A 144,179-nucleotide genomic window follows, 5' to 3' on the forward strand; every position below is an offset into this window, starting at 1 on the left:
CAAAAACTTATCTGTAGACGTAATTATTTGGAATTTGTTTTACGATAAACTACGACAATTTACTCGAGTCGCCCTAGCAAGCAACTCAATAGTGGATGAATGTTCGAGAATTTATTTGCTGGTACTTTATTTCGATACTCTCAGGACCCGTTTAGCACTTACGATTTGCGTCGTTTTTGTTTTTGCGTTACAACCATCACACACGAGCCAATGCAAAGCGAGACATCACCGAATACTGCCGATTTTTGTTCAGCAATACAGTATTGTTAACGACTGTGACTTTAGGCACGTCTACCGCCCTTGAAAACAAAGTAACCATGTTGTACTGAAGTTCTTTCCTTTCGTTCCTCTTGGTGGTTGTGAACGATACTTTGGGCCACTAAAGGCAATCCAAAAATTTTAGCAGGTCTTAATTCCACAATTCAAATAGCTTCACATCGCTCCAACGCCACTGCATTTCTCAGTCATTTTTTTTCCCGACTTTGTGACGTTTTGCCTGTCTATAATTTTGTGCTTCGCTGCCACACCCTCGTGGCTCATTTTGACAGGCGGGGCCGCTGTCACGTTCACCGAGCCACCTCTGTTTGAACGCCAGAGGGTCGCCCGTCTAGATGTCGTCTTATAGCGCTATGACTTATTAACACGGGAACAACGTTGGACAGCGTTTTCCGTTTTCGCGAAGAGAAATGAGCGGAGCATATAGCGGGCGCCGGTTACCACTGGTTCCATTTCCTCATTGATCCAAGAACGTCGCTGCACTATTCTGTGCAATTTATTGATGCGGTGCTTCCCTGCCCAGGCTTCCTCAGAAAACAGCTGGCGCCACTGGCCGAAAATTTTCGCGTGACTTCAGTCTTTAGAGCTCATGCAGTTATGTGTAGTTTTAAATAGCTTGCCCGGGCCTATTACGGGCCCGACTGAGGCCCGGCCGCGATCCGAGACCGAAGTCCCGAGTCCGGCCCTGCCTTTTGGGCCAGCCTGGGTCCGGTCACCGCTCTAGCTGTACGCCCGAGCGTGTAGCGTTTCCGCGAACGAACGGGAGCCAGCTATGTAATACGGACTTGCTAGTTTAAACTATACTTCTTCAGCTTACTGGGAGCGCGGGAACAAACAACAGACGAAGGAAGAACCACAGAACACGAGCGCTCACTAACAACTGGTTTATTCACACATTAGAAAGACACATTTATACACAAAGGTGCGCATGTCAAAAAGAAAAAGAAAAAGAGTACAGCGCGAGCAGCGTGCGACGCACTTTATCGAGGCAGTAGTCTAAGAACTATCAATGTTAAATTCACAGTCATGTAGTGATAATGAAGGATGGCTTATACACTGGTCTGCATTCCTGGAAATGTGATACGATTCAGAAATTTCAGAAGAAGTATTAATTACCAACTAGCCCACCTTTCGATACTTTTGCATTGTAGTTTAAACTAATCATTCACTAAATTAGTTTTACTGGAACATCGTGTCATGTACGCTTTTCAAGAGACAGCTTCAGAAAGGTCCTTTCTTCTTTCATTCTTTCTTTTTGTCTCTTGTATTCTGAAAGGAAAGACTGTCGTGCGTTTACAAGAGAAACGAAGCCGGCTACAGGAAGACATACATTACCAGTCTAAAGTGCTTCGAACGCCGCCGTCATATGCGACTGTTTCACTATCGCTGGGGTTAAATTGAGGCCTTTAGCTGCGCCGTCGAGAGCGTTTGCCGCGCACTGATTGGGCAGCTCGCGCCCACGGACCGACCAATCGCGCTGTCGGAATCTGAATAATACCGCGAGGAATGAAAAGTACAACTAAACCAGCGTACGGAGAAGCAGGTTGCGAGATGAGGGAGCAATGTTTTTCGAACAGAACGCTGCAATCTCCCTGGACACACACGCGCACACTCACGAGCGCGCAGCCCCACGCGGCGACTCGCGTTTTGTTTATAGGCCGTGCGTTCCAAGCTTTCCCTCCACAAATAAGACGTCCGCGTGGCCGGCACCCAAGGCAACAACTCCGCGCTCGCACGCGCTTGCGCACCACGGCGGTGATCAGCGAGCCAAGGCTATACAGTCAACCTACAGGGGGGAGAAAAAAAAACTCGAGGAAAAGGAAAAAAAAAAGAAGCGGAATGGATGCGGCGCGCGCACAAAACACACGCCAACACCTTTTTGGCAGGCTCTCGACGTGGCCGCGGGAAGGGGGGGTGGAAGAGGGGTGGGAAAGCCTGCGCCCGGGCGTCATCCCTCTAAAAACGGACAGACGAACCCGAGGCCCCAAGTCGAAAAACTACGGCGCGCGCTGAGGCTAGCGCTCTCGAACCCTTTTTCCGAACAGCCGCCGACCGACGAAGCAAGACGCACGCACTCCGACGAGGGACGTTTCGGCACGAAGCAGTGGTCACTTCTCTGACCACGTGATCTCTTTGCTTGCGGAAGCTTCGAACTTCTCAAAAAGAAGGCGCGACTCGCCCCCTCCCTCGCGTCAGAGTTTGCCGCGTCAGCAGCGACGACGAGAAAAGAGCAGGCAGCAGAGGAACGACTGGCAACGCGTTCATCTCTGAGCGAGACCATGGCGTTCCAGAGGCCATTCCTCATCATCCTCAAGCGTGAAGAGCCCGGCCAGCCCTGGGGATTCAGGGTCTCCGGCGGTGCCGACCTGGCTACGCCCCCCAGGGTGGACAAGGTAGGACGGCGGCATATATGCTCGCACGTTAGCCTGCACCCACGTCGCCGTTGAGCGCGCTGCCGGTCTGACGTAGAGACACCTTGGTTGATAGAAAACGCTCGTTGTCCTTGTACTCTGCGTCTTGTGTGTGACAGATGCGTAGTATCAGAGCAGTTGAATTGTATTTTTCATTGTGAGAGCTCTTGTCTTTTGTATACTGTCTTTTTTTCTGTCTGTGTTAGTTTTAAGGTTGCCAGGATAAGATGCGAACTCACGCTTCACGGCATGCTCGTGCTACGGCCTTCTTTAAGGCGGGTGCCACTTTCCTGCCTGTCGAGCAGGGATTTTTTGTAGGGTGTGCTTAGAATACTTGTGACAAGGGGGAATTTGGTACGTGAACACCTAAAATTCTAAACTGGTGATACTTTCCCGTTCTTGGCGCAGCGGGGTAGAGCGCGAGGGGTGTGCAAGGAGGCACTTTTTATGTCAAAGACATAAAAATTGTTCCTAGTACATTGTTTTACTTAGTTTTTTGTTCAGTGTTAAAAGAAAACACACTAAATGTCCGCGTGAAAATAGGTCACTAAAAGGTGATCCGTGAGTGTCATGCGTCCACATTCTGTTCGGTTATCGGCATAAGAACTTGCCTTATATTCCATACGTGGAAGGCGTATCTATACGGCTTTTAACGCGGCGCTACTTAATTAGCCTAACCGCAGTGAGTAGGTACAGTTGTAAAACCATTATTATAGGAGGGTATTATTAAGAACATAACTTATCAAGATCTACCCCGAAACAAGCAAAAAAAAATCAAGCAGCCGGAAGCAGGTTACTTTCACATTTTTTGCCCGGTCCCGCGGTTAATTATACCTGCACTCTGCGACGGGACATATTGCATGAGCAGAGGAATTGTGGATGGGACAAGCGTTGCAACAGCTCACAGGGGCTTGTTCTCTCCGGCTCTATTTTGAGATGGTCGCCTGCGCGCTGACTTCACACCTGTAACGAGGGACAATGCGGCGAAGCCGCAGAGCTGGAAACACCGGTGGGAGGATTTCGGCTTTAGGAAATACTGTCTGCGATTTTAGCAAAATTTCGTTCATTGACGTAAGGGCGTCTGAAATAGCTGCGTGAACTGCGAGGCGCTGTTTATGCATGCGAATTCCTGCGGTGCTATAAATAGCCTTTCTTCTTCTTCTTTTAGTTATGTAGTGAACTGTAATAAAGCCTTACCCCTTTCTTGTTTTCTTTCTCATTTTTTCACCAAGAAAAAGCAACTCTCTGTTCACCAGTGTAGTTAGTTACAGCACACAGCCGTACATTATATTGTGTGCGCGCATTCTGCCAACTGGCGGTTTTGATCGCGAAGTAGCTACACACCGCCACTTATAAAGGGCTTCAGCGTAACTACAGAAATTAAAAGTAAAAAAAAAAATGTTTTATAAACAAGCATCGTTCACGTCACACTTATATGTCAACATCACGGACACATTGGTGCACATGTCTACCGCAATGTTAAGGGAAGCTAGCTTGTAACATATCCGTCCATTGATAAATATTCCAAAATTTCCCCTATTACTCGGTCCTCTCACCTCTCCTAGAAAATTTTTTTTCGCATGCATACATGTTTCATCAGTTTGTTCGCTTGAAAGCGTGACAGCTCCTGCAATTGATGAAAATTGAGGTATGTAAGAACTGAAATGTAAGATTAAAATAAAATAAATTAAAATAAAACAACAAAACTGTAAACAAACAGTCTATCTCCGTGTTCGCTGGTTGACAAGCAGCGGTCAGCGTTGTACAGGGTAAGCATGACGAGGGCTAATATCAGACATAACAAATTTATGACAACGAACTCGATGGGCTGAAGGAGTGCAAGAAGGATGGGAACCAGCCACCAGTCGAGACTTTCGGTTCAAAAGAACGCGTGGAAGGTGTGTGTGTGTGTGTGTGCACAGAAGGGACGGCACTTTCTCGTAGTGTATTGTTTGCAGAACCGAAAGACAGCCTGCGTTAGTTCTGAAACACTGCACTGCGATATCGGTGAGGCGCTGTAGCTTGCGAGCGCGGGTCTGTAGTGTTACAGAACGCCTGGCGAGATCAGTTAAGTTCTGGAGCTCGACGTGCCAAAACGAAGATATGATTATGCGTGGGCACGACTCAGTGTGGACACCGAAATAATTTTGACCACCTGAGGTTCTTTAGCGTGCACCTAAATCCAAGCACGCGGGTGTTTGTACATTTCGACTCCGTCGAAATGCGGTCACCGTGACTGGGAGTCGAACTCATGTCCTGGAGCATAGCAGCTTAACACATGAGCCGCTGTATAAGCTATACCACGGCGGTTACGGCTGATGAAAGAATGGCGAACTTATTTTTGAACCTGCACGCCGGGCTGTGCGTCACACCTGTTGCATCCGTCTTAGGAAAAGTAGTGCTTACTTAATTTGCTTTCCCAAATCAGCATCGAGCTCTCGAATTGAGTCTAAACTGAGTCATCGGGCTAACAGAACGTGCGCTGAGTGGCCGAAGGTAGTCTTGGTCGCGTACGGGTAACTCTGCAACAGGTCTTCAAGGAAACGGGAATTACATTAGAACTGCATGAATAATGAACTCTGCGAGAACTAGCACGCTCGCCCGGTACGCCTACTTTGCCAAAGTTCCGAAACCTTGTGTAAGACTCCTTGCTTAATCCTTCAGGACATTTCAGCGAAGCAGGATGTGTGATCCGCTATTGCGATGCGCAGCCCCGAGATGCCTCGTGCGCGTGCGCTATGCAGGACAGCGCGCGCGTATACATGTAAATGACGCGCGCGTCTTGCAGAGTGGATCGCACTATATATATGTTATGGCTCAAGTTTATTCGTGTGGTTTCCTTACAAATCCAGTTTTTCGTTTGCATAAGAAAAACTGCCGCAGAAACCGAGTGGTGTCAAGTATCTTTAAATTCTGGTGTTTTACGTGCGAAGAACACAATATTTATGAGGCGTGCAGTAATGGGAAACTCCGGATTTTGACTACATGGGGTTATTTAGCGTTCGCCTAAATCTTAGTGCAAGGGTGTATTTGCAGTTTGCCCCCATGGAAGTGCAGCCGGTAATCGAATCCGTGTCCTGGAGCTTATCAGCGGAGCACCTGCTGGGCATCAATTATTATTGGCACTGCGAATAGTATAACGTTGACTTGACAATACTCCACCATGGCTGTGAACAGGAGTCAAGCTTCACAACGCGCTGTCTCGCGCGAAGGAAATTATTGACAAAACCATCGGCGTTGCGGAAAGGCTGATGGCGCATGCGGCTGCACGGATGTGGCTACAGCATCAGGCCTCGATACAATAGAAGCCTAGAGTTCGAATACCACCAGTCGGAACATTTCGAACACTTTTGTTTGTGATTATCCTGTGTGCATTACGCGCTACGCTGAAGTCAATCGCGCGCATATGTGTGTGTGTGGGCGACGTCACCGGTCAAATACATTGCCCATCTAAAAGTCTTCACGCTGGCTAAAGAAATTATATTCTCATTAATTGTCAGTGAAGCTATACGAGAGCGCAGCTCGTTGCAGTCAAAATTAAGTTCACCGAATCCGAGCTCCGTCTAGCTTTGCGAATGCGATACATCCAGCGTGCACTGTGCGGCTGGTTGACGTGATAAACTTCATGAGGGCTCGGAAGCTAGACAAGGCCACGCCCGTCGGAAGCGACTATAGATCATAACAGTTGAAGGAGTTGTGCTCAGAACTGAGATTATTTCCTTTTAAATCTTGCTATTTTTACGTGTTTTTTTTTCTTATTGGTGATCCGCGCACTATGCGAACAAGGGACAAAGGACCTCTAAGTCGTCATGTTCTTTGCTCACCCAGGGCGCGGATCGCCGTCATCACTGAACTGTACCAACTCACGCATACCACTGCCTTAATTTCCTTCGCTCAAATGTTCCCCTCGAGCTAGAACAAAATGCAGATGCGAAAGACGGCAGCTGTGCTTTTGCGCAGCTGTCACATCTTCTAAGACACGAACCACAAACGTTAAAGGGGCCCTCCAACACTCTTCAAAGCCCGATTTTTTACTCGTGGGTTGCGTAGACTGCAGTACGGACAGGCTAGTGCAGCAAGAACGGCAGCGATAGCGGCACGCACTCCGAAGTTATTCGATCTAGAATATTCGAGATACAAGAAAAGGGTCCTTAACTCGATTTTCGCGGGGTCACATGACCGCATTTCACTCGCCCTGTGACGTTTCAGAGAGCCCCAATGAAATGAGCTGAAAGCTCCTACGTAGGGGAAGCTTGCACACCATTGTTGCTTGTCCTTTCCAACGTATCGTTGACGTCGTTGCCATGGTAATAAATGTGGTGCCTGACGCCTGACTTGTCAGAAATTGAGCGGGCGTTACTGCTTCGAACTGAGGCTGGCGAGGCTTTGTCTGCTGTTCCTTACAACGACATTCCATGTCATTCCCTCCTATCATTCTTAGAAGGGAGTTTGTGGAGCGGCAAGGGCGATGAAACACGGTCGCCCCTACGCGGGTTGTTCGGTGAGCCGCCCGACGAATTACAAGGCCATTCAACGAAGAGGATTACTTGCACCGCTTCAAAAACAATCAAGAGCTTACCGCACGCGCGGAAAGAGGCAGCTCGCAAACGTACAGACGCAAAAAGAGGGAAGAAAAAGAAGCGTTTCGTATGGACATCCGACCGGCGCAGGCAAAAAAACCAGAGGCGAAATGGCAGCCAGTGCAGTGCCTCTGTCGTGCTTTGTGGTTGTAGTGATCTTTTTTGTTGCGACGGCGTCTATTTGGAGTTCATTGAAAAAGCACATAAAACAAAAACGAAACCCAATAGTAATCTCGACTTTGATGCCACTCCACGATCACTCCTAACGTTACATTTATCCAATCATAGGCTGGCGCGCATCGTCGTCATTTCCGCCCGCAACAGTTCTGGCGAGCGCCACTACGCGCCGATGCGGTCAGCAGCGATGTAGCGACTTTATTGCGTGATTAAAATACTAAATCATTCGATATCGGTGCTTATACCTATGCTAAAATTACCCCCATGGCCACCAGTCTACGCACCGTGGCTATATGTCTACGATGAAATGTTCTTTCACTTCTGAAATAACAATATGTAAACTTATTGGGTCGGTCAGTAATTGCTAAACGAATTCGTCATGGGCTTTTGAACGAAGAGAAAGAAAAAAAAACAAAGGAACTGCGAGCAACTGTTTTTAGAGAGCTGTGAGATAAGAATGTGAACAGCAACGCCAAGATGTGACGGCCGGACGGCGGACAGCTTCCAACAGTCACGCTAACAAACGAAGACGTGATGAAAGCACGGGCTGCTGTTTTACAAAGAGACGGCGTCACCCTTCATTGCGTTGAAGAGACATTTACACCATGCTTTCCAGCGAAGAGCGAGTACAAAAGAAAAAAAAGAAATAAAAAGAAGCAGTGTTTTTTCTTCTTCTTTCATTTCGACCGACAGCGTGGGCACTCTGATGAGACACCATGTGACAACTCTGTGAGGAAACGTAAAAGAGAGAGAGATAGAGAAGACTTTTGCTCTGTCGCATCACCGCAAGAACGACAGCGACTCCCGGTCTTTCTGTCTCGCTCGTTTGGCCTCACTGTCAGGTGTCCCCGGCCGCAAATGTGCACATCGATATACCGCGGCGCGTTCCGGCACTACTACTCGCTGACTGCGACACACAGACAGATATGCCGGCAGCCAGGCACACGTAAAAGCACCCTTCGCACCGAGCGGCCAATCCGCCCTGTCTGGAGCGACAGCGACAGCAGTTATCACTAAGTTGTATTCTTCCGTGATGTCTCATTGTATACTACACTTGGAAATCCGAGAGTCACGGATTGAAGATTTTACTCCACAACAGGGGAAATTTCCTTTTATGTTAATTAAACCTAATGCACCGTAGGAAAGCACAGTATCACGCGGGATTCCCGCTCTAACTTCTCGCTAAGGCGTACGATTAATGCACAGCAAATATACAGCCCGGCTTAAAACGATGAAACGAGTAAATAAGGCAGACGTTCAATCAATCAATCAATCAATCAATCAATCAATCAATCAATCAATCAATCAATCAATCAATCAATCAATCAATCAATCAATCAATCAATCAATCGATCGATCGATCGATCAATAAAAACAACTTGAAACACACCACCAATCATACTTCGCATGAAGTTCAAATATCTCAGTGAACTTAGAAAACAAAAACGTTTCATATAAACCTTATTTGCAAACAAAAGCCCCGGACTCTGCTGCCTTCAAGTGGGAAAAATAATAATGCCACGAGCAGCAAGCCCCCTCCGCCCCTCTTTCCCTCCATTCCTTCAAAGTACTCCAAAGAAACCATTGAAAACAGACCAGGGGCACCCAGAAAGCGCTTGAATTTTTTGCGTTTTTTTCATATTCCTGCCGCCATTCTTGATTGGTGAAACACTCGGTGACGTCATTATCTGCGCGTGCTACCTGATTTTCCCTAAACGAAGTCAATAAGAAAGGACCAATTAGAAAGGGATCCAATGCGCTTCTTTCGAGAACAGAAGGGAAAAAAAAAAGAAAAAAAAAGTGAACTGGTGGCTCCGTGCTGCTCTATAGTTACTATATTTCATCTAGATTGCGAAAATGCAGCAATGAATTAGGGACAAATTGAAGTCACCGTGGATTTTCGAAGTGTTCATTCAACTTCTATATATGGGAGATGGATGCGCCGTAGGCGTAGAGGATTAACGAAGCACTATTAGAAGTCGTTTTGAGTGAGTTAAATATATTTTTCCAAGTGTCTATATAGCTAATTAGTAGGAGAAACACACAAAACTGAGTTTTCTTTCTATACCGCACTAACAATATTCTAATTGTAAAGCGTACAGGCCGCTAGAAATATTCAGGAAATCTTGCACAACGCCACCTCTTGCGTGGGTCATTAAAAGTCCCGAATAAAGCTTATCAATAGACCCGCCACGGTGGTCTAATGGTTATGGTACTCGACTGCTGACCCGAAGGTCACGGGATCGAATCCAGGCCGCGGCGGCCGCATTTCGATAGAGGCGGAATGCTGGAGGACCATTTAGGTGCACGTTAAAGAACCCCAGGCGGTCGAAATTTCCGGAGCCCTCATCTACGGCGTCCCTCATAATCATGTCGTGGGTTTGGTACGAAAGACCTCAGCAATTATTATCAAAACTTATCAGCATGATAAAGACATCAGCCTTCACCACGCCCAATAGGCTTGGATTGAAGTACTTTCAAGTGTGTTTTTGAGAACCACGATTGCATACTGGCCACGAAAAAGGCGCAGGGAAACATTCAGCCTGTTTTCGTTTCCAGACTATCACTTATTAGTCATGACAGTGGGCGCTTTGCGTCCTCAATGCGAATTTACTAGTCTGAGTTCTCAGGCTGACTCTATGTGTGATATTCCATGCCGGAAGCTGACAATGGAAGCTCGGCGTTTATGTTGTCTGTCTCCCTTCTCTTGCGTCCGTGTCTGTGAGCCTTACTTTTTTCCATGCTGAATTTCATTTTTGTATCCCGCAATTTATGTTTCAAGAGCAGTTGTTGAATCACGTACGCCTATAGTTTCCTCGATTCCGTGCCGCAAGCCTATAGATGCACCTTGAGTGCATTGCGCTAACTTCTATTGGTATTCTGTGAGTTTGCCGTCGCTGTGTCCAGATTGTTCTTGAACAAGAAGAATGGGAATCGATCTGAGGAGTCGTTTTTGCTAGACGCAACCACATATGGAACCAACGGATATTAAAGACAAGGAAGAAATAAGGGCCGTTATATGTAGTTTTTGATCTGTGTGGAGAAATTATAACTTAAAGGAATATAAAAGTGTATGAGAAAATTCTGACAGATCCCACGCATTGTGCATGGAAATTGATTTCATGCGAAACAGTCAGCGAATAGCTTCTATGTCACGTTTTGTTTTCTTTGAGCTAAGTCTTACGTCGTTGATCGACGTGTTTGTTTAAATTCAGTAGTTGCATGCATATCGTGGGCTTCCCAGGCACGTCGACTACACTGCTGCGTGTATAGGGTAGCTTATGTTAAAGGGACCGACAACTGGCCAGAACGTGGGATTAGATCCTGGTATAAATGAAAAGTCAGTAAAATATAGTGACCGATTCCAGCATCCTTTTAGCGTTGTGAGTAGGATTTATATTTTTAAATCGTGTGTAAAAGTAACAAAAACTGGTATGTCGCTCAGCCTAGCGGAAGAGCCTTATGCGGTATCCAGGGTACATACAGGTTTACACAGATGGCTCAAGTACCACAACGTCTTCAACATCGGCATTTATCATACCACAGCTCAATATTCAGGAATCATTTAAATTATGTCGCACGACGTCATCTACTACAGCTGAGCTTTTCGCTATTCTGTATGCTATAAAGTTTATAAACTCGGCAGCAGACGCGAGAAAATGGGTACTTTTCAGCGACTCACAGGCCGCATTAAGATCACTCTCGAGTACAAACACGACAGTAATTAGTGATAGCATGACATACGAAACGCTGAAAGAGCTCACCAAAGCAAGCAAGGCACAACATGAAATCAAATTCCAGTGGATACCTGGCCATTGCAACATTCCTGGAAACACAGCTGCCGATGAAGCGGCACGACAAGCACATCGTAAAGATGTTACTATTCCTTTACCAATTTCTAAAAATGAATTGCGTGGTATTATAAAGGCTACAACTTTCAGAATGAGCAATACTGCTTGGTTTGACCAAAGTACAAAGAGCTGTGATTTATATCACATCGATCCATTCATTGAATTCAAATTTACGCTAGCATTAGATAGAAGTTTGGGAACTCTTATTCACCGATTGAGGCTAGGCACCGCATACACAAAACATTTTTTGCACAGAATTGGTAGAGCTGAAACTCCCGAATGCGAATGTGGATTTATAGATGAAGACGTATGTCACCTTCTCACAGACTGTCCACATCATGACACGCCGCGACGCCGTCTTAAATCGGAACTGTTGGCATTAGGCCACAGACCGTTTAGCATGAGGAAACTTCTGGGCCCGTGGCCAACTGGAGTTTTACAGACGCACGCTTTAAAAGCGTTAACACGTTTCTTACAAGACAGCGGCATTACTGACAAGTACTAAGAAATAACGAACTTATTATGCGCAGTCTCATATGACACCCATCATATGTGTGTGCTGAAGTGAATGACGTATCGACTGTTATGTACACACACGAGCGAATACATCTTCTTAAAGAACAGACGTGTGCTCTACTGTTTTTGTGCTGGTCTGACCAAATATTAACGACGGACATTATCAGAGACTTCATTCGCTGACTTTGGAATATTTCTTTATCATTTTGTTGTGATATGTGCCTATAAGTGTGTTTTTGCATATTTGTGCCCGAGTGTTCTATTTTCCATGAACTGCCTTGTATGTTTTACTTTAAGATATGTGTTCAAGTTTCACTCAAGGGTTAAGGAGTAGCCGGCGCCATAATTGTGCGCCAACATCTCCTTATATATCATATCAATAAAAAAAAGCCTTGAAGCTTCATTATGAAGTCGATCACTTTACTGTACGTAGTCTGATGCTGTCATGCGTGCCATAATTAGTCCTGAAAGTTAGAGTATTTATATTATTATTCAGTCCCACTCAATTCTGTGCTGCTTACAAGGTAAAAGGAGCTGCACGGTGAGAAACGGCGCTGCCTTCGCGGCCGCCAGTAGCCATGTCGAGCCGCGGCGCATGCGCTGTGGAGTGCACGCATGCGCAGTAACTCACCGCGCTCGAACACTAACCGCTCTCGCGCTCACTGTTTGCAGCATATCCGCAGATGGAAAAATTCTGATTACAAATGTTTCGCCGCGTTTTCCACGCTGCCATTCCGTGATTAGACACTCTGACCGGTGAGCTTTCCGTTGCGCGGACACAAGCGAAGAATAAGAACACGGGACAAGCGTGTCCGTGTTTCTTTACGCTACCTGCCTTAACATGAGTTCCCACAAACTAGTTCAGTTATCCGTTCTCGTTGGGTAGCTTGTAGTCCAACCTAATGTCGGCGCTCACGTTACAGCACAGACGTCACTTTTATGGAAACGAATTGTAAGCAGCGTTCGTTGGCGTATTCCCGCAGGGACGAGCAACGCTCCAGAGTGTAGCTTGCTGAGTCATAGAAGAGCAACGCTATAGACTGTAGCTTTCTGAATCATAGGAGTGCATATGTAATGTTTATTACATTGTATAAAGCGGATAGCCAACACTGCCGCCATAACTGACGCTAGACAAGCACCACCCCCACAAATGACGTTAGGCAAGCGTTGATGTAATACATTTATTTACGATCTGTACCGCGTGGTTGCTGGCTAATGATCGTTGCAGCGCGTTTATCAGTGTTTGTCTGCTACATTAAAATCGTCAACTATAACAAACATTCTTTCTCTTGATTAATCAACGCAAAAGGACTTTTAAAGTTTTCAGTGTCTATTTCCACAGTCCTCGGCTAATATAGACTGTGAATCACATGTGGATCATACCCGCATACCACGGGCTGTGGTATGTGGGTATACGCCACACGTGACTGTGGGAAAGGGTGTCATGACGTACGGGACAGTCATATCATATTATTCATATCACGACCTGTCAGTCATGCGTGTCATACATTCATAATTCCCTATGCCAATTTAAGGTATATACCAAGTTAAGCGTGGAGGGCTCCGGAAATTTGGTCGAAATTTCCGGACCCCTCCACTACGGCGTCTCTCATAATCATATCTTGGTTTTGGGACGTTGAACCCCAAATATTATTATTACAAGTTAGGTAGGCGACTATGAAAGCACCCATACTTAGGCAGCGAAATAGATAGATAGACAGATAGTTAGAAACGCTCAAAGTGCCGATTATCGTCGAGTGCCCGCAATATGACGAAGAGCGTATTCGACTGCGTGATTGGTTGAACATCCTGGATAGATGACCCCTCACATTGAGCAGTGTGGTGGAGCAGTGGCCATGCCCAGAGGTGTGAGTGCTTTTTGCGATATTTGAGCGCATTCCCAGTGGACTGTTTCAAGCTGCATTTACTATTTGTCTTCATTATATCCTTCTTACCGGACCAACTTCATGATCATCTTGTCTATAAGTGAACGAAATATATTTCTGCGGTCCCTATCCGCGGTGTTATGAGTGACCGCCCTATATGCTTCGGACTCTGCTCATACAAAGGGATTTTTTCTTCGCTTGCGATTATATGCAAGCTGAGTGCTTTTGACTTGTGTTTTCTTCTTAGCTATTTCTTAGCTTAGTATCGATTTCATCATTTTGTAATAGCCGGCCTTAACGAAGCCTACATTTTCACAATTTTCGCATATAGATATAGAAATACAAGTCATGGCACAGGAACCTCCCGGGGAATGAAACCGAAACTGACCGCAGAATGGCTATTATGTGAAATGATTTACTCAGAGGTTTGCCAGTATTTCTTCTCTACGGTTTCAAGGTCCCGCCGGACATTCATTTAACCCCCCCCCCCCCCCCAAGCAAAGAAAAACGTTATAAAAGTAAAAATAAAGCAGAGTCGGAAATATGATATCAGTACTCATTCTAAAGCCCGGCATGGGACTCTTTTGGACGTACTCTCTGACGGAAGATTCTCGGCAGGCATGAACACAAATTTTAATCTTCGAGCAACTTTTTCACCCAGTCACATTCCTAAGACTGCAACTGTGCTGCTACTGAGGAAAAGGAGCCCACCAGCTGGTCATATGGACTCACTATAGCGCGCAGCATGCCTCATATAACTACCTTACGTAAGGCTTGATCGCGTGCTCGCGGAGAAAAGAAATGAAATAATTAGTATAACTTTTTTTCTTTGTGAAAGTTTTCTTGTCCGTCAGCCAGCGGCTATCCCAATTCTTCGATCGAGCAGAAGCAAAATAATACTGCTCTCAGAGCGCGACGTCTGTCCACGTGCCGCTTCTCTGCGGTGATTTCAATCGCTCGAAAAAGCTATCACGTTACGAGAAGGTATTTAATGCTTCTGCTGGATCTCCACGTGGCTAAATAATGTGACATTTCCGACATAGTAACTCGAGGAGGGGGAGGAGGAGGATTGGGATGTTGTATAAGTTGCAGGCGGATTTAGCCTTGTGAGAAATGCGTGCAATTGCACCGCCCGGTTTCCTTCTTTCAGGTTTTGTTGAAAACAAGATAATTTTTGAAAGCGAAGCGATAGTAGGCGATGGAATTCGAAGCAGTGCTGACTAGGCTGGCTCTGTTGCCGACTGTTGTGTCATATAGCACGCTGCGTGGTCTTTGCTCATGGTGACACGAATGCTTAAAATAAGCGCTGCAGGAAACAGGGCCGGGGGGTTGAAACGCATCACTTTGACGACGTGTGGATGCAACGCAAAAAAAAAAAAAATCCTAAATGTCTACAGTACAGGGATTAACGCAAGAGAATCACGGCTGGCTTTATAGCGCGTTTCTTTTAAGCGGCGCATGACGAAGGCCCAAATGCATTGGCAACAGAAAAAATGACGTCCATCCACGATGTTGAGACGGTCGCAAGATATCGTCCTCTAATTGTGACGTTTATTTATTTAAATGTAAAATTATGGGAAGGCAGGCTGAGTTAGAGCCGGCTATCCCAACATCATGAAATTTATAGCGAAGTAACACAGAAGTGAGAAAAGGAAGAACAAAAATGAAGGAAGAAAATAATCTAGACCACTATGTACACATAGAGACGCCAGCGTACGACGAATGTCTTAGGGCGGTCACCCAGACCATCCGGATTACCGCGGATAGCGTCTAAACAAATATTTTACCTGCATTTACAGGCAAAATAACCACGAGATGTATCCGTTAATATCACAAGACGATGAAAATAAGCATTAATGTCAGTTGCAGGCAGTTCATTAGGTTTGAAGAATCGCGAAGCGCGCTCACTGCACGTCTGTGGTTGTCAGGGCGTGGTCACGGTACGAGATCAGTGTAAGGGGTCATCTATCAAATATGTTTAACCGATCACGCAGTTGAACACGCTGTTCTTTGTACAGCGGGCAATCCTTGATGACATACTCTACTGATGCGTCGGAATTACCACAGTGATTGCACTGTTGGGACAATCTCCGTTTGATGCGGCGAAAGTATAGTGAGGCGTGTATGCTATACGTCTATGCGTAGACGATGTAGGGTTATGTCAGACGCTACAGCAGACATTGATGAATAAACGATCCACATAAGCATCTTCGATACCACAGTGATCGCACTGAATAAGGTATACCTCTTGTGGACGGATAGCAGCAACTTGCTTACGGGGCACCTACACTTGCGTTTGAGAGTAAACGGTTTTATACACCGGATACAAGCAAGCTTGGGACGTGGTTGCGCAGGAGTATCAAATTATTCGAATAGAAAAACAGATGTGGTGGTCACATAGTGAGCGAATAAAGAGGCTCTGCACATCTGGGTTCACGTCTTTCCACGCATGAATAACGCGCAGCAAGCCCCATACATACCTTGCTTTACTTAAGATCATCCGGGTTGCTACGCAGGTGGCCGACGGGGGTCTTGCGGCGCTGCAGGGGATGCACGAAGGCGACCTCATCATACAGGTGGGGAAGCACAACGTCCAGGATCTGACCGAGGCCCGCATCAACTCGCTGCTCGCACAGCCCGCCAAAAGGCTCGAAGTCTTCATCGTCAGGTGAAAGCCCGAAATCCTACATTGTGGCTGTGCGTCTCTACACCTCCGTTGTGTTCTATGCCGTGACGTAATCACGTATTAGCTCGGCGAGTTTTTGTTCTTTACAGTTCGTGAGCAATTGCTATACGTTTCGACAAGGAAGTTATAGCATCTAAACTGCAACATTTCAGTGGTAAAATTGCGACAGGACTACCCGGTACATTGTGTGCATAATTCTAATTAGTTATTTGATTTGTTTGTAATGTTACCGAAATTTGACAATTAGTGAGTGAGAGTGAGAGAGCGTAGTGGTTGTGTTAGATGTTGGGGACGTCCATTTCGCTTGATCTTTCAAATGGAAAAACGGTTGGCTGCTGTGTGTCGGTTCACGGCGGCCGTGGTCGGTTAGAAGGAACGTGCATCTATTACTCCTCATCGCGTAAGACATACTTTGTAAAATTTGCCGATAAAGAGCATTTGCGATTTGCTGTCATTCACTTATATTGGGAGCTTTAAGGGGCGCGTCTTGTACGATTCGTCACCTATATTGTTGTGACCAAGCTTCAGTCGCTCACAATATGCATGCCCCCTTGCAGGGTCCATATATAGTGTGCGATGAAACTCGTATCTTTACCACTCTAACGAGGATTTTAGTTTCTCATTATTTTTGTCCTTTCTAACTGGCTAGAGTGATGCCTTCGTTACTGTTGGTATTGACGAGTCACTGCGAGGGGTGATAAGAAGTGATTAGAATTCTTACACATAGCATGGACCCAAAGCACCCTGTACTTTCTTTGTGCCTTACCGTTCGGCAAGCACGAACTGTGATATGCGGCAATCAACGAGAATAAACAACGTGTGTAAAAGCTGTGGGATCCCACAGATGGCAGTCGCCTTCTTTTTGGGTATATTCCTTGATCACGAATCCTCAGATAAGTCTCAGTTTAATTGTACTCTGAGATTTATTTGACGGTGTAATTAAAAAAGCACAGTTTCTCCGTGTTTTTCATAGCTTCAATCTCTTTGTTGGGTTTACTGATACCATTAATCTGGGCTTATATGCATTGACCACTTTGTAAGCGGCATCTTACGTATGAATAGCCGTTCGGACAAGGGCAGGAGGCTCTTACAAAATAACATTTTATGACTGCGATCCCAGTGACTATAATTTGCGGCTACGTAGTCTTCCGTTTACAACATGTTTGTGGAAACAACGCCAAGTATACTTCTGTTGTTTTGCGATAACCAAAGACATCGGTTATCAATATGCGAGGCCTTAAATCTCCGGACGTATAATGGACGGCTCTGAAGTGCAAGTACTTTGTGGTTCTTAAACGTATTACCAGATGGCTTGGCAGTCTGAATGCGTTAATGAAAAGTACGTATGTGAGAGGTGGTGGTAGTACTTTATGTACACTAATTAACAGAATCGACCAGTTAGGAAAAGGAGAAAAAAACAGCAGCTTAAAGAAACGCAAGAAATCGACAGACGCAAGACAAGGAAATGCATGTGACCTTTCTGCTTCCATCATGCTAACTCTCTACGGTTATTGCGTCAACCATGAGCAAGTTCTGAAAAGCGTTCCATGTCACAATGCATACGTCACAATAGACTAGCACCCATTTCCTAGTAAAATCCCATACGAGCGCATCCCCCTGCCCCTACCCCTTAAACACACACACACACACACACACAAAGCTCTTACATTAGAAATATTCGTAAGCAGGGGCGGAATGGCGTACACACATTCCGTATGCCGTGTTCCTCGCTAACTCTCCGTGATTGGACGAAATATTGATAGCTTGCGCGTGACGTCATGGACGTACTACAACACGGCTCCAATTTAGGTGACGTCAAGGCAGTATAATCACGCTGCTATTAACCTGCTTCAGTGTGATACCGACGTCGCTGGAACGTTATTGGGCCTCTGTGCATGAATAAGGAAGGAACCAGCATACGATGTACTGATAACACTAACGTGACATCACAGTGTTCGCGTACCACCATGTTGGTGCTTCAACGTGGCTGCTTCAGGGACGTCAGTGCAAGCCATACTTATTCTGGGCCCTACTCACAGCGCTTGTGCATCACGCGATGTCACAAGAGCCAAGAAAACGCCCCATTGCATAATATCTGCTTATGCACGATTAGCATAATACTAAGTTGCATATTGTTTGTACTGCGGGTTAATTGTGATTAGAAATTTGGACCCTATGTACTCCATGAGCTAAGGAGTAGCCGGCGCCTTATTTGTGCGCCAACATCTCCTTACATCATGTCAGTAAAAAAAAAACACAATAAATTGTTATGGCATTGCAGCTTCCTCGCCATTAGCTCTTCGTTATTGGTCAGAAATTTTCGATCGGCGCTAAAACCGTCTGCCTGTCAGGTGACGTCAAGAAACCTTGAGAACTCACTACGACAAAATGACGTGTACGCACTAAACAGACCATTTATATGCCAAACCAAATCTACACTTTCACGGAATAGCCGGACAGTGCCCTCTTTCAAACGGAATATAAGATGGCTGCCTGTTGATCATTTTGGCAGCGGTTACTGGTAGCTGCTGGCAAAGGTGAATTTGTTTGCGCATAAGTATGACTTCACTCCGTTTCATACATCAGTGCAACGCTATGGAAGCTAGACTCCTTGCAGTAAATGCGTTCGCACCAAGAAATAGTTCAATGATTTTGCAACCCGTAATGTGATTTTTTTTTTCGTTTTTAGACTGAGTTATAACTGAATATGCTTTGTGCTTTAGAAATAAACAAACTCCGTTATTTGTACGGTTGTCAATAGGTTGTTCTGAATCGCTTAGCGTCTCTTTGTTTTTGTGTCGTGGCCTCCGCTATTAGTTCCGGTAGCGCGCAGCCGAAGCCAATAGCGGAGGCCACGTATACAACGACGACATCCAAGCGCAAGGCGCGCGGACTTGCACGTTTTGCTGACCGAATCGCTTGCATAGCTTACGCGCCGTTGCACCTGATGTATGAAATGGAGTATAAACCGTTTAGACTTCTGCGCGCTTATCGAGTCATATCAGCCGGCTAGATAATAAAATTTTGTCAGAGCAGGCAGTGTTGTACGGTTTTTATTTATTTTTTCTTTTAAGGAAAGAAAAGGGATTCCCTGTAACCACGACGAGGGTCTGATACGAGTCTTCAGAAAAAGTCGTTGGTTCCCACCTATGCTTGCGTTGGCGGTGACGCAAATTTGACATTAGGCAAAACTCAACAAAAACGAGACGGAGTAGTAGTTCGTTATCCTGCCCCAGATGTAAACCAACCGTGACGTTGTTCACGATATTAGTGTATTCGGTCGTCCAATTTCTGTCCTAACTTACGACACGAAGATTTGTGAATGCGACCACGTTAATAGAACCAAACTCAGTTTCACATCCTCCCTGTGCCGCCTAACTCAGCCTGAAGCACGCATGCGATGGTGTCCTGGAAGTAGAAGAACTGCAGTCGTGTCTTGGTTCCAGTCTTTATAGCGCGGCATCTGCGACGTGCGTGGCACGTCAGCAGTTGTACACGCTTCAGCTCGGGGCAATCCGATGTCCCTCTGCAGACACACGTCGAAAAGCTTTCATAGACAACCATTCAACCGATTTGAATTAATTCGTATATTGCACTTTAGAGCGTAGGTCGGCAAAAAATGTGGAGCTCACTCAGTCTCACTCATGAACTATATTTTGCCCTTAGGGCTCACTCGAACTCAGACTCACCAAAGTTTTCCCTTAACCGGACTCACCCGGACTCAGGCGCACTAAAATGTTTCTCAGCTTGACTCACTCGGACTCACACTCACTAAAATACTACTCACTCGCACTCACTCAGGCTTGAACTCACGGTTCGATCTGAGTCTGAGTGAGTCTGAGTGAGTCGACTCATGAGTGAGTTTGCTGACGTATGCTTTAGAGAGACACTACGTTCTAGAAAATATGAAAATTTTGTATAGCATCGTGAACATATGTAAAGATTGGTGACTAAAAAATGAAAGTACGAAATTCACCAGTCTGTAACATTGCACCAAAAATCACGCTTTTGTAAACTGTATTCATCCAAGCATCTCATGTGCGCAAATGTGGTACACGAATACATTGCTTATATGAAACTGATACCGTTTTTTAACCCTCTTTGGGTTTTGAAAGCGAGCAGCGTCATGGCCATGTCTGGACAGGTGAAGCTTTCCTATAATAAATGCGGAGTAAGAAGTTTTCATTTCACCCTTAGTACATTGTTCGTCAAGTTTCATGAAATACTGAGCAAAAGCAAGACAAGGAAAACACCATCCGTTGACAAACTGCCACACATGCTGCGAGCGCAGACCATGTCCTCACTCCTCTTTCTTTAAAGGCACGCCGTACCTTTTCAAGCGAAGCTTGTTGTGAGGTACAGACGTCGGTAGCGGCATTGATTTATGCGAGAATCCCGGCGCCGGCGAGCGTGCGGCCCTCGAAGGTTCGCCGCTCACATGCGCATTTGTCTGCGCCATTTTCCGATAACTGATGCTCTCTTTATCGTGGGGTTATCGACGATCAGCCGTTTCTGATATGGCAGTCTGATCTTTCAATGAGGTCACTTGCCATTTCACGTTGCGACATTTCATTGTTGCCTCGATATCAACGCATGACCGTCGCTCCTGCCCTCTAGCAACTGAAATATTGCGCTGCGAAGCACGTGGATCAAGGTCCCATTCCCCGTATGGAGGAAGGAAAAATCAGGAGGGAGCATTACGCGATGAGATAGATAGATAGATAGATAGATAGATAGATAGATAGATAGATAGATAGATAGATAGATAGATAGATAGATAGATAGATAGATAGATAGATAGAAAGAAAGAAAGAAAGAAAGAAAGAAAGAAAGAAAGAAAGAAAGAAAAAAAGAAAGAAATTCACACCATCTCTCGCTAAAGGGGACCATGAGGCGATGCGAAGCAGTGTTTCGGCATGTCGAGCCCGCGTTTCAGAGGGGGAGGGGAGAGGGGAGGGAAAGTCGGGAGGGGTGGGGAGAGGGGAAGTGGAGAGGGGAAGAAAGAGGAGGAGTGGAGAGGAGAAAGAGGAAAGGGAGTGGGGCGGAGAAGTGGAGAGGGGAAGGGGGAGAGGAGGTGTGGGGGAGGGTTTACGCATGCGCAGTAAGGGTGGTCACGCCGCACACCACCACCACCGGATTGAACTCCGCCATAAGATGCTTCACATCTAAAAGAAAGAAAGAAAGAAAGAAAGAAAGAGAGTAAAAGGCCAGGCACGCACACGCCAAGTATCGTTTGCGCCCTTTTTCCGATAGGGTAATGGCTCTTGAATTTTTTTAGATTTCATGCATGTAATTGTACACTCATGCACTAAGCCTCATGATTTTCTTTTGTGCAATATTAAAAAGAAGGACAGCTATTTACGTGTCCTGTTAGTCGACAACGAGCCATTGTGACATACGAAGTGGTGTCGTGACTCTCCGTGCGCAATTATTGGCGGGAAAGAAGCTTATTGGATTATGTTCATTATTCCGAAAAAGCGCATACAACGGGACGGACGAAACAGACAAGGCATTGAAAAAGTTCGATAGAAGCGTCACTGCCAAGCCATCCACTTCCGACATTCCCAAGAATGCAACAGCGGCACAGCGAGAGTTTTCCCTCTATGCAGTACTGCAGGAAACAAAGATACGAGACTTCGCAACGCAGCTGCCAGTTCCTCTGTACTTCACCCACCTTTCTGCAGGGGCGGAGGGATGGAGGCAGACGCATATATGTCCAGGCTTGCAATCGAAATTCTCCTGTCTCGTACTGCATGGCCGTGACAGCGTAGCCTCACGACCAGCTGAGACCACTGGATACAGGATAAGAGATTCCGCAAAACACTGCTTAAATTTATACACGACACAGGCCTTATATAGCACAATACACAACAAGCACTATGTCAGCGCTGAGGCGGTGGCGGCCTCTCTTGCGCTCAAGCAAATGGACCGCCACGAGAGCAGACGACGATGCACGCCGACACAGCGACACCCTAAGGTGCTTCGCCCCTAAAAGAAAGAGCTTTTGTGAAAATACACAAAGGTGTGGCGACCTTAGGTGTACCGCGGTCGTGCTTTGTATATAATGTATCCCGGAGGACAGTGAGGAAAGAGCTGAGTAGAGTACAGATATAAATAGTGGAATAAAAAAAAGGAAAAAACAGAAAAGTAGAGCATCAAAGGCTTCGGCAACAGCCAGGCATCTCCTACGCCATATAGGTATAGTGTGCAGAATACTCTGAATACATTGCACTTCTGTAGTCAGCACCACATTCAAAAAGTATCCGATAGAACAGCGCGAGAAATAGGTTTGCTATAAAGAGCACTCAATACCATTTCAACGGTTCACGTCGAAGCTTATTGGCACGCAAACGTCGCATTTGGTGACATCTACACGCATACAAGCGTGTACATTACAAGATGCTCATGAAACGCAATTCTCGATTCCTTCGTTTAATATAGCCGAGAATTTGATACCGAGTAACTTTTTGATATTTTGGCAAGGACTCACGTGATGGCCTCAAGTTAGCGTGCAGTTTCCCAATGCGAAACCGTAAATCACGTAGGAAAAATGCAATTTTCTTCTACTAATCACCAGAACTGCTTGCCGAACCTATTCAAATCGATTTCATTTGTTTTTTCTTCTTTTTTTCTTCTACGAGCCACGATTAACCACTGATTGTGCCAGTAGTCATATTATTTCGTTCAGAATAGCTTACAACCATCGGCCGTATACCTGGCCCGGAAGGGTTTCATCATTTTTGTCCTGGTAAGTTTCTGCTCGGAAATCACGGCACACATTTCGGTTCGGATTCATTTCGTTTTCTACAAAAGAACAAAAAAACCAAGGCAAATCAAGTCAAGTAAAAAAATAGGTAGTTTCGATCCCGGTTATGATTAAACTACCGGCTGCCACGCGTTGCTTTGAGCAGAATCGCAGCTGGAAACAAGTGTGGCAGTATATATGCAGTACATTCTACCTGTTTGTTTCGAGACTCCCGTATTTTATAGTCCGTATTGTCGAGTCTCCTGGCGAAGAAAAAAAATAATAAAAAGATCTGCACACGAATGTGACGAGTTATTTTCGCCTACCCTGTATCGGAGCTTTAAACGGTCGAGAAACATGTGCCCATTAATAAGGAGAAATTCAAACGTTGAATCTCCTTTTTTTGTCTTGGGTTTTTCTTCGCGAACAGGTAGTTCCGAAGTGAGGTGTACACTGTATTTATACCAAACGAATTGAATGCATCTGCGCCGCCGTGCACGAAGCATGCATAGACACGACCTTCTGGCTGACTTAGTCGGTTACAACCTATGAATAAATACAAGCCCCACCCACAGCCATCACTGTCCCACCCAGGGAGAATGTGCATAGACGTTCCATCCAATCACATTTGCTAATTTCCGTGACGTCAAGCACATTTGCTAATTTCCGTGCCGACACCTGCTCATGTCGCTGGTTATAAGTCGAAAACTCAAACGTCCTTGCAAATTTTATGAAAGATTCTGCTATCCCTGCTAAGCCAAAGGTCATATTTTAGGTAGGAACGACGAAACCTTGGTTTTTGATGTGCGCGGTCTCTACATAGCACAGAAAAAGTACCTACGGTTTGAAAGGAAACCAGCTTGCGCGACTCCCTTGCATAAATGATTGACAATCGCGCCGCGGTGTGGCAGGCGGCGCTTGTATATATTCTTAAGATGTAACCGACTATACGAAGTAATGTCCCGGGGAAGTAAACAGGCCATCGGTGTCGCCATCGACGCCGGGTTTTATAGCCTTACAATGACGCTGTAAAAATGTAAAAATGGGGGCAAGTGTATTCGTGGTACACAAATTGATCGGCTTACACATTTAGGCGGCATTGCTGCCAGCTTACCATATATGTTTCGGTATATTGCCAATATTGCGGCGCGCTGGCCCCGCACAAGCCATCGCTTTGACCCAGCAGGTACAGCGCGGCAGTGCAATCTCGGGGAAGCAAAGCGCGGGATCCTCCGCGCCATGCTCCCTCCCCGTGCGCTTACGTGTCGCAGAAGCTAGACGACGGCGACTGGTGTCCCGGCGGCGTACTCCAAAGGGGCACAGTGCGAGCCAGAATAACATTGCCGCGCGTCGCATCAATCTCGCGCGTCTGGGTCGCCGACTCGGGCCGGAAAACGACCGCACGGCGAGACGGCTCACTTGGTCCTACGCCGCGGAGGCACGCTTTGCATTTAACCGCACCGGCAGCAGGGCGGGGTGGGAAAGGCTGCTACTGTGCGGGCCAACGGCATGTCTGGCAGGCGTCTTCAGCATACACCCGGAACGCACAGTTGTTGCGTAAATCCAGCCGCCCTGTTCTGTCATCCTTGTAGTACCATGGTGATTGATCGCCGCAGCATGAACGGCGTAATCACTGCTGAGTGATTGACGGCTGCGACGAGCTTCTTTATGCTACATGAAAAAGTTATCACAGATCTATAATAGTAGGGTCTCCCATATATATGAGGCCAGGCATGAGCGCGCGTTCGCAACTACCGCTGAAGTTACCTTGCGGTGTTCCAGAAAACTAATTTGTCATATTCACTGTCCCTGGGCTTCATGTTATCAATTAGCTCGGTCTACGATATACTAAGTTGACCAGGTAGTTAGCTTATACCTAAGCTAACCACCTGGTTAGCTTAGGTGGTACAGCGACCGCCCCGGAAAGGGGTTGGTCGCGTATTTGAACCCTGGGCCAGGACGAATGTTTCATCAACCGGAAGGCTTTCTTTCTGAAAAGTTCGCGTGGTATTTTCATTGAATATCTGTCCTACATTAATAATAGCATAACTTCGGGCATGTTAGTATTCCATTTCAGCATCAAGCCACAACAAGACAAGGGCCGAGTGACAACTGACGACAGTCGGGTGGATGACAGTTCTTTTCTTTCATGAACATATTATTTCAAAACTAGGTAGCCTCATTACGCGGTATACCTACTTGGCACTTAGCTGCGGTTCAACATGGGCTCCCACTTAATTGTCAATGAATTGATCCTCTCGCAAACTGAAACCATTTTCACTTTGTGCTTCTATAACATTTAAACAGCGCCAGAACATAATGATGATATATTCACACGAGCGTAGAAATATTTTGAGCTGGATCGCGAGAAAAAAAAAAGGAAGAAAGCTTTTCGATGCTGTATCCTTTTAAAGATATTTTCACCGGGGTTGTAACATTGGATAAGAAAAAAGGTATAATCCGGAAATAGTTTGTCGGTTGTCAGTGGTTGACAGTGATACAGCGACATAGGGCGTATTTTCCATCTTTTGTGCACTGTTTTGCATACCATGGTGCGTTTAACACACTGCGAAAGATTATTCGAGCCGTTAGACCCAAACAGTGATAGATGCAACGAATTTTCTGGGTATTCTACTGTTGTTCTGCGCATAGGCGTGCGCACGAAGGGGACGGGGGGGGGGGGGGGCAATATCTGCCCTATACGTTTACTCAGTCGGACGTGTCCCGTCATTGTTTATGGTTATGGCCACGCAGTTTTTTGGCGATAATGACAACCGAAGCCCCCCCCCCCCCCTATGTTGCGTTACTTCTCTTCTTCAGGAAGGCACGGGAGCAAAGGCAGGTCATTATGAGGAGCACGTCATCGCTTCATTTTAATTTTCTTTTCATCCATTGTGAAGCATGTTGTCCTTTGGGCTCGACCAACTGGAGGAGGGCTCTGCGATAAAACTTTGCCCCCCACCCCTAATTGGGAACCATGCGCACGCCAATGGTTCTGCACATTGCTGTTTGTATTTTTGGCGGGACTGTGCCTTTATCCAAGTAAACATTTCTAAATATCTTGAGCACGTGAGAGTTGTGATCACTAGAGTCCTGTCGAAACCTAACCTAAGGATGAAAGCCACTTGTGTTCTGCGAAGGTCCACACATTATTCGCTCGACGGCTTCCGCCAAACGGCTGCAGTTATATCTCTGGATATCATGCACGTATACGGCGACTGTGGTGTAGCTATCGTGTCTTCTTTTTAAAGCGACAACGTTAAAGAGCTCGTTTCGCAGAAATTCCGGTGTCGGCGTCATTGGTTCTGAGCGAAAAATCATCATCTTGTCTGTGACCGAAAAACTGAGAAGGATACAAATAAAACAAATAATGAAAAAACTTCGGGTCCGAGTGAGAATTGAACCCAGGCTGTCTGTGTGGCAAACAGGTGTTCTGCCAAGCAGCCGCGCTATCTCTTTTAGCTCTATCAAGAGTGGCTGGCCCCGGTTGACCAATCAATCTAGCACACGAACTGCCATTCGATTTGGTTCATGTGCGCTCCTTTGAATTCACAGTTTTGCTTCATGTACGTTTTCTATTATACTATACGGACGCCAGATCGCCGCGACAAACATTTACGGTCTAATATTTTTCAGTATAAAGCGATGCCTCCACCTTAAAAAAAAAAAAAAAAAAAAAAGCACATCTCAGGTTACGGCTATATTGCTTCCGTTGAGGACCAAGGATTATCCAACCACACTATCTGATCCAAGACCGGCTAACTATACATGGAACAGATTTTAATACTCCGGTATCGATCATTATATCAAGGAAAACCACATATATCGCTGGGGTTATTCTTGATTAGAAGTCCACTGTGGGACTAGCTCTTACTGCGTGGTGACCGGCCATGCGTATATGCGCGTTGAAATATACCCTTCGCCTTGTTATTATTATTATTATTATTATATTATTATTATTATATTATTATTATTATTATTATTATTATTATTATTATTATTATTTTGTCCGTCAGCTCTCCTCGAGGCATTGCAGGAGCATTGCCCCTTTAACTTCCCCCTTTTTTCTTTTTTGGTGTGGGGGGGCTGAATATATCGATGCAGTAGTATTGATGCTTAGGATTGTTTGTTCATAGTTTGCTCGAGAATGTTTTGGCGCGAAATGAAGACCGTGCCACACGACACATGAAATGAACACCGCTAGCGCCAACTGTGCGCCGTTTTCAAGATAACTTTGTGGGTATAGTTGGCGCTCGTGGCGTTCATTTCAAGTGTCTGGTGGCTTCGTATTTTTTCGCGCCGTAGCCTTATGGAGTAGGCGATCTTGAGCCGAAAACTTTTAGCGTGGAGGCATTAAACTTCACTGCAATCTCTGTGACCAGCTTGTACACCAAGTACACCAAGTACACAACGGAAGCGTTTTCGTTAATCGGATCTGCTCGTTGGCCAGAGCTTCAACTATCATCCTTCTTGCTATCACGATATCGGCGGATGACTGTTTTCCGAGCAGCTCTTGGCCACGAAGGCCTGCGTTAGCTCGGGTTATTTCATTTGTAACCAGTATACTTTGCCTGCAAAACAAACAGAAAAGTTACCTGCACACACACACACACACACACACACACACACGCACATATATATATATATATATATATATATATATATGTATATATATATATATATATATATATATATATATATATATATATATATATTACACACACACACACACACACACCGTCAAAATGCAACCTTAGTACGAATACTGGATATTGTAGAACCAAACTAAGGCTGAAGTTTTGAGTAGACGGTATGCACGTCAAGAGAGGACGGTATGGGGTATAATAAGAAAAACACTTAGTTGTGTATGTCCGCTTGTTCCTCAATTCTCGTCTCTGCAAGGTTGCGTTAAAGTACTTACGAGGAAACGTCTATAGTTTCGTACTTCCTGTGCGCAACGCGCTGCGACGCTCAAGCTGCGCGTCCGCCATTGTCTTCAAACTCAGTGTATCTAGATAGTGCAGAGGCTCGCGATAGCAGCACGCCTTCTACAGAGTTCCCAACACGGGCCCTCCCGCGGCGCGCGCGACAGGTCGCTGCAGCGCACAGGGCAGCTGAACTCATTCGTCACCGATGCTCTCAATCAGCACGGCCACGATCGGCTCGACGTGTGGCGCCCTGCCAGAGGTGCCATCAGCGCTCGTGTGGATATCCCCGGTTGCGCTGGCCGTTTCTGGACGCGGCGCAGCGTCCAGTCGCGCTTACACACGTATACACGCGTCTCGACACGTCACGCTTCCGTTCTCATTCTGGCAGCGTTTTTTTTTTTTTTCTTTCTTCTTCTTCTTTCGTCGCCGATGTCCAAAATGACGTGGCGCGACGGTTCCAAGCCGCAAATTTGGGTTCCCAGCGAGAGCGAGGAGGGTGATCTCTAAAAAGTTGGCGGAATGCGCCTCGAGAGACGGCGCGGGGCATCCTGCAGTGGCCTCGCACTGACTCACGCTCCGGAGAGCTTGCAAAGGGGATCGGCGGCTGTGCCGGCAGTGCGCGCACGTGCCAAAATTAGCCGCGCTCGCGCGCACCGCACTGAGGAGGGGGGATCGCTGGCGCGCTCGGAAGGCAGGGGGGGAGGCTGGTCCACAAGCACCCGCCGCTAGGGGCCAGGTGTCGAGAGCGGAACACGCGGACGCTAGAGACCCACTGGGACCCATCACCGCCTTCCCGAGAGAAGCCAGGGAGAGCGCGCATGTGAGTACACTTGTGCATGCCACCCACATCCTCCCCCGCGCCTCCTTCGGGACCGGCCCGAATCGCAGCGGAGAAACCGTTCGGTGTCGCAGCTTCATTTTTCGAGAGGGAAGCTTATTCGGCGCGTCCTCTCGGTGCCTCAACGCAGAGAGCGGACGCGCCGGGACATTTTTCGCTCATGCAAAGCACGCGTCCCTCAGTTCAGTGGCTGAGTCCCTGTCAGCTGTCCCGCACGGCAACCTCGCATGCCGTACACGCGCGCGCGCGAGCGCGAGTTCGTCGCACTTGACTGATACTGGAACCTAACTTGGAGTCGTGCAATTGCTTCGTGGCTGGACTTCTTAGTCAACCGGTGCGCGAATGCGGCAGCGAGAAAAACGGGTGCTAGCGCACTAAATTGTGCCCAGAAAAAAAAAAAAAAAAAAAAAAAAAGCTGAGGAGACTCCTTGATATGAGACGTATGCAAATACGCTCAAACGTGCAGGTGCGCGCACGCGCAATCGCGCTGCGGTCGTCGATTTGCTTCCGTTTTATACCTGTTCTACCAACGCATTTCACAAGGTTATCGTTTTATTCTCTCGCACAGTACGCGGTATTCGTCGCACGCAGATCATCACTCTACCGCTGAGTTGCAAGCTACACAAACGTTTTTGTTGCAATCTCATCATCCTCCGAAAAACCCAAAGGAATTACTTCTGACAAGAAGTTTTTCTTCTTTTTTTTGTCGCAAACACTTGCACCAGATACAGATTTAACGAAAAATATACTTCAAGTGAGACAAATAAGCACACAAAAGTACTGCTGAGGTTGCTACGATAGAAGTGCTGAAATGTTATGATATGTGAGAAACATCAAACTTTCTTTATTCTATGTGTCATTGTATGCTCACGCAGTCAAGGGTATTTTCTGTTTGCAGTTAGTTTTTGGTGTATAGGCATGCTATTTTTCGTGCCGGGTCTTACTGCCGTGCGCCATATCTGTACTAGGCTATGTTCTACCGTTGTTATTACGATGGAATGCTCAAGAACAGCAACAGCTGAGGAAGAGTACCTCAGCTGATTCGCGGTATTCGCAATTTGTTAACAATTGCAGTACTTCTGCAAGAGTCAACGCTTGTGGACGTGCCACGGCGTGATTCCCGTTCATTCTAGAGTTGTTCGTTACATATTGCAGTGTATAACATGATTATCAATGAGAAAACTTCACCGTCTGGCTGCTTTCATCTGTGAAAGAAACTGAGCTGTTGGAAACGAATGAGCATTCCTTACAAACGAGAGACTTCAGAAAGAAAGCAGTCTAGCAGTCTAGTTCGGTGTTCGCTCTTACCTTGGCAGTTATCGCTGTTGAAATTGATTGTGTTGAGAGAGAGAGAGAGAGAAATAGATGAAAAGGAAGAGGCAGGGAGGTTAACCTGGTGCGAGCGACCGGTTTGCTACCCTGCGCAGGGGTGGGGATATAGGGGTCGGAAAGAGGGCAGAGAGAGAGGGAGATAAAATAAAAACAAAACAAAACATGCACACACATGCAGGACGTCCTATCACAGCCGTTCTGATAGCCCGGTTGAACGCAGAAAGCGCATTGTGTTGAAAAGTTGCCTATATATATATATATATATATATATATATATATATATATTATATATATATATATATTATATATATATATATATATATATATGGCTGCTTTCATACCTCCCCCCCCCCCCTTACGGTGAAAGATAATGGGCCAAGATTTAGAAGAGGGGGGGGGGGGCTTGCTCGGTCGCGGACTAAAATTCAAGATGGCGCTGGAAGAGCCGCTAAGAAGTGCTTCTAATGAGACGCCTTATTTATTGCGGATGTATTTACTGCTTTTACTGAATCAGGGGGAATCCTGATGTGAAATTTCACGGCTTATGACAAGGTGGTAAAACGTTCTTCAAATGTTCCGACAATTTGCGACAGCTCAGAATGCAACCGCCAGGCACCACAGTGTAAAAATACTAGGAAATTGTGCACATATCTAAATACTTTCAGAACTTGGATTCCTGGGAACCGCTGCTGCAGGATTCTGTAGCGGAGAACAGGTCGAAAAGAAATGGAGGAGAGGGGGGGAGGGCGCTTGTTCGGTCATTGGCGCATATTTCAAATCTCCCAGAAAGGGAAAGGGGCGCTTGCTCGGGTAGGGGTGCTTGCTAGGGATTTTACGGTATATGTAATATAATACATTACGCACTCGCAAGGCAGTCGGTGTGTTAAGAATTATCGGGCGAATAGATGGAATTAATAGCTTTCTATCTCACAATATTTTCAAGACGTCCTTTTATGGTCGACGATGCTGCTGTTTGTGTCAAGCAAAGCAAGACACACTATGGATTTCTATTTAGATGTGTATCACTGACTGAAATGTTGTGTACAGTAAAAACCAGCCAATACACAACACGTTATCGGCAAAAAAACTAGGAGGATTGACTCCGGTGGCAAGAGAAACAATGTCAGCCTGAGAGGATGTGACATGGACAGTATCGAGGGTGATTTCGACTTCAACAAGCTGAGGGAGGAGGGGTGCACTGTTTTGGAATTAATATCGCTTATAGTGTAGCAGTTATATGCAGAGATGCTCCGCATGCCAATTTGTGAGATACGTAACTTGGTATGAAATTGCTTGTATCGTGTATAATCTGGGAACAGATGAGGTTACTGCCAAATGAGGCATGCCATTTTTGAGATATCTAACTTACCTAACTCGGTAGGGAAAACAGAGAGAGAAAAAGATAAAGAAAAGACAGGGAGCTTAACCATAGGAAGCCTCCGGTTTGCTACCCTGTACTTGGGAAGGGGAAAGGGGGTGTAAAAGAATGGAAGAGAAGAGAAAGAGTCTGGCATGACAGTAGGCGACAAAACAAACAAAACAGTCTTACTATAACTCCGTCCTAGTACTACACACCAACATTGTCTGGCTACAATCACACTTTGTCATTCAGTCCGGCTGCTTGTGTCGTGTATAATCTGGGCGAAAATGTGGTTACTGAATCTGAGTGATATTAGAATGCATTTTTTTTGTACGCGTGTAGCGGCTGTAATGATCAGAAAACAGCGCTTTTTTTTTCTTACAAAGCGGATACGGCTGTCGCCTTTGGTTTTAAATTTTAGCGCGCACCGTTTTACTGCACATTTTTCAGAGCATTCAAAGGTCACACAAAATTTGTGAAACTTACGTCACCAATCAGTACTATAGTAGGCTACAGATTAGTACGTCTCGGTGTCGTCATCACTTGATAGGAGTGGGGCTGATAAAGTGATTATGAAAGACAGGGTCCGTATTCACAAAAACATCTTACGCTAAAATTTTCATAAGAGAATATTTCAGCCAATCACGATGTCGGACATATCATTAGCGAAGCCGGCTGACCAATGGGAAAACGCACTTACGAAAGAGAAGTTTTGTGAATTCGGCCCCACATTTTTTCAGACGTTGGCACAATACCTATCACCGCAACCAGCCACCTTCGTTAATTTGCGAGCAATGCCACTCAACCTCGAAGCATGCCTTCTGTTATTTGTTAATCTTATGTGTTTATGTTCTTTTTAACTCCTTTCTTCCCCAATACTATGTATAGCCAGCCGAAACTTCGAAGCGAGTCGTCCATATTTTTCTTCCTTACGAATACCTATGTCTATCGTATTTAGCACTGATGTTTAAGTCTTAGGAACGGCTTGGGTGAAATGTGTAGCAGTCTCTATGATCTCTACTTATATGTAAACAATTTTAGCGATTGAAATACAAATATGTAATCCTTGTTGAAGGAGAGTGTGTGTCAACGAAACACAATACGACAACGTTTGCTCTAAAGCGCCTGTTCTTGGCGATCACATTACGATGAACTCACCTTGACAACGCAGCGTAGATATCACTTTGCTGTCGCTGGTCGTACCAACTTCTTTTAATTAGATTTGGAGCCAGCCACCTGAGTATAAAACGAATCTTGTGTTCGTCAGAGTTTATATTAGCGCAGTCCTCTCTTTCAAGAAGAGAGATAAAATAAAGTGAGATAGGGCTGTTAGCAGCAGTCGAGAATAAAGGCCGGCCGCGCGGTTTTGATTTCATTAAAGGTCTGCAATCTGCAACAAACGTGCTGTCTGAAATGAGTAATAATAAATAAATAAATAAATAAATAAATAAATAAATAAATAAATAAAGAAATAAAGAAAGAAAGAAAGAAAGAAAGAAAGAAAGAAAGAAAGAAAGAAAGAAAGAAGAAAGAAAAGAAAAGAAAGAAAGAAAGAAGACTGCGCCTTGAGAAACTCAAACCTAAACCGTACGCTTTTAAATGGATACACGTTATTGTTCGCAAGGGGACCAACGATCCCACAGATTACCGCGATACCTGTGACGAAAAAATAAAACAAATGCAAAAGACAGGAAATGTCATTTGTGAATTTCTTTACATGAGTTGTCGCTGCGTCTCGTAAAATCTGAGCAAACTTTTCAGAAAACGAATCCATACGCTATAGTTCATCATGACTGACGCGGTCGGTCATGATGCAGCTAGTGAGATGATTTTGGTGGCTTTGATCGATGAGAAGTGGTTGAAATAAAAGGAAGGGTACCGTCCTTGTGTTATCACACATCTCTTTCGTAACAATGTTTCCTCACAGGCGCGCGCTCGGGTGTTACAGCCACTCACGCTAGCGATCGCCGTGATAGGCGATGGCCAATAGTGGATGGGCTTCACGAAAGAGAAGCATTGTCTGTATTGACCACTGCCCTCAGGTCGTAATACACAAAATGGAAGTTGCGTCGGCCAATGAAAGCAGCTTGTCGTTTACCTATGCCGGCGGTATCGTCTATAGCGTGTAGTTATCTTCCAGTAGCCCCGTCATAGGCACTTCAGTTCGTTGACTCGCGACTAAACTCTTGCACAAGGTGCTACGGCGCGTGTACAAACTGTGTGCAAAAAATTAATCTCTCCGACATCTACATAATGTGGTGTCGGTTGGCTTGAGTATTGGCAGCTCAGAATGATTGACGAAATTCGACGGCCTTGACGCTCAGCTCTATGCCATGTTCGCGCTGAGGTGTTGCTCAAGAACAAGCAAAGTATTGCTGCCGGGATGACGCTGCGTCGTGAACTTCTGTGAGCTCGCCTGAGGCGCTGACATCAACGGTGCCACAGCAAACCCTCAAAATACCGCTGAACGACAGAGGCGATGTGTCATTGGTTACGTACACGCCGAGATAAGCGTGATGTGATGTCATTTTCAGCTTGTAACACACGCTTGTGCGCACTCGTGACTTTCTCGCTCTGTTCTCATTCGCTGACAACAAGCGGCGCTCGTTTTTTCTTAGCAGGAACTAGTCAATGACTAATAAAACACCGATTTATTTTTCGGCGGAATTCGCTGGTTACAAAGCATATTTCGCTCGTTTTGGTGATATGGCAGCGCAAATAAGCAAACCGAAGACCGAAAACAGCTCCTTCGTCTGACGCGCAAGGAATGTCAGCGTGACATTTGCCGCACGTAGTCTCGTACTAAGAATGCTACTGTATATAGGGCAAATCTGGAGCTCCAGTCGTTCATCTGCCATAATAACTATGCATTCTAGTATATTCTTCTACAATTTGACGTGTATTCATTGGCGCATAAGCTTCATTTATTATCATTTGCCGAGTAGCGCTGTGTTAAAGCGTCACAACAATTTTTAAAGCAATTAGGTGTTTCGCGTTCGCAGGTAATTCGCTATTACGTAATTTTCAGGGAATAACAAGATCACGTAAATGTGAATGTGCTGGTCAATGCAAGTATCTCGGTGAAGTTAGTCACACCCATCACGCACACTGATTTTCGGCGTTTTAAGCACTTCTAAGTAATTTATTGCTTCGCGTCACGAGCTCAGTTTGTCGTGACGTCAAGAGTTGACAGACGTATAGCGCCACAAAATTTCGCTATGGCTGCCATTTTTGCAGTTCGCGTCATGCTTGCTCACACTGAATATGCTTATTGATTTGTCGGTTGTAGGCGTCAGTGTGGTCTTTTGGAGTATGATATATATATATATATATATATATATATATATATATATATATATATATATATATATATATATATATATATATATATATATATATATATATATATATATATATTCGGAGATGCTCGTATATATGCGTCCAACATATGAAATGCAATACTATAGTACTAGGCTACATGCATTGTGCGCTGCAGGTACGTACGTCGCTTCAGACATCACTGAAAACGCAGGATAGTATTTTGTTTCTGCAAAGAATAAAGCTGTAGCTGTAACACGAATACAGAGTAAGGCTGTGTAGATTTGTGAAGAATGATGCATTGCGCTGTTCTCGAACGAAGAAAAGCAAAGGAGGGCAGGTTGCCCGCGCAATATAGTTTGCAGTCAATATTGACGCAACGCCGTGCTGGATGTGATATCAAGGCCGCCTGTTTGTTTTTTTCTTTCAAGGTGAAAGAAAAAAGAAAGAAAGCACGGAAGCGTCCTTATTTTTGTGGACGCTTTGGCAGCGAGCTTGAAAACATGCTGGCTGTCTTCTTTGTGCAGTGTTGATGACACAGAAGAAGGAAGGACCTGGCCTGGCGCCGCCTAATGAACCCAAAATAGCAGGTGCCGGGCTGCGCGGTTATTTTAGAAGGAATGTGACCACTGCTTTCTAGAAAGTCGGCGAATGCGATGCCAAATCTTCGAGTCGAGAAACGTGTTGATTACGCACTTATGAAGTGCATTTGTAATAACCGTCATGTAACACGTCAGCAGGCTGAAAAAAAAGTGTTGAACCTAATTGTGTATATAATATACTATATATATATATATCATATATATATATATATATATATATATATATATATATATATATATATATATATATATATATATATATATATATATATATATATACAGCGACCCGAAAGGACGTATACGAGCGCGAAGATGTGTGGAGTTTAGTAACGAAATTTCGTGGGCGCAATATGCAATTACTCCACTGAAACAATATAACCTGGTTCAACGCAATGCGTTGGCGGGCTATACTTGGTATGAATCCGTGGAGCTTTTTTAGCGCAAGACGACGCCACAGGACAGAAGACAGGGCAAAGCGCTTTGTCCTGTCTTCTGTCTTGTGGTGTCGTTTTTCGCTAAAAAAAGTACTATAACCTGGGGCCGCATTAATAACGCTTCTCTTTCGTAAGTGCGTTTTCTCACTGGTGAGCCGGCTTCTGTAATGATATGTCCGGCATTGTGATTGGCTGAAATATTATCTTACGAATTTTTTTTAGCCTAAGACGTTTTTGAGAATACGGTTCATTTTTCAAGGTTATGTCTTTTTGTGTAGAGGTGCAAATGAATGCATGATCTGTAGTCTCGCTGCTCGTGAGCGCGTTTTGCTATGTATTACGTTTTACCCTATTTTCGCGATTTGTTATAAAACGGCAGCAATGGTAAAAAATGCCAGATTAAAAATAAGCAATCAGGATTTCGAAAACACACATATCACACGGGACTGTCATAGCTCTTTGGTTTTTGGTACTCAACTTGCTGGTATTTCAAGCTTTGTACGCCTTCTTAGTTCAGTTTGAAGCTTAACAAATAGAATCTGATCAGGATACGGATATGTAATCATAATAAGCTCAGACGACTACTCTTATGGTGTAATACATCCTATGACTAGATCAGTTGCCTTGCGCTAACGGTTTCTGGCTGCCTCCTCACGTGCAAATGGACAATTTAGCTCGTGTGCGCTTCTGCGCTATTCGAGTGCTATCTCAAATTGCGCCTCAAATAATAAACATCACAACTTCAAAAAGAACAAAGAAAAAGCCTCAAGTACGCTTCCTTTCCTTACGCTTTGCACAAGTACGCTTTTACAGGTAGCACACTTCCTGAACCTGTAAACGGCATTGTGGAATTACTCTCAGCTTTTAGGGTGCATGGCGTTTTACTCGCCGATACTCAGCCTGATTCACGTGCGAGTCTGATCCATCCTCTAGCTGGTGCATTATATTACTTATCTTTTTCTACGCGTCGTGTTATCAAGTGCTCAACGCTGCACGTCACTGACAGTAAGTAATATAAAAAAAAAATCCCGGCAGCATTGAAACGCGTTAAATCACAACACACGGCATGCCTTGCAGAAACGCGCGCTCAGGGCCACTGCACAACGAATGAAAAGACGCGCAGCAAAGTCCGGCGGCGAAAGCGTAGCGCAACTTCCGTCTACATCGTCATCTGGAAGGCCCACGCCCTCAGTTTAATGACAGATGTCTTTCGTAGCGCGTTACCGCCACTTTTGCGTGTAAAGTGTCTTTCTATAGCCTTTTCCGTGTGCTGATTCCGAACGTAGTGCAGTCTAAAAGTGTTAGCTGATGTGTGCTAGCAGGCATATAGACAGCAGAAAACAGCGCTAAAAAACGGGACGAAGAAAGGACACAAGCCACGGCGTTGACTAACAACCAAATGTGTTTTATTCTTCCAGTCCGCATATATATATACTCCACCACAATCTCAAGGAAACATAAAAACAAAAAAGTGATCATTACCTGTGCAGTGGCGAAGAAATGCTCAATCGCGCGAAAAAGTTAACTCCTTCGGAAGGAGGGAGATCGAGGGGAGGCCGACACATGCCTCTCCGCCGTTATAGATATGATACGCTTCAGTAATGACACGCGCGCGTTCATCATGGTACTTTGACAGGAAAATCGAATCTTTAAAAGATGGCTGGCAACCACATTCATTACAGTGAAGATACAGTTGACTATCTCTGGCTTGCTTACTGACGTTGTCCGCATATAGAGTTGCAAACGAAAAATTAGTGCAGGGAACTGTGACTCTATAGCGTCCGCAGGAGCTGCAGTGTAACAATGGCGGTTCACCCACAGCACGAGAACGATGGAATAGTGTGTAGATTTTCCTGACATTCATCATTCTCTCTTCATACCGCTTTCCGACTTTGCAAATTAGTCTTTTTTAACAAAGTGTTGTTTTGCAAACGCGAAATCTCTCAGTGTCCGTGCATGTTACTCAGTGTCTTTTTTTTTTTCCTGCTGCCTTTTGGAAGAATAGCACCGCATCGAAATTTGAGCCAGCGAAGACAACAACACAAATGGGAACAAAGCCATAGGAATATCTTCAGCCAAAATAGCGAAGATCAGACAAGCTTGCGTACTGTATGCTTTTATTCGCATGATGCCTGAAAGTCTGAATAAGCACAGTGCTGGAGTTCCTTCTACTTTGTACGATGAAACTCCGTTCTATAGATTCTGAGAATTTGTTCCTATGCTGTGGGATATAAATGTACGTGGTTCCGCTTTTCTGCCTTTCGCAAGAAAAAGTTCTATGGCTTACCTAACGTGCCGATCTTCTGCAAGCGCTGGAAATTTGTAAGGATGTTTTATCCCGCCTTTATCCCGTGGCCCAGTGAAATACGAAAAGGTGGTATAGAGCGAAATAAAACGAACAAGTCATCGCTTTAAGATGTACTATCGGCGTCAAGTTAAACCCGAACAGCGGCAAGCATTAGAAATAGTACAGTGCATGCCCAGTCATTACCTTTGACAGGCTCGCAGCACTCCGGTTTAGCAGCACTGCGCATGTCCGCGGTGATGCCTGGACGACGCACACTATACCATTGCTAATGCTTTCATTTGACGCCCATAGTACGATTGTTGCTGAAAGATGACATTACTCGTGATAACGCGGGAACTCGTTAAGCGGAAACGGCCGTTACTAAATGTGAAGCAACACGCCGACCTTTCCAACGAGTAGAACCAAGAGTGGCTGGCGGTGCAGTCACGTTCTTTGCAAGCGTCTCAATGGGTTAACGTGTGTTTGAGACAACTGTGTTACACACCAATATATTCAAGCGAAACTTGTTATAAGTTACAGACTTCGGTGGCGGCGTTGTCATACGCGAAAAGCCCGGCGCCGGCCGGGTACAGAAATGCGGCCCTCGAAGTTGCGCCCGTCGCATGCTATTTGCATACGCCGCTTTCCAATAATTGATGCTCTCTCTCGATCGTGGGCTTGTCGGCGATTAGCCGCTTCTGATATGGCAGTCTGGACCCGTATTCACAAAAACATCTTACGCTAAAAAATCATGTAAAAGAATATTTCAGCCAATCACGATGCGGGGCATATCATTAGCGAAGCCGGCTGACCAATGGGAAAACACACGAAATAGAAGTTTTGCGAATTCGGCCCCGGGTCTTTTATGTAGGTAACTTGTCATTTCACGTTGCCATATTTCATTGTTGCCTGGATATGAACGTATGACTTCGCGTTCCGGCGCCGGCTTCGGAGCGTAAGTCATTAGGCACGATGCTAACAGCGTGGGCGCGCACGCACGCCACGCCCGCAACCAATCAGGGACGATTCGCTTCCGCCGGGGACAGAAAGAAAGGCAGAAAGAAACAATGATAGAAAGAAAAAAAGGAAGAAGGAAAAGTAGTGGGTCACGCACGCCCACGCCAAGCTTCGCTTGCCCCCATTTCCCCGACAGGGGAAAAGGCTCCTGAATTTTTAAAGACGATAGTCTTTCTTGGGGAGCTTAAACGCAGAAATTTTGGTCTGTCTTTCTGTCTTTCTGCTTGTAGGCACGTCACCCGATTCAGCCAACCGGCCAAAGTTGAACCACTTGCTTACCGCCCACCCATCTTGAACTGGTACGGCTGTTCATACTTGTGAACGTTGTCGATCAAAAAGTAAATATTACGCATATCTGAGGCGTAACATTATTACGTAAGTATTAGGTGGTGTGTTCCTTTAATAGAAAATACATAGATACGCAATTTTAAAGACCTTGATGGTATGCGTTTAACGTTGAGACAGTAACGCGTTTATTAAAAGATTGCCACAGCTGAAGCGATCAGCGGTCCAAGCCGAGCAAGCGCGAGCGCCAACAACCGTCTTCGTCGTCTTCTTTCGCAGGCGTTCTTGTCTGCGCCCTACCATGTTACAAATCACTCCCCCGCGGAAAAGGAGCCATCCTGGCGACCTAAGGAACAGGTACAACTGGTGGGTCATAATGCGGCTTCAGTCCATCGACGTGAACAGTCTCGCGGCCGCGACGACGGCGGTCCGTAGATGATTGAACAGGCTCAATCATATAGTTAACTGGGGATGCTTGACGTAGGACGCGGTAGGGGCCTTCATACTTAGGCAGTAGCTTGGAAAGGCCAGGAGCGGAGGAGGGAGCGCGAAGCCACACCAACGTTCCAGGCGAATACGACTGAGGAGGCAGGTTTTCGCCGTGACGGTCCTTCTGGCCCTACTCGCCCTACAATGTTACAACCCTAGTTTCTTAAGGTGCGCTGAAAATGCGACTGCGCTGAAACTTGTCTTCCTCCGTGCCCTCTGCACAAGCTCATGTTGTGTTTCGGTTTCGGTTCAGTATTGCATTGTACGAATGACAGGGGGCGCCGCTCTGGCATTCATGTTTTACCCAGGCGACGTGTAAGTAAGAGAGTTTGTGGAGAGTACTCGTTGAGTGCGGACGTTTCTTCTCCTTCGGTGCATCGCGCCAAACAGCGTGTTCGGGCTGGCCGGCGTCCCCACCGGTCGCGTTGGTCACCGCCGGTCTTCGCCTGCCGCTGCGCCGGGACTACCAGCCCGCAACACAGCACTCATGTTTCCCGACGTATTGCCAGATGGCATCCATATCTCACGCAGCGCCTCTTCTATCGTCTTTAGACGACATTTGCAGCGAAGCACGCAGATACGCAGCCAATTTTTTTGTACCATACCGCGTACTGGTGTTTATCGAAGCGTCTGACACTTATGTATCTTCAAAACTAAAAGCTGAAGCGATTAAGATGTAACTCTGCTTACTTGATGTGCTCGACGCGAAAGATAAATTACGGAAGGATAGGCGTATCTACCGGGGGCGGGGGGGGGGCAAGGGGGTTGCTAGCCCCCCCCCCCCCCCGCCCCACTTTCGACAGTGGTCACTGTCGGCCGCACACTGGGAAACGAACCACTGCGGCGAAGTTTTCCTTCAGCACAGCAATCACGTCATTATACAAGGGGTGTTCAAATGAAAAGGTACGAAACGCCGTAATAACATGACCATTAATATAGATGCCTATACCACTATGGGAGAAGGTAGCGAGACATCTAGGGATGCGATTGGAGTCTCCGCTGTGAATCAGAGCATGCGGGTGCGCCTGCATGCGCAGTAGAGAGCTCTTGTTAAGAGCGCTGTCCAATTGACGCGGCAGTGCGTGTGAGGACAGGATAGCGTTCACATTGCAAAATTCGACGATTGAGGAGTAGCGGGGCGTTATCCGACTTCTGACAGCGGAAGGAATTAAACCGGCCACCATTCATCGGCTGCTATTTCCATGTTTTTGGTCCCCTGAGAAAACACCTCAAAAGGGAAGCGCTTCAACTCGGACGACGAACTCAAGGACGCTGTGAAGAACTGGGTCTCGTCACGACCGCAGGAATTCTGGGAACAAGGAATCCTTCGGCTCGTTCATCAATGGGATCGTTGCGATCAGGTACATAGTGTATACTTTGAATAAAGTCCTAATTTATACCCACAGTGTCGTTTCGTACCTTTGCATTTGAACACCGCTTGTATAAAGAAATTTGTCCTACGCTTCTGCTGTGAAAAGTGTCTTCCGCGTCTCACGACCACGCACTTCTCTGCGGTGCAGGCTGCCTATGCGACGCTTTCGCGCCTTGCGCTCCAGCATTGTAAAGGAGGCTACTGCTGAACGGGGTCACTATAAAGTTAGAACACTTTGTCATGCTTTTATTCTGTTTTACCTGGCCTGAAAGTTACATCATAGACGACGCAAATACGGGCGGGGACCAGTAAACGCTTTATGGACCGATAAAACGCTCGCCCTGTTTCAGGATATTAATTTTCTTTCGTCGAAAAGGAATAGCGTCACCGCTGCTCTATATCCAAGCTGCTGTGGGTCGATGAGAGTGCAGAAGCTTTTAATTGGGCCGGACTGGGAGAGGTAAAAAAAGGTTTTCGCTTTAGTCTCCGATCAAGCTGCTTCGCATTGCTTATCATATGGTAGCTTTCAGCGATCGCGGCGGCTTGCAAAAATGCGATGAATAAGGCAGTGGACACCAGCACAATGGGGAAGGCCAGCTTTCAAGCTTGCCACGCAACTTGTTCTACCGGACTAGAAAAATCGTCAGGGTGCACGTTTTTCTGGAATAAGGAGAACAGCCGGGCTAGTTGGTCTTGCATGATTCACCTTGAATTGAGTTGTACAGCGCAAAATATGACTCGGATGACAAAGAAGCACACACGACCAGCGCTGTTTATTTCTCTCTCTCCCTGAGCAATGCTGCGTTTACAGAATTGTATACGCGCAGAAACAGCTCAACATCTTTATACTACAATGGAAAATATTTTTATACTCATATGAATTCATCTCGCCAGCTGCTATAATTTGCCTCAGCTTGTGTGAGCGGCGGGAAGCCTTCTTGAATTACGTTCAGAATGCGACACTTTCCGGCTATTCAAAAGAAAAAAAAATGCTTAGGTATTGTTCAGCATAGCAATGCGCTATTTAGTGTGCACGCGTCATTTTAACACCGCGAGATTTCACAGATTTGTGACGTCCCGTAACAAGCAGGCAATGTTATCGCACACCGAAAAATGTTTGACGAATGGCGAAGAACCAATGGTCAGAAACATGCTGCATTGAATATAGTGTGTCCTCTTATTTTTTACGCAGTCGTGCATAAGTGGTCACTACGCGACTGATCATTTTCGCGTCATTTGTTGCATCGCTTTACGAGCAGGCGTTGTGTGCATGAGCCAGAAAATTTCGACCAATCATAAACAGCTAATGACCAATGCGGAAGGAAGCAATGCGGGGTAGTTTAACGTTATAATCGCCCACATATTTTCAACGAAGATGTGTGCTTACACTGTTAGCCTAGGCGCATTTACTTGGAGGGGCCGGAAGGCCCTCTAAGCAACGTCGCAAATGCAAATACGTGGAGTATAAAGAATGTACTACGCCATGAATTCGTACATTTAAATGGACACTTGTGGTTGACAAGTTAGCAACAATGGTAATATAATAATAATAATAATAATAATAATAATAATAATAATAATAATAATAATAATAATAATAATAATAATAATAATAATAATAATAATAATAATAATAATAATAGCGCACGAGAAACACTATTTCGACTAAGAGCAAACAAGGCAAAATATAATGTACGCAAACCTGGATATGTGCAAGAAAGTGCAGTATTAATTAATTAAAAGAAAAGGTGCACTCATTGCTACCTACACTGAAACGCAATTATTAGTGAGCTGCTTTTAGACATTAACGAAATTTCTTTGAATGATACAAATCTATACTACTGCGAAAGCAGCCATGGACATAATTGCATTCATGCATAAAATTGTGTGTTTAAACGCTTATTCCGTCAAGGACGTGTGAACAGTCCGTTGTGTGCAGCTTGTGGCTCATGTGAAACACTTGAGCATCTTATAATACACTGTCCCGCGTTTGCTACGCAGCGGGCTTTGCTGATTAAGGAATATAAATTCCTCGGACTTATATGCGCGACCGTCGACGATTACCTCTTTCCGAGAGGTTGTGTATCTCGACGCAACCAGGCCCATCGAGCTCTGCTGACCTTTATGGACCAAACAGATCTGGCCACCCGTTTATAAGCGTTTCTTTTTCTTTTTTTTTTTTGTGTGTGTGTGTGTGTGTGTGTGTGTGTGTGTGTGTGTGTGTGTGTGTGTGTGTGTGTGTGTGTGTGTGTGTGTGTGTGTGTGTGTGTGTGTGTTTACCTATTCTTGTCCAAGTCTTCGTCAATTTTTTTCTTCACTTTCCCATCTCGTTTCCTCTTTTTCTCCTCTTAACTTCCTTTCCTCTGTCTCCTTCCCTCCTCCCGAAAGAGCAGGCAGGCGTTGTGCCCCTTCTGGTGGCAGTTGCTAGCTTGCTCTCTCCCTCTCTTCTCTGTGTCCTTGTGCTTGTATGTATGCAAATCAAATAAATAAATAAATAATGTATAAAAAGTGTTGCTTGTAATACTGTTACACGCATAACACGCATAGCATATGTATGGTTGTCCCATTGTATGCTGCGCAAAACTGACTGTACTTCTTCTGTAATGTTCATAAACATAACTACGCTAACATCAAAAAGCACATATATATATATATATATATATATATATATATATATATATATATATATATATATATATATATATATATATATATATATATATATATATATATATATATATATATATATATATATATATATATATATATATATATGCATGCTTTCCACTCGCGAACAAGTTGGTACGCCGCTACTGTACGGAAGTAATAACTGCCTGACAAAGAGACAGCCGGAACGAAGGACATTTCAAGCGTTGGAACTCTGGGGCCGTGCATCCGCTTTAACGCGCAAATATCTGTCTGCTTGTCAGATTTACAGAGCTTACTTTGACGTTAAGCCACATTAGAAAGTGGAGCATACGGCGTTTGATCTGTAGTTTGATGGTGACAGCTGTCGTATGATGTTCCGTGATGTTCCGTGAACTATTCTACATTCAGTAATGAGCACAAAAAACTGTTTAGGACAATGGGAACGTTACACTACGAGAAAAGGATTACAGCGAATATGCAATGACTGAAATTTTAATTCCGGGGGCTTGTTCGCATGCTATCGGGTCTAATTTTTGCCGGGAAATAACAGAAGGCGCGCAAGCAGTCAGAAGAGCTGCACAAACCACGGAGTGCACTCGTAAAGGCAAGAACTTTACTCTCGCGGTCGGCTGCTGCTTGCTATAATGGTGCAAGAGCGAACGAAACACAATTATTATTGAATGCCTGCCATGAGGTATGCACAGACGTCAGCCAGAGTTGCCACTTACGCTTATGATAAGCGGATTTGGGCTCGTTTTTTTTTTTTACCTAGTCGCTGGTAGGACTTTCAAGTCCCATGTCGTGCTTTTTTGGGCTCATTAGCGTTTTTCCTGAAAATAAAGTTATTTTAGTGCTCGTTTCGTTCGTAACGTACCGCAACCGTGGTGCGGTACGTTGGGAAAAGTGCTCCATCACTTGCACTTGCTTCACAAAAAGTGCTCCACCAACAACCGCCGTGATGGGTTCACAAGAGGGGTGCCACAAATTGAAGAAAAAAATAATCAGCGGACCAGTGTTCGAAATTCTACGAATGCGCGGGTTCGCAGACGCAAGCATCCTTCGGACAGTGAGGCACGAATGCCAAGCGCCGCATGCCGCATCCTGAGAGCATATCCATCGCACAGTCCTGTAGCGATATTGGGGCTCCGAGAATTCAGGGGAACGAACGCCTAGCAAACACTCCAGTATATTCCCATATTACAGGAAGCTATGAAGTCGTCCACCTGCTCACAAGAAACTGCCCAGAAGACACGCACTTACCCAAAGGAGACTCTAGGCAGGCACCAATTCACATGGGATGCTTCTCCATGCCATATCTCTCGAAATATACGCCAGGAACTGCACATACTACCCAAAGACAGCATGCACCCCTATACCACGTGGTAAGCGGATGCCGAAACAACTTAAGCATTGTATCCATTGGGGAAGACACCACTGAACGAGATCCAGATGACCAGTGGGAGGCACTGCTTACGTCACGGAACCTTGAGGACGAGCTTCGGCTGGTGGAAAGAGCCCGCGCATCGGCTACAGGCCATGGCTTCCTGGAATAAAGAAGTCGCCCACACCTGGGCGAAGCAAACAAGCGCCTGGTTTCGACATAAAATACGTATTTCTCGCTCTCTATCCGAGTTGACCTTGTGTCAGAACTTTCAGAAAACAAGCCAAATAACTATTTTAATAATTAGTTTTTACTCATAAGTCTGCAGTGGTACATCAGTTTGAAATAATATGAGACGTTTGTGCTGCCATGCAAGCTTGCTATCATTTCCCACTGGCACGAAGCATTGTTTTCGCTTCTTCGCAACCATTCTGTCTCTACCACGCAGATATTCACGAGGAATTGAGGTAATTTGTGAAACGCCGCCATTCTTTATCAAAGGCTCCTTGTTTCGCTGCTGTATGGCTCACAGCTCTCGCACTTCTACGAATCGGCGTTGCCTTTCCCGCACAGCGTTTACTTTAGTAGTGTAGAGCGTAGACTAGTTGTCATGAAGCATTGTTATGAACAAGAAAGGTACAACAGACGGAAAGAAAGGGCAGGAGTGGCCTCGCAAGATAAAAAGGTAGGCCTGCGGGACGTCCGTCATCGGCAGGACCACCACGGTCAGGCCTCCACGGGCCGTAGTTCGGAGACCCCCTGCTGTATACAAGTGCGCTATATATAGGGAGAGAGAGAAAAGCAAGGCAGGGAGGTTAATCAGATGGCAGTCTCCGGTATACTACCCTGCACTGGGGTGGGGAAATATGGGATTAAAAAGAGAGAGAGCGAAGCTACGCGTAGTCCTTTTGACGTGGTTAGCTTGCCTATGCAGAGTGAGCCGCCGATAGTGTCAGAATACGTGGTATTATCTGCTATTTGCCAGCGAAAGATAAGCGATCGTACTGCAGAGCATACGCGAGATTTCCAACACCGAATGTGCTGTGCAGGTTATACGAGCCTTTGTTCCAGCAAGGAACGCTCAGAGGGGGTATGCTGTGCGGGCTCGTTACGCGAGTGCTTCAGCATACCGTGCAGTGTTAGTGGAACGCAGCTGCGACGTACGGAAGCTTAGCCCGCGACCTCGGGTATCACCGGCGCAAGGCCGCGCGCACCGTTCGTCTCTCACAAACGAGTACTGCAGCTATATCTGGTCGTCTACGCTTCGCTCTCTCTCATTTAACACGGGGGCTTTGTTGTCACGCGGTGCAGGCACGCGGAGCCGTGTTAGCTCCACTGAAGATCAGAGCTGGCTGCTGCGGCTTTCAGGAGTGTGGATGAAAGAAACATATTGTTCATGCACGACGAGACTACCGGGATAAAGCTGGAATTGCGCCAGTAGCGAGTAGACGTGCGCGCGCGTATACCCGATACAGTTCCGCGTCAGGCCTGCGGGCCCTATAGCGCACATCCACGGGTCCCAGGGCCGCGTGGAACGACGTATATATCTTCTCGTTGTGTATATCGGGCGCTCCCCGCGGGGGCGTCGTGGCTTGAGTGAGGTGGCCCAGGTTAGTCGCCTGGAACTTATTCGTGTGGCCTTCATTAGTCGCAAGCAATTACAAGGTGCAGCTTCATTGTGGGATGAGAGCTAATTGAGGCCCCTCATGTGTGGCCCCAATCGTGTATTTTCTTTCTCTCATCCTCACTCATACCCCTGCACTTGCGTGCTCTGGTTCCGTGGTCAAATAAATACGGCGGTTTTTCCCGCGAACACTACACATGAACCAGAAAAGCGCTGTCGTTGCTTCAGGTGACATTGGGGGTCTATTACGTGTGCTGCGTTGCGTTTATGTGCGTACTTTTCTTTCTTCCCTCTTCTATTTCATGTTCTGACTCTTTTATCCCTTTAGTTCCTTTACTCTGTTAGCCCAGCACTGAGTATCCCGTCGCTATTTGCGCTGGAAGTTTCCTCGTATTTCCTTCTATATGCGGCATGCGGATTTTCCAAGTATATAGCCGTCTGAAAACTTGCCTTGATCGACTCCTTTCCATACACGTCAGCTACCATATATCCAAGAAACGTATTACGCTAGAATTCCTCGTAACAGAAAGTTCCAGCCAATATTGAAGCTATATCATTAATGAGACCGATTGGCCGATAGTAAAGAGCACCTACGAACTGAAATATTTGTGAATTCTTCAAAGACCCCTGGTGTAATAGTGGGACGCTGTAGGGAACTATGGCCGCCATAAAACTATTCCATCCTACGCATTTTTGGGTGTACTATAGTTAAAACCCAAATATAATTCCGGTCACAATGTGACTCCCAAGCCGGAATATCCTTTTTTTTTTCACGACAAGAAGCAAGCAAAACTTATCCACACGAACTTTCGAGGCCTATCATGATAACCGAAAACAAATTAAAAAAAAAAAGGTTCGTGCTGCGCATTAAAAAGGAGGGGCTGCATTTGCAAGACTTCTCTTTCGTAAGTGCGCTTTTCCATTGGTCAACCGGCTTCGCTAATGGTATGTCCCGCATCGTGACTGGCTAAAATATTTTCGTACGAAAATTTTTAGCCAAGGACGTTTTTGTGAATACGGCCCCAGGTTCAGGGGGCAACGAGGGGCCGAACTCGATAAACTTCTCTTTCGGTAGTTTTTTTTTTTTTTTTTCATTGGCCGGCGGGATTTCGTAGCAGTATGTCCAGCATCAGTATTGGCTGAAGTATTCCGAGAACATCCGATACGCACGGGCTCTCGTCTTCCAGCTGTAACGCCGCTAAACAAAGCAGCCATCCCACTGCTCGCTCTGACGATGTATACGCACGGCTCGAACACTCGACGTCGAAGACTTGTGCGGTGTAGAGAAACTGACTGCGCACCGAAATATTTATTTGATCGCCGTACGTGGAGAGGCAAGGCAAGAGACTGCCAGATTTCTGGTAACATTGAAGATAAAATACGCGCGCAAAATAAATAAATAAATAAATAAATAAATAAATAAATAAATAAATAAATAAATAAATAAATAAATAAATTACACTCCAAGGTTAGTGAGTTTAAGGTTAGTTTCACCCTTTACTAATTAGATGCTGTTCAAACTAAGCTATCCACTTATGTTTATATACATTATGCGGCAATCCTGAGAACACGCAGTATTATCAGGACTAAAAGTCGGTATCATAAAAAAACTATAAGCCTTTCGTTTTGCACTCTTGCTTAAGGGCATTGATGACAGTCGCATATTGAAATGAACAAGTTGTATGCCAATGAAAAAAAAGCCATAATTTTAAGAAAGCTGAGGGTTGCGCTGTCTGTGAGAGACAGAAAGAGTACGAGAGGTTACTGTTGCAGGCTGCGTAAAAACCCTTTAACCCTTGAGTACAAAACTGTGCTTTCGAGACCCTTGGAATTCTTGGAATTAGTCCCCCTTGAAACTCCTCGAATTTTTTCAGCAATACCGACACTAAATAAATTATAAAGTCTTCAAGATTATCTGAACCGCTTTATATATATGGTGGATCAGCGTGGACATGACAAGCTCCCCATTTCGGAAGAACTGCTTGAGTTGATCTCGGATGTAACAAATTTGAAGGGGATCACGACATATATTTTTTTATATGGATAATTCAGTATTTGAGATAGATGAGCCTCAGGTAACACGTTTCGCTACAAGGCAGATCTTACCGCTAAATGTATGCTTCACCGCACTTGACTCGTGTGGGGCAGCGAAGCGTGCTAAATGAAATTCGTCACGATGGAGCGTTAATAAGGCAATTGATGTATGAGCCATCTATGTTTTGATACACACTCCTTGCATTGTTTGTCAACATCTGAAAAAGTAGTGCTGTTTAATCGGCATGAACTTTTTAGTTGAATCAAAAATACAATTTTTGTATATCTGGTGCAGTAAATCTACTGTAGTGCTCTGGAATTGCTGTTATAGTAAAAAAAAAAATGGCTACATTGGATGTCACTATGCACCCTCGAAAAAGTTTTTACGATGCTTTGAAAACCCTTGCATACTCTTGAATTTTTGTTTCGGAAACTTGTAAGAACCCGGATAGCAAAAAAAAAAAAAAAAAGAAATCGCCGACCATTACGGTGCTGCCTCATGCGAAGTCTGAGCGCAGCTTCGTGTTGGGGCAAGCTCAACTGTGTTTGAAGTTTTGGCTTTCTGCAAGGTACGGACTACGCCATAAATAATAATTTTTGTGAAGTAGGACAGCACCCACTACGCCATTATTCGTCTTTCTGCGGAAAGGCGAGGTACCTTCTATAAGTCTGTGAGTTATTATGTTCACTTTGCTGATGCTGCAAGTGGCTGATGACGACGAAGAATTATGGCTGAGCAATTTGCAGTGAGTGGGAGGCTTAAACCAAACACTCGTTGCACAATTAGTATTGTGTGATGACTGGTTGTTATTTTACTCTTTTGCCACGCTATATTACGTAGGCTAACGCTATTCTTTGCCCGACATGACGCCTGTATAGGGTCCTTTTGCGAATGAGGTTCAAGCACCAGCGTGGCTCTGTGCTAGAATACTCGACTCCCACGCTGAGGGCCCGGGTTTAAATCTCATTCGATCGTGGGTATTTGTTTTTCATTACATTTTTTCGTCTCTATGGGTTACGCCACCGATGGCGACGGCGACGCCGCTCAACGCAGCAACGGGCGCCTAAGAGCTGCGCTCTAAAAGAAATAAGATAGATAGGGAAGCTAAACCATACGCACATCTGGTTTTTCACCCTGCGCTGAGGGAGGTGGGATATCGCGAAGGAAAATGAGAGCAAGTACAAGCGAGCAATATTAGCTCGACTTGCTGCGCAACCAGCAGGAAAGAAGGAGGGAGGGGTCCTGCTGGCTTGTGGTACCGTAGTGAAGCTCTGTTGCATGCTCTTTGTGCCAGCGACTAAGAGCTATTAAGTAAGATACGTAGGCACCACTATAAGCGTAACTCGCAGACTGTGGAGCAGTAATGTGAGTTGACGACGTTCTGGAAAGGAAAAAAAAAGCTTCGTACATAAGACCCGTAACGTCTAGAAATTAATAATAATAATAATAATAATAATAATAATAATAATAATAATAAACAAATGAGAATCAAATCTCCACACATGTATGCAAAAATTTGAACATCTCTCACACCAAAGATAGCGCAATTGTATAATGAAATCACACCGGAAGCTCTAATATCCTGGGACTGAATTCACAGTTTTTCGCTGGTAAGTTCTAATTGTTTTTTGTCTCTCATTGGCCGGCGGCCTTCACTAAAGATATGCCATACATCACGAGTCATTGGCCTGTAGGCTCTTTCGAGCAGTTTCAATGCAACAACCTTACGGTGGGCACAAGCTCAGGCTTGCCATTGCTATAAATCTACCGGCTACTCTGCAGATGCTTTACTGTATTCAGCGAAGCGACTGCAATAAAAACGTACAGTTGCGGTCAAAATTTTAAAGAGCACGGCAGCGCGTGGCATACAGCTCCGCGGCGCCTTCTGACAGCTGCCTGCGAAGCTCGAAGGCGCGCACTGCGCACGCGCGTACTTTTTTACCTGCTAGCCTGCTTGTTCGCTGCGTTCAAGTGCGAGCGCATCGGAATGTCAGAAAAAGCGCAAGGTGTCACTTCTGCAGTCGCCGCGGAAGGACCGAGCGATGATATCGTGGCAAAAATACGTAATTTGTACCGGCAGCGCTCGGTGCGCGCCGCACTCACGCCTTGGTCCCAGACGCCCCGCGGCGCAGAAAACACGCTTTGCGTCACGTTTTATAAAATCGACCTGAGTGATAAAATTACCCAGCAGCTTTCATTCGCGGAACTCATGCACGCTGGAATTTCTTGCGGTGTTCGGTGCAAGGCGTGATCAAGTAATGTAACCAAGTATGTAAGTCGGCGACGGACCTCTAATCTGTGTCATGATTTCTTTCTGTTTCCGAGAAAACATAAGCCGCGTCTCTTCTGCGTTCACTTCCCTGGGTCTATTCTACAGCTGCTCGATATCTGGATGTGTATGAGCCCATAACATTTATGGTGAGCATTTATGGTGAGTGCGTTGGTTCACCCAACCTGAGCGCAAAGGTCATCGCTGCTTGGTAATCTTATCACATATGTGGTTTTTAGAAAGACTGACACCACGTGTGTTTTCCGCGCCGCGGAACGTCTGAGAGCAAGGACAAACTGCGGCGCGCACAGAGCACTGCCAGTACAAATTACGTATTTGTGCACGATATCATCACTCGGTCCTACCGCGGCGACTGCAGAATTGACACCTTGCGCTTCTTCTGGCGTTCCAATGCACTCGCTGAGCGAGCGAATGAGCATTATGGCAAGTAAAAAAATTTGCAGTGGCTTAGCTCAGCTGTGCCAGGATATACGTAGCGTTAGCAAAGGTTCAGCCTAGCTCCGTCGTCGCTCTTTCTCTGTCACAGAGCCATGCACCGGCTTCACTTTCTTTTAAATAAAGGGAACGTGTATTACAATTTCATAGGCGGCGCACGGTTTCTCTCTAGGAGTGAAAATGGGGTTCTTGAGCACGTCTACATGTCTAGGCTATTTAGAAATTCCATTTTAGCAAAACACGCATGGAGACCCACAGTTGGCATCGCGGCACTGTTGATATGTACGGTATACATATATGACATTCAAACTACCTGTATACGCTTGGTAGAGTATATGATAAAGTTAGAATTATGGGTAATACTGTGGAAAAGAAGTTCTCTTTGCCATTCATGTGAGGACAGCAAGCCAGGCGATGAGGGACCTTCGCCACTATAGAAACCGTTGTGCATATCTACATATTCATAATCGCGCCCTCATGCGCGCGGTTTTCAAACGATCTGGCTATTATGATTTCGGAAGGATGATCCTTACTCTATTTCGTTCTTACTTTTAAGCATCTACCTCACGCTTACAACGTCAAAGTTGTTACGCAAGGTGCGATTGCGCCACGGCCTGAATCATTTGTGCGCCCTCTCCTTCTTGCCCGCATTACACAATCAACAGGCGGATGCACATTTTCTTCATTTTGCGCAGCTGTGAAACGCACCAACAAAATTTGGCGGTATGGTGGCAGGCGCGCGGCACGAGTAGTTATCTCACATAAACAAAAATTCATGTGAAGAACATAAAAGGGACAAGGTCCGTGCTGTGCCGTCTTCTTCCAGTCTATACTAACAGCTTCTTTTCTGTGTCGCAATATTTTATTTCTTCACGAGATAACATTACTAGCGAAAAATATTTGTCCGGTCAAAGGAACGTGGTGCAACCGAGCGTCGCATCATCTTGCTCAGTGGGTCTGCACCTATACTGACGCACCACATGCGGCTGGCGGCGTACGTCTTCTGAGCACAGCGGCTATACAGCGCGCGTGCGCCGCATACCGGACCGCGCACCGTCCTCGCGACGGCCGTTCTTACCGCGGTGTTTTGTCTCCCATAAAGTTCGCGATCTTTTTTTCTTCTTCGTCATCTAGTAAAAGCGCAGGGTCTGTTTGACTGCGCGAACGCTTTTCAAAACACACACGTCCGAGGAGCGACAGCCGTATACTATACTCACCCCTTTCTGTCTCCGCCGCTCGACAGCGTCGAAATAGCTGCCTTGCTGAGGCTCGGCGACGCGGCTGGCCGCCGCCTTATAACGGAACGCTATTCATCATCTTCGAGTGCGCGCTCTTCTTCTCGATGATGTTCACTTGTTTATTCTGCGGGACGAGCGCTCTCGCGCGCGTCTTTTTGTAGAAAACGCAGATTGAGCAATCCGCGTGGCGCGCGGTGGCAGCCGCGCGCGCTCATCGCCTACTGCCTGTTTGAGAGCGTGTACACCGGTACACTACCATCACTGAAGGACCCGTAAATCCGGCGCTGCGGCAACAAACAGGGAGAGCCTTGAGCAAGGGAAACCGCCTGTTACGCACTCTGGCAGTGGCGCAAGAAAAGCAATGCAAGGGTATCCTTTGAGGCGAGTGCTCCCGACTAGACAGGCGATGGGCAGCGGGAGGAGATTTGGACTGAAGCTTGCGCGGAATGCGTCCGCGGAACACGTGTCCCGCGTTGCGCAGCAGATGGGAAAGAAACGGTGCGCCCAGTGAGCGAGAGAGAGAGAGAGAGAGAAAGAGAGAAAGAGAGAAAGAGAAAGGTTAGTTGTTGGGAGAAAAGATGATGGCGCAGACCCGGAACTGTATGCGTGTAGCGAAAGTGCCCGTCGTAAACTTTTCAACGACTTGTCCGCAACGTCGAGATCATCGTGTGAGCACCATGGCAACACCATGACAACACCATGACAACACAGAACGAACGAACGGGCAGTTTAGTTGTCTCGGAAAAAAGAACGCGAAAGGATTTTGGAAAGCATTACAGCGCATGCGAACGCGAGTTCTTTTAGGTTGTCGCTCGCTATGTAGGTGTTTCCTGAAGTTAGAGGCGTTTATAATACGAAGAATAGCGCCACGGGGTCCAACACGGCAGCGTCGGCGGCGGATTTCTTCGAATGAGCCCGCGAGTATAGCACTTGAGAGCATCGTAACGCGACGAAGTCAGAAATAGAGGAAGGCCTTCCTTCGGGATAAATCTTTCCGCTTTTGACAACTAAACGTGACAGCAGTTTTATTTATCGCTTATTCAATACCGCACACAATGGATCATTTGTTGGTGCCGGAACTCTGGAGCGATATAGGCGTATTGATGGTATTATGCGTTTATTCCTCGCTTATTGCTCGACGTAATGTAATAATAATCGTCGGCTGTGGGAGGAGCCGCGTCTATAGAGTGTTGATGAAGACATCTCGCAACGTTTCCATCTTTCACTCTTGCAATGCTGAGCGATTCAGCTATTGTTGTAGACGGGCTTTAGTTAAAGAATGTCAAAAAAGGACCTCGAGCGTCCATTCGTGAGGCTAGATTGCAACAGTGAAACAACCTTGCAATAATGAGAGGGGGAAAAGTTGCTTTCTGCGGTTCTTGGCATTCTATATATACGAACACGTGAGATGAATTTCGCTAATGTGAAACCTTGGTAATATAGTCCGTTAATAAGCGAACGCCGATTGAATAAGCCACCCCGATTGACGAGCTGCAGCCGATGAAGAGCCTCGCCTTTTCGGTGCCGTCACCGTCAGACTACAAAACTAAAGAGCATCGCGTCATTACCGCGGGGGCCGGCTAAAGAAGATAGCCCACTGGCTGTGGTTATTCACGGCAATATGCATACTTATTATATCTTAGTAGCCGCGCGTGCGTCACGCATATGTATCAACAGTTTCCGGTGTATACTAACGAGGACACAGCGGTACGTCGTGCGTGAGGATTTCACGCTGCAAGTTGCGTGTGCAAGGCCTAAAAGAAATAAAAGAGATAGGAGAGAAAGCAAAGAGCGAGACAGATTGAGCCTTCGAAGCGGGTAATCGTCAATGCAGCCTGTCCAGAAGCGGAAGTTTTTTACACTAGAAATTGTATGTATATCTACCAAAGAGAGAGAGAAGCAGCCTTCAGTCTGAATTTCTGCACAACGAGGGAGAGCGTTGCCAGGCGCCTTCTTGGCGTTGTTCGTTTTTCTCTTATGTTCCAAACTTTCGTGTGAGGCGAACGCCGGGTGGAACGTCACGAAGGAACAGCGTCTTCTGTGTGAAAAGGGAGGAGCCGGCAAGTGCTCGAGCAGTTGGGACAAACTTTCGCAGCAGTGCGTGGCTTGCACTCGCGTGAATGGGTGCGTATTTCTAGCTGAATGGACATGCACATAAAACGCCCACTAATGCATTAACCTTTTTTTTTTCACCTGGCGTTAAACACGACATCGAGTTTTATAATAGCGGCACCCGATCATCTTGGGGTTACCCAGCCAGCCACCACATTGCGCTGCCGAGTTACCCCCCGGAGCGGATGCGCATGAAAGTGCTCTATTTAAAGGTCCGAGAAGATCGGCGCGCTGCTGCCATCTACCTGACTATGGTGCACTTATGTCGGTTAGGGACGCCCCGGGCAGAGGCGTACCCAGAAATTTTTTTCGGGGGGGGGGGGGGTTCAACCATACATTATGTATGTTCGTGCGTGCGTGCGTTTGTATGTGTGCGTGTATATATACACATGCAAAATTGAAAAATTTCGGGGGGGGGTGTTTGAACCCCCCCAACCCCTCTTGGCTACGCCCCTGGCCCCGGGAGTATTCTCCTCTTCACAATGCCAGCCTTGCGCACTCGGTCCAGAAGGAGCACAACTCGTGATCAAGTTCTGCGTACTCTCTCCCTCCCCTCCCCCTTCCCCCTAGGTTTTCTCAGCCAAGATCCTAAGGTAAATCTTGTTCGTAAGAAAATTGGAGCTGATCCTGGTGACTGACAAATTATTGACAAACGCAAGCGCCCGGGCAACAGCACGGAGCACTTATACGAACGAGGAGGCGCAGCGCAGTTAAAGCGAACACGCCCATTTGCACATTCTCGATCAATCCTTTCCGAGAGGTTCAGGACCAGTTCTCACGTACCAGTTTTGTGTTAGAGCAACCCATGAGGACGGCCACGGGTCAACCGTAATATCGAGCGTCTTACTATCGAATGTGGCTGACCAATCACAAAGAGCTCCTATACGAACAGTATTCACATGAGAAGAAAAAAAAAGAAAGAAAGGAACACATCTGAACATCTACCGGCGAGTGAAAGCCGATTTGGATGAGACAAAAAGCGTAAACAAAAAGTGGCAAAAGATATGCGAAGGCGTCTTCTACTCTTCAATTTTGATTTCTTGCATCGCCTACCCCTTTGTCTGCCAGAACTGACTCTGATCGGCTACGTACACTGCACAGAGGAAAAGAGTCTAAAAATGTAATGAGTTCAACCGAAGGACGAAGGCGTCGGGCCGTTCAAGCATAAACTAGCGAGCGGGCAATGTCATCAGTGCTGTATAGTCAATGGGTGATTTCTTCCCTCTGCTTCGACAGTGAGTGGACAGCATCTGCGTGCAGGGAGAAGAGCAGTGTGTCTTGTTCATGATTGAAGTGATAGAAAGCACAATGGAAATCCTGTCGTAACAATCACTGGCGCAGCTCTCTAGTGTTTTTAGCGAATAAGTGGGGAAGGAAAATGCGCCCATCACAGCAACACGGAGCCGCGGGCGTTGGAGCAGGGTTCAGTTGATGGCTGGCCTATAGAAAGTCGCAACTGAATCTTGGCAACAAATCGTTGAAGTTCTGATGAGCCAGCGCAATCTCACGCCCCAGCGAGCGGGGCATGTTATTATTTCCATTCTAAAAATGGACCCTGGAATAGCTTGACCGCTATTGTTGGCACCATCGAGAAGCTTCGTCTGTCTCGCCAGGCACTCAAGCTGATGCTACTGCTTGATTTCCTTACCACATGTGTCACTGCCAGTTCCTGACGATGCCGTCCTAACCCAGCTAGTCACAAAAACGTGCACTGTGTCTTTTCTAGTCTTCACGTATGATGAACATTGAGTTTTTTTTTTTTTTTTTTTTTTTTTTTTTTTTTTTTTTTTACTGTCTCCTGGGAAAGCAGGCCGCCGCTGGGTGGGCTTTCGCAATCGTAGAAAATAAGCTTCTGCGGCTAGAAAATGTTCAGAAAAGACAGACCAAAAAAGCTTAAAAGAAAAATGTCGGTTAAATAATACGTTACATAGCAAAGACGTGTCCTTTAATAATAATGCGGACACTCATAATGCGAAGACACTCCAGAAATTTACAGTTATATATATATATATATATATATATATATATATATATATATATATATATATACATATATATATATATATATAAAGCTCGCATCCAACGAAGCGTATGAAAACATATAATTTCAAACACTACATGCAAGATGTTGATAGCACACTCCTCCAGCCACAGCACAAAAAATTGCTGCAACTTCACGTTGCGTGCCCGTAAGGCTCACAAACTCTGCGTGTGACACCATCTAGCAACTCCGGGGGAATGAAACGCCAGCAAACGCCAAGAAACGCCGGCAAAGACGCTGCATGCGGCTTGGTCGTAAAAACGGGGCTTCGCCGCAGCACCTGCTCTCCTTCTCTTGTGTCAGCGAGCACGCCGTATTAACGTGTACTGTGCTCTGCTCTGGCGTCGCCTCTGTGCGCCGTTCCTGGGTCACCGCTCGGCAAACGTAGCAGTGTGCACGAAGTCAGACTGTAACCTCATGCACCATCAATCTTTATAGCTATCTGTGAAAGAGTTGCAAATGCCGTGACAGCGTGTCTGTTTGTCCGAGTAGTCTCAAGGACGAATAACTTTATTTCCCCCTTTCCCAGAAAAAAAAATGCTTACACTAATGTTCTTCGTAGAAGAAGGTGAGAACCAGTCGTAAAATCGGGCACATTATTCGCCTTCGTGAATAATATACCTGATGGGCCATTGACAAACATTACATACAATCAGAAAGATTGGCCACTTTGTCCCCCTTCTCCACAGATATATTTATTCAGACAATATTATTTATTTACTCACAATACCTTACAGGCCCATTGAAGGGCATTGAGTAAGGTAGGTAAAAAAAGCAAATGTTACAATTAGCACAGTAGAACACATCATTATGCAATAATATTTGTTCTATAATGATGGATATTTGTGGAATGATTATCCAGCCTCTTCACGTGTCTGCCAGGGTCTCTCGATGCCGCTCTAATTACCGGATATTGTTTGACTCGGCACAGCGAAGCAGCTAAATTCAACGTGACTCTCTTTAGCGTACTACAAAATGAGATGCGTGTAGGTGGCGTGGTCTTGCGAGGCAACACGTCATCACTTTGAGCACGATAAAAGTTTTCGTTTCCAAAACATCACGGCGACAATGGCGGTGCAGGGCAGGAACGTATAGCACTGCTGTGCTTGGATTGTGCAGATATTGTGATGCACTTTGTCAGTGAACTCACAATGCCAGCGTAGCTTTGCTTTTGTTACCAGGAATGCACATGATTATTGTACACATGGTTTTTAAATGCGAATGCATTTCTTAGTCGGGCTATGTCAGGCATCCGGCGTTGTCCGCGCGCCTCTCCGCTCTCACTCCCTCTCCCATAGCAACAGCTGCGGGCGCGCGCTCTTATCCTCGCCCCTAGCAACCGGAGCAGATGGTGTGGGCGGAGTAGCGGAGAGTGAGTGGAGAGGAGGAGCGCGCTCCGGCGTGTGAGGGCGCTCGCATCGCGGGAGCTCGGCGGAGCTCCCGCGTGTGTGGAGAGAGTGTAGGAGAGGGTAGGTGCAGTGCTTCGCCGCTCATTCTCTCGCCGTTCGCTCTCTCTCCTCCATGCGCCACCGCCTCAATGCAGTGCGTTTGAAACGCGTTTGTAGCGTCTGTGCTGCCTTGGCACAGCCTGAAAACAGCGCGTTCTAAACGCGTTTGTGCTGAATTGAAGGCGGTGGCAACATCCCTGAGGTGATTACGAACGCACGTAGGAAGCGTTCATTGAAAGAGGCGCCCAAAAGGGAGACACTTGAGCGCGTCGATGTGTCCAGCTTTACGCCATTCAAATTACTACGCCGTGTACTCTCGGCGCAAGAAATGCATTCGCATTTCCTCACGATTCCCTTCTTGGAGGTGGGGGCATTTTTCTTTTTGTTTTTCTGTCACGTCATTAGTGACGCACAGACAACTGAAAGCACTGCTTTCATCCAAGTATCGCTATTTACCTTTGTGTTTTCGTATCTCTCTCTCACTCTCTTTTTTGGCGAAGTAATAGGCAGGACTCATGTCTTGCTTGGCACTCCTGTCTTTTTTGTTATGAATTTCATATCTCTGTCTTCGTTGCTTAAAATTGTCGCCGCGTTGTCATCATCATCGCCGGGATCCAGCACGATATATATATATATATATATATATATATATATATATATATATATCAAAAGACACGCCTCTGTACTGCTATTCTTCCTGTCCTTCTCATATTGAAACATTTCTGAACGCCAGGATAGAAGTTTAAATTGGCCACTTGCCATCAACGCTGCATTTGTGCTCGCGCCGAGGCAATATAGATAAACGACAGTATATATAGGGAATATACTTGGCCCGGTTGGTGCAGCATAGTTCAAATAGTGGAAATTCCAGAGCGCGCAGACGAGCGACAAGAAAAGAAGCGAGACACAAAAAAATGTGTCTCTCGACGCTTTTCTTGTCCGTCGGCTAAGCGCTGGAATTTCCACCATTTGCGGTAAATGACGCGTGCAGCCGACAGTCTTTATTATCTGTGTTGATGATGTAAGGAGCACCGGAACGGTAAGCACGAGACAGTTTCCCTTGGTCCTAATCGTATCGTAGATCGCAAACTCGCTCGTGAGTCGACTCACTCTGACTCAGACCAACTCGTGAGTCTGAGTGAGTCCGGCTGGCTAAAATTGGCGATTCGTAGTACTAGAATTTGGTGAGTCTGCGTCTGAGTGAGCTCAATCGAATTGAACACTGATAATTCTGACTCCGAGTGAGCCCAAAGCAAAAGATATGTATAGGAAGCAAGGTGACTTTTAAGGGCTCGTTTTTTCTTTGTTAGACACAATATTAATGAGAACTAACAGACAATAATGCCAAGGAAAGTGTAGGGGGTGTTATTTTTAGTAATTAGAATATAAATGTCAAGAAAATAAAATGGACGAAAAGATAACCTGCCGCCGGCAGGACCGAACCTGCGACCTTCGAATAACGCGCCCGATGCTCTACCACTGAGCTACGGCGGCGGTCATCCTCTCGTCCACTTTATGGTGTATATATGTACATTTAAACCTAGGAGTGTTAGTCAGCGCCGGTCGCAGCCATGGCGGCGAGTGTGGAACACTCATGTGGACACATGTGGAACACTGTTGACATGTTGACGCATGTGCAACACACATGTGGAACACTCGCCGCCATGGCTGCGACCGGCGCTGACTGACACTTCTAGGTTTAAACGTACATATATACCCCATAAAGTGGACGAGAGGATGACCGCCGCCGTAGCTCAGCGGTAGAGCATCGGACGCGTTATTCGAAGGTCGCAGGTTCGGTCCCCAGGTGATCTTTTCGTCCACTTTACTTTCTTCACATTTATACTCTAATTACTAGAAATAACACCCCCGATACTTTCCTTGGCATTATTGTCTGTTAGTTCTCATTTATATATATATATATATATATATATATATATATATATATATATATATATATATATATATATATATATATATATACTTTTAGGGAGTCTAATTCAGTTCCATTTGTTTTGTCGACTCATAGTCCTAACTGCATGCAAGGTGAACGGAACGTTCCTTACTGCTTCACTGGGTTCAAGCAGCTTCCTTTTACTTTTACTTACTCATCGTTATCGCCTCCCCTCCCTCCACTTCGCCTCTTCACTTCCACATTTTCTGGTCGATAGGACATCAGCGGCAAGGCTGCGAGTGCTGTTTTCACGCCACGAAGACCAAGCTGCGTTATAGCAATATTCGTGCGCGAACGAAAGGACGGAAGGGACTGTGGCAACCACAGAGAGAAAAAGGATATATGAAACAGCCGCTCCCCATCGGTCGTATAAGGCGCAGCTTAGCTGTCGCAGTTCGTGAGCATGAAATAAATGTGAAGCAGCGAGGGCTTCACGAGAATTACAAATCATCTCTGCTGTGTACTTTCTGTAGGCAGGCAACTGTCGCGAACTGGCTGATTTTTCAAACGATAGGGCCAATATTCACAAAAACACTTCAGGGTAAAATTTTTTGTAAGGAGGAATTCCAACCCGCCCTGCATGCTTGAGATGAGATATCAGCGAAGTGCCGAGCTAAAGGCAGTGCACACTTACGAAAGAAAAGTTGCGTAAAATATGTATGATATACTATATGTTTCTTCCTTCCCTAAAACCCGCACTGCAGCGCCATCGTAAAGGGGAAAAACCATTGCTGGAATAAAAAAAGAACGCATCGCCTGTCAAAATCACCGTGCGAGGAAACTTTATACGGCGAAATTCTGTAGCGGATTTCCGACCAGCATTCACCGATGTGGCATAGTTTTATGCGAAGTAAAGGAGTAAGGGAACAAAGAAAAGCGGCGTCTCGGAGCAGCGCGACCGGCGGCTCTTGGTTGTGCATACACTGCGGGGTATCCCCCGCTGAACAAGAGGGTACACAATCCATCTTTCACGAATCTGCCAGCAGCATTTCCCCGCTCTCCCGAAGAGTGCGTTTCGGGCCGCACATACAGACGGGCGTATAGGCAGCGCCGCCCCCAAGAGGAGCGCGTTCCGGTCGCTGCGGCTATTTTGGACGCGCCGGAGAGATGCCTGCTGAGCATCGAGTTTCATAAACGGTGACTCAGGCGCCCCTTCTTTGCTTTGTTTTTCGACGCCGCTTCGTATAGCGGAAGTGAATTCACCTGTCGTACCCCTTTCCGCTCCATCCTTTCTGTCTCTGGTATCGGGTGAATCAAGCCGTTTTGTTTTTGTTTGCTGCGGCACTCTAGCGCTTTCGTTTTAGGAATGCAAGGCATTTGAAGTAAGAATTGAAGCTTTACGGAAACCTCACGAGGCGAGAAACAAACATGCTGTCTTCGAGAGACGTCGTATTTGTGTGGCTTCAAGGCGGTGCCGAAATATCGGTACCACCGCTTCAACGTCAGCAAAACGCTTCAACGTCAGCGTGCTGTCGCCATGCAATAGAAATGGCGAATTAGCTATGTGCTGCAGCATAGAGTGGCACCAGTTCTTTTCTCTCACTTTTATCGCTTTTCTATTTGTGCTAAAGTAGGAAAGCCACATGTAAGGAATTTCGTTACTTTCGCATTTCGCAGAAAAAAAAAAAAGCGCGCTTGAATTGATGTCCAGAGGTCCGGAGTGTGTATATTTTTCCAGTCAATTTTTCGCGCCAAAAGGCTGCCGCAGCCAGTCGGACACAGATAGCGGCGTTTCAGTCACCTGTTCTGCGCGAATATAACAACAGCGGTTCTTTAAACTCAGAAACTTTGATAACCGCTAGCCAGGTACAACGCCATCATACTGCTTTATGTCATATACTGCATTGAGCGCTTTGGTCGTAAGAACGTATGTGACACATATTGCGTCACGACGCTACTTTTTGACATTTGTCGAAGTCTATTCCTTTAAAATATGATTCCTAGTGGTTTCCATATCAAACAATAGACATCTTGAGCCGCCTTGAAAGTGTAGGTAAATTTGTTGTTTAAGTGCCACTGAAATGAAGACGCTAGGCGACAGTCCACATTGACATTCACAGGCAATAACCGTGCGCGATTAGACCACTTGTAAACCTGCGCTAAACAGGGTTTACAAACGAGGTTCGGAAAGCCGGCATCACAATGTGTCCTCCTTAAACAATGTGCTTTGACCTGTTTTAGCGGCTCGCCTAAATGTGCGGCTAGACAGATTATTTTTCACATAATTAGAGTTTAACCTCGCTACAAGCTTGACAGGCAACGCCAGGTGAGTGTCATGACGTATAAAAGGAATGCGCTGGTACGCAATCAAACTAACACTTCTGCATAAGAACACAAATTTTCAAAAGGCATACGTTCGGCTTAGCTCTTGGGCTGCTCACACGTGGCCGGGACGAGTTTTTGGCTGCATCATATTACATGTTTTTTTAACCTGCTTGTCCCTGAGAAGTTTAGAAGAAAAATATGGTGAGTTTGCTGAGCTAAAACATGCACATTGCCTTTCATGCAAGTTTTATAAGCGCGCCAACTCAAAACTTTCTTACTGCTCGCTGTTAAAGGAATCCCGTGACCTTTTTACAAGTAATCATAGAATGACCTCACTGTCGGTTTAGATTGCCTGGCGCATCTCCTGCCGCGAAAACATTGGCCGTCATCCCGCCCTGCAAACGTGAATGTCCAGCGAAGCTGTATCAAAGACATGCTGAGGGGGGGGGGGGATTATTGGTTTAGAGTAATGGTAGTCATAATCACTTTGCTATCGCTGTGGTAGACCGTGATTGCTTCCGCGACCACTTTCAGCAAGACGAGTGTGTTCCTTTCGTCGAGCATTGTATTGACGTTGTTTTTCTGCTGCCGTTAATTTCCGTGGTCTACCCATGGCAGTCTTATAATGAACTGATAGAGTTGCTTGACGGGTCTTTCTTTTATATATGAAAGCAGGAGACACACGCGGGGAGAAGGAAGGGCCGTTTGACGTCATTCGAAGTGCTCGTGTGAAGTGCAAAGCAGTTGCAACCTAATCTTTACGGGCAACGCGTGGCAGGGTGTTCTCATTGTTCACAGGCGCCTTATCATCCATCATGCGGTTTTGGTGCTCTTTTTGTGGTTTTCTTTATTGAAAGGAGTACTGAGCTCTATGCTGTATGCCTGATTGCAAAAAAAGGTGTGCCGTTTGTCTTCAATTGTTAAAGGGCCCCTAAACCACCCAGAGGTCGAAATTTAGTTGTGGCGTTGCAGTTGTGCACGATAATAATAATATCTGGGGTTTAACGTCCCAAAACCACGATATGATTATGAGAGACGCCGTAGTGGAGGGCTCCGGAAATTTCGACCACCTGGGGTTCTTTAACGTGCACCTAAACCTAAGTACACGGGCCTCAAACATTTTCGCCTCCATCGAAAATGCAGCCGCCGCGGCCGGGATTCGATCCCGCGACCTTCGGGTCAGCAGTCGAGCGCCATAACCACTAGACCACCGTGGCGGGGCCGCAGTTGTGCACGAGTCTACAGCGAACGCGTTCGTCGGCTCGTCTGTCCACCTCTCCGAATGCCCTTCCTCAGGGTCCGAGGTGAAAACGCAAGGAGCGCGCGCATCTGCTAGGATAGGAGTACACGAGCATCTGGCGTTTCCTGTTTACGCCACGAAATTTTCCGACCAACGAGAATTATACAACTTCCCTGTAAAACATTTCGAATCCGTTAAGTATAATCGGAGTTACAGGCAGTTATCGCCGGCTTCAAGCGCTCTGCCTTTTCTTTCGTCCCGACGAGCGCGCTGCAAGCTGCATGAAGTTGGGGCGGGGGTGGTGATGGCAAGGGGTCAAGAATTCACTTCACCGCGCTTCATGGCCTTGAACATTTTCCATCGACTTCTACTTCCAGCCGACGAGTGCGGCGCCGGCACCATAGCGTAATACTATGACACTACAATAAACGACAGAACGAGAGAAAAGGAATTGATCGAGTGGCTCAGTTATTTGTTCGACACAACCTAATGATGCCAACAGACAATGAAGCCAAGAAAAGCATAATGGACGTTATTTGTAGTTTTTAACTGTAGTGTAGTAATTATGACGTAAATAGAAATGAATTAAGGTGGATTAAAAACATGTCGTTCTTGTAGAGGTCTTGGTGTAGTTCTAAATCCTGCGCTTAATGCAGCTCCACTACCGTGAAACCAGAGGAACTCCGTAGCGATTTCTTGGCGATTTCTTGGCGCCAAGAAATCGCTACGGCGCGACCCAGCGATATCTTGGCGCATGCCACCGTCTCGGCAGTCGCGTGCTTGCGAGGCGGTGCCGCCCTCTCTTGCGCGGTGCGGGTCTCAGCCGCATGTTTCAGAAGCGTTTTTCGCGATTTTAGGTAAATTATTGCTACTCCTCCTTGGCTATTTCTGTAGTTCATGATTTTAGACCTTGTTAGTTTATTTGCACTGGTTTTGAGCATTGTTAGCCTTGTTTTAGGCCTGCATTCACTGTATTAGCCACTGCGTCGCCATGCGACATGAGACGGTGGACGACAATCCGGGCCCCTAAAGTGCGCCGCACTTAAAACAATTTGCCACCGGCGGGGACCGAACCCAGAACCTTCGAATTTGTGGTTGCGGATTAGGTTTTGGTGATGATGATACGCATCGGCAAGAATTCTCGTAGTGGGCTTAGTGCGAGATAAGTCACCGACTTAGGCATGTAGTGTTTGGTAAAGCACGCTTGTAGTACGTCACGGTTGGCGCATCACATGAATGCGCAGGACAAAACGCAACATTAGGCTGACGACCGTCGGTCGAGACCTGAAGGACAAAGACGAGATACCTACTTTTTAGGTGTTTTTAAGGATGTACGGTCAAAACCACGTTTATCTAACTCGAAAAAGAAGGGGGGGGGGTAATCAGTTGGATATACAACTTTTAAAGAATGTACTGTATTTTCGTTGCAAAGTTTGGTGCGCAAGTTAGCTTCACGGCACTGCTTCACTATAACGCAAGGAAAGCGGCTTCATGGCAATGCGCGGATGTGCTTACAGCGAAGCTGTCTTAGTCTACCCTGTGCCGTCGTCGTCGTCGTCCTGGTGGTGGTGGTGGTGGTGGTGGCAGTGGTGGTAGTAGTAGTAGTAGTAGTAGTAGTAGTAGTAGTAGTAGTAGTAGTAGTAGTAGTAGTAGTAGTAGTAGTAGTAGTAGTAGTAGTAGTAGTAGTAGTAGTAGGCACAGTCATAGGTCGGCAAAAAATGCGAAACTCACTCAGACTCACTCATGAAATATATTTTGCCCTTAGAGCTCACTCGGACTCAGATTCACCAAAATTTTCCTTAGCCGGACTCACTCGGACTCAAAATCACGAAAATATTACTCACTCGAACTAACTCAGATTAAGACTCGTGGCTCGATCTAAGTCTGAGTGAGTCTGAGTGAGTCGACTAATGAGTGAGTTTGCCGACCTATGGGCACAGTACAATAAAAACTGGGCGAGTTTGATTCATGATGTGAAACGGCGCGACTAAAACAGCGCATAAAATAAAAGGACACAGGACGACGCGGTCATCCTGCGTACTATTATATGTGAAACGCAGGCCGCGTGACCAGAGGAAGAAGTGAATAAATAAATAAATAAAACGAAGTGACAGTCATAATGATGCTCGGAATGATGATGATGAAGATCATGCTAAAGGATGACGATGCAAGTGACCTCCTTAGCCAATCACACACGCTCGCGCGCTTACAGCTTCTCTGTCCGACGGTTTTCACGGCGTAGAAGTGGCTGAATTCTTTTTAAGTTTTTTATTTTCCGTGCTTTGTAGTTTTGGGGGTGCGGCTTGTATGCAGGAGCGGCATATTCGCGAGAAAATGCGGTATAGATGGAAACAGCGCCTCAACATCTTCGTACGCAGCTGTGCAAACTCGACGGGCGCCGGAAGCCTCTATTCGCCTTGGCGCTAATTTCAGCCTTGTTCTTCACTGTCGTGTTCAGCGTGCCTCTTGAGAAGCTGTACGCAGCGGCGAGTGAGACTTCTTTTCTCCACGTTCGACTGTGTTTATTGTCGCCAGCTTTGCGTGGAACAACAGGTTCTCCGTTTCCCGGCAAGGGAGCGGAGGATCGCGGAGAAGCGAACGGCGACTGCGGACGACGGGCCGATGTGCGCGACGACGAGGCATCATTGGAGAAAGCACGTGATGGCAAGCGGTACTTTCTACTCGATCCGCACGGCGCCCTCCTCGACTTGATCATACCGCTCACTCTCCCAAATGCACGCGGGAAGGTCCCCTTCCGTGAGGAAAAGCCAACTTATTGTGAGGGCAATCCAACTTCTTGGGGCGTTCCGCGCTGTCCGATGTAGGAAGTGTTCCGCCTATTTTTGTTCGATGTAGCCGATGTAATCTGGAACGTTGTGTTTAGCCGGAGCAGTAACTACCGACAACGTAAAATGCCTTCAAAGCCGAAGGAATTTATGAAGTCCTGCAACATTTTTTTTTTTCACTTGTCTTATCCTTTAGAGAAATAAAACTATACGTGGCTCCGCTGTGCCTCGTGAGTAATTTTGTATTACTTGTTAGAAGGGGTGATGCACACCTCCGAAAACGGGCAGGCAGCCAGGCTGACAAACTGCTTCGGCTGCATTCGACTCAGAGATGCTTGCTTAAGATTGCACTCAATCATGTGAGTCATTCCTGAGCAAGGTCGAGCCGCCTTTGCTGCTTCCCTTCTCTCTTGGGATGTATCACTACTACCGCGCTTCTTCCTTGAAGTGCACCAAACCAAGCGCCTCTGATTGCGAGCAATGCGTACAAGCATGCTGGTGCATCAGCGACACCAGTTGGACGCAATCACACGCCTGCTGTAGAGGGCATGGCGGCCCCCGATGCACACGGGAGGCTCTTTTTCCGTCTCTTCTTCCCCTGACGCGGGCCTTGGTTCGTGCAGGGCCCCCGACGGAAAAGCAGCGAGAGATGAATTTGCCCCGGGCAACCCTGGCGGGGTTGGGAAAATATATTTTAGGACGCTGTTGTGAAGGCCTCTTTCCCTTTCCTTTAACGCTGCCACAAGAACGTGCGCTCTTCTTTCACCTTCCTTCGGTACCCCTTCTTTTTTTTGTTCCTCCACCTTTGGCTAGGTCAATTTTCGCTCGAAAAGAAAAAAAAAGAGAGAGAGAGAAGGTAGGGAGAGCGGGGTAAGGCTTCCTTCGCTCTCACCACCGCGCTCGAGTCGCGCTCAAGCTCAGGGTTCAGACACGAAGAAGGCCACCAGGCAGGAAGAAAGCAACGAGCGCTCTTGGAAGGCAGCTCCACCCACAGGGTTGACACGCGGTTCCCCGTCCGCAGCTCCTGACTCATCAGGTGACCATCACTGTCGGTTTCCTCACGTCGGTACACTGCTTTGTTGGTCGCTGCCACGGTTTACTTACCTCTTCTTTCACGCGATCCTTAGGTTGTCGTCGCCTCACCGTTGAAGTATCGGTTTTCTGGGCTCCGAAGCGCACGTCAGGATGTTCGAGCTTCCGCCGTAAGTGTGGCCTTTCTTGTCATGCTGAGTGGCAGTGCTTGCGTTTTGGGCCAGGGCGAAGGACGGAGTTCGTTCTTCTCTCGGAATATCGCCTCAAAAGCTAGAGTCTCCGACCTTAAACCCCAATGCATATTCGAGGCGTGTTGCTTTGCCCGTGGAAAGGAGGAACCTCATCGAGTTGTGCCCGACAACATGTCTTCTGGTACTGATGAAATGAAAGTGACCGTCACGTCGCCGTGAACTAATGTGCACTGGTAATCTCGTGCCATGCTTTTCGAACACAGTGCGGATGGTCCGGGCTTAGGGAGTTCGCCTCTCACGCGAAGACAGGGAAGTTGAGACATCGTGATTACATTACTTCGCCGTTTGCTGACATGGTCTGAGGAGAAGGAAACGCCCTGGAAATTGGCATTTCGTGCACGGAGGCAGCACTTGCACTAGTAGTGCCGGTGGCCTTTTCAGGCATCTTGATTACTTTGCTGTTACATTAATAGCGTTATGGGCAGCTTATTCGTACGTACCGAGCCTGCACTACAACAATGAGAAGTTCTACAGCTGAGCAATAAGTAATACTCATTTCACGAAGGAAACAGGGAAAGTGATCATAGTGAGTAGTATTAGGAAACAGTGTTGCGTCCTCATGCGCGGCGTAGATTACATATGTCCAAAAGCCTGGCTATTACTGGCTTTGTTACCAGTAATAGCCACGCTTCTCCTAACGTTTTCACTTGCTGCCTTTAGGGCGTTAAATTCAGTTCCTAGCCGAGACTGTTCAAATCGGTTCTGCTCGCGCTGCGTATTATGTATGTTGCTGCTCCAAATCGGTGTTTTAATACTGACGTTCTAATTTCCTCGCTACATGACTATAGAAAGATATCCTACGAAGGACGGCCTACCCGTGAAGCAAAGACGAAATCATGGCTTCTGTACTTGCGGTCACGTCGACTGAAACCGCTTTGCTGAAACAAACCATTCGCGATCACCTAACTAACATACGAACACTTGAACTTCATGGCTGAAGGAAAGCTGCGGACAGCTACTATATATATTGTCGTCTTCCGAAGCCTACTCGCTCCCCTCTTAAAGTCCGGCATATTTTGTTGCTATAGTGATCATTCGTGGACGGATGCTACGCTCACAGAAGCCTGCCTCTGGCCTCACGGCCTCCTAGGTGTTTTATAAAATAGGTGGTGCTGAGCGAGAAAGACCTAGGCGGTCTTTCTCGGCTTGAAGTCAGAGAGAGAGGTCAGAGAGAGAGAGAGAGGAACAAAACAAAAACAAAATTATGCTTCGTCATAGCAATCGCACCGTGATCATCGGCGCACTTATGCACCGTGCGGTTTTGAGCTACTCTGAACTAACCTTTTATAATTCTCAACATTGCTACCTAAAATACAATGAACAAGAAATGTAGGGTAGAAAGGCGCGACTGGTAATCTTTTTCTTTTGATAATTTCGCTCGAGTTTGTTAATTGAACTTGTATATAGCGCTTGTAGGCCCGCACACAATGCAGAAAGCGTGTTTGATTTCATTGTGCTGTGTCCCTTTTCATGTGTCAGCTCGTATTTACCAGCTCTAAATCAAGTTCGTTAGAGACAGTAGCTTTGTAGCCACCAAAGCGACCAAGCCGTGCCGGTAACCAATCCACCAGAAGACCATTCTAGTTAGCACGTCTAGCGCGGAACGGAACGGTCCCCATATTGAAATATGCTTCATTGATCCTTCACGTTGCCCAGCTCAGAAGGCTTTCCATGCCTTGGAGCAATAATTATTACTCTTGCGCAAGCACGCGCCACCTCTCGTAATTTTCTTCATGTTTGTCGGTTGCTCGTTGATATCATGGCGTGTAGCAACCGCTTAATTTCCGCTCTACTTGTGCCCGACACGGCCGCGCACTATGACGGTCACTGAATGCTAATGGTCTCTGCGGGATCATGTCGCCTTTGTTGCTAGCGTCATACTCCTGAGATCTCCAGAGTGCGCAGTGACAGTCAAGAAAAAGAAATTGCAAAACTGTAAATGACAGCATGAGTTATTACTTGATATTAAAACATACATATACAAAAGAAAAATGGGAAATAGGGAGGGAGAACGCTGACAACTGCCACCGAGAAAAGCACAGGGTTGAGTGCTCTTCAGCAAGAATCGGATAGAGATATAAGCTGAAGATAGGAAGAAAGGTGGTAAATAGGAAAGGACTGACCGAATGACCGGTCACAAATAGTGAAGAAATGATTAAGAACAGAACAGACGCGGCTGAACAACGACAGCAACAGCAAAAAAAAAAAAAAACTGCTCCACAAACGGCAAGCCAAGTCTGTTGCCTAAAGAAAATTAAGCAGAACAGGCGATCGTCGAGGGTCGTACACTTTAGACCAAGTATACTATATTCCTTTAGTCTTAATGTGCACTGCATAAGGAATATGGGGCAATCTTTGGTTTCTGCGGAATCAGTGTGCACGATGCCTTTGTGAATGGTCGGAGCGGAGGTGTCATCTTTCTGCTGAAGTCATTGTGAATGACGTCGTACTAATTAAATCGTCGTGCATACATTGCGCACGCGTCCTCTGCGCTATTAAGACCGCAGCTTTCGAAATGAGCTTTTAACGCACGTTTGTTTTATGGTGGAAGAGAGCGAAAGACGCTGCATAGAGCGTGGACCAAAGAATATTTTAAAACAAAAATCGTTCGAATGGAAAGAACCACCACGATGAACAACGTAGCGGTGCTCCAAGATTTGGTGCTTAGTAGCAGGAGCGCTTATTTTGAGCTGTTTCGCTTTAAAAGCCACGCGTTGGACGCGGCTCACGTAGCCCTTGATTTTTGGCACATGCAGCCTTTCAGCTTAGGACACGCCGAAGTCTCGGACAGGCATCTCTGCCTCACGCGGCCCGTGCTACTGAAAAAAGCCTCACGGTCGCGCGGGGCATTCTGCGGGCCTGGAAAGTAGCCACGACGAAACGATGAGCTCCGCAAGGGGAGCTAAATTGTCATTAGTAGCCAAGCAGACGGCCTCAACTAGAAAGAGGATACCGGATAAAATGACACATGCGATGAGGACGAGCTGTGTAATATCACTGCGAAGCAAATAAATGACTGAAAACGGCTCAAGTGGCTGAGCTCTCGCTTGTTTGTTTCCCCGTCAACATATAGCCGCTTATATATTTCTTGTACCGAATTCAGCGAACGCGAGAGAGCGCAAATGCAGAACAAAGCATGGTTGCTGTTTTCGAGTTAATTGGTGTCTTCATTGAAGCTGGAAGAACGGGGGTAGAAATATTGTCATTGAATGCTGGTACATATTACGCGTACTACGATGTTTTTACCTTATGCACCTTATAGAACGACACACGCATGGCACATTGTGCGAATCGCTCCTTTGTTCTTAATATCGCTAGCTTTGTTCTCGTATATAGTCTTAATTGAAGAGCAAACACTATGGGTGACAGTATATGTGTGCGCTGACATTCTTTCGCATGTAACCGCGAATTGTTGCATTACATCCTCATCATCATACTCATCATCGTTTATTATACCCTTAAAGGCATTTTATAAGGTATTACGTATAGCGAGGGTGGGTAAGAAATAGCAAAGAGGACATGTCGTAAGACGGATGCAGTACCTCACTGTGTTTCCGGCTTGAACAATCTTGTCGTTCAAGATACGTGGCCGTGCGTGTGACTAACACAGAATAAGTTGCAGGTGCTCTGTGGAACTCAGTGTGTACGGAACCGTTCTGCTATTTCTCTTGCTGGATTTCCTCGTCGAAATATACGATTTGCGCTGCAAGAAAGCTGGTCTATCGTAAGCGTCGCTTTTTGTCGCACGCCTTAAGTATGCGTATAGTTCCACCTTCCTTTCAGGCATGTCTGTCCTATAGGAGTAGTAACCGAGGGAAAGAGAAAGCAAAAAAGCAGTTACGTCCCTGCCACGCTTGATAAATAGGGTATTAAACTTGACTCTTACCGGCAGTAGTACTGACTACACAACTTGATGTGATTAATTAAGTAACTCTCGTATGCAGGACAGAACAGTAAGTACTCCTCGGGTTACCGATGTTAGTATTTAGCGAGAGTACCACGATACATCTCCCGGTCACCGACGAAGCTAACCGGTTTTCCTTAGCCAGCGATAAAACGCGATGCTGTTTTGCTCCGCATACAAGACAGCGAAGTCTTCGTTGTAGCACTTCGCTTTAGCACTTCGCCGTAGCGTAGCAATGGTGCTGCGGCGAAGGACCTTAGATTCTCGAGACAATATACCTTCCTTGTGCTAACAGCTCCTAGATATTTTTGAGCAGGGACAAGCTAAACGTATTTGACATTTATTTCCGTAGTCACTGCCCGAAGCTGACTCTTGTAGTACCTGTAACTTGCATTGGAAATTAATACCGGCACGAAGGCCAGAAAATGAACAACTAACTATCAGTGCATGCATTCTGATTCGTGGATGATGCATGGGCGAAATGCACTTAGAGAAATGCAAGACTGCATCTATCAATACCATGAGAAAAACATCATCGTGACAATGTCACTCTAGCAAACGTTATTACGAACCCGCTGTGGCGGCAGCATTCTGACATGCACATGTGCACATGGAAGGATGTCTATTTAAATTTCTTTATTATTATTTCTTTTACAGAGAAGACTTTCTCCAGAAGCCGAGAAAGGTAAGCCATTATTTGCTATTTGCCCATTAAGCAGGCTTCTTGAAGAAAATGATTGCTTACCAGCATGTATATACACACACTAAGCACGATGGTATTTCACTTTGTGCTTTTAGGATAAAAGAGCTACTTAGTAAAAGTAAATGGGGTTTTGTGATGTTACACTGTTAGAGGCTGAAAAACTAGCTAGCTATGTTAAAGCATACCTATCACAGTACTGTCTGCTATGGTCGCGGACGCTCATTATAGAATTGGCACAAACGGACAAATTAGCGAGATAAAGTGGACTTACAGAACACTTTTTTCTCCGACCTCAGAGACTCTATGTCGACTGAAGCAGTAAATTCATTGCGGGGATCTGAAAAATGAAGTTCTACCGCATGAGAATCTGGCAAATACTTCGATTGGTTCGTCTGCTTATGGTATTTAACGTCTCAAAGCGACTCGGGCTATGAGAGACGTCATAGTGAAGGGCTCCGGAAATTTCGACCATCTGGCGTTCTCTAACGTGCACTGACATCGTACAGTGCACGGACCACTAGCATTTTGCCTCCATCGACGTGCGACCGCAGCGGCCAAGATCGAAACCGCGACTTTCAGGTCAGCAGCCGAGCACCTTAACTGCTGTACCACGGTGACGGACAACACAGACGTTCGATGCTTCAGTGATATAAAATCACATAAGACATTCGGCCCATAAAAACTCATCAAAGTGACTTTATTTGACGTCGTGCCATAGACCTGACACTGTAGAGGTATAAATTTTTAACTTTCATTGTAAGGCTGTGCGGGAGGCATACACAGATGTCTATCATAGCCCACGTGTTCCACAGTGAAGTTAAGCTACATAATTTAAAAAAAAAATAATTCGCTATGCACCTTCACACGCGGAACGGCAATGCGACCTTGCGAATGCAACACTTTTTTTTTTCTCGATGAACGTGCTGTTTCGTTTAAACCATTTTGAGCGCGTGTCGTTGTATGAATGGCGACGTTATTCGGTGGTGTATGTTCGCTCTGATCGGCTGTGTTCGCTGCCTGTATTGCAGGGCGAGCCCTCGACAGTGAAGGCCGTTGTACACAACCAGTACAACTCGCCCCTGCAGCTCTACTCGCAGGAGAAAGTCGCCGAGACTTTGGCATATCACGCCCAGGCCATCACCGCCGAGGACGGGTAAGCACAACCTTCGCCACAAGCCGTGTAACGCCATATTCACGGACGAGCACATATACACTGTATACATCACACTGACGTTCACGGAACCAGTATTTCGAACTAGTTAACATTGCACACTTATTCGTAACGGGAAATATCATACATAGGTCACCATGTGTCCTCCAAAAGTTAACGCGGCATCGTAATCTCAGCGAGAACATGAAGTGCAGCGCATCCTGTTAACGTCTTATAAATATTACCTACCTCTTCAATCAATGTAGTGACCGTTTCACAATCGAAAGAAAATTCGCAATAATTGTGAAGGAATCATACTTTTGATGTGTACGGTTCAAAGGTTATACCGCTTTTTGTTTCTGAAAGAATATTTTGAAGGCAGGTGGCAGAAACACTCATCTGGAAAGGGCCACGGATGCGTGAGGGAATGTCCTGACCTCCACGATACCCTCACTCTACCAGGTCCTCCGCCAGTACGCCATAGAGAACGTCTGTACACACACTGACAACACATCTTATACGAGCTGTAAGTCGAGTGAATACTGCCGTAGCCAGGAGGACCATTGGGGGTTCAAACCCCCCTCCCCGAATTTTTTTTAATTTTGCGTGTGTATGTATACACGCACACATACAAACACACGCACGAACATACATAAAGTTTGGTTGAACCCCCCCCTCATTACCCCCCCCCCCCCCCCAAAAAAAAAAAATGTCTGGCTATGCCATTGCGAGTGAAGTTGTCTTCAAGCAATTATGCATGTAGTTGCTAGTATGCATAACACATTGCATTATGCTAGTGCAGCACAGTGCATCTATTTTTAATGAAGGCGTACATGACAAGACCACGTAACACGATCGTTGACCGTGAACAGCTTCCAGTAAAGTGTTGTAACACAATTCTTGCAATAAGATGCTCTCCTATAAATGTAGTATAGTTGTTTTGATAATCAAACTTCGACAGTGCCCCTTGCTCTTAAATCTCATAAAGTGAGCACCAGGAGAAAAGGCAAGCTAAAGTGCATGAGTCAATTTCGCTTTCTACAATGCCAGAAATAATCTCTTTTACCTCGAGATGAAGCGTCCATCGTAAGCGATAAACGCCGCAAAAACGAAAGACGGGTGACAACGTTGCCTCGAAGTTTGAGCACCGGCTGACCATGACGTCACAGATACTGACAGCTCTTGCTTGGGCCTATGTAACGTTTTTTATTGGTACGAGTAGACTACATTGTATTCGCAGTAGGCTAAAGACTAGATCGTAAAAGAAAATCAAAAAAAGAACTTTTACAGCTCGTATGCAACGGCCGAAATAGAAAACAAAATATTGGGACATCCATGACGTCACACTGACGTAAGTACCAGCGATGAGGCTATGGCCCGAATAATACTAGAAAAAGTGGAAGCTTTGACTTTATTATCCCCTTCTAATCGTTAGCCGTCTACCATGAAATTAACGCAAATAGGCCTTCTAAAGAATACTTTATCAGCCTAGAGAGATTTCTCCGTTCTCTTCAGCGCCTCTTTAAACTGGTGTCAACGAAACCAGTGTATACTAAGGGTAGCCGAGAAAGTAGGACGGCTATATGTGTACTAGCAACGGGCGTGAAGCTCGATAAATTTGTCAGCGGGGCAAACTAGTTCAACGAGACGAGTATAAGTGGAGAGGAGAACATGTGGGAACAGACTGACGAGATGTGAAGCAGTATCCTCGCGTGGCGTTAGTCTGCGCCTATACCGGTATTTGAAACAGACACGCTTATACACGAACTGAAAGAAAAAAGAAAGAGAAGAACAAAGTGTCTTTAAATAGCGTGGTGTGTCACGTCGAAAAGTAGGTGGGTCCACCGCGACGCGCAGATTTTGACGCTTTGCCAGACGTCAAGAATGGCAGTACGGGTGAGCGAGCGTGAAAAATGTGCGCTACACTAATCGCGTTGCTAAAAGGCGCGACTGCTTTGCTTGCTCAGGAAGAATGATCTCTCGTCGCTGCCCCGTTCAAGTTAGAAGCCGCCGCGACCGAGGGAAACGGCATAGGGATTCGACCTCGCAGTGAACGAAAAAAAAAACAAAAAAAACAAAAAGATACCAGTAAAAAAAATTCGGAAGAGCAGAAATCGGAAATCTGTGCCTTCTGAGAATTTATCCAAAGCTTAAAAGCGCGTACTCATTGACCAGCGTTCCGACAACCACCAATCAAGATGGTGATCGGTGTGATAACGACAGTATTGTCATGAAGGTAGCCAAGAGCGTTGCAGAAGCCAGCTACGAAATATAATTTTTATTAGTACAAGCTCTGGAACGTCATAGCCTGAAAGCGAGAGACAAAAGGAGTAAGGAGGGGAGGTTAGTCGGATACCGGAAGTTCGATTGCTACCCTACAGTCCGGAAAAAGGGAACGGCTGAAACCAAACCGTGGTCACTGGCGTAGCTGCCTGTGTACTGTACTTCGGAATACTTATACAGGGAAACGGGAAGTAACCCGTGAAGTCAGTATGGCGTGTTTATCTTGAGACTCACGTTTAGCTTTCATAAGTCCACGAGAAATGACGTCGAGGCAAAAGGTTATTTTTTTTTTCTTCTGGCTATTATTGAAAAACAACCGCACGCAAATTTGCATTTGCATGGATTTCCAGTACATTTCTCAATTTTATCAGTTGCTGTGCGATGCCGGTGATCGTTCTGTTTGCCAGGACGGAGCTGTGCAACATATACGAGCATAGCATAGTAAACGATTGTGTTGTGTTTTACAGTAGCACTCACTGAAAACAGGTTTCGTGAATAGTGGTTGCTACCTGCACCCCGACCGCTTCATTTATCCCTATAAGTTTAGACAGAGGTGCTGTAACGAGAATTTGCGTTCAGAGTTGTCGGAGAGACCATGTTCTTTCATAATTGCCGCTTAAAAACATGCCTGCGTTTTCAGAGCTGCTTCACCATTTCAGAGCTGCTTCATGCATACAATATACTTGTGGTAGGTAAACAATGCTAACGAGCGTCGCGGTGATAATGTGGTAATGACGAATGTGCTTCCTGTGTACGTGATCCCATTCATGTCAGCTTGAGGTACTACTGCGACCGGCAAACTTAAGATGTTCGCAGACGTCTCGACGTCTGGAACTCAATGAAATTTACATCATACACAGTGGACACTCTACAGCCTGTGATTGCATCGGTAGGCTTCATTAGTCGTTATGAAAACTCACTGAAGAAAGAAATCTCATTTCGAACGTAGCAGAGTCGATTAAGCACGATATAATTATTCGCTAAATACTGCTGAAATACTCGAGTGGGTGTAGAGAGAGCGTACGTGCGCAGAACGAAGACGGCTTTGAAAGACGCAATATAGAATAGAAAATGAGTCGCGTGCTTTAGATTTTTTATTACTAAACCTGAAAGCAGTTCGAAAATTTCCACGTCGAAACTGGCCCCCTGTATGGAAAATAGTATTGAGAAATAGACTTGGTGCATCAGACAAGGTCAATGAATAGTACATAAATTAACAAGCACAAATGAAATGTAAAGGAAATTGCTTTCCTGCACTTCGTTCTAAGGCCATAACTATATTTTGTCAAAGGGGGCGTGTGGTGGGGTTGGGAGGTGTTGACCTATCGGGAAATGAATCTGCAACGTCATGATTTGCCTACGTAGGAAAAGAAAGCTTTTTTTTGTTTATTGATCGCCACACGAATCTTTAAAAGCAAAGTCCAATCTCACATCAGTCATCGGACACGACGAATTTCTTTATATCCTCGACTTACTCATGCTACCCTTGTGATAATTAAATGTGTTATTAAGGCATGACGCATCTCAGCGTATTTTACAAAAGGGAAGACTTTCATGTGAAATTTGTTAGAACCCGCGCATTGTGCATCGCGTATTGTGTTGTTGCCCAAGAGAATTGATTGTGGTTCGGCATTGACAACTGCGGTAGTGGCCTGAAGATAGCACTGAAATGAGCCAAAGAACGATCCTCAAGCATTCAGCCTTCAAAACAAAATGGCAGGTAAACAAAGCAGAAATGGTTAAGGGTTCACGTTATAAAGGATAACACGCTTTGGAGACCGTTAATAGCTCCTTGGTTGCGATACGGCTTCCAAGCGTTAGCTTTTCGCTCCATATATTGGTAAACGCATGTCGTCTTTATAGGCGCTTATCCATCGTATAATGACCAAGAAAATAGTAATGGTTCCTCGGAAACATTTTTTTTTTTTGCAGATTGTCTTAGTGAGAGCAGCAGTATTTCCTGCATCTCGACAAGTGGCTAGGCGAGCTTTCGTGGAACACTTAGCTGCCTGGTTCGATTTTTTAGATAAAGCTTGTGGCAGCTATTTTGAGTACCATGCCTGTATTCAGTAGTACTGCTGTCGCATGAGCATCATTAGCCTTTTGCGCAGCAACCATGGATGAAACCATGGCCACCATGGGTGAAACCATGGGTGAAAGTATAACTTGTGAACAGTCAAGGCTTTCACCTGAGTTGGCTTCGTGACAAGTCTGTAAAGGAGCAAGGGGCACGAGTAGAAACAGTAGAAGCTGGGGTAGTAAACAAACATTGTTTTTATGCGAGTTTTCAGCCGAGGCCTCACTCTTGCTGTCTGGCGAATATTTGCCTCTAACGAGGACTCATTTCGCATTTAAGCTTACTCGTAAATCTATTACGTTGTGTGCAGGGTCAACAACATCCAACCCGTGGGGCTGCCCCAGAACCTCGTTCGCTCCGCTGTCCTACAGGCTCTGAGCGAAGACGAAATTGGTAAGACCACAACTTCTGTAGCGTACATGCGCCACTCGATAGGATAAATAGGGCAAACATAAAAATGTAAGCTACAGTGTACTCGCGACGTTCCATGAGTGGAAGAAACGTCAAATTCGCACATTGTGAGTAGCTACTACACAAAGCCATTAAAGTTTTATTGCAGCTAAATATCGGGCTTTTCGATCGTTCTCGCTGTTTTTTAACACACTGGTTTGAATTGATTTTGTATACAGATGTGATAGACCTATGATTAAAAAATAAACGTCCTGGTATTTTGACCACCAGCCTGTAGTCCGAGTGCGGCCTAAGTGAAGGGAAACCTTTAAACAACAGTTTAAAACGGCCTTAGTTATTTTATTGGTCTTAATTAGTAGACATTAAATCAAGAACGTTGCTGTAGTCTACCCAATTTGACAGAATGTGTCACTCTCTCTCGCCCATTTGCAGCAAGCACATGTAATCATTAATGCAGTAGCCAGTTGTCGATGCAGCACTCGCCCATGGCTGTCAGTCTGATGACGGGACGGCCGAACGGGCAAAGCCATGGCGTGCGAACATTAAGCACCAAGCATGCAAGAAGAACAGGCAGAGCGTTATCGCTGTTCCTCTGTCGTCGTTTCTGTCAGAAGGTCGTGGGATGGAATCCCGGCCGTGGCGGCCGCATTTCAATAGATAATAATAAGAATTGTTGGGGTTTAACGTCCCAAAACCACGATACGATTATCAGGGACGCCTTAGTGGAGGCCTCCGTAAATTTCGACCACCAGGGGTTCTTTAACGTGCGCCTAAATCTAAGTACACGGGCCGCAAGCAATTTCGCCTCCATCGAAAATGCGGCCGCCGCGGCCGGGATTCGATCTCGCGACCTTCGGGTAAGCAGTCGAGCACCATAACCACTAGACCACCGTGGTGGGTTCAGCATTTCGATAGAGGTCAATTGCTTGAGGCTCGTGCAATTAGATTTAGGTGCACGTTAACGAACACCTGATGGTCGAAATTTCCGGAGCCCTCCACTACGGCGTCTCTCATAATCTTATCGTGGCTTTGGGACGTAAAACCCCTACAGTTATTATTATCGTTTCTGCCAGTTCCCGCATTTTCTACGCAAAATATGGCTGCTCCCTCGAAGAGTCATAAATTCAGGCCTGTGACAAGATTAAATACTGTGGACACATTTTACTCCGAAATAGCCAGCAGTGTCGTTAACTGCTAAGATTTGTCACAACACGTTACTTTCGACGTGCATTACCGTTACGTGGGTGGTACTTATGACACAGGAGCTCCAGAGTGGCCATAAATCTTGCGGCCCCGTCATTTTGCGCAAGCAAACACTACCGCTGCCAATTTCGCAAGCCAACAGCAGCTTATTTCATCCGTTACGTGGACTTGCGCAGTAGAGCGTAACGTTCGTCCGCCTTACGGCATCTAGCGATGTTGAAGCGCTACTGGAAGTTCTTGCCGTTGGCTGGTAAAAATGGAGGAGGAGAAGAGTAAGAGAACTGAGGCGGCGCCGTGCGAATATCGCGAGGTGGTAACAAGTTTTAGGGCCGGAAATCGAGGCACGGGATGCCGGGCCGGAGCGCTGCACAGGAGCGAAAACTGCGAAATGAGAGAGCCCAGAACCACGTCCCGCCGTCCTGCTTGCTTCCATCGTTGCGCCGCAAAACAGCCGCCGTCCCTGCAGCGGAATGTCTCTGCGCCAAAATAAACCGGCTCTTGGGCCGAGCCCAAGCATAGACGCCAGCAAGACGCGACGACGCACTGCGCTAAAACTAGCCCGGGAATGCAAGCATGCCGCTCCGCCGCCACCGCTGGGGGTTCTAGACCTAGTGTTTTCGATAGCTCGCGCGCACCGCTTTTCTTTTTCTTTTTTCTTTTTCCTCGCCGAGCGTTCGTTTACTTTCGCCGACCGTTTACTTTTCCGTACGGCCTCATTCGCGTCCCTGGTTCGACACGTGCATTTGCCGCCCTGCTATTTCAAATTGACCGCTCGCTGCTGCTGTAGAGAATAAACATTACAGAAGAATTTACATTTGGGCAAGTTGAAATTGGTTATGCATCTTTGAAATGAGCAGCGCAAAAACAAGGACTCGAGAAAAAGTACAACACACCACACAGGCGCTGTGTGGTGTGTTGTGCTTTTTCTCGTGTCCTTGTTTTTGCGCTGCCCATTACAAAGATGCATAGAAACAGACATCATTTTGATAAACAGGCTGGACAGCTTTCTTCGTTCCAAAGTGTCCTCTAATTACTGTAGCGGCGCCCCGGACCTCTACTGCTGCGCTATTGGGCAACGTTATCAAGCCTGGTAATTCGTACAGGGTTGTGCACAAAGCAGCATATGTGGGCACTCGTCTGGGTAGCCGTCTCAGTAAGAATACAGCGCCAGAGGAATTGCTGACGACGGCAGATTACGTTGTTGTGTATTTTTTAGCCCCAGCATCGAAAATAATCACGGCAATCTCCGCACAGATAGTGAAACAATGAATATTTTTTTACACTAACTTTGGCCGGTTGATACCTACTTTTGCGAAGAAAGACGTGCTTTTGAACGCGACAAAAGGAGACGCCAAATGCGAACGCAGTACTTATCGCCTCCTTTTGTCCTCTTTAAGTGTGCCATTTCTTCGCAATAGGATGTACCTACCTACAAAGAATGGTAATTCTTTGTCGGTTGCAATAGTGTTTAAAAGCAATAGTAACTAAAAGAAAGAAACGTTCGCATTAGACACTTTTACCTGAGCGTCGCTTACGCTCCGCTCCGCACAGATATAGCGGCCCGAGCCAGTGCAGAGAACTGCATAAATTTCGCGTTTTCGACAAGTGCGTCTTGCCGCGACGCGCTCGGCTTGGCTGCAAAACGACGGCGAAACAAAGTGGACGCACCTCACGCTCCGCTCAACCGACTTCACAAGCGGAGCGAGTGGTGCGTCGTACGTTCCGTTGCTCGCACGATCGTTCTGCGTATGCGCACTACAGTTCCTTCTACGCGTTTGCGTGTAAATCGCTAGCATACGCAGGTGTCACCGGAGCAGATCGTAAACGCTCAGCTAAAGGAGCCTATTCTTTGAGTCCTTCCATTAGCCGTCATTCCAAAGAAGACCGTGAGATTGCTTTGCGTTTATTATAATTACACCTAGTTTTTATGGGCGATACTTTGTGTTTGTACTCGCCGACTGCATTTCGAGACGTTATACGTCGCAATTTCGTCTCCACAGCAGTGCATTTTTCGCGTTCGGTCGAAGCTGCTTTATTAAGACGCTGCGTAGCCGCGTACTGGGCTTGTCGCGCCGTGCTTTTCCTCTTATGACGCTTCTCTTTGGCACCTGTTTCGCAACTTGCGACAAGCGAGCGGATGTAGTGAGCGAGTCCTTTTCACGAAGGCTGCACATGCACGCTGAGGTGTTAGTGGACTGATCGCGGAAGTATATGCATCAGTTCACGGCACACACTATATGATAACTTTCCCGCTCGTGCTTAAGTGCCGAAGTCTGGCCGCTGCCTGTGAATTGTAGTTGGGGCATGACAAGGTCAATGTACGTTTGCTGGGAGGAGCAGATAATACCGCTAAACTTATGCGGCACCGGTTCTCCTTGTCTGGATGTAAAATAACCGGGCAGTGGGCGCTCGTGAACAACATGATCCAGGAAAGAGCTCCAAACATGATCCCCCCCCCCCTCTCACTAAACCATGATCATGAAAACATGATCCCCCCCCTCTCACTAAAAAAAAAAATGGTTCCCTGTAGTTCGGTTGATTCAAGTACAAATTGTGCAGGGTTATGGTAGAGCATAATGCAAGAGTGTCATTGTCCCGTTAACGGGAATGGCAATCGCCGGGCGGATTCCAAGGGCGGACGTATCGGCCCCCCGGAACGCACCACGAAAGCACGGGCAATTTAAAGCAGGTCCTTTTAGTGCGCCAGCGAACGCTGGTTGTGGTCCAAAGACCGAGTCATAGCCGAGAGTCGATAACACAAACGAAATATATTCTCAGTTAAGTCACAAACACATGCACACTCGGCTGGTATCAGTTACAACTTCACCATATAACTCAGATGGTGTTAACGCAACGGGAACTAAACAGACAGATCACGCGCTACAAATGCAATCTCATGCATTACAACTATTCAAGAACAGTTAAAGTTTGAATATTCAACAGCGTATCCTGTCCACAATTCTTGGACGGTACTTGAATGCTTCTCTTCCAGGAAACACTCACGCAAACTACAGCGCTGATCGTCGTCGTTCCCTCGTCGGTTCCGAATGTTTCTCTTCCAGGAAACACTCACGCAACTTGTCCCTGTTCACACGGCGTCGTCATCCGATTCTTCCAGATCGAACGATCGACTGACCGCACAACATCATAAACATGTCTTCTTTGGCTGGCGGAGCTACACTCAACATAACTTCACCATCTCCGGACCGAATGAATCACTCACTGCTCGCTGGTCGTCGGTGCACGCTTTTACATCCTCTTCCCCGGGTTCCAGAAGCGTCGGGAGTGTTCTTCGGCGTGCAGCACAGCCAAAGCTATGGAAAGGGCGAGAATTTTCTAGTCGATGCCGCTCGCGGTGGCGTCACTCGGCGTCGCGTCATGCTTTCCCTCGAGATGGTTCCAAGCTTTACCGGGCGTTTGATCAGAGCACTGTCGGTTGGGGTGAGGAGGCGCGCTCGTGGTGTCTTTTGATACTTGTTTTTTCGTTGTTCGCGCTTCTTGGGCGAGCATCTGGCGCCGTGCTATCCCGCTACCGTTTGAAAGCGGCCGCGCGCGCGCTTTATTGACGCGCTTGTTTGTGACAAAGAGAGAGAGAGAGAGAAGGAAAAAAGAAGAACCGGCATTCACATTTAAGGTATACCGCCGGTGCCACGATGGGGTCCTTAATTCAATACATGATAGGTCGAAATCGCTAACACTATAGCTTATTTTTGTCGAAATTAGCGATATGCTTACTTAATCTTATTCGATAATAGATGGTCTGCGCGCACGCTGCACAGAAAAACAAGTAAATGACAGAGAATGTTCAATGACAGGAAAAGACTTTCAGCGTAGCTTATAATGGAATGACTTCAGTGAGATCTGTAACGATAACACCCCTAGAAATTGCTATTGAAATAGCAAATATATTAAGTTTACGGACACCCCAGGCGAATTTCTGCCGTCGCCGTTGCCATGATATTCCGTTGTCCCGTACAAGTAGAAGTGCGGTAATATCACGCCCAGCGCGCAGAATGCTGAAGATGCAAGGAACGTGTGATCTCGCGTATCCTTCTAATCTATCCCGGCCGTGGCTAGTATAAGCGGCCTGTGCACTCTTGTCTTGAAGGCCCAGTGGCTAGGCAAGCTGGTGGCCTCGTGTACCTAAGACCAGTTTATGTCTCAAGTGGCTCTTTGGGGATACTTATACACGTGACTGAATTAGAACGCCTACTTTTGTGTTATATGTCATCGAACGTGTTAGACGTCATGCGCACTCGCAACGCTTTCATGATATTCTGACGCCTGCGCTTTTTGTGTCTTTCAGGTGGAAACCCATATCGAACCGCGAACGGGACAACTGCAGTGCAGAGGTAAGTTACTGCAAGGATGTGTGTTTGTCTTTATCCTAAATACTATTTTAACGTAATGAAAAGCAGCAGCCGTCACTAGCACACTGCCTACGCTATCCACTTTAATGTCAATAAAAAAGCAAAGTCCCATAAATACATTTTGACACTGTTCGTGACACTACAAGGTATAATAAGAAAATTAGGAAAAAACACTGAATTTAGGAGGAAGTTTAGAAGAACTTGTTGGTGGGCGAGTTGGTGCATCTCAATACAAAAGGGATAACTGCGCTTCCTGACACACACGTAACATCCATAGACACACACAGGCGCAGACTTGCAACTGAATTTTATTACACACATTCCTCCTACATGTACACTTCGCAGAATTCAATACCCAGCATGCGCTTTTCAGAAAGGTGTCATCACAAAAATCCTATCAACCATAATACGTCATCTTAACAGCGCTCATCGATGAATCTCATTTCTGTGCTATGTAAGAAGACCGATGAACCACTGACGCATTCATTTCCCTTCTTCCTAATGTGGTATGCTTCGCAAATTTCCCTTGCTCTATTATCTCGGCAGCGGCTCAATATCTTAACATCTTTCAGCATCGGTTCGCACTTGCACTCAGAGCAGTGGGTGGGTAGGTGTCCGTTTGTATTGTTTTTGACTGACAATTCATGTTCACGCATGCGCACGTTCACACATCTTCCGGTCTGTCCTACATAACTTTTTCCACATGACAAGGGGATTTCATAGACAACGCCAACATTGCACTCTTGTTCACAACAAGGTTCCCCTTGTTGTAAACGACCCATTTGAGGCAAAAAACTCTCTAGATATTATTAGCTTGTTAGTGTCGAGTAACGCCATTGGCAGTGCCTTTTCCGTCGACATAGAAGATTTATATTATTCTATTCCTCATTCATCACTGTATCAGGCTGTGCGCAGTTGCATCGAAGCCAATGGCGAGGTAGCGTTTCAGAACACAGCTGGTGTGACCGTAGACAAGTTTTTAGTGCTGTTAGAGTTTTATCTTAACTCGACTTTTATACAGTTTGAAGACAGCCACTACGTGCAGAAGCAGGGCATCTGCATTGGGTCCTGCGTAGCCCCTTTGCTGTGCAATATTTTTTTATCAGGTTTTGACAAAGCGGTCAACGAAGGGCTCGACAGTGACCAGGTTGTGTGCGTGTATCGTTATGTTGACGATTTCCTTGTGCTTCTAAAAAAGCGTGACAATTCCAATTATGACTATGCCATTGCGGATGTACTTCACCTTTTTCAGCGCCATGGCAAAGAGTTATCATTCACTCATGAACTAACAAAAGATGACCAAATTCAATTTTTAGACATCGCTCTAACCTTCTTTGACGACCATGTTTGCTGGAAATATAATCCGAGGTCACAAAAGAGTTTGTTGCCCTATGATTCCAGTCATTCCAAAACAGTGAAGCGGGCCATAGCGTCCCAGTGTGCCGTGTCGGCCTTGAAGAAGTCATGCATACACTCCGTACAGCAAAGCTTTGCAGCGCAGATGGTTAGGTTGCAAGAGGCTGGTTTCCCGCAATATGTGCTAACTGCTGTAGCGGGGGCAGTGCTGAAGAAAATCAAGGCCGAAAACTCAAATGTTCCTTCTCAAAGGACGAAGGTCGATAGGAGATGCGTAGTTGTGCCCTATGTGCACAAAACGTCGCAGCACCTAAAGAAGGTTGGGAAGCGACATGGAGTTCAAGTCGTGTTTTCGGCTCCTAAGAAGCTTAAAGGGTTGTGCGCGCGCATAGGCGGCCGCCATAGGAGGTTACAAGGATGCGGGAAAAAGCACGCAAATTCATATGCAGAGTGCAATGTTGGCGTTGTCTATGAAATCCCCTTGTCATGTGGAAAAAGTTATGTAGGACAGACCGGAAGATGTGTGAACGTGCGCATGCGTGAACATGAATTGTCAGTCAAAAACAATACAAACGGACACCTACCCACCCACTGCTCTGAGTGCAAGTGCGAACCGATGCTGAAAGATGTTAAGATATTGAGCCGCTGCCGAGATAATAGAGCAAGGGAAATTTGCGAAGCATACCACATTAGGAAGAAGGGAAATGAATGCGTCAGTGGTTCATCGGTCTTCTTACATAGCACAGAAATGAGATTCATCGATGAGCGCTGTTAAGATGACGTATTATGGTTGATAGGATTTTTGTGATGACACCTTTCTGAAAAGCGCATGCTCGGTATTGAATTCTGCGAAGTGTACATATAGGAGGAATGTGTGTAATAAAATTCAGTTGCAAGTCTGCGCCTGTGCGTGTCTATGGATGTTACGTGTGTGCCAGGTAGCGCAGTTATCCCTTTTGTATTATGAGGAAGTCTTGCTGATTGTAGTAGGATGTTCCAGTAAGCACCGTGGGACACGGGCGAATACAATCGAAAGCCAAAACGAAATTTTAACCATGAATGAGTAACGAGCTTGTGGTTTTCATACCGAAAGCAGCTCAAGTCTATGAAAGACTTAAGTTGCAGCTACAAAGCAATCACCGTACGTATTTGCAGTTCTGAGCGGATGACCCACTAAACCTGTTGAGGCGATTCTCCACCTCGGCAAGTTCCTATATCAGTTTTATACCACATTAAAAAAAAAAAGAATTGCTTCTAGACCGTGTAAACACGCGTGTGAATGATCACTATGAGTTTTATTGCACTCCCGGTGTACGTGCACATGAAGAAGAAATCTTTCCATTTTGTATCGAAATGCTCTTACTTCGCACGGATTTTGTTCTGAGAAAATTTGATGCCTTGGCTTGCCAACACAGAAGGAATATCGGCTGTTACTCTACGCAGGACTACTGCGCCTCCAACACCTCCACCAAAACCGCGGCCTCCATCCTATAGCGGAGGACCGCCGCAGCCAGAGAGGCCGTACTCTTCGTCCGGACACCACGTGACGTTTTCCAACCCGGGAACTCCCGGCACGCCTCCTATCCAGCAGCATCACACCTACGTACCGCCTCCACCGCCGCTGCATACCTACCAGCAGCCTAGCTACCAACAACCAGCTTATCAGCAGCAGCCGGCTTACCAACAGCAACCAGCCGCCTATCCGGCGCAGCACGCACGGCAAAGCAGCTACGAGGAGGTCGACCAGCGTCAGCAGCAGATTCGGGAAGCCGAGCTTAGGCAGCGCCAGTACGAAGAAGAGCGGCTGCAGCAGGCGCAGTACGAAGAAGGCCGCTTCCGCCAACCACCGCAGGACTTCCGGCGTGCCGAGTTCGAAGCCGAGCAGAGGAGGCTTCGCGAAGAAGAGGAGCGCCGCCGACGCGTGATTCAGGAGGAAGAGGGTAGGAGGCGCCAGGAGGAGGTGCTGCGCCAGAGGCGACTCGAGCAGGAGGAGCAGGAGCGCCAGCGGCGTCAGGAGCAGCAGGAGTACGAGCAGTACCAGCAGCACCAGCAGCAGTACCAGCGATATTTGGAGGAGCAGAAGCGTAGGGACGACGAGCTGAGGCGGAGGAACGTGGAGCAGCAGCAAGTGCAGCAGCAAGAAGCCGCCCGCCGCCGACAGCTCGAAGAGCAACAGCGAAGAGCCCAGCAGCAGCAGCAGCAGCAGGTGCGCTTCCAGAACGCCCAGCGGGAGCCGCTGAACGTGCAGCGAGCCCAGCAAGAGGCCCAGAGGCGCTACCAGCCGAATACAGCTGTGGCCAGCTCACCCCAGCACCAGGAGCAGGTGGGCTCTCAAGCTCAGCGCTGGGAGACTAGGATTTGGGAGGAACAGCAAGCCAGGATGCCCGGCACACCGCTAGGATCGCCCAGCGTCTCGCGTCGGGCGCGCGACAACGTGTGGCCTCCAAAGGTGGGTGCATATGAACGCGAATGCCACATACGACCGTTTTGCACCCATAGCTCGTAACGCACTTACACATGCGCGCAATGAGTGCAGCAATTAATTTAGACACTATAATGCCGAAAGGTACGCAGATCATATTCGATGTCAGCGACCTTGCAAATTCCTTATACACTTTGATGTGAAGGTTAAGTTGTTTGATGTAATGCATGTATACCTTATTTTCGGCACCGAAAACAGCGCAGTGTTCTTGCAATTTTGCAATTATACGAACGTTTGCCAAGACGAAGCGACGAAGGCTTATAGTGGTGCACGTTAGAAACATCAAGTTGAACAGAACCTCCGGCGACTGGAAATCAACCAGAAACTAAAGAAAAGTAGCCTGCTTTCAGTAATCTTATCACCTAATAGTACCCGTTGACGTGAAGCAGTATTGATCAAGGTTTGATCTCTATGAATGTGGCTGTGTGATATCTGACACCAGTTTAAGCTGTAAGTATCGTGACATTTTGTTCTGCTTTGTTTAAAACAGCCACTCTTGCAAGTGATGCAGGCAGCAGTACTTAATTATTTTCGCCAGTACTATAACTTTATCTTTGGGATTTTCTGCACCACTTGCTGAAGAATTGTTCTGCGTAAGATATTGCTCTTAAACGCATCTTTAATTTTCAATGTTCTTATTGCTCGAACATATTTACGTTCACAAAGGACACGTGGAAATCGCCACCACCGTAACGAGACTGATTGCACTTAATTAATTTTCACTACTTATAGAGAGATAATAAATATAATTCGACTTCATACCAACCCGTCTTTTTTATTCTTTCCAGGAATCAAGCGTGCGATGGACTCCTAAGACGGGATTTTCTCCGCAACTGACACGCCAAAGTTAGTGAACACTTGATTATGCTTACAATAGGCCCAATTTGCAACGCGGGAAAAGTGTTGCTCAGCTTCTTGAGACGCACGCATTTATACGAACGTTTGTGATGGGCTGGATGCTTAGAACTTTCTTGCGAGTGTATGTCATGGTACGAACTACGCGCTTCTCTCCTCATCTCTCAGTCCTCTTTCCCCACTGCAGGGTAGCAAACCGTATGTTTGTTCTGGCTGGTCCCTCTGCCACTAGCAATGAGCGTGTGAACCCTGCTGTGTCCGCAAAAAGGGGAGAAAAGTAGAAAAAATGCCAGTGAATAGGGTTGTTTTGGTATCGCACGAATTCCGTTATATTGCACCTGGAGACACATTCATTCAGCCGACTGCTCGGGCTGCGCGAAATTTACTCTCTATAGCACACTGTATTCAATTCGTCTTCTCCCACCTTTACTTTCGCTTCCCATGAAAGAACTCACATCTTGAAGACAGTCAATTCAAAAGAAAAACTTCGATGGTTTCAATGAAAGTAACAATCTCAGAAATATCGATAAGGTCTCAAGATTGAAATTCAATACTGAAATACATAAGAAACCTGCTGGTAATCTAAAGCAGCGTCATAGTACGGTGAGAAAAATTTCGTTTTCCTCAGGGCAACGCTAACTTTTCAGCTCGTGGCTGATGATTGCGCCTACTATAGTTCTCGTGCAGCAAACAGACATAAGTGCTGTTCGTGATAAAATATAAACGGACATCGCGGCCTATTCTCTCCTCGCGCGCAGGTTCGCAGGGCGCCAAGCAGTTCGTGTGGCCACCGCCAAAGTCCGGCGTGACCAACGGAGATGACGGCGGCTTCCCGTCTCGGCCTCCGAGTCGCTCGGCCGTGAACGCGTGGCACCCGCCGCAGTCGCCCACGTCGGGCACGCGGACGCCACCGTTCGCCCGCTCCCCGTCGCTGGGTCGCCGCACGCGGGACATCGCCTGGCCGCCGCCGCAGCCCGACTCGTCGCCCAAGTTTGTGCCGCGGCCCGTGAGCCGCAGCGGCCTGCACCGGCCCGACGAGTTCATCCACCAAAACGCCAGCTGCGGCGTGCCGCCCACCTATAGGCCGCCGCCAAACTCCTCCCAGTACCTGTAGATCGCCTTTCCTCGGAGCCGCGTAGGGTTCCCCTACGTCCCCCGCCGTACAGGAGATGTGCGGGAACGCTACACAACACCTCCGCGCCCTAACACTGCGTGCAGTCCCCTGTTCCCTTCGTTTTCCCTTCGCGCACGCACGCACGCTCCCCAGAGCACGGCCTCTTTCGCGTTAATTTTAAGCCCACGCTAGTTCTCATGCTAACGTTAATGGGCGCTTTTAACGGCGCCTAATCGGTTCTCAGTCTTCGTGATTAGTCGTGCGCGACTCGCAGGACGGATAGGCTTGCTATACAAGCTCGCCAACGAGCGATTTTATTCGTGTGGTCTTATGCCATAAACTCCGCGTCAGGGATTTAATTAAAAGGAACGGAGTATTAAGCTTTAATAGATCGAGTGGCCGTGGTCTGTGGAGCCGGTTAACACCCCGGCGTGATATACTAGAAAAATATGGGGAGTGGTTAGATACGTGACATTCCTGGTGCACGTTATTCGCGTGTTTCTTTATGTCGTTTTTTTTTTATCGAGTAAAAGAGACAGCGTGGTTGACTGCCGGCTCGAAGCAGTAAGGCTGCTTTTAGTTCAAATAGAAGAATAAAGAGGCTAGGTTGCACATTGAGATTATACTTACCCGCCACATGTATGGTCCATCCGTGAAACAGGATAGTCTACCACGTGCGGCGAGAACGTGCACCAGGGACGTCATTCTTTTTCTTTCGCGCTGCGCACACACATTAGTTGAACAGATTGCGGCAATTTCGTAATGTATGTCCGACCGAGAAACGATAAAGTGAAAGTCGTTGCCGGTTAGCCGAAGAACAGACTTCGTGTGTAGCTGCACCGCGGAAATTGTCACTTTTTGTTACAATTTCTTTTTAGAGAGAGACGTTCGCGAGATGTTCGAGTTTTTTCACTACTTATTCAAGTTTGTCAGTGTTATATCGAGGCCGTCCATTCGCGTATTGTACATGCGTTCTCCACCATTGCCCGGTGTGCTATTTATTTGTATTCTTAAGTGGAAGCCAATTCACGGAGCACCGCTTACGCACGGCTGTTCGCGAAAAAGAAATCGTTATCATAATTAACGATGTTGTAGAGAAAAAGCTTTTACAGACTGCACGCGCGTACGTTTTAAAAGAAAAAGCTGTGATACGATATCGAAGGGCGAAGTGTTTCCACATTTCGCGCGCGAATAACATTTTTTTTTTTTTTGCAATGTGGCTTGGTGATCTAACATCTTCTGCCCTCCGTCTTCTGCCCAGGATTAACAGACTAGAGGCAGATTGTGACTGTAAATATGCAGCGACACAGCTGTTTTTACTCCGCACATAATCTGCCTCAACTTTTACTAAAAGCAAACAAACAAATACTAACACTGACTCAGGACCAGCGGGCCACAGATCACCTCTTTACCAAGCGGTGTGCTGTCCTTGTTAAAGGTAAATATCATTCGTGCCCCTCTGAAATCGTTTTTTTAATTGACTGCTCGCAAAACATCGCGAGTGGTTCGTGTTTCGCAAAATTTAGTTAAGCAATTTAGAAAAAATTCTGCGTGTTAAAAGTTAACGTAGGACAAACACTGCTTAACACTTCAGAAAATTCGGAACCTCCGCGGGTTTTTCTCCTTTTTATATTTTTCTCGCAGTTTATTTTAACGCTTTGTGATTTAAGGGGACCTATGAATATCTTTGCAAAACTGAGAGCTGGTTTTATTACGAGCGGTGTAGTTTTATTTTTGTAATTAATGCAGTGCGTGTTTCAGCCTTGCTTTAAAATATGATGAAGTCGGTGCTTCGTATAGAGAAAGTTACGCCCAAGGAAATACGTGAAAAAAAAAAACGAGAAACGCGAGCGATCTTAACGTCACCGACCACGCAAGCGGTAATACCCGACTTACGCACGCACAGAGTTGAAGGACGGCTGAGTGATTTGAGCAAGCCTTTCTGCACAACATATTTTTCACTAACAAAGTCTATATACGTCGATATTTATACCCACGTATCGAGTGTTTTTTTATAATACTACCCGTGGCGGGTGTGGAAAAGCATACTTGTTATAATGCTTTTTATATATATATTTGTCTGCTTACGTGTGAAGCCGCTTTCATTAATACTCTGTATAACGTATTTTTCTTTTTGATGCTGTGATTAGATATGTTCGGTGTGTTTCTCAACTAACCGGTGGATGGTATTTCTAGTCAGTGAACATAGATTTAAAGAAAAAGACAGAGTGAAATCTCGCTACATAGGTGCGCGCTCTGCGCACGCGCATTCGCCCCTAATCTTGCAAGAGCCCCAAGAGCAGCTTTAGAAATTTTAGTTCTGTAGCGTTTTCTCTGTCTTTCTCCCCTCTTTCTTACTATACTTTCTCCTTCTTTTTTCTCTCTCTCTTTCTCTCCCTCTCTTCCACAGTCGGGACGCCGAATGCGCATGTGATGCGTGACCTGCTACCTCTGTCAGGAAAAGAGATGGAACGTTATTAGGCTCTTGCAAAAAACGCGGTTCAGAACGCCGAAGCTTTAGACGAGCACGCATTTTCTTTTTTTTTCCCTGTTATAAGCCTCTGTTCGGGTGCTGTTTTTTTATGTTGATGTTTGAATAAACGATAAAGAAAAAGAGATACTTCTTGTTGGCGAGCCCCCTTGTCCTGTGTGCCTTTTTTTCTGACCGTCGGACGCCGCCGCGCTTGCGTGGGAGTTCCCCCTTGCAGTGTTGCTGTGTGCGGAAAATATGGCGCTCTTAAAGGAGTGCAGTGACTCTTCTTGAGACGATAATAGAAAAACGATCTGCTTCAGCTTCTACGGGAGCCTGTGCAGGTGACAAATCGGCCGACTTGCTAATCCCTGCTGTCCTGAACGTTGGAACGAACGGCGGATTAAGAAGGAAACACAGTATACACACATTGAGCCGGCTATGTGCCAAGTTTGCTTTACAGCGAACCTGCATATCGCTGGGTTCGGGCGGATCGCGTCCGCGGACGAAGGACTCGCAGATCAATTTTCGGCTAGTCGATTAACTCGACTAATCTAGCGTTCTTGCGTTTAAAAAATTAAAATTGCGTATAAAAGTAAACATTAAGGTGTATGATTTCACCGACATGGCAGAATGATGTGAACAATTTCGCCTCGAAGACAGGACCGATTGCATAAGAAATGGACGTCATGCCATTTTTGTACTTTCGAGGCAACGGGGTTTCTTATGTACCACAGGATTTCATTTTGAGACTGCCGTCGGCCTCCGTTGATGAGATAATAAGCGTCGTGCGCAAGAGAAACACAAGGATCTTTGAGCACGTCTCTTTATTCTCTCAATGTAGTCGATAATGATAACATATAAATTCGCTATAGCAATATTCACTATACCAGACCCACCCTAATCACAGCTTCGTTGGTTTTCATCCTCACAATAGTGGAATGGCTCTGAATTGTTTCTTTTGCTTATGCCCGATTCACGCTAATAATTGCCAAGCCATTAGATATGTGAACGGAATGCATCATATATATCAAGCGAAAGGCAGCAATAAAAAAAAAGGGGGGGGGGGAGAATTTTTGTACATGGCTTAGGTCAGTTTTTACAACAAAAACACGACGATATAGATTAGATGAGAACCACAGAGGAAAAGAACGATCCTCAGCCAGCGTTCAAGGTTAATCGTAGTAATCTTAGCAGGCTGCTTCGGAACGATTGTCACTACCGGAAATTGGCCGAGCAAATTGGGGGCAGGCCATGTCCGCACCGCTCATTCCGATTGCCAGTCCAAGTTCCAACGCTGCCTGGCATTTGATTTAAAACAGCGAAGCTGTTCTTGGTCGAGCCTTTCATGTCTGGGATCCGTGGTAACGCTTGTGGGCATCATAAACGGGTATGTACCACAGACATTGGGTAGATCCCACTGCTCACCACTGGTCCACTAAAACTGAAGGCAGCGGTTGGCCCAACAAACGGCCACAGAAATCTGTGCGTCCTATCAGAAAACTGTCATCATCATAAACGCGTATGTGCCACAGAAATTGGGTAAATCCCACTGCACACAACTTCCACTAAAAAGGAAAGAGGCAACGGTTAGCCCAACAAATGGCGCGCGCGTTACCACACTAACACCACTGTCACGTGACACTTTGTGGTTATAAAAGGTGGTGGCTATACTACCACCTCAAACCTTAAAAAAAGAGTGTTCAGTAAAGAGCAGTGATACAACGTATCTGAAAGACCTGCAAAACAAAGAAATGCGTTAGCCTGAAGAACGGAACGCCACCAGCTTTGCTGTTTCATCAGACCCTTAGGCCCAAGCAGGTGGGCAGATTCAATATTTCATTTAATTTCATTTTATTATACCCCTCAGGGCCAGAGGCATTACAGAGGGGGAGTGGTAACAACACTTTGACACAAGAAAACAAGAAACAAAGGAACGAATATGACATGGTTAATACAGAAAGTGACATAAAAATTATTTGAGATTGGTGTGAGCGACTGTCATAGCAATACAAAAGCGACATGGAAAACTGCTTTGTAATTATGAATAACGGGCATGATGAACCGAAAAAAAAGAGACTACATGTCAATAAAAGATTATGTTTCGTGATTACTGTAGGAAGAAGAATTACAACAAATAAATACAGAACAACAACACAGTCATTTTCACTATTTAGGGAAAAAGAGCACTACAATAAAAAGATGTGACAACTGAAATGGTGAGAGAGTGCTATTTTAGTGTGGAAAGAGAGACGAAGCGGAAGGAGGAATATATACTAAAAGGATGTCCGAGTTATTTCGTTCCAATCTGAGACCGTGCATGGAAAATATGAGTACTTATAAGCGTGAATTCTACAGAAATAAGGTGTTCAAGATTTCGCGTGCTTATGCCTTGTGGGTCTGGTTAATAAGGGTGTTAGATTCGGAGATGGGTCAATCGGAAGTTTGCAGTTAAGAAGGTGTTCAAGATTCAACTCATATTACATAGCGCCCAATTTCTACTTTAACTGGCTCGCTATTTCGCAGCGCGATTGGGAATTCTGTTATGCATACACGAAAAGCTTCAGTTATTTTTGCCTTTTTTTTAAGTGCCACGCATTCCTAGGCTACTTAACCAGCAAACTTGTCTGCAACGTGACGCCTTTCCCGTGGGAATACATAGGGTTCCATAGGTGACACATTGGAAACATACATAGTGGTACATGGGGAAGAGCCACCCGAACCTACGGCTTACCAAGTCTGTCATTGCTCGAAATCTCGACCTTGTTATCGTCTAGGGTATCGTACAATTGACCTCCGAAGAAAGCACGAACTCGAACTCCGAACCTTCCATTTGTGTAAGATATCGAACCCCCGACTTCCGATGTATATATAGGGACTCGCACCCCGAACCTTCCAAGTGCGTAGGGTACCAAACTCTCTGCCTCTGATGTATATAAGACCTAGAACCCAGAATAATTCCAGCATGTAGAGCACCAAGCTCTCGATTTCCGACATAGATAGGGACTACGACCCCGAATCTTCCAAGTTGGCCGGGTATCAAATCATCGATCTCCGAAGCATAGAAGGGCTTAAGCCTTTAACTTTCTAAGCATGTGTACTTCGTTGAATCAATAAAAGAATAGAAAAACACATATACACACACAAGAGCCTCAACGTAAAGGTAGGGGGGGGGGTGACTGTTATACTACCACCACATTTTATAAACCTTTAATGGTGCACGTACCTTTTGAGACTCCCACAGTAGACTCTGGGTATTTTTTGTCATGCTCAGAGAGTTTTCTTCATAGCCGAGCGAAACGAACCAGATAAAAGATGACGTCATGCAAACAGCGTTATGATACAAGAATAGTTATTCGGGCTAACTTGTGCATGCTGAACATAAATAAGCTCAGGTAACATGACACGAGACGTTGGATATTTTCCAACCTCCCGCGTCTTCTATTATATATATTTACGTTTCTCAAATAAAACGCTTAGTTCGTTTCTAGCATCGCATTGTTTGCGCTGTTTATTGAGTGTGTCAAATTTAAGGGTTTTGTTAAGCACACTTTAAAACTTGTCAAGTAAGACTTGAGTCCTAAAAGTAATATTCAGCATTTTGCATAATTAAACGTGGCTTATTCTGTAACTAATTGAACTTCGAAATATACTCTATTTGAAATCGACCTAGCTAACATACCATAGTCCGGAATAGATTTGAGCGCAAGAAGACGGGACACAAGAAGACAAGACGACTGAACGAGCGTCGTCTTGTCTTTTTGTCTCCCATCTTTTAGCGCTCGACTGTATTCTAGATTATGAACCAACACGCTAAGCAAAGCATTTTATTAACATTCCAAGGGATCATTCGTTTAAAGTGCACCAGTCTATTTCTGATGCTTGCTTTACTTTACGTGAAACACCTGGTATGACTATGAGCTGAGCTCGAGGTCGTGCTTCACATTTCTGTTGCCCAAAACAAGAACAAAATAACTTGCACTCGTAGGCGTGCGCAGGGTTCCCACTGGGGCACCCCCTCCCCCCTCTCCGCTTCTTCCCGACCCCCTCCCAATGAGGCTTTTACGATCAGAATGCAACGCAAACACGAGGCTTTAGGGGGGGGGGGGGCTCTCCTGCCCCCCTTCCCACCCCTGCGCACGCCTATGCTTGCACTGTTTTCTCGACGATCACAAATTGCAATATAAGCCGATCAATTTGGCGAGAAAACACCGGAGGACGCTAAACACCGGACTAAAAAAAGTGCGCAGCTTGCACTAGTGGCGCAGGACTGGAACCAACAGCAGAGCTAGTGTTCGACCTACGGAGAAAGAAGTATTTGAGGAGGACAAAGTGCTCGGCCGCCGCAGCGCGCAAGGGCAGCGCAATAGCATCACGGAGGAATTGCGGTTTTCGCCGCAGCACGACAGGTGACGCTTCCCGCGTGTTGCCATCGTTTACATGCTCTTCTATGGATGCGACACATAAAAATCGTGACACCGCCTCGTATATTGTAAAATTTCTCAGATTTGTGTCTGTAACGTCAATTGGTAGATGTGACAGATATATTAGTTGCAGTTACTAATAGATACTCCCGAATTATAGGCCGCACAGCGCTTGAAACTAGCTGCTAGTTGTGGCCCCTGAACAGACGACGTCTGCCGCATGCATGGGTCCTTCGCTCCTCGCTCGCATGTTGTTCGCACGCTTGCGTAAATGGCCTTGGGAGAGAAAGTTACCAATCTGTGCAAGCAAGCTGTCCCGCATTCCTTCGCGATTTGCAGGCTTTCTGTCTCTTTAGCGCGCTCAGTGGCTTTCGCGTTGTGGCGGAGGCGCTCACTTCTCGATCTCTGCGCGCGCCTTTCACGCCGCAACAAAGGCACGGAGAAAGAAGTACTGCTCCGTGAACAAAGAAAAGCACTTTGCAGACTTCCACCAGTGGTCTTTTAGGATGGAGTGGAAATGGCTCGTGCCGAACTGCAACAGTGGGTACGCATCCTGCGAGGAGAAGGTAATTGCCTTCAAAGTTCCTAGTGACCCGGTGAGGCTGAAAGCGTGGGCTAATGCCATATCATGGAAAGATCGAGAGCTCACGCCTCGTGACGACGTTTGCGAGAAGCACTTCTCGGAGAGTAAGTCCCATCATTCGTTGAAAAAACGCACAGGGACCCTTAAGCAGCAGGCTAAGACGACTCGTAGGCGAAAACCATCTTCTTTTTCCTTCAGTCGACGTGTCATGTCCCGCCTCACCCCTATGCAAAAGCTTTCTGCACCTAACGGGGTTTTGCTCTGCCTCCAGGATCGGAGTCATTGCAAGCTTTCTGCATCGCACCTGGTTTTGCACTGCCTCCGTGATCGACCTTGCGATCACGCAGCCCGTGCAATGCGACGATGTCATGTGATGATGTCACATCATGTGTCGTCATCATGGCGTCATGATGACTTCACAAATTTTGGCGATCTATGACGTCAGGGCAGCGTCATGTGGTGACGTCATCACGTGATTATGATTTTTTTTGCATCCCTCATGTTGACACCGCTGACGCGGGACGCTGACGCCGACGGTCAATTTTTGTGTTTGATGAGGCATCTAAGGTTTTCGCCTTAAAAATTACACCTAACCTATCGAGTTCACGTTATCAAAAAAATCCACAGCATATCCGCGGGTGAATGATGAAGAGCTTGGGCGAAGCTCCTGAAGCAATCATGGTTACACCATGAAATCTTCAGTGGTTTCGCCCAGCAGTAATCAAAGCGATAGCCTAGTACATCATCAAAGACGTGACAAACACTGTATATATTTATACAAGAAATTTTATTAATCTTAAGTGGTAGCTAGACGTGGCTTCCGTTCCCCCTTCATTATAACGGCTTTATGGTCGGTGAAGTGATGGATCGGTGATGGGACGTAGTGGGATGTTTGCAAAGACGAAGTAGTGGGCAGTTTGCAAAGGATCGGTGATGGGTCGTAGTATACTGACGGTTACGCCTTACGCCGGACGCGTGACAAGGTTAGACTAAGAGGAGCTTCGCCCCTAAAATTATATATTTCACGTCCTACAAGACACTCAGGCAATTTTCCTGTATGTAGGTAATTTACCGAAAGATATGGGGCCAGCGAGAACGCACAAGAAACACACCCACTTGGGCGTAAAGCGTGAGCAGCGAATCGGCGCCGAATGGCCTTGAACCGGCGAGCTTCGTCGAAGAGCGCGTTTTTCCTTCTCCGCTAGCGGACTCTCACGACAGAGGGCGCCTCATTGCTGTGCCCGATTCCTGACTTTATTAGGACACCTGAACGAGCGCAGTTTCGCCTCCTCAAGAATTCTTGCTCCGTGGTTCGACCTACCTAAGTTTTGCTATTATTGCCAAGCTTTTGCTTGAGATGTTAAGTTTTTGCTAGTAGTACTAAGAATGGCTAGACTTACGTATTCTTCTCCGGTTTCGGTCGGTTCCCCACACTACGCACGTGCCAACGTGGTTTTGGTGGGAACATGTCACGTGACTAGTTACGTGATGTTACGTGATTTTAGTCACGTGACTAGTGTTACGTGTTTTCGCGGAAAGATATCATGTGACTAGCTGTTACGTGAGGTTACGTGATTTTAGTCACACGGCTTGTTGTCACGGGGTTTAAGGGCGGAACATGCCACGTGACTAGCTGTTACGTGATCTTGCGATTTTAGTCACGTGACTAGCTCTTACGTTTATTTTGGCGAGAGCATGTCACGTCACTAGTTGTTACGTGATGTTAGTCCTGTGACTAGCTGTTACGTGGTGTTACTTGATTTCAGTCACATGACTCATTGTTTAGTAATCTAACGTGATTTCAGTCACGTGAGCATTGCCATAGATAAGTGAACGGGAAACAAAACAAAAAACAAGGTGGTGACTTGCAAACCGTAACGGAACACACGACCTTGAGGGACAATATTAGATCTGTGATAGTGACGAATGAGGTTGTTTTATTGACGATTTATTGTAGGTAACTAATTATCGCTATTATTATTGGACACGAAAACACACCTACGCAATGGACAGAGCAGGAACTTGGGAGGGTACAAGTCTGGCAACTGCCACCAAGTGGGGCAGTGGGCCTTCTGTTGACAAAATTGGAGATAGAAACAAAAGTCGATAGGGAAAGGTAAGTGTAGTGCGAAGAAAGAACGAGATGACAAGTAATGACGATTAAACAAATGAATGGCACAGAATAGGATGCGCCATCAGGAAGAGGGCACACATGCATGAATGAACAAGCAAACATGACACGAGAACAGAGAACTTGACAGCATGAATCAGTAAACAAAGAACAGGAAAGATGTGTGAAATAAACTGTCATAGGTGTAACTAACAAAATTATATGTAAAACCTCGTCACCAGATGCTATACACCGTCTTCAGCTACAGCTTCTTTCACCACAGATTTGGTTGGAACATGTCGTCGTGTACAGTACATTTACTTACCGCCTTAAGGGTCCCCTCACCAAGTTTGCGCATTGCAAAAGAAAGAAGCGTGATCCCTCGGTAGCGACCGTGGCTGCAAGTTATGAAAAACCTGCGTGGTGCGAAAGCGGTCAAAATTTAAAGCATAAAGCCGCGTAAAAATTATTTTCGCGGGAACTGCGCTTTGAGAGAAAGAGAGTGGAAGTTAACAAGCCCTTACCTACGTCAGAGGCGCTTGTCGAAACGTCCACGACCGGTCTGTGGAGTCGCGCGCGTGCGCGCGCCAGACTGGTTGTGTAACGTCACTGCCATGGCACGTGACTTCGTTGTCGCGCAATGCTGCAACTTGAAGTGCGCCGAGGAGCAAAACAGAAAGAGAAGAAAAAAGCTCACCGATGATTTTCGATCAGCTTACAGCGCAAAAAAGACGAGGACGCAGACCAAGGATGTGACGACACGAGCGCTGTCGTCACGTTTTAGTCTGCGTCCTCGTCCTTTTTGCGCTGTAAGCTGATCGAAAATGAACTATAACCAACTAGCCCAGATTTCCCTTCTTGTTCAAGCTCACCGATGATTAGGATTCTCTGTAATGGGACATTTGAATGCAGCGTTAAGATCGTTTGATTGTCCTATATATGAGGAAAGGAATTTGAGAGATGCACATACGTCTCGGCGGCGAACGGCAGATCCTCTCGGCGAGGTACGTCTTCGGCGGGGTGAGCCACTGGATTCCGGTGTCAGAGCCGCTGAGCTTCTGCTCAGACGCCCCATTTAATAGCAGCGGCAGACGAAGAACTTTTACCGGTTGCATCGCTCATTGTTCACAAAGAACTGGCTGAGACAATTTTGTTTTATGATTAAGAGAACGCCGTGAATAGCGAGGCTGGAGCGCACAATGTGTTGAGCGGCATAGTACATTGACGCATGGGCGCGTTTCACAGCGTTTCACGGTAGACAGACCTCCGCTCATACGCCGTTTTGTTCCCAATTATGCTATGGGCGGACGCACTCACCGCCCACCTTATACCAACGAAGTCATCTGTGAACGGACGACAACGCGCTAAGGCGCGCTAAAGTATAGCGGAGGTCGGTCTGCATTAGCGGAAGACAAACGCCAGAAAGAAGTTGAAAGACGCCGTGCCGATGCCGCCCGACAAGAAGATTCCAGGAAGGCTGCGACCATCGAGTTCTCTACAATAAAAGTCTGCGCTTACGCATCCTTAGACGGACAACTCCTAAAGGAGATTCCCTGTGGATTTTTAGAGCGCATTTCTGAAGCGCACTTTCGTGCGTTTAGTAGTGCCGTCGCTGGCGTAACTCAGCGAACAATCTATTGGCACAGTGGAGGACGAGGCGAAGAGCGAGACAGGAGGAGGAGGAAGAAAGTGGAGGAAAGTATAGCGGAATCATCAGGAGGACACCTCCTCATGCTTCTGTCTTCTGTCAGGTGTGTCATGCGGCGGTGCGCCGCAGGCAGATCTCCACTAATGCAGACCGACCAGACATACTGACATTCTGCAAGCGTGTATGACCCCGTGGAGGCACTCGCCTTCGGAGTGTGAGGCCCTAGCTGCGAATCCCAGTGCCAACAAGAAATCTTATTTCTTTTTACAGATTTATTACTTTCTAGTGCTTTTGTCTTAGGTACGTGACAGGGGGACGGACACGCACTTTTCTCGTTGAGCCGGCACAGAAATGTATACGCATTTAAAAGAAGGCGGGGCTCGTCACGTCAAGATAAAACACTTCCTCGTTTCTAGCTGTCGGCAGTACGCAGTGCTTTTGAACCCTAGCCAAGCTGAAGGTAGAGAGTGTTGCTTTGACAATGAACCTCGCCTCGTGGAACCACGCTAACGAACAGTTCAATTTCTTCGAACATGTCCAATAATGAATCAATTTTGAAAAAAAAATTCTTTTGGTAAAACATTTCACAGACGGAATCTTACAACTTCTAGCGATTAAACAAAGCTAGCAAGAGGCCTGGGGAGGTTCCCTTTAAGATGAACAAAGATGTAATACGACAAAACAGCCCTTGAGGATGTAAAACTTCTGCCGTGTGCTGCAGACCACGGCTATATCACCAGTATGTTTTGCACAGTTGAAAAAACCCATTATTAACGAAGCCAACATGGTTTCAATATTAGCGTGCGCCCCACTCGGAAAACTAATCACAGTGAGATGTATACCATTGGTTTAGGCTGCTAAAAACACACCGATGTTTAAAGTATCCTCTATTCGCGCTTTATTACCTTCCCAAGAATCTCGAAGATTTCGGCGTAGTCTCTGGAGGCCGTACACAGAGATAAGTAAAAGGAGATAAAAAAAATAACGGCTGCATTGTGCTTTGGCAGGTGGAATAATGGGATTTCGATAATGAAGAAGAACGAGACAGCAATGACGTGGAGACATTCGGGTGCAAATACTAAGATGTGTTTACCTTCGACGGACGCCGCGGAAGTCAGCAAACAGCACGGGGCGGCAAAAGATGTAGGCGCGTTTTGGGCTCGTTCCACGTAGAAATCGCAAATAAATGAGACTGAGAAAACTCTTCAGCGTGTGACCTCCGCATTTTTATGGCGCTAGTAACGAAAGAGCAGACACGCTCTTGCTGATAAAGTGATTTTCGAGCTCACGTTAGCACTCAGTCATAATGTGATCGCTGTATACGCGCTTTTACTGCCGCGTTTGTTTTCCCTTTGTTACCTATGTGACTGAAACGTGGTCGTGCATGTTTTTCTTATGTGATTGTGTGTTTTGGCTTCGTTCTCCATGTTACTCATTTAATATGTTTTTGTTTGCTCTCATAGTGAGCGTTCACTGCCCTGTGTATTCACAAATATTAATCACCCTGAAACGGCCCCTGAATCGGTTTACAGCATTTAAAATGAATGAAACGAAACGAACAATCGTTATAAGCTGCAGTACGTGCATCAACAACTCCCTGAGGAGTCAATTCGTCGTCATATTCGCGCCGTTTGGGAACCAGCGCGTAAGTCCTCTGCTGTAGAGGTTCTCAAGTCGCGCGGAAACCTTACAGATTAAGAACAGCATCGGCGTATAGTATACTTCAGCACGTTTATTAACAGTCAGCCACGCTGTTCTCCATGTTGCACTGAGTGCAACGAAGAGGGCGGTATAAATGACTTCATTTAGTCCGGTGAGTGTTTCTGTTGTAAGTAGGCCTAAAAGATGCTTGCGAGTATTGTGCGAAAAAGGTGGCTTTCCTTATGGCCGTGCAGAATACTGTAGTTTTCTTTCTTTTTATTATTTCCTTCCCTCTCTTCTTTAGTCTGTCAATTCCATTCCCGAACCCTACACAGAGTAGCATGCCAGCGGTATACAGACACCGGCAAAAATATCTGTTTTTCTAATAAAGAGTCTCTCTCTCTCTCTCTCTCGCAGTGAGTGCGATTAGCGGTGAAGGAAGTGTCACGAATTCCACGCATATTTGTTCGAGAAAACCGAATTATTTGACCTACTGTGGCCAAGTGCAGTAGTTAACAGTTAAATCTTCCAAGCTAATTGCACGAGTACAGCGTCCTCGTCACCACTCCCAACGAAAGAGAGGGACGTCAATAATCAATTTCCAACCTTCGACATGCAGGATACCTCTGCTATGTCTTCGCAATGTGTGCATGAGTTGTTCATTGTTCGTGGTTTCTATTCGGGCGCGTGCAGCAGGTGACAACTGCGGTGAGAGCCACAACGATCACTTGTTAGTTCTGTGCCCGAAACCTTACAAATAAAACAATATAAGCTTCAAAGGGAAGGAGCAGCGTGCCGAATTGGGTGAGTCAAAAGGAAAGAGTAAACAGTCATTGAAGAGGAAAGCGTGGGGTGGTGGGTGGTATTCCTGTCGAAGAATAGAAAGGGAGGTGGGCGTTTCGCTGAACTATGGTTGCCTGACAATGATATGACCATTCGCCTGACAATGATAATTTCACGGTGATAATTTCAGCGTGAAATTATCATTTCGCCAGATGTAAGACTTGCAAACACCTTCAAAACGAAGTTATAGTTAAAAGCACCGGAAGTGACTACGTCCATCATATAAAGTCTAGTTTTAACTGCACTAGTTCAAACGTTATCTACGTGATCGAATGTTCATGTTGTCACAAACAGCACATTGGCGAAACAGGACAGCCTGTTAATATTGGATTAAACGGGCATCGCGAGGACACGGCGAAGCAATCACCGAAAGCAGTGGCACAGCATTTTAATGTGGAAGGTCACAACTTCGATGATGTGAAACTTTACACGCTTCAGTAATACTTCCGGTCCCTGAAAGACAGAAAATATAAAGAGTCATACCTTATTCACAAGTTTAATACATTGCAGCCAAGAGGTATAAACGTTTCAAAGGGGGCTCCTAAACTGATCCGATATGGTACTACATATACGACGAAAACAAGTGAGAATTAAGACTTTATTCTAAAAACTTCTAACCGTGCTTATCACCGTGAAATTAGTATTGTCAGGCAAATCGGTATGCCATTGCCAGGCAACCATAATTCAGCGAAACGCCTACCTCCCGTTCTACCCTTCGACAGGAATACCACCCACCACCGCACGCTTTCCTTTTCAATGACTGTTTCCTCTTTTCTTTTTACTCACCCAATTCGGTACGGCTGTGATTTTTTTTTTGTATTTCGCGGGCATCTGTAGCAAGCAGAAAAACACTAATACTTACTACATAAAAAAAAAGTTAGAAACTATCTAATCGGACGTTTTGCAAACCGATCTGCAACTTTCTAATTGGACTTTTTCGCCCAGCTTTGTTGCGTCAGAAGTTCGTTAATTATTACTGCCTAATTAAACGATTAAGTAGAACACAAAAATAGTGCGGCTTACTCCATGCAATAGTGAGCAACATGCATTTGGTCGCGTCGGCGTCTGGTAAAGTCTGGTAAAGTTGGCTGGGACACCCTGTATATGTCGCGACTTGCTGCGTTAAAGTGGTGTTCTGCTCAGAACCGAAGCATTGCATTAGTCAACATGCTGCTCTTTCTGTTACGATGGTGTAATGCGGTGAAAGCCAACCGACGGAGGAGGGGGCATGTAGGAAGGAAACCGAAATGCATCAAGCAGGGAGGTTGACCTTCGTCCTGTGACGCTCGTGCACTCAAGCCTAGATTTTTGCAATAGGGCACTTCGTTTTGACTTTAAAAGAAACAAAACTTGAAAAATTTTGGCCGTCATTTGCATTAAGCAAACGTCCCCAATCGATGAGCACGCTGAATCGCTTGGCTGCGAAAGTTGTAGCACTATAGAGTGTCGATAAGAAGATGGAGTAGTTTCTGCTCGCACTGAGAATATAATTCGTTGAAAACATCAGTGACAGTGTATAACATCAAATTTCCTTCCGCTCGTGGTCCTTTTGATCGTCAAGGCGAGGCGCACTTTAGTTTAGCCACTACAGGCGACATACGATCTGACTCAGTTTTGTCAAAAACTGTTCGAGGGTGTCAACTTTCGCTTCGACAACAGCGAGGCGATGCCTAGACCGTGTGCTCTAGACATTTTTGGCTCGAGCGAACGTCATTATGCTATAATCATAACGTCGGCCTGGCGGGACATCATATAAAGTCTTTTCAAGAGTTTTAATGGTAACCAGAACCTCAGCGTTCATTGTAGTTTTGTTCCTTTAGTGAGGGGGTCCAGGATTTCGTTATACGCGACAACTCATAGAAAGCGGCTGAACTGCAAGAACCTAGTTAAACAACAATGATAACAGAAAATGTGAGCGTGGAACGAGCAAGAGAAATTGATTATTTCAGCGCTTGAGGAGTAAGAACGTTCATACAGATGTTCATTGAACGTTCATTACTCAGATGTTCATACAAGGCGCAATCTTGCAGCAGAAAAAATGCAGACATAGAACATTTCGGCCTAATTCCCGGAGGCGTATATGGCAGAAAAATTGCAGTGATATTATTCAGCTTCAAACACCTTACACAAACGCCTTTTCTTAATACGTAAAGCAAATTTGATATTGAAACAAGAAACGACACTTTTAGCATACATTTTCTTACATACAACACCCAGACGACATTCTGGGAAATTCGGAAGGCTACACCATGACCAAAAATGTTTTTCTCTCCGAAATATTCTAGCAATTCACCGTTTTCAATGAATAAATCAGCACGATTTTTTTTTTCGAATACACTTGAAATGGTCGCCAAAATGGCTGGGACGTTTGGCATGGAATGACCCAGTTGGAACATGAGCTTTCGGCCTGCCATTTGATGTGTTCTCCAGTGTCCAGTGTAAGTGAAAGAAACACCATTGTGACGACCTCAGCGACTACCCATCTCATCAAGACCAACCTTTACCTCCCGCAATGTGTGTGCAATAAAGCGAACGATGTTTCACGACGAGATAATAAAAGGCAACTCTAATGGGGGAATATCGCAGTAGTGTCTAGATTAAATCTGCAGTTTCACCTATCGACATCTAAAGGAGAAAACTGGTGTATATGGCTTTTCGGTGGAAGGGGGTCTCGCCTCGAAAGATACAGTCGTTCAATGTAACGACTGAGTTCCGTAACGAAGCAGAGGAGCTGTTTCGCAATGTAGATATATTCCAGAGCCTTTGACGCACTGTGGCTGGGCTGTCTCACTTTCTTCACGAGTGTCAGGTATTGGGGTCTGGGGATTTGTCGAGTTACTGGTCTCGCAACACTGGCGTAAAAGCCGCGCTTGCAGGAAATGGGCTCGAGACATTATCTCGCAGGTCACCAGCGCAGTTGCACATATATAGTAACGCAGCGCTTTCAAACTGTCAACCTATACGAAGAAAAAGTGGTTAAATAGAAGATCAGCCTAAATTGAAAAGCGCTACTCCTAATACAGTGTCTATTGCTTTGACGACGTTCAGACAGTACTCTAGGAAAGTGCTATCATCGGCTCTCTTGGTGCGTTTTATATACACCCTTTCCTTAACTGTTGAAGGAGATGAAAGTGAAATTCCAATGACTCATGATCGCACGATCAATAAAGCACTGAATAAAAAATAATAATAATAAATTCTCCAGAATTTGAAAAATGACGACATGTATATCATTACGACAGGTAGTTCTGAAGTTTACTATGGCAAAACCAAATATCGCTCCAGGAAGGAGCCTTAAATCTATCAATTGCAGCAAATGTTACAATGCAAATGCATTTATTTAGTAAATCTTACAATTTCTACAAAACTGTCACTCATGAAACGTACTGCCGTGTTTTCGAAGAGAACCACTGCACTTTTTATGCTCTATTAGTTATTGCGGGGAGTAATTAGGTTGTAAACACAGCCTTGCTTCTATGTTGTAGTATTCGAAATTGTCTCGCATCACGCCCATGCAGAAGGAACCCTCTCAGCTGAACGCTCTATCGGACAGTTCCGTCGGTTAAAAATCTATGCTACTGTGTTTCCGAAGGGGCTCAAAGTTCCCACCAGGTGTGGTGTCCAGAAGCCCGAAATATTTCCAGGCCAGGGTCGTTGGTAGCCTAAGAACATGCGGACCCTCGACGGAAGCAGAATAACATAGTTTGGTTATATTAGAGAGTGCTGGCAAACACAAGACAAGCAGTGTTCTCTAAATAATGAAAACTTAATAGCATATTTCTTCCCTATAGCTCCCTATACTATAGAGAAAACCACCTATGTCATCTTCCTCCAAACCTGTGGCACCAGGACAGTTTACCGCGCCTTCATTTCGAGAGACTGCACACGCACGCACACCTCTGTTTGCTGCGCCACAAAAGCAAATGGGCAAACACCCGGCGCCAAAAGGTCGGTGGCCCAACGGTGCAGTGCAAGGCACTTGCTCTTCCTATACGTTAAACCCCCTTCCACCCTGGGGCAATGCGAGATGGTGATGCGGTACTTTATTTGAACGCGAATCCCAACTGACGATGACGCGTGGCACGCGCCCTCCTGTCTACTTCGTCCTTCGCTTCCATTCACCGTAACTTACGCTATAAATGGCAGGTGGCGCAAATCAGCGTTTCAACAGGGCGCATGCGTCTCTGGCGAAGTGGTTCAGTAGGAAGACAGCGTGAAATTTGTGCGTTACGTTTGTACTATCATGAATGAAGGAAGGGAATTTTTCGAAGGCTTGTTTCTTTGTGTGACACCATCTTAATGAAAACCAGAAGATAATGAAACCAAGATTGGTAGAGGGGACGTTAATTGTACTGCTTCAGATGTATTGTAATAATTGTGATGTAGATGTGAAGAAAGTAAAGTGGGCGAAATGCCGCTGGCAGGTACCGAAACTGCGACCTTCGGATTACGCGCCCGATGCTCTTACCAACTGCTCTGCACAATGCTCTCACCATCTTGCGACATGAGATCGCATACACGGGCAGAGCTTTATTGGGTAGCTGAGGGACTATTTATCGTGGCCGCGAAAGTGGGCCGCTCTATAGATGTAGTGCAATACTGTTGTGCACTTTACTCGTGAGACCGCCAAAGCTAATGTACCAAATCAGGAACTCCACGAAATGAGGAATGCAGAGGATTGCTTTAATTAAAAAAAATTGTACTCATTATGACATACATTTGATACGCTCAGTATATTTAGGGACGCTACGTCGCTTTACTGCGTAGCCGTGCAGAAAAAGGGAAAGAGCCAGCAGCCCGCACACCCTCTGTGGTAGTTCATATGTGGCTATATATACAGACGCCGAATGGAGAGTTACATTTACGTTTTTTTTTAAGTTGAAAAACAAACCTGGCGATACTCTACGATGTACCCAAGGCCTGGAGACACTTGGTGTAGTTTCGCGAAGCTGCGATGGTGTCCCGAGGAACTGCAGCAGCGTGACGGCTTGGACTAGTCGGTGCGTGCTTATAAGGGTAACAGCGCGCAAATATAGAGAACAAGGGGGACGAGCGCTGTCTGACTACCGAATTCTTTATTAAGAAAGGAGTACAAACATGCACCCCAGAAACAATGGTACAGCCAACGCGCTTGACCTGAGGAGCATGAGACACCTGCAAGATAGCAGCGATTATAACACTGCACTAGAATTATTGCGGTTGTTAAGATATTAATTATGCAACAGTCAGTACCACGGAAGGGAGAGCTAATGCAAGACGCACCGTTCCTGGAATGGTAATAATAATAATAATAATATATGGGGTTTAACGTCCCAAAACCACGATATGATTATGAGAGACGCCGTAGTGGAGGGCTCCGGAAATTTCGACCACCTGGGGTTCTTTAACATGCACCTAAATCTAAGTACACGGGCCTCAAACATTTTGTTCCTGGAATGGTAGCCCGTTCAAAAATTTCACGCGCACTATTTACATTGCAGTACCGTACAATACCTGCGCAAAGAATGCGTCGCATTAGATATGTTAATGGCAGAAGTGGTCGGGATAGCAGATATCAATCAGTCGCGGAGTCAAGATATATTTGCGACGGCACCCGACCAACGGCAAAGAGCGCTTATGAGCGAAACGCCTTCGAGAATTTGACACTTACATCTATACACAAAATGCGCGTGAGCAGTTATTGTTACGAATGACTACTGTCGCTTCCACTTCCGCCAACAGAGAAGAGCTCGCGTTCGGTGTTTTCACCTGAAATGTTCGTGGCCTGTTTGTCTGCAAGTCAAATAAGCGCGAGCTATTTTTCTTCTCCAAGTGGAACTCCACGTAAAAATGGAAGGCGTGCATCACGTATTACGATCCAAATGCTAAAGTAACCCTCTGTCATACATCAGCCACCAGCTGCATTTTGCTTGAAGGAGGTGGTGCACACCTTTTTTTAGGGGCGAAGCTCCTTAAGGCGGCACCCGTTCGTCCCTCGTAGTCGTCGTCGTCGTCGTAGTAGTAGTAGTAGTAGTCGTAGTCCGTTACGAGTCTTACGCTTTGACCTCCAAGGTGGTGCCGGTGGGAGATTTTTCCTGTGCGTTGTTAAACAATGAAAAATTCGCAGCGTGCGCGTTAACTAAAAGCCGAATTCTTCTGTCTCTCATTCCCCATTAGCAGCCATTGGCATGTTCCAGCAGGAAACGTTAGTAGAAGTAGAAGTGTAAGTGTTAGCTAAAAGCCGACTTCTTCTGTCTCTCATTCCCATTAGCAGTCATTGTTTACCTCCAAGGTAGTGCCTGGTGAGATTTCTCCTGTGCGTGATTAAACAATAAAAATTTTGTTCAAAACGCCGCTGATTGATGAAATAAACCAACGAAAGACGCCAGATGTTTTGTAAAAGCAGAACGAAAGAACGCCAGATGTTTCTAAAGCAAAACGAAAAGACGCCAGCTGCTTAACGAAAGACGCCAGATTTTTCTAAAGCAATGGTTTTCTAAACAATGAAAATTCACAGCGTACATGTAAAATTAAAGTGAGCTGCAAGTCGTCATAACTCATCGAACCTTTAGTATAAACACGCCCGATCTCACGTCGGTGATGATGTACTGGGTAGAATTCACGGAAGATTCACGGTTTACCGATGAACCTCCGCAGCTTCGCCCACTCATCATCATTCACTCCGTGGATATGCTGTGATTTTTTTTTGTTCTTTATCAAAAGCCCACTAGTGCCGTTAGAGGAGAATAATATTCTGCAATGATTGCGAGACGGCTAGACACGAAATTGCACATTCCGGAAACTCTTAACGTTGAGCAAGACTTTGATTTGGGCGAGTTTGTATGTACGTAGCTGGGGAAAAACAGCGCAAAAAAAGGACGAGGACGCAGGAACACAGTACACTGGACGGAGCAGTATATCAGCGCTCGTCCAGTGTACTGTGTTCCTTCGTCCTCGTCCTTTTCTGGCTGTTTTTCCCCATCTAACGTTGAGTCGCCGTATGACGTTTACTCGTATTTCATCACCAATCACGGAGGTTGTCTTAGCCTTCTATCAGATAGCCAGTAAAAGCCCCCTATTAGAGAATAGGAAGTGACGTTAAAATGGAAATATGGCATTGTCTTTCCACTATCTTAGTGATGTTGCCGTAGGAACTATGCCTGAATGCAAATGAAAAAAATGAACTTAAAAGAAACAACGTGACGCGATAATCATATGCATTGCTGTAATTCAAAACTAGCTTCCCAAAGTCAATTAGGTGCCCAAAGTGAGCAACATATTCAATATCAATTTTTTTCGACACACTTGCCTTGAGAGGCCGTTATAAAAGTACTGCTGAGCGTCGCAGCTTTAGAGGTCCTTCAAGGACAAGCTCGTAGCCGAAGTGATCTTGGACTCTTATGTGCCCATCCCTGCCCTACATTCTCAGAAGCGTTACAGCCGCTGTGGTTTTCAGACAAGGGCGATCTTTTAACATTCTCATAAGTTTCTTATTAGCCCTTCGAGGGATAATGGGACGAATTTGTCCCGCATTTTCTTCTTCAGTAAAATCTTCCTCTGCCACTGCCCGTCGCCATCAGCGCTATGATTTTCTGCTGCCGGGGGTGAGAAACATTAAGGAAACCAAGAAAAAATATTTCATACGTTTACGATACGTGGTATCGGTGATACATTGAGTCTAAATTTGCTTTCTTCTGTAGAAATTTTTTTAATCTACTGTTCCATTGCGTGCAGTATGGCTAAAGTTCTAGATTTATGGTATGTTTCTCCTTTTCTGAATTTCTAGAGAAGTAGTTCTAGCATAAAACTATATCTTTTGTTTCAAAATCGGAGCAGTATATCGGCCAGTAATCGTGTCGAAGCGTACTTGAACGAACAATGAAGCAGTTCCTTGCTGAGCCTAACTACGTAACAGGTACACATAGATGTTTTTTTCAAGTTCGATGGACATTATTACGTCAAGAGACAACGCTTCATGATAGAGAAGGCCCTGAAATTCATTTTTGTACTTTTTTTTACCACTGCAGTACCAGTCGCAATGAGACCAAAAGCTGTGGCTAAGACCTAAGACGTTGTTCCTGAAATGGAGGCTCGAAAGAAAGGAATGACGAGATCGATGCTCTAGAGAGTCAGGAAGCGAAAGAGAACACGAATATGCAAAGCCTAAGAGAAAAGCTAATACCTAAGACCTGGATGTAGTTCATGAATGCATTTACAGGATGTGGGTTGCATTGATTCATAGCCGCTATTTTATATATAGGCGGAAATTCAGGCATAACTGTGGTGCTCGCCCTTATATACACAGACAGAAGAGACAGAAAGGAGCTAAAGCGGTTGGTGTACGCGAAGAGGTCAGACAGAGCCGCTAGTACAGAACAACAGGCACAGGCGCACATTGTGTACCACAGCTGGAAATTAGTTGCGCAAGAATTGTTTTTTTTTGCACAGTTTCTGAAGTGCCCCTCTGTACCACTTGCTTCAAGCGTTTTCGTGGAAGAAATTTGGCGAAAGGATTACAGCTTGGTGCGCTCATGAGACAATGGGACAGGCGTTGTCCCACTTTTTCAAAGACTCGTCATGGGTCAATGGGACACATACGTCCCACTTTTTTCTCGTAAACTAATGGTCGTATTTTGTTGACAATTGCTTCATACTATTTCTAAGCACGTTACTTAGATATTCCGCAGGGACATTTTCTGTTGTCGTGTGAAAAATATATATGAACTCATAAAGGGCTAAGTCACACGTTTTCCCTGTAAGGTGCTTTTAAAGACATTCTGGCTTGGGGCTGAAGCTTGTTCGTGAGGTGTCAATGTTGCTCTGCTTATATAAGTGCGAGGCACACTTCAAGCACACATGATTATATTCCCTCGAACAAATCTAAAGCCTTCGTATTCCATCAGGGTGTTTGTGTGTGCGTGGGCATTTTTTTTCCTTTTCCTTTTTATTCTATGTCTCTCTCTGTCATCTTTCCGGCAGCAAACCAGGTAGAACAGAACAGAAAGAACAGACCCCTTCTTCCTCACCCCTGTAAAAGGTAGCAAACCGGTTACTAGTACCAGGTTAACCTCCCGGCCTTTTCTTTTAATCTATTTCTCTCTCATTCTTTTATGTAATTGCAGGTTCCTCGCCTTTGAATGAATCTCTAATGAAGGTGACGTACACACACACACACACCACACACACACACCACACACACACACACACACACACACACACACACACACACACACACACACACACACACACACACACACACACACACACACACACAAACACGCGCGCGCGCTGTTTGTTTGCAATTCACTTTCCCGAAAGGAAAACAACTCTCAGTTTCTCGTTATGTAATGTTTCTTCGCACTTCACCACGGCTCTGCGGCAAAGCCCACGTTCGGTGTCATTTACGTTTGGGCATCGATTCTCGATTGTTTTCTTTTCTTTTGTTACATTTCACGTTGAGTAGTCCGTGAGAATTCTATGCGCTATTGGATCGCATAGTTGTCAGTATTGGAGACGATAAGAGGAACACAGACTACGTGTGTTTTTGCGTGGACAGGGCTGCTTCGTGTGTGCAGCGTAGCTTTTAAACCAAGTGCCCAGTCGTAGCTAGGCTGGCATAAAGTAAGCGCTCTTTTACCTTGATTATGCTCTGCCCTTAACGCTCACGCCTCACTACTGGCCAGTTGTAGCGTAGGCAGAGCATTGTTCTGATCATGATCGAAGTGCGGTAAGGAACAGAATCGGAATAAGGGCATTACGTTATTCCACCCCTAGTTCATGGCAAAGAATGCGTGGACAACGCGATAGAATTGGGAAGTGACGACTTAAAAAATCGGCCCTTTTGTGAAGACTAAGAATGATGTTTTGTTTGCTTTACATGCACTTACTCCCTAAATTTCTTTTCTCCTTCAACGCTCGTAGCCCTAAACATGGATCTCTGTACAGAAAAAGCGCCACAACTCCGGTGCGCGAACATTTCAGTAGCATGTTTAACCTTCTATTATCAAAACAGTTGCATATAAAATAGCACAGCATCATTTCAGGGTTGCCGCCAGGATTTTTTTTAACGGGGGGGGGGGGCACACAACAAGTGAGTTCCTTCAGGGGGGCAGGGAAACTTGGAACTTAGGCGCTGCGTTTTGGATATCTTTTCTCTTGGGTGGGAAAAGGGGGGGGGGGGGGATCTTAGGGGCCCCTGCATCATTGCAAGATGTCATCAGTCTTACGAGAGTGTCAATGCCATCACTATATTTTGGAGTGCGACGTACGCAGGCAATGCTCCTTCAAAAGGAAACTCTCTTCTATTTACTGCGCGCTTTTGTCGCTCGTTCAAGGACCTGAAATTTCCAGGAGTGCTGAAAAAAGAAAAGCAAGAAAAGAAGACTGAGGGAAAAAGAAAGCAATTCCGTGCACACAGCATGGTCCAATTCATAGTGTGGGAGCCTGCACTTACGAAAGCAGTTGCATCACTTAATGGAAAGTGTTGGCCCACTGGTAAGTGAGTTCGCAAACACCCCCGCGTCTCACGCGCGGAAAGCTTTCTTGGCGCGAAAAACTTAGCAGGTGTCGTGCGGCGTTGTCTGATCGAGTCGCCGATGCCAAAAGTGTATAAAACTGTACTCTGGAGGTTTTTGCCCCGAACACTTCGTGCGGAACACAGAACTTGCGGAGAAAAACATCCTTCGACATTGAGCGCTATTCTTTCATTCTTTCATGATTGGCGTTTATATACACGGTATTTCTTTGAACGACTTGGCATTGCCTTTGATATCGTTCGGCAAAGACGAAGCAGGACCTCCTGAAGTATGTAATGTTGATGTTATTCATTGAGTTCTGATAAACTCGTAAGACAGGCTAGAAACGTAAACTACCCAGATTGTCACTATTTTCGTTATACTAGTGTGTAATGGGAGAATCGAACGGTGAAAAGTCTGTTAATGGCGTGACAATACAGATGGTAAACCTTGCGAGCGTACAAAAGTGTTGGGATAGGCTGATTGCAGAGCCTTAGAATATGTACTATCCGTGCCTAGTGTGGGATGCATATGGAGCGTAATATGCAAAAGCGAAATCAGTGTATTGAAAAATAAAAATTCGGCAGATCCCACGTACCGTGGGAGTCGATGTTATGCGAAGCATGCGGCGGGAAGGTGACTGTGGCGTAATTTTTTTTACTGAGCGACACGTTACAAAATGACGCTAAACATCAGTATAAATTTCATACGCACACACATACGTTGAAGAGCCGCAAATGTGTTATATAACCAGCTGTTTACGGTTGGGTAACGTTGCAAATGGCAACGTGGGTATTATCAACACCAGAAGCGGTAAGCTGATATGTAGTGCTTATACGTGTCCCGAGAACGCACGCACGTTTCACGAACCCGTGTGCATGTGTGCAAGAAGTTCTTGACAGATCTTGAACAAGGGCATCATCACCGTCATCAATGAGCACCAGCAGCTGGTCATGACTTGTTATAGGATCCGATCGTGATGGTGGTGACGAGGGGTCCATGTGTAGTGAGGTATGTGGTATAGTAGAGCTGTTGGAATTCGTGTATGCCTCAGTCATTTCGTCGAAAAATTGTCTGTCGATAGAGCCGGTGACATGTCGGAACCTGAAGCCACCCTTCGCGTTGGTGAGGTATAGGCCGTCGAGGCTGGTAGGACTGGATAGTGCTGCATAGACCAACATCGATCAGTGGATGGTGCTTGTCGTATTCGTAGACAACCTGGGCGTACGTGGCCTACGTAGCCTAGTCTACAAAGCGGCTGTCAATCAATCTGGCGTCATCATTGGTCAGCATGAGGCCATCACCCAGCTTCGTAAGAAATGAAGGGGACACTGCGTCGTTCTGGCGGACGAAGTGCACTTTACGGTGCGGTGATGAGCATATTATATGTAACTTTCGTTAATGTATTCCTCCGGGGTCGAGCAATGCTTCAATATAGCTTGCTGAATCATAGGAATAAAAACGTAAGATTTATTAGACAGCTATAAAAGCGCACCCAGCACTAGAACCACAGACCTTAATCTGATATGACGCCTGTATCGTAGGAGTGCATATCGTATGAGTATCATGTAGTGTTTATTGCTTTCTTGTGAAATTAGATAGCAAGCACCACAACCAGAATTGACGTTGCACCGATATTACGACTGCGTAGGCTGTTTTTCCAAACCAGTTTATATACCTGGCGTGGCTCTGTGGCTGAATACCTGATTGCCACGCAGAATGCTTGGGTTCGATTCCTGCTGGGATCCTAATTTTCATTTTTTCCATTCGTCGAGTCAGCACTGCCGGTGTTGGTTTTCCTTAACACTCTAGCATTTAAGTTACCAGTGTCTGTTCTCGCCGCTCCTTGGTAGATATAAACTGTCAATCACCTGTGGCGCATACCCGTATACCGCGGCCCGTGGCAAACGGGTATGTGCCACACGTGTCTAGTGGAAAGGGTTTGACGACGTACGCGAAACGATTTTCACGTTATTCATGTCATGACCCAACAATCATATTCGTCAAATCCTCTTACCCTCCCATGCCAATTTGGGTCTACACCAAGCTAAGGAGGCGACCGTGAGAGCACCCAGACGTAGGCGGCTAGATAGATAGATAGATAGATAGATACGTAGATAGAAACGCTCAAAGTGCCAAAGGTTCGCTAAGAAATGCTTCGCATTTAAAAATAAAACGCTTACATGCGCGTGCACACATAAACATGCAGTGATAACGCGTGCGCGTGCGAGAGAGAGAGGAAAGATAGGCAAAATCAAAGTTTGTCGTATTCGCTGCCTCACATGAAACTGCTTTTTTGAAACGTGGTCAGCATGATTACCAAACCTTTTTGCGGATGGCTATAACGAATTGTCCTCATGCATGTCTATGCCTTTATTGCAGAAAAAAATGTTTCGACCGTCTAGTCAGTCACCAGCACCGAGAAGCGTGGTCAAAAATGGAGTGACTTTTCTAAATAACTCTGGTTCTAAATAACTTGGTATATACCAAATTGGCATAGGAGGACGTGAGTGTATGACGACCACGATTCGCAGGCCACCACATGAATAACGTGACTTCCCTGTCGCTTACGTCCCGAAAACCTTTCCCCCAGTCAAGAGTGGCACATACCCGCATGCCGTGGCCCGTGGTATGCTAGTATGAGCCTGTGTGATTCACGGTCTATATGAACGCAAACTTCGGAAATCTTAACCCGTGTCGCAGAAACCGCGGTGCTGCCATCGGCGGCATTGTCGATGGGTGAAATATCCCAATAGAAGCAAAGAATAAAAACCACGGCTCGAGCCGAAATCGAACCTAGGCCTTCAACATAATAGTCAAGTATTCTATCGCTTCAAACTGCTTCTGAAAAAGACCTTATACAAGCGTCGGGTCAGGACAACGCCAGTCGTCGTTGCAGTGTTGGTTATCCGCGTTTTTTATGAATATAACAAACATTAAACATTACATCTGCACATCTATGACTCCGCAAGCTATAATCAAGCGTTTCGCGAATACACCTACACTGCAAAAACTGTCCTTTAGATTCCTTCAGATCCACGAACAAGACCTACGTAGAACTTACAGATGGCTCTCATTATATGGAAATAGGGAGTACATGTTCGTAACTTCAACGGACATATTGCTTTCTTTTTAGTTAGGGAGAGAGTGTTCTAAAGTCCAAACAAAAAAGAAAGTTCTAAAGGTCCTAAAGTTGAAAAGTCCTAAAGTTGACTGCGCTGTTAAGGTATTTTCCAACCAAAGACCGTCACAGGGCTACTTTTATTGCGATAGCAATTATATGGGCACTCTCGACGTGTTTTTGCCGTCGGCGTCACCGTCGCCGTCATGTTCCGTATAAAGTCCAAATTGATAACATCCCGCCGCGCATCGTAGGTTCTACCCGCGGGTAAAAGCTCGCGAGCAGGGGCGACGATCGCGACTGAAGCAGAGATCAAACGAGCCGGCCTATCTGCGTCGCTCGGAGGGCGCATGCGATAACATCCCCCCGCGTGTTAGACCAGCCGTCAAATGCTGCCCAAGCAGAAACGAAACGCCCCGCCCGTCTTGAACGAGCATGAAGGGATGCGGGGGAGGGGGAGGGGGAGGGGAGGGTGCTTGAGCAGCAACTGCGATCTTTGATCCTAAAAGCGCTTTCACGATCGCTTGCGCGCTCGCTATCTCGCAGGCATCAGCAAACGGCTCGTATACTCTTTTACGCGCGCTCTCAACGCCAAGAGACTGCGAAAAGCGCACCTCTCCCTGGAGCGGCCGTATTCTCTTACACCAACGTTTTGTATAGTTACGCGAGATCGGATCCAAAAGAGTTAGCTGCCAGCCTTCCTTCGTATAACATTACAATTTGTTGCCTTCGCATTCATTGCTTCGCGCTTGCGGTGAAACTGTGATCTTTTTTCTTCAGACACGATGCGTTTACAGAAGGCCTGGGGAGCGTGCAACTACCACTGTTCTCTATGTGAGCGGTTTATCTTTAACCTTTTTTTTTCAGGTCAACCGAGAGTGGTTAAATTTGTTGTTTTGTGCATGTTACCGTCGCGAGCAACGAGGGTAAACAATATTTTGCTGCCGTCCTGACATACTGGCAGACTGTCTGCGTCTGTTTGCCGCGAAGTAGGCATGTGCGAATATTCAAGCACTAGGAATGTTCGAAGGAATATTACAGTATTCGAATTCGCTTCGACACGAATTTAAGGTTCCGAAATTTCAAAGTATTCATTATGAACGAATAGGCGTATATTGGACGGCATGTAACCCACCTGTGAAGGTGGTTTCACTGCAGCCTGCAAGTGCTATGCCGTGAAAACACCTAACCAACAAAATTGCGCAATGCCGCGAAGCCCCACATCAAGGTTAAATTAACATATTACTCCGACATAGATTAATCATTTTCAGGGGCGTAGCCAGAAATCTTTTTCAGGGGGGGGGGGTGTTCAATTATACGTTATGTATGTCCATGCGTGTGTTTGTATGTGTGCGTGTATATATGCGCAAGTAAAATTGAAAAATTTCGGGGGGGGGGGGGGGGGGTTGAAACCCCCAACGTTAACCCTCCCCTTGGCTACGCCTCTGATCATTTTTTAAGTTTAAAAGCTTGTTATACGGGCTTATATGTTATAATATGGTATATGTATAGTAATTTTTAAAGTGTGACGTATTTTATCGGTTATCACTTGCATATCTTACTGAAATTGAAATCCTGCTACTGTTTGATGCTACTAAACGCTACTAAACGTAGCGTTTAGTAGCGCTGCGTAGCACTTAGTTTAGTAGCGTTTACTTGCAGCAAAAAGAATGACACTCGTACATGCCTCGTTCCAATTAAAAAAAAACGCTGTGGAGGTTAGTTGGGCCTCGACAATATTTATGCTAATTTTTTTATATAATGTGTGATACATACTATTCGAACTATTCGATTCAAAATTATTCGACGTAACTGTTCGCTTCGAACCTAAAATTTGCTATTCGGACATCCCTACCGCGAAGGCTTCTGTGCGGCGTTCCACGGTGCCTAATAGACAAGGACACAAGGGACATGCGGCGCTGCTTCGTATTGGTGAAAAGCGTCCCTTTACGAAATCGGGACTGTGGCACGGGAGTACAAACCGGTTCGCTGCAGCGGCGGCGGCCTGCGCATCAGCTTCTCCGCAGTGCACGATTGCTAACGGCGTTTCGAAAACGGATGCGCAACTCCGCCACCTAAAAATAACATTTGCAGTAACTCTAGGGTGCAGTAAAGCTTTAGGGTGCAGGCACTCGTAGCGGCCGCCGCTACGGTCGTCGAAAATTAAAGGGGGGAGGGGGTAAGGGCACCGGTACCCTGTTCCTCTTAGATCCGACCCTGGAACTTTCGTGGTTGTTGCAATTTCATTCCGAGCTGCGTCTTGAGAGGTTCGTGCATGCTCGCGTGCGACTGCAAATCTTTCTAGCCTCTCCAACACACCATACCTAAAAAGAAAAAAACAACCTGTTCCATGACGTTATGCAAAAGAACTCGTGCAATGAAAAGGCATCGATTCTCATTCAGAGATTCTACGGATCCAGTACGCCTGCAAGAGTGGGCGTGAAACATCAAGGGAGGTCCCTCATGTGTACATAAATTTCATTTGACTGTTCGCTGATTCTTACTTTTATTATTTATTTTTCTTTTTTGTATGCACCTATCTTTTCCTTTCACTGTTTACTCACATTCTGCGCGAAAATATCTGTCTTTACGTCTCATTCACTGTTCATTGTATTTTTGTTCTTGATGTAACCGCTATAATTGTCAATGAATATTTCAATCATTGTACTCAACCATAACTGCTTGAAAAAGAATGTTAATAAACTAGAACGGAAACCCCGAATCTCCTACATGTTTGTTCTCTACGCCAGCATATGCCGTTCAGAAGAAGCTAACCGGCCCGCATGGTCTCCAGAGTTGTCTTTTCTTCGTTTTACAATTTATCAGCGCCATGTGTGGCCTACACAACGAGCTTTTACCGCAACTACAAAGAAACTCCTCAGGGCGCACCAGTGCTGGGCGCGCCAGCGAGCGCCGCGTCCTCTGCACGCTTCATCGTAAGCTATTCCCGCCTGGCAGGCTCGCTGCCTCGCTCACGACACTAGGCAAACCTTTCTAGCCACGATAGTTCTGCGTTCGTGTGTGTGTCGTCGTGCGAGTTTTGTTCATACGGTCGACTTTTACCGCGCTGCCTCCCATTGTGTGTTGTATGTTGTGGTTACTGACGTAAGCGCAAGTTCGTCACGCAGTGTTATACGCGGTAGCAGGTAAATAGTCGCCAGATGCCGGCCGTGCGACTCCAACCTGCGACTGCTTTGTTCAGTGTGACCGACGGAGGCGATTCATAGTTTTGAAGAACACGTTCTTCAAATGTTTCCGCCCGTCAGTAGGGTGCCTTGATGCGCGTTTTGTCCGCTCACATCGAGGCACACTACACGGCAGTGAGTAGCAGCGCTGCAATCCTTTCTCGACGACGCGTTCTGTGGCCCTGAAAAATGCCTTGACGCTCGGGGACGGCCGGTAGCTCGGCGATTCCTCGCTTGGCGCACCATTGAAAACCGGCGGTCATCCAGCAGTGTACGCTGCCAGCGTATTTTCATTGCCAGAGGTAAGTGAACATTACGCTTCGAACATTGTGAGTTGTTCTTATTGTAGTACGCGTTGTCGCCGAATAAAATCGCATAACGTGTTGGTAGTGTATGCGATTGTAGTTGTGCGGATTGTGCTCGCGCATGACATTTGTCAAGAACGTAGTCGGTAGTGTTATAAAGTTTTGGTAATTAGCTCGCTTGCACGCACTGCTGTACGCTAATATTTGCTGAAAGGAGACAACATTTTTGTCAGGCTCACCACTGTCATGCGTTTTATGCATGTCAAATTTATGCATGTCTCTTGACAAATTACTTGGAGTAACGCCATGAAACCGAAGCTTCAACATTCATTTCGTTCGCACGAGCTCTGAAGGAATAATCATCAGCCACCGTGTGAATCGTGAATCGGTACAGTGGGAGAAATAAAGTGTATTTAGGGATGTTTTCCTTAGGCGCGCATTTTATTCGTCATTAAGTAACGTGACCCTCAAAAGCGTTTAGGTTAGCATTCTTGGACATTGCTTATCATCTTTCAAGCAATAGATAACATAGATTTGTTAAAAATGCAATTTCTGCAGCATGACACTGTATTTTGTTCAATTGGTTTGCCCCATTTTTATCCTTTATGCACGTTGACCTAATTTGACAAGCCGTACTTTCAGCTGAATTTTCAATTGCTTATGGCACTATATGTGCGTCCGTGTATTGAAGTCCCACCTCTCATCGCATAATAATAGCTTGTGAAGAAAAACGCTTGTCTTTAATTAGCCAGTTGTCAGAGCTCTTCCTCCCTCCTCAAAGGGCAAGGTGCTGCTGGCACACCTGCTTCGGCTTTTCTTTATTTTTTTTTTGAATGCTGAAGTTTTTTGCAACGTACTGCAGGTAGCAAACAGCAGTGCCACGACAAACAGTGGAGTGCTGACCATGCAGTCCAGAAGGTGGCTGAGGCAAGTATGCTATAGGAGGTGCTTATTCAGGCAGAAGAAATAAGCATCTGCAGCCAACGTAAAGGTAATGTACAAAGTTCCATTTAATGAAGAAGAATCTTGTTTTGAGCTATTGTCGAAGGGAAACAATGAGCGCGCTAGATAAATGAGATGGAAATGCAGAGTAACAATGTTATGTATGCCAGCAACCAACTTAAGTTTATTCATGCAAAAGGGTTATTTCCAACTGGTTCATTTGGGGCAAGAGCCCACAGTTTCCACGAATGGGCATACCTGGTAGCCGTTGCACATCCTGTTACTGTGTTCTCGCACTCATTATTATGTGCCACTTACTCTTGTGACGTTCCACCAAGGTGAAATTACTTCACATAAACAGCAGCGAGAAGGCTTTTGCTAGCCATTTCAATTAAGACAGCGTTACCGTAGCTTTTAGTTGCAGTAAACCAGCTAAGCTGTATAGAAGAGCGTACTCCATGTGTTTTTCACCATGGACAGTGCATTTTGCCTGGGAACATGGCTTAGTTTTGCAAAGGAAAATGTTGCCTTTCTGTAAAACGTGGTACTGGGAAATGGCATTGTGCCAAAAATATCAATGTTTATGACTTCTTGCAGCACTCATTGTTGTACAGGGATGTTAGCGTTTTCATAAATGCAATGCATGGTGCCTGAAGAATATAGCGGCCCACTTTAAAATTTATAACTTCATGATTTCAGTATCTGGGACAGACTTTACTGTATACGGTTTGTTTCTGGAAAGCTTCAACCTATCTTGCAATTCTGCAAGGCCAATACTGAATTTGCTGTGTACATTTGGCTGCACATTCTCATCACTTATGCCAAACAACAGGCTTGAGTGATGTGTGGAATTCTTGTCAATCAATTTTATTGATTACCTCGGACAATCTATTCTGCTTCCCACAGTTATTGGGCGCTTTGTGTGCATGTGCTATGCATGCTAGGAATGAAAACAGTGAATGCAGCTGGCAGCATCAACGAGTACAATGCCCATAGGCTAGTATGAGGCGCGAAATGTTGCCACTGCTAGAATTTACATTATGTGTGCATGGTACAGCTGATTGTGTAATTTAGCACTTTCCAGCTACTTACGCAGTTGGAGCAGATGTCGATCATGTTTACTGTGGTATGGCACGGCCACCAAGTTCGTGCATTCTGCATACCAGGAAACCTGACACGAAGCAACGTATTGCTGTGATGGCAGCTAAGTGAGAACGAATGAGTTTGTCTTCTCTGTCCATTTGTCAATACCATTACACAGGCTTGTTAAGTGCATTCAAGCGGCTTTAGCTATGCACTAGCAGCTACAGAGCCAGTAAAGACAGCCAATTTCATCGTCAGAGTTCACTCTGCAAATCCCACTTTCTATAAAGGACATTGTTTTGTGATAGCTTAAGGTCAAAACTTGCTCAATTAAACACTTCTTGGTGTCTGACATTACAGGAATTATGATAATTGTTCTATCTCATGTGAAATTATGCCATTGTTTTTTTTTCATATTCTTACTTTGCATACACACTTTACGACTGCACCCTCCCCAACCGAATCTTTACTAGTGCTACATTCTGTTATGGGTGAAAACAATTATTGAACTAAAAACCAGGTCAAGGAAAGCAGTATGATGCCCTGTAATGTAGGAGGATGCTGCTATTGCAGTGTTTAGTCTAGAGCTGAATTTAATGAGAAAGGGCAGCAATGTAGGTCACCTGTTGATATTTGAAGACCGTAATTGTGTTGTGGTCATTTTGTTATCGCAGGAAGCATCTTCAAAAAGCAGTGCTACAAGGATGTGAGCAGCAGTTTCCCTTCAACGAACAGGTCAAATTCATGGAAGCCACGTGCCTGCTGCTTCTGGCCTACACAAATATGCAGCCACCATAGTAAAGTTCTTGCAAAGGTGTGAGACATCCCTATGCTGCATGGATTGCGCATGTTAATTGCCTGTTTTTTATAGCTTATAGTAATATGTCTACAAGTGTACTTCCTTCCAGTGTATGTTTACATTCTCTTAAAGGGCCAGTCAGCAGGCTCCTACTTCTTTTTTTTTACACCTCCCAAACAAACTCGCTAATTCGTACAGAGGGCCGCAGGAATCACATTGTGCTAATGTCAGACACTCCACTTCTAAAAACAATAACCGCGCCTCCTCTTCAGCGCTTGACCAGTCCTCTTTGCTAGCGAAGTGGTGTAATGTTGCCTATGAGCAACATTAAGTAACGCTGACTGTTGAATAGTCCTCTGCAATACGAAACGGCATTTTGGCTTTGTGATGATGCAGTATCTGTGGTTGTCACAAGTGTTGCGAATTGGTTTATCTCGCCAGTGCTTTGACTGTGCTTCCTCACCGCACCACTCTGGCACAGTGGCACATCGAGGAAGCCCCTCTTCAGGATAGTCAGGCTGAGCGAGAGACTGAAACCAGCTGGAATGTTTGTTCTATCTCCTGTGGCTTCATTATTACACCACTTAAAAAATTCATGTGACAACATGTTCACGTTGTACAAGCGTGCAGTTGTCACAAATTTTAGACTCCGGAGTTGTTTAGGGGCCCTTTAGCCTTAAATTATGAATGGTAAATTCACACGTCACGTGGTTTTCTTGCTTTATTTTTTGCAATGCTCATTTTTAAAATAGCATGTCAGCTTCTGTGAGTGGTAATTTATACATTTATCATACAAAACATCCTGCTATATTCAACAAGTGTTATTATAGATTTTTCATGGCACCAGAGCCACCTGCTTTTTGCCCTGTGGCAGCTACATGGAAGTTCATTGCTATGCTGCTTTGTTTAACTGATATCTTTTCAATCAATGCGTTTCACAGTCCAGGGTGTTTGGTGTATTTGCATCTTGATGTGTTTAATATCATACAAGTGATGGATTTTTTTCTGTCTTCTAGTGTTTACTTTGCAGCTATTTAACTGTGGTTTTCAGGGGCATATCTAGACAGGAACATCAATTCTGCTAAGCTTTGGTTCGAAAAGAGACGCTGAACAGGAGTTCCTTAGGTACATGCCCTGAGCACCAGCCCTTTGGATTACAGAAATATCTAAACTGCATAATGTCTGCAGCTCCTTGCTTAATTGCATGTCTTTCTTCAACCTACAGCTCTTTCCATAATCCTTTACATTAACCTACATTACCAAGTGAACATCCCCCGCTGCAATACAGTGGTTATAATGGTCAGCTGCTGACCTGAACTGTGCGGGTTCGATCCTTGATGGAGTGGTTGCACTTTCGGTGGAGGTGCAAATCCTAGAGGTTCCCGTGCTTTTAATTTGACGTTCACATTGCAGAACCCCATTGTTATTATTACATCAGCAAGTGGACATAATTCTAGATTGTATACATATTTAGTATAACAGACAGCTGAGCTGGTTGGTAGGTATTCATGTTAAAAAGGCAGAGCATGCAAACATGGACACAAGAGAGAAACCAAGACACCACTAACGCCAACTGGAAAGGTAGACAGTGGCACAAAATAAAGTAGACACAGAAACTTATCTGTGCATGCCCAGGCAAGAGGCGATACCTATCAATGTGGCACGCGCGATAGTCTACGTGAGAGATAACTGCTAGTTAATCGACGATTGGCTCTTTTGTGCACTGCCATTATCGATATGCCAGGCCTCGACTACTGGACGCATTTCTTCATTCATGTGCTTGTACAAAACTGCATTCATCGAATTTTGGCATGCATTTAGGCTCTCGACAATGTAAAGGTATATTAGGTGAGGAGCCTCCAGCTAGTGATCTCAGCGTTTTAGGCGTCTTGACTCTCTTGTGTCCATGTTTGCATGCCCCACCTTTTTAACATGTATTCATATAGTGCACAAGAGAAATAGGTTATCTAGTGAGTTATTTGGAAAGTAAGTTTAGGGCGAACACCAAAATAGCAGTGTAAATTAAATTTAAGCGATGAATGCATCGGGCTGGATTAGGAAACGATATAATGGCGAAATATAGCCGCTTGCTCTTTGCTTATACTTGTCTCAGTTTCTTGTCTCGTATGCTTTGACATTGACCAGGCGTCGTGTTGGATGCTACTAATTGGTTATGAGCTATACACAGACAAAGCAGCGGCTGTTTGGACGCTTTCTAAACAGCTACCTCATGGGGAGAGAAAAGTTAATTTGGATTATGTGAGGCATGCTAAAAAAAGTCGACTTGTTTCTGATGTTTTTGTTTTCCTGGCAGACATTCTACTCAAACTTGCCCAAAGGAGGAAGGAAGGCACGCACAGATGGACGCACAGAAATCATGGGGCTGCCGTAGAAGCTGTGAATGAGCATTAACCTGTGAGTATGTGTCTTAAACAATTTGCTGAAGCCTTTTATTTTGGCTGAACATTCTTATCGATGCTTTGTATTCCCTGATTTGTAGTGCAATATTGTTACACCCTGTTGCTTTCACAACAGAGCTCTTTAGTCTGGTACAAGGCCCAAAAAGTTCGACCTAGATGACCAAATTGCGGCAGCCAGTTTTCACAATTAATGCATTAGTGTAAAAAAACGCAATAGACGGAGCACAAGAAAAAGGAAGACACAAACAGTGCTGTGCTCGTGTGCTCAGTCTTCTGCACTGCTTTGTTTACGTTTTGTCATACCAACACACACAAGCATCCATTTTAGCTGATGTAGTAGTCCAGCTCATACACTTGGTAACGTTCTCCAACGGCAGGATTACCGGATATATGGCTTGTGAAGTCAATCTAAAGTGCATGCCTGTTCGTGTAGACTTGTGTGCATCCACCATTGATATGGAAATGCAGCTGTGTTTTAATATTTTAGCCATTATAGGTCGTGAATGGAATTTGGAGCTGTGGCAGCAACACTTTTATAGGGGGCGAGTTACTAAATTATTGTATACTTGTGTGCATCCACCATTGAGATGGAAATGCAGCTGTGTTTTAATATTTTAGCCAGTATAGCTCGTGAATAGAATTTGGAGCTGTGACAGCAACACTTTTAGAGGGGGCGAGTTACTAAATTATTGTGTATTTCTCGATGTTTGCATGTTATAAAACATAGCTGGTTAAATTAGTCCAGATTTTACGCTATTTCTTAACATATGACCTTCCGTACTGTTCGAAGGCATTGAACCATATGAAATGCTTTGTGCCTTTGTGTGCCGAAGGTTATGAGTCATTATACTAGAGATAGATAAAAATAGGTCAGAGGTTAAAGTAAATTTTTCGCAATCAACTTCTTGTGGGCAGTTATCAGAGCAGGGTTTTGAAGTAATTTAGCAATACAAGCAGATTAGTGCTTCATTTTAGTGTCTGACAGTGCACACTGTTTTATTTTAGTACCTATTTGGGTCATTTCACGCCAGTGTGCCAAGTCGTTTTTTTTTTACCATTTCCAATATTTTGTAAAACTGGTGCTGTTATGTTTCAGTGTGGGAAGTAGTCATTCAAGCGTTATTTTCGGGGAAAGAATTGCATGATGCAGCAAAGACCTTTCAAACTTCACATGCAGAAATGAAGCTGTGTCAGGCAAATTAATTGACACATGGTTATTGCGTCGAGCTATTACTACAAAGCATTTGTTTCTTTAACCCTTTCAGCCCTGGATTTTTTATTTTGGTCGGGGACATTTTTTATGTTTGTTTTCCTAATAGTTATGTCCTCAGAAGACCACGAACGAAAAATTGAGCCAGTGGTGCAATTATTAATGGATTTACAGACATGACATCAAATTAGGTCATCAGGGCTCAGCGGTTGGGAAATCAGAAAAATGGCATCTTTTTTCCCGCTATTCACTAGAGCACACAAAATGTGAACCACGTCTCATTTTTCAATGTGATACTCATTGAAACAGCTTCGGTACGTCAACCCGAAAATTGCGCTTAGCCGCCTCAGCTGCCCCGCCACGGCGTCACCCATGACTTCGGTCAAGCTTCTTCTTCACTACGGCTCCCAGCTTCGCAAGCATGTCACCATTTTGGTGTCAAACGCAGTGGGGATCATTGAAGAAGTATTCCCCCAAGAATCGCGAGTTTTGGTTTCATTTCCGAGGTGCTAGGGAAAATGTTGTGTCATGGTGTCAATTGACACCGCCAGGGCCGAAAGGGTTAACATAGTCACCAATCTTTCATGACCATGATAGTCGAATTTATTTTCATTTCGATTTATGCTATTTGCAGTCGTGAGGAAACATTGCAAAATGCAGCATTTTTAAGTATATTGTAAAAAAGACTGAATGTTTCATGTGAAATATATTCACAGTATGAGTTCAGTGCATATACCAAGGGTTGAAAATGCTGCTGGCAAAAAGAAGCAAAAATGTCTTCAAAATTGACACTTGGAAGAAGTAGTGTTTGAACCCATATTGCGGGCTCTCTTTCACTGTGTAGCAATCCCAGCAAAAATGTTGCCTACACATCATAGTGTGCTTTCCTCGTGCGATGATTTAGACAAAGTTTTTAAGGTGTAATATTACCTTCAAGCGAAAAATAATTTTTTCAAATGAAAAATAACAAGGCTGTGGGAAGTTTCTTGGAGCATTGCCTTCACTGCACAGCACATCATTGTTCTTGCATGGTACTTCAGACAGAAGTATTGCTTAAATCTGCAACATTTAGACTTGCACTATATGAGCACAGGGGCACCCGCGTGAATCCTGTGCAAATGTGCTGTGCAGCGAAGGTCAAGGAACGAGACTCTGTGCAGGCTAGGGATTATTCACTTCAGTAAATTTTTCCTTGCTTACAACCAAGCAGTAGATATTTCTTTTAAAATGGAATATAAATTGCCAGCAAAGTATACCACACAATAATGTCTTGGCGGCATTTCTGTTTGGAATGCTACATAGCAAAAGCTAAGCTGCAATATGGGTCAAGAGCTATTTTTTCCAACTCTGTTACAGTTTGGGTGCAACGTTTCTGTTTATTTTGTTTTCATAGTAGTTTTATGACAGTGGATATCTATTTACTTATTTATTTATTACTTGACAATACTGCTGACACCAGTAAGCAGTATTGCAAAGTGGGCTACAGTGATAAGTTACACATAAAATGATCTTGCTAAGCAAAAACAGGAGCATAACATATACAAAACACAAGATAAACCAAAGAACATCTATACAACCATCTTAAGGAAAATGATAAGGGAACAGCACAAAATACAAAGGCAATGAACTTTAGAAATCAACCTTCGGTATTCCATACGAAAGAATTGGTCTTTCTCCTGATAAATGTTAACATTAGAACTTCAGCATTTTGCAGTGTTTCCTTATGGCTGAAAAAATGTAACTTGAAATGCAAATTAGTAAACTATTTTAGCCATGAAACACTGCCACCTTCAGATTAAAGAAAGAAATATTCTGCATCAAAACGGGAACAAACAGCGCTGGACATGGGACGAAGAAAGAACAATAGACGAGGGTGCTGTCGCCCTCGTCTACCTTTTTTTCCGTCCCGTGCCCAGCGTTGTTTGTTCCCATCATAATCATGTACTAACCAGCACAGTTAGGTGCTCTCCTGAAATATTTTGCGCTAATTGCTCAAAGCAATAACTTTGTATAAGTTATCTTGCATGACGCAGTTTCACATCTGTAGATGGTTGGATGCTATGTGTGTTCCCTTTAAAGCGAAGCATTGACATGCAAGTGACCAAGCTCAATTTTTGAATTGGCTTAATGCCTTTCCTACCTGAATTAAATTTCTTTCCTTAAAAAAAAAACTTATAATAAGTAGCTTATTTTTCGGCATTGTACATAAAGACCCTGCAAGTTTGTTTTTGGCTGTTCTCGCTGCTTTTCCACTACCAATCCTCCATCTGTCTTTTACTGATTTCTCTTGTGGATGTGTTCATGTTTATCAAGTTTTCTCTAAGCCTAGGGCTTCATGAGAGCTAGTTCCCAACACGCACATGGGTGGACATTTTTACATTTATTTAAAAGGTGGTCCGTCATTTCCATATCTCTCTCACAACCAGTGCATGTGACGCCTACTTACTGGACCTCACTTTATGACTGCATATTCTAAGGCAAGATTACCTCGCTTCAGACATTGCACTAGCTTATCATATGCTTCCCTCCTTACTTCGTCCTTATTCTTGCGATAGTTACTCAGAGCTTTTCATTTTTAGTATTTGCTATCCATTAAATCATCTCCACCTCTCTGACATTGCACCTAACGCTTATCGTGCATAAAGTTTAATGCATGCTCTCAGCATCACGAAATTTTGTCCTGGAAATTATCACTTGACTACAGGTATGATCTTTTTAGCAGCATGATCTTTTTCAACAGCAAAGGAGTTCATTAAAAAACCACCTTGTATACTTAAAATGGGGATCACTAATTCCATACCTCGTTTATTAAAGTTAACCTCTTTCAATTTCCTTACGCTTGTCCTTTGTGTTGTGCTTGCCTCATGGTTTTCAGTCTTTATGGATCTGGTATATTTAAAGAGTTGAATAGCCGGTCACCTGCTTATGACACTGCAGCTTAAGTATTGCACCCACTATCATTGCCATAGTAGCATTTGGTACAGTAGAGGTTTGTAATGAATGTAACGAGATGTACAGCTCATGAAATAATTGTTGAACAACGAATGTTGTTGGAGCTAGTGACTCAACATGAGGACTCGTCTTTAGAGGGGCAACGAATTGCATCAAAGTTGCTGCAACAACTTAGACACATCAATTTGTTGAAACATTGGCTCCAACAACACGCTTTGTTCAATGGTTTGACATTCATTCAAGCCGCCATCTTCAGCTCAACTTTTGTCGCGTCAAGATGTACAGGATATACAACTGTCATGTTGTGTTCTGATAGAATTCAAGAGCTATTGACAGCAAGCCTTGCTTCTCAATTTAATTCTCATCCTTTACGTTTACGCTTTAATCTTTGTCATCTTCAGCCTTATTATATGTGCACTGCAGCAGTAGCCCTTCGCAGTAGTCTACAATTCGCCTCGTCTTGTGCGAGCCGATTCCATTTTATACATGCGCAATTCTTCATTTCTTCGCCCACATAACTCTCGGCCTTCTCGGCAGCATTAAGTACAAAAATTGTAACTGTTAAGACTTTTGCTTCAACATCATGACAATAATTGAATAGAATTGGTAATGCACGTACATAAATACTCTTGCAGTTAGAACGTAGTGTGTTTAACCCTGAATTCTTGTGTACTATAGCAATAAGTCTTCGTAAAATCATCCTGCTTGTCCTTCATATGATCAGAACGAGTCCAGAAATATCTGCAAAATATCGTTTCTGCTTTTTCGATTTCTGAAACAGTGATGCTAAGGGAGGCCATGTGCACATGCACCATGGCAATGTTTAAAGGGGTATAAATTCTGAACATTGCTGTTGCTCTAGGTGTTTTCTTTCACTTCCTTTTCAGACGTACAGAAAGGAGCGAAGTGGAGCTGTCCATGGGCCGTGCACACAGTTTCATAAGCAGGCTTGCAACACTTTTGACAAATATGTTCCTGAATACATCTGCCAAAGTGGCATTTAAAGAAGCATGTAGTAGTGTACTTCACTGTTTATTTGGCATGAAGCAGCAGGTATGCTTCCGTCATCAGCAAGTTCACACAGTACAGTGCATCTACACATGGCATGCTACCCCCACATCTACCAGCTCGGGATGTGTAGCTTGATTGTAAAATGTTTACTTTGACTTAACACAACAATTAACAAAATGACATGAAAGTTTTGCCACCTATGCAGGCGACATTCTCAGTATACGCTGGCAAATATAAGCGGAGTTTGACCAGTCCATTAGTCGCACATTTCCTTGTAAACATCTCGTAGAGGGCCGCTGTTGTTGTTGCAAGCCAATGCGCCGTGATGAATGAACCAAGATTCCAAGATTTTTCTTTTCCTCCGACTTTTGTACACAAGGTAGCATCGTCGAATTGATTAGGTCAAAGTTATGCCTTGTCATTCAGCAGCGTTCAACAAGCTCCGTCTTAGAACACGTTGCATGGGTGGTTTTCGCAACATCCTCTTTGTGTTCTTTACCCTTCGATCACCTTCTTCAACCCATTTCGCCTATGCAAGTTGTGTCGCAATCCCCACATTGTACTTTGTAGATGATCCCACTAATCTTCGGCGGTGTTTGTGTATACTTTGTCCTTAGGACGTGTTCACAAAGCCCAAAGACCGCACACTTGCGGATGATTAGAGCAGGGTACTCTACAGAGTACGTTGTGGGGTTCACGACACCACTTACATCGGCGAATAGGGGAGGAAAATGCCAAAGACGTTCAAAGAACACAAAGTGGGAATGTTGCTAAAGCCACCCATGGAGCGCATTTTAAGACAGCTTGTTGAATACTGCTAGACGACAGGTTATAGCTTCGACCTTAACAATGCGACGATGCTGGCTCAGGAACGAAGGTGGAGGAAAACTATTGCAATTATGGTTCATGCGTCAGGAAGCATCTGCTTGAAACAACAACCACAGACTCATACCGAACGTGTACGTGAACGTATGTGGCTAGTGGACTGGTCGACCTCCGCTCACTTGTTGCCAGCGTATACCGAGACTGCCACCTGCATAGGTGGCAAAGCTTCTATGGGATGTTATGGTGCAGTTGTGGTACAAAACCATTATTTTGCATTAAGGCAAATGTGCCGTATTATATTGGACAGTACGGGCAGACCATTCTTTAGTATCTTAACGTAGGAGGTACGTAAGAAGACCTTCTTTGAAGGAAATTGTTGTATTCTGGGTCACGGAACAGTGTTCTCATTCAAACGACGTGACGGAGTGCATTGTGCTAGCTGTGCTAACGAAGGCACTTCGTTAGAAGGCTCCTTTTTAGAGAAATCGTTTAATTAGGAACACGGAAAAGTGCTCGGCAGCGCTATACCTTCAGCTTTGTCCGTGTTTAGGGGCCAGATTTTTTGCAGTGTATGACCGCTACTTATATGCGCATCATCGCACCGTAGCGTGCACTTCATGGTGATGAAACTCGCGTGTGTTCTCTAACGACAGTGCCTACGTTGGGTCGGACAATGCCCTTTAGACGCCAGTGTGCTGGGCGTGCCCACGATATGCACACAACCACTCAATTTACACGAAGACGGCGATCCATCTCGTAACGCTTGGCTCAAAGCAAAAAATCCGATATGGCTGCTGCTCCCTGAATGCTTCGCATGAAGTTGATGCCCACAATCCGTGGGATCTGCCGGATTTTTATTATGTTTGTGGTTTTCAACCAGGCTTCTGCTTACTGGAGTAAAGAGGGCTCCGACAATAGATAAAGAATATATATATATCCCTATATCTATTGCTGGAGGCATCTTTACTTCATTGCCCCATTGGCCTCGGCCGACCACCGACTTTCGCTTGACATTTTGGTAATCTGTGACAAACGATAGCACTAAGCGTTATTTATTAAGGCGAAAGCCTGAGATGCCTCATCAAACGCGAAAAGTGACCGGCGCCCTGCGTCGACACCAGTGATGCGAAAAATCATCATCACGTGATGACGTCATTATGACGGCACAGTGATTTCACAATGACGTCACATCACGTGACGTCACACGATGACGTCATCACATGACAACGCACCTGGATGAAAGGTGGGCCGATCACGGAGACACTGCAAAATCAGGTGAGGTGCCTCCGATCCTGGAGGCAATGCAAAACCACGTTAGGTGCAAAAAGCTTTCGGATGGTGGCGGGGCAGGACCAGTACAGGAGAACAGTGATTAGGGCAAGTTGATTGCTATTCATCTTGAAAACAGCGGAACAACACGAGGACGAAGAAATAATGGATCGGGCGCTTGGTTGCGAGAAGCGCCCGTCCCGTTCTTCTGCGTCCTTGTATTGTTGCGCTGTTTTTAAGATCAGGACCAGTACGTCGATTGAGAAAAAAAAGAAGATGGCTTTCGCCTTCCAGTCGTCTTAGGCGAGTGCATAAGAGACCCTGGGAGTTTTTTTTTTTTTTTTTTACTGAAAAGGATTTTCAGCAACGTCGTTCTTGAATGCTTTGAATCTGTGATTTTTTACTAGCCATCCTATGCTTGCTGATGTCACCACCCACGTCGCGAGGGAAATACGGTGACGGGTGAGTAGCTAATTGCCAAGTAGTGACAGTATTAGAATAGAAGCTTGAGCGAGTTGGTAGGGATTTACACTTAGAAGTATGTGCGTTTCGCGATGTTGAAGACGAAAAGAAGTATACGAGACAGGCGAAGACTCACAACTAAAATTTATTGAGAAATGGAACAATAAAAATATCAAAGCGAGCTCCACCGCAAGTGAAAGTTGTACGAACTGCGGAGCATCGATTTGCCTGTGTTTTCCTTGTGCTTATGTTGTGCTTATCTGCTCTTTTCTGCTCTTTTCTTGTGATTATCCGATTTCTTTTGCGATTATCTATTTGCTGTTCTTTGGTCTCCTTTTCACTGTTTTTCTACTGTTTGCTGCTCCGAGCGCGGTGCGTATAACTCCCGGTGCTGGCGTTTCGCCTCCGCTTCTCTCTTCCGTAGATCTGTGTCTAACTCCCGACGCTGGCGCTTCGCTGGTTCGCGCAGACCAATTAGCCCTTCGGCGGCGCTGGCGTTCACGGTCAAGCAAGCTCTGGCGTTTCAAGCGTGCAGCCCGATCGGCTTATGTTTATCAAACGTGGGACCTGCGTGACGCCAAAGCGAGACATGAGACGGCGACAGGGCGGTCCCTTCAACTGCTCCGCAGTTAAGAAGAATTAACACGTGGTTCTTATCTGTGTACACGCCCCCCCCCCCCCCCCCCCAAGAAAGTGGCAGTGATCGCACCTTTCGCTCGGCTTAACGAAATACTAATTCAAGACATAAAACAACTGTACATATTGTCGGATCTTAGGCGTCTGTAATGCGCAGAGATCTCACAAAGAAATGCCACGCAGTAGTGAACGTATTCTTTACTTTATCGAATTACATTGGGTGTTGATTAATACTTTCAGGTTAGCAAACCCAAACTGTGCCATGCTTTGCAAAATGAACGCTTCTTCAATGCTCATCGCTCGTTCAGTAAGGCTCTGTTCATTGTCAGCATACGTGGGGTTCTCTAATCTACGCAGTCACTTTAGTTTTATACTTTATTTTAGATTATATAGACGTACCAATTTATAAGCACATTCATCCACCCTGTGTTCGACGGAATGAAATATGTAATTTGAAAAAGCATGTATCGTATTATTATTAGGCCTAAATACTCTAGTTTACCCGTTCCCACATGTATATTTTTCTAAAATTACGCTTTTTTTTCTACATCCTATCCCACATCTTCCACAAATGCACAATTGCTCGGAGAGACTCACGCCAGCTACTATTTTTCCAATAGTCCTAACGATAAAATACATTTGGCTTAAGTGTGCCATGCATAAGAACCATCCGGACCCGCCACGGTGTCCAAGTTGCTGCGGCGTTGTGGTCCTGAAATCAAAAGTCGTGGGTTCCGTCCCTGCCAAGGAGGCCGCATTTCGATGAGTGCGAAATGATGAAACGCCTGTCCACTTATATTTGGGTGCCATATGTGGGGGGGAGCGCAACAAAACAAAACACAGAGAGGGTAAACCACAAGACGAGTGCTGTCCCCTGATTCACTCCATGTGTTTTGTTTTGTCGCGCTGTCTACCCCTCGAACCATGCCAATTGAGTAGCACAGCTCGCCACTCTGTATATTGCAAATTTAGGCACCGGCTAAAGAACCCCAGGGGGATTAAATTAATCGCTAGCCCTACACAATGGTGTGATTCATATCTATATTATGGTTTTGGCACGCAAAACCCTAGAATTTATATGTTTTAAGCATACCGAATCGATGTTTGATGTGACTTCAACGAAATAATTTGCTTTTGCCGGCAGTGCGGCTGACAATGAATGAGATTGCCGAGGAAATATTCCCAAAACGATAAATTGTCATCACCCGTTTCTAGCACGAAGGAAGGAGTTCAATAGAAATTTGTCGTGGTAAGGACAGCTGACGAATGAGCATAGGTGCACAAGAGGAAAATGGGAGCAGCAAATGATTTCGTTAGGTGCACTTCCTTTTATTTTTGTTATTGTTTTTGTCTCTGTGCTTAAGACCAACGCCGCAGGCATAAAACGCACTCACGCTAAGCATAGATCGAGACTATTGATTTAAGCATTAGTCTCAAGCCCCGGAACACAGAGTTCTGACACAATTTCGCAAACACTCGACGGCGCGCGCATATGAAATGTGTCTAGGCTCGTCTTTCGAGAATAGCCGACTTGCAATATCGAAATCCTTTCAGAGTGCATCTGAGGTTTGAATTGCCTTAAGCTGTCCTTTATAGATTACTTCCAAATTACTTTATAGCAGCTGGTGTAAACATATTCGCAGAGGCCACTTTGATCTAGAGTCGGGAGTCGCGCGCAAATATTCTACGTCGCCTGTGGCAGAAGCGCTTCAGCAGGACAAAGTCACGTCGACGCTGAAGCTACGGTGAATCGATCGTGGCTCTTATTTGGTTTCGGGACGTACTGTACTCATCGCGTCACGAGAGGAGACCGGGCCTATGAACTATACATCATTTGCATGTGGTAATTGAGTTTAAAGGGCCCGTGACACGAAAGTTTCGAGGTTGAATTATGCATTACATTTTAACCCTCAGGCATCGAACAAAAAACCTGCGAAACTTGAGGGGCTCCCATGCGGTAGAAAACGTGTATTCGTTTTTTTTATGCAGCTATTGAACCGGTGGCAACCATGAGTGGCGACAAAATGAAGTGACATATTCGGGAGCGACTACTTCTGGAAACAAAAACTGGCCTTGAAGGTCGTGCTGTAGTACACATCAAAGTGATCTTAGGAGCTAGGAATACGTCATGGCCGCCATGAAGCGTTTTTTTTTTACTTGGTTAAAAGTGATTTGCCGGAGTATTTTATGGTACGAGCGAATGAATTGCCGGCACTACTCACTGATAACTTCTCCGCTTGTTCTAGCGCCCCTTGGGTGCCAGAACAAGCGTGGTGAACTGACGTCGAAAAGTCCGCTTGTTTAACCGAAGATGCACGCTCCCTCAGGGTGCTTTCGGCACCTCGATACCAAAAGATGACGCGTTGCGACTGAGTCAACTGAGTCAGGCGTGTGTTATCAGTCTCAACGCGTCATCTTTTGGAATCGTAACGCGTCATCTTTTGGAAAGCGCCCTTAGGGAGCGTACATCTTCGGTTAAACAGGCGGACTTTTCAACGTTGTCACTCGTGCAAAGCAGCATGTCTATAAGGCCGCGCATGCTCCTAGGCACACCACGTCAGAGACCGCAACTGCTGCAAGGTGTCGCTTCGCAGAGCCGGCCTGGCTGCTCGTGCGCTATACACGGGCTTGGACGCGGCTGTACGTCATTAAATCCTTTCCCACCAGTCAGGTGTGGCACATACGCGCATACCGCGGCCCGTGGTATTCGAGTATGTGCCACAGGTGGCGCACAGTCTATGGCGGCCGAGACTTTGGAAATATTAACGCAGCAGCGCGAAGGACACCATGCTGCAGAAAATACGGTGCCAGAGTCGGCGGCGTTATCGATGGGTGAATGATCCGATAGAAGAGAAGAATAAAAATCACTGCTTGAGCTAGAATCGAACCCATGGAGGCCTTCAACATGACAGTCAAGTATTCTACCACCGAGCATTGTCAGTGCTTCAAACTGCTTCTGAAAAAGACCCTATACAAGCGTGATGTCAGCACAACACCAACTGCCGTTGCAGTGTTGGCTATCCACTTTTATATCAATGTAATAAACATTAAAAATGCACACCTATGACTCCGCAAGCTACAGCCAAGCGTTCCGCGAATACGCCTACGACAGCTATACTTCTGCTATGTCCCATCACCGCACCGAAGTGTGCTCTTTCTCGCGATAAAAATGACGTCTCTGCTCTAACGTGAGCACCGACGTTATGTCGTACCATGAGTATACACTTTCCACTCAGTTTACACGAAGACATCGGTACACCTCGTAACGCTCGGCTCAAAGCAAAAAATCCGACACAGGCTGCTACTGGCTGGCTTCTTCGCATGAAATCAATTCCCACAATGCGTGGGATCTGCCTGATTTTTTTTTTCGAAAGGTATTGCTTGACCGAAATGAAGAACAAGTAATACCAAATCAGGTTGCACAACGCGCCACTTTACGTGAAAGAATCACCAATCAAACGAGCCTACTGCAAAAGTTGAGTCATCATCTCCAACGCTACACTTCTCGGTGACAATCGCTTGAAGCCTATGTATTTTCAGCTTTAGAGTTACCAAGGGTGCCGTTGTCTGCGCTCATGATGCGATTCCCTTTAGTTGCTCGCTGGAAATGCTTGCGTGTCTGCACTACGTAATTTAGTTACAGCTTTCAAGCTTTCCATTGGCATCGCGTGCGCCCTTACTGAGCTGGTGCGCAGCCACGCTTCAATGCTGCTGCAGTCGACACTGTTCTCGCGAATTCGAACTCAGTCTTTGTGTGCCTTTTCGACGTTAACGTAGAGAATGGCATTCATATTGATCTTATCATTTACATTCAAACGCGTAAAGCAGACGCACAATACAAATGATTGAATCAAATGTCATTTGCAATGACTTTTGATTCATTGCCTTGCTTTCAGCGATTACGTCCTCGAACATCGTTGAATAAACAGCTCTGGTTTACTATACGTTCAGGAAGACAAAAGCTATTTGGTAATGTCTCTGCTGAATGCCAGACGAGGTGTTCTTGGCCCTCACGCTTTCCTTGCGACAGCCAGGGCTTTATGGCAACTGTATTCCGAGAATTCGCCGTTTGCTTTTACACTGCATTCCACCAGTCTGAATTTCATTTCATTAGTTGAGGACTTCAGAACAACATATACGTTTCAAAATGCGTATTTTCGGTGAAGAGCTCTGCATTGTCTGAAGAGATATTTGTTACGACATTGACGTATGCTTCAGCACTGCTTCTGCGCAAACAAACGCCCTTTTTGCAATCTGATAAACCCACGTATACAATGTTCAGTTATGCAGCGAAGATTTTTCAATGACCCGATTTGTAGCATGGACGTGATCCATTGTTGAATTTCCCATGCTAACGTCGGTGTGTTCCCTGAGATGACTGCAGTGAAATGTTGCCAAGGGTATATCCGAAATTACCTTGCGGAATATTTTGTATAATACCGAAAGTAAGCTACAAGGAAACAAATACACGAAAGTGAAGCATAAAAAATAAATAAACAAGAGAAAAGGACAGCACAATGATACTACAATTTTCCTTAAGATTAATATGAAAGAAACATCAATATATTTAACAATAGTTGAAAAATGATCGAAATTGACAACAGAGACAAAACATGCTAATAAAAAGTCCCAATAGCGAAGCATTACACAAGGTGACGCCGACACCTCATGTCCACAATAACGACGTACAGAAACATCATAGGCTTTATACCGACGCTTATTCGATAGTTTAATTTACGAATTTAATCGAACACAAGTCTTCAAGAAAATTGATCTTGGAACATAAAAGGAAAAAAAGGAACATTCTCTTAAGACGACTTCAAGGCGAAAGCGTGTATGGCCTTTTAACCCTTTGTGCGACAGCTGGACACATACGTCCCACTTTTCCATCTGCAGAAAAATTTTTCTCCCGCATCACCCGTTGCAATTAGCGCAACGCTAAGTCACTCAAATCTTACCCAAGTCTTCGTTATTTCGAGGGAAATTCTTTTGCCACGCTTCCGTAGGTCGGAATCAGTGTTACAATGGCGTTGAATTCCGATCAATTTTTTATGATAGCTTGTGGATTTTCCTCGTCTTCAGATAGAAAGAACCTACCAATCAAAATGCCGGATAATTTCTTCTATCTCTCATTTTTCAGAGAGGCGATTTTACCTTCCATTCATCACGTAGTTTTGTAAATTTTCGCAATAACTTGACCGATAAATGCTTCGAAACACAATCCCCTGCGAAATTGCCACGCCCACCCCTCAGCGTAATTGCGGATATTGGTGCGTGGAAATATTTTTCTTGATATCATATACCTTCTGAAAAGTAGGCACATATCAGAGACAACAGCCGTACTCGACCATTTCGATGGCCAAAGCAAGGACAGGCAAATGGACAAAAAAATGCGGTGAAGTAAGCTTTACAGGAACAGACCCCAGCGCAATGAAGGCCCACAAAAGGCGCACGTGCAGGTGGTGTTCTACTACTGGAAATGAGGTCCGCACAACTTTCTTCAGCACAACTTGAGAACTGGTACTTTGTGCCACTTGCTTCGGCCGTTTCATCGCAAATACCCATTGATGAAATCGCGAGATGGTACCGTCATGAGTCAGTGGGACATATATATGTCCCACTTTTTTTTTCAGTAAACTACTGGCTTGATTTTGATGAAATTTGCTTTATACTACTTCTTTGTAGTTTGTATCAATATACCGCAGCCGGTTTTTATATCCCCATGTCAAAAATATCAGGAAAAATACAAGGTGTTAAAGATGGTGCTTTCATTTACTGGAACGCTGCAAAGACAAAGTGAACGCGCAGCTCGCGGGCCTCGAGGCACGCTTCAGAGGAATGCAGTTTTTTTATAGTTTTTATTGCGACAGCATTTACATAAACACTGTAGGCGCATTTTCGTTGTCGGCGTCGCCGTGAGGTTCCGTGTAAAGTCTAAGGGCGGTAACATCGCCCCTTGCGTCGTATGTTCTATGTGCGAGTCAAAGCGTGCGAAGGCAGCCGACGATCGTGGCTCAAGCGGAGAGGAGACGTACCGGCTGTTTGCCGCCACGCGAAAGGCCGCGGAGGGCGGAGGGGCTGCGTGGCTCCAACGGAGAGGATATATGCAACATGCAACTTTGATCAGCCGGATGTGGTCGCGCGCGCCCTGTCTTTACAGGGATCGGCAGACGGTTCATACCTTTGTATGTGCTACGTTCTCGCCACTCAGTTTTCGTTAAAACGATATAAAGCACGAAGGTTGCTTCGCTCGCTGCGGCAGCCGCGTTTCCTTACGCCAGCGTCTTGTTCATTTACGCCATGTCAGACGCTAAAGTAGTTAGCTGCTAGCCTTACTTCGTATAGCATTCCAATTCGTTGCTATTGCATCCACTGCTGTGCCCATGTGGCGAAACTGATTTTTTTTTACAGCGTAAGCTGTTTCGAGCTCACAACAACACACAATTTTGGTTGGTGTTGTCCGCCGCTGCCGCCGCGCACAGTGAGAGAGAAAAAAAAGACAGCGTTCGCGCCGGACTTGAACTCGGGCCTCCTGCGCAGCAGTCGAATATTCTACCACATAGCCATGCCAGTGCTTGAAACTTCTCCGGAAAAAGACCCTACACAGGTGTCGTGTGACGTCTCGCGAAGAATCGCGTTAACCGATGTAATATTGCGTGGCAGATGAGAAGAATCGGAACAGGGGCCGCGCCATGTGACTTGCTTAACGAATTAATTGGTTTAAAGCTTCCCACCCATTACAAAGGCCTCAGCCATAACTCTTCATCATCATAAGCCACAGCATCAACAAAGTGCGGATCGTAGGTGCGCGTATTGCCTTACATACGCGTAGTGGTTACCTCGCTACTTCGCAAAACGATGAATTACGCCGTAGTGGGTACTTCCCTACATCGCAAAATCATAATTAATTTCCGGGCTTTTACGTGCGAAAACAACGGTATGATTATCAGGCACGCCGTACTGGAGGGCTTCGGAAATTTCGACCGTGTGGTGTGCTTTGATGTACACGGGCCTCTCGCATTTCGCCTAAATCGAAATGCGACCGCCGCGGCCGGGATCAAACCCGCGACATTCGGGTCTACAGCTGAGCACCGTAACCACTGTACCACCGCGGCGGACAGAGCAAAATGATGGTTATGGCGTAGTCGGTACCTGGCAACTATGCTTGCATTAGTCTCCCTAAGATGGTTTACAACGGGCTCTATAAACGCCGCTCTTTTAGCTTACGCTGTGACTGTGCTGCGTGTTGCGCGAAGGCCTGACGTTTCGTGATCACGCCGGATTTTTCGCCTGATGAGGCATATAAGGCGTTCGCATTAATGAGGAATCTTTCCTTATTTGTAAACAAAATTGCGCACTGTCCCTTTGGTGAAAGAAAGGTTAACATGCATTATTTGACACGAGTAACGCCGCTTAAAAGTGAGCGTTCAGTGTGCCAAGAAGCTAGAAAACGAGAAAAGACACACACACACACACAAAAATACCATGTCCAGTGAACTGTGGCTAGCAACATAATGATACAAAGCAGCAGTTCGTCAACAGCTGTTCGTTTAGTGTGCATTCGTTCAAGAACCTATAAGCGTAACGGTTTAGCAGCAAACATTGTTTCAAAAATGTATGCGCACGCTGAAATTGACCAACTTAAGAAGCGTTGCAGTGAAATGAAGACCACAAATTCTTAGGCTGAGTCATCTGTAGAGAAAGACCTGAATTTATTGAAAAGATGCTATATGGAAAAAAAGCTATACAAGGGATGCAAACATTCATAAACAGTGCTCAATGCTTGATACGATTCGCCAATAATTTATTCTTGCACACCAGTTCTGCGGAATCTCGTAAGGTGGCGGAAGGATATTTATTCTTATATATAAAGCACCTAGCCGGACGGGCGTCGTCTTACAGCATACGCATTTCATAGCATGTTGCGGTAGCTATACATATGTATATACCAAGACTCACCTCCAATCTGTCTTTTTACCGAACTTGAATCTTTTTTACTTTATGTCAAATTAGGCCACTATATTTTTCATGCGGAGGTTCTAAACTTTACGCTTCCGGCTAGAAACTTATGGATTCTGCATAATCAAAAGTGATTTACATGGAAGCGAACTTTCATTTAGCAAGTAGAGCTTTGATGAACCCCGTAGGTGAAAATTTAGCGCTCGAAGTCTTAGGATAAAAAAAAAAACATTAATGCACCGTGGCTCTGTGGAGTCTGCAACGCGATTCGCCACCGGACAGCCACAGCCATCTTCCAGAGAAATTTCAGCACCGCACTAAGTGGCCAGGCACAGAGTCCGCCTTTCGCTGCATACTTTGCACACTTCATTTCCATATTCCTGCCACTGTCCTATGTCCTTTTAACGGGCGCGTCTCATGTAATGAGCTTCGAGCAATCGATCATTTCTGCCTTTCTTGTCACCTATCTCCCTGTACGCCTACGTCCCGGCTATTCGAATGCACTTCACGGAAGCTTATCCTTTCTTTGTGCATTTCTTACTCGGCAGAGTGACGTGGGAGGCAAGGTCACTTCCAACTCTGCTGTGTACACGGTTTTAGTCTTTGCCGAAGTATGCAGCCGCTCTTTGTCCTCCCTTGCTCCAGGCCTTTCCTTTACCCTCACCCAGCTTTTTTTTTCTTCTACAAGTGTTTCATCGCAATTATCCACGGCTCTCGCCTTTATATCTCGCCTACCTTTGTACTTCAGTTGAAGAAGAAATGTTGTAGTGTACTCATGATCATGGTCACAGAATTGGTTTAATAAAGTTTTTTAAGGCCACTTGGACCTCACCGTATTTCGTTATTTTAAGAGAGAAATAAGACGTCTCTACACACGGCCAAGTTTTCGACAAGTGAACTTTAACGCCTGGCAGAAAAGAAAAAAAGAAGTATATATATATATATATATATATATATATATATATATATATATATATATATATATATATATATATATATATATATATATATATATATATATATATATATATATATATATATATATATATATATATATATATATATGTGTGTGTGTGTGTGTGTGTGTGTGTGTGTGAGGACACGTCTCTACAGCCGTGTGCTTGTGTAACCACAGACTACGTATACCTGCCTGCCACCAATCTACCAAGATACGGGTGCCTGAGCGCCCTGCACCTCCAGAGTTGGCGCTAGAACGCTGTGCCGTCGAGAACCGGCGCATGCCTGACTGCGGCTTCGCAAGCTGCTACTCACGCAGCGCCGCTCCGACAGTCTCGGAAGCGTCGCTCGTATGAAAGAACTTCTTGCAACCGCCGGCGATGGCGCCGACCAGCTCCGAGGCAACGCAAAAGGCATAACGCGAAGTGCCCCTCAACGATGGCGCCTGCTGCTCCTAATCACTGTAAAAGCTAGATGCGGAGCCTCTCAAATGAAAGACCGCAAACGCGTCGCCGCTCACGGTGCTGGGCCCGTATTCTCAAACGATCGCGAAAGGCGACAATCACAAAAGTATCGCCTTTGGTGCGCACTGATTGGCTATTGAGAAAAACCGGAAAAGTGAGAGCGCCATCTAGTACTTCCGTCGACGTGACGGGACTCGACGGTGCTCCTGACATGCCTGGAATAAACGAACACACCTTATCACCGTCGGCTGGTGATGAAGTCTATATAGCATTTCAGTGACATAGGCG

General features: G+C 45.6%; 1 protein-coding gene and 1 long non-coding RNA gene across 5 annotated transcripts; both read left to right on the top strand.

Moving 5' to 3' along the window:
* Positions 1 to 2,231: 2,231 nt before the first annotated feature.
* On the top strand, positions 2,232 to 92,713 carry LOC119396375 (transcription factor SPT20 homolog). Of its 3 annotated transcripts, XM_037663591.2 has the most exons (11): positions 67,728 to 67,924; positions 68,016 to 68,090; positions 71,794 to 71,895; positions 72,733 to 72,760; positions 73,807 to 73,931; positions 78,599 to 78,681; positions 84,209 to 84,254; positions 87,072 to 88,077; positions 88,899 to 88,956; positions 89,724 to 91,517; positions 92,490 to 92,713. In XM_037663591.2, the coding sequence occupies exons 2-10, from the start codon at positions 68,074 to 68,076 to the stop codon at positions 90,077 to 90,079; spliced, it is 1,821 nt and encodes a 606-aa protein (XP_037519519.1). In that variant the 5' UTR covers positions 67,728 to 67,924; positions 68,016 to 68,073; the 3' UTR covers positions 90,080 to 91,517; positions 92,490 to 92,713. The 3 variants fall into 3 exon arrangements, with proteins under 3 accessions (XP_037519505.1, XP_037519519.1, XP_037519526.1); XM_037663577.2 differs by lacking the exons at positions 67,728 to 67,924; positions 68,016 to 68,090; positions 71,794 to 71,895 and adding exons at positions 2,232 to 2,669; positions 16,214 to 16,365; XM_037663598.2 differs by lacking the exon at positions 71,794 to 71,895.
* A 27,779-nt stretch (positions 92,714 to 120,492) lies between these two features.
* Positions 120,493 to 131,306, top strand: LOC125758610 (uncharacterized). Of its 2 annotated transcripts, XR_007416243.1 has the most exons (5): positions 120,493 to 120,899; positions 121,765 to 121,893; positions 123,602 to 123,741; positions 126,041 to 126,141; positions 131,196 to 131,306. It is a non-coding gene; the product is annotated as an uncharacterized LOC125758610 (long non-coding RNA). The 2 variants fall into 2 exon arrangements; XR_007416244.1 differs by lacking the exon at positions 126,041 to 126,141 and having other exon boundaries at positions 120,500 to 120,899; positions 131,196 to 131,292.
* The last annotated feature ends 12,873 nt before the right edge of the window (positions 131,307 to 144,179 follow it).

This window comes from Rhipicephalus sanguineus, chromosome 1, assembly GCF_013339695.2.
Source record: "Rhipicephalus sanguineus isolate Rsan-2018 chromosome 1, BIME_Rsan_1.4, whole genome shotgun sequence".
NCBI classification, from domain to species: Eukaryota; Metazoa; Arthropoda; class Arachnida; order Ixodida; family Ixodidae; genus Rhipicephalus; species Rhipicephalus sanguineus.

What these genes read in the sequence shown, in the direction of transcription:
- LOC119396375 (XM_037663577.2), top strand. Translation starts at nt 2,556, where the DNA reads ATGGCGTTCCAGAGGCCATTCCTCATCATCCTCAAGCGTGAAGAGCCC. An exon ending in CGCCCCCCAGGGTGGACAAG is followed by an intron (nt 2,670 to 16,213) that starts GTAGGACGGCGG and finishes GTTGCTACGCAG; the next exon opens with GTGGCCGACGGGGGTCTTGC. An exon ending in TCTGAGCGAAGACGAAATTG is followed by an intron (nt 78,682 to 84,208) that starts GTAAGACCACAA and finishes TGTGTCTTTCAG; the next exon opens with GTGGAAACCCATATCGAACC.